At 42.6% G+C, this 137,652-nt stretch overlaps 12 protein-coding genes across 27 annotated transcripts in view; 7 read left to right on the forward strand and 5 right to left on the reverse strand.

Annotated features, from left to right (window-relative positions):
• Positions 1-647: 647 nt before the first annotated feature.
• LOC133126493 (myeloid cell surface antigen CD33-like) lies at positions 648-9,867 on the reverse strand. Of its 3 annotated transcripts, XM_061238791.1 has the most exons (15): positions 9,756-9,856; positions 8,832-8,884; positions 7,959-8,026; positions 6,930-7,304; positions 6,454-6,750; positions 6,187-6,286; positions 4,162-4,200; positions 3,803-3,835; positions 3,063-3,107; positions 2,939-2,965; positions 2,735-2,770; positions 2,563-2,631; positions 2,025-2,079; positions 1,531-1,564; positions 648-1,160 (listed from the first exon to the last, which is right to left on the reverse strand). In XM_061238791.1, exons 2-14 carry the CDS (start codon positions 8,837-8,839, stop codon positions 1,559-1,561), a joined length of 1,158 nt encoding a protein of 385 aa, XP_061094775.1. In that variant the 5' UTR covers positions 8,840-8,884; positions 9,756-9,856; the 3' UTR covers positions 648-1,160; positions 1,531-1,558. The 3 variants fall into 3 exon arrangements, with proteins under 3 accessions (XP_061094775.1, XP_061094759.1, XP_061094767.1); XM_061238775.1 differs by lacking the exon at positions 1,531-1,564 and having other exon boundaries at positions 9,756-9,849; XM_061238783.1 differs by lacking the exons at positions 1,531-1,564; positions 8,832-8,884 and having other exon boundaries at positions 9,756-9,867.
• Positions 9,868-12,395: 2,528 nt separating this feature from the next.
• On the forward strand, positions 12,396-21,681 carry LOC133126443 (myelin-associated glycoprotein-like). Of its 3 annotated transcripts, none has more exons than XM_061238697.1 (9): positions 12,396-12,467; positions 13,822-13,895; positions 15,100-15,465; positions 16,437-16,727; positions 16,966-17,223; positions 17,823-17,910; positions 17,995-18,075; positions 19,143-19,209; positions 21,019-21,681. In XM_061238697.1, exons 1-9 carry the CDS (start codon positions 12,442-12,444, stop codon positions 21,070-21,072), a joined length of 1,305 nt encoding a protein of 434 aa, XP_061094681.1. In that variant the 5' UTR covers positions 12,396-12,441; the 3' UTR covers positions 21,073-21,681. The 3 variants fall into 3 exon arrangements, with proteins under 3 accessions (XP_061094681.1, XP_061094689.1, XP_061094697.1); XM_061238705.1 differs by having other exon boundaries at positions 21,022-21,681; XM_061238713.1 differs by having other exon boundaries at positions 18,001-18,075.
• A 940-nt stretch (positions 21,682-22,621) lies between these two features.
• Positions 22,622-39,868, reverse strand: LOC133126432 (sialic acid-binding Ig-like lectin 5). Of its 2 annotated transcripts, none has more exons than XM_061238647.1 (10): positions 39,706-39,868; positions 33,732-33,801; positions 32,946-33,308; positions 32,381-32,671; positions 29,726-29,980; positions 27,535-27,804; positions 26,576-26,675; positions 25,992-26,030; positions 24,926-24,998; positions 22,622-23,057 (listed from the first exon to the last, which is right to left on the reverse strand). In XM_061238647.1, exons 2-10 carry the CDS (start codon positions 33,772-33,774, stop codon positions 22,980-22,982), a joined length of 1,512 nt encoding a protein of 503 aa, XP_061094631.1. In that variant the 5' UTR covers positions 33,775-33,801; positions 39,706-39,868; the 3' UTR covers positions 22,622-22,979. The 2 variants fall into 2 exon arrangements, with proteins under 2 accessions (XP_061094631.1, XP_061094642.1); XM_061238658.1 differs by having other exon boundaries at positions 24,926-24,995; positions 39,706-39,866.
• A 2,919-nt stretch (positions 39,869-42,787) lies between these two features.
• On the forward strand, positions 42,788-47,340 carry LOC133126558 (uncharacterized). The gene is made up of 4 exons (XM_061238901.1): positions 42,788-43,224; positions 45,212-45,289; positions 45,602-46,000; positions 46,547-47,340. The coding sequence occupies exons 2-4, from the start codon at positions 45,247-45,249 to the stop codon at positions 46,729-46,731; spliced, it is 627 nt and encodes a 208-aa protein (XP_061094885.1). The 5' UTR covers positions 42,788-43,224; positions 45,212-45,246; the 3' UTR covers positions 46,732-47,340.
• Positions 47,341-50,397: 3,057 nt separating this feature from the next.
• Positions 50,398-65,476, forward strand: si:dkey-238d18.4 (TBC1 domain family member 15). 2 transcript variants are annotated; one of them, XM_061238672.1, is made up of 10 exons: positions 50,398-50,901; positions 54,800-54,985; positions 55,788-55,906; positions 57,292-57,395; positions 59,709-59,776; positions 60,211-60,357; positions 61,086-61,176; positions 63,089-63,237; positions 64,488-64,629; positions 64,849-65,476. In XM_061238672.1, exons 1-10 carry the CDS (start codon positions 50,649-50,651, stop codon positions 65,009-65,011), a joined length of 1,422 nt encoding a protein of 473 aa, XP_061094656.1. In that variant the 5' UTR covers positions 50,398-50,648; the 3' UTR covers positions 65,012-65,476. The 2 variants fall into 2 exon arrangements, with proteins under 2 accessions (XP_061094656.1, XP_061094667.1); XM_061238683.1 differs by lacking the exon at positions 50,398-50,901 and adding an exon at positions 53,204-53,231.
• A 3,734-nt stretch (positions 65,477-69,210) lies between these two features.
• hsc70 (heat shock cognate 70) lies at positions 69,211-80,617 on the forward strand. Of its 2 annotated transcripts, XM_061238461.1 has the most exons (10): positions 69,223-69,371; positions 70,262-70,326; positions 72,281-72,486; positions 73,525-73,730; positions 74,006-74,158; positions 74,420-74,975; positions 75,421-75,623; positions 78,758-78,956; positions 79,191-79,423; positions 79,674-80,617. In XM_061238461.1, exons 3-10 carry the CDS (start codon positions 72,282-72,284, stop codon positions 79,905-79,907), a joined length of 1,989 nt encoding a protein of 662 aa, XP_061094445.1. In that variant the 5' UTR covers positions 69,223-69,371; positions 70,262-70,326; position 72,281; the 3' UTR covers positions 79,908-80,617. The 2 variants fall into 2 exon arrangements, with proteins under 2 accessions (XP_061094438.1, XP_061094445.1); XM_061238454.1 differs by lacking the exon at positions 70,262-70,326 and having other exon boundaries at positions 69,211-69,371.
• A 1,528-nt stretch (positions 80,618-82,145) lies between these two features.
• LOC133126529 (chymotrypsin-like protease CTRL-1) lies at positions 82,146-86,563 on the forward strand. Of its 2 annotated transcripts, XM_061238854.1 has the most exons (8): positions 82,146-82,261; positions 82,579-82,682; positions 82,828-82,907; positions 84,177-84,258; positions 84,619-84,799; positions 84,919-84,924; positions 85,114-85,244; positions 86,091-86,563. In XM_061238854.1, exons 1-8 carry the CDS (start codon positions 82,210-82,212, stop codon positions 86,250-86,252), a joined length of 798 nt encoding a protein of 265 aa, XP_061094838.1. In that variant the 5' UTR covers positions 82,146-82,209; the 3' UTR covers positions 86,253-86,563. The 2 variants fall into 2 exon arrangements, with proteins under 2 accessions (XP_061094838.1, XP_061094829.1); XM_061238845.1 differs by lacking the exon at positions 84,919-84,924.
• A 999-nt stretch (positions 86,564-87,562) lies between these two features.
• Positions 87,563-91,830, reverse strand: lin37 (lin-37 DREAM MuvB core complex component). Of its 2 annotated transcripts, none has more exons than XM_061238867.1 (10): positions 91,315-91,830; positions 90,670-90,728; positions 90,206-90,281; positions 89,875-89,925; positions 89,747-89,776; positions 89,577-89,662; positions 89,247-89,407; positions 88,950-89,075; positions 88,269-88,342; positions 87,563-87,901 (listed from the first exon to the last, which is right to left on the reverse strand). In XM_061238867.1, the coding sequence occupies exons 2-10, from the start codon at positions 90,701-90,703 to the stop codon at positions 87,823-87,825; spliced, it is 717 nt and encodes a 238-aa protein (XP_061094851.1). In that variant the 5' UTR covers positions 90,704-90,728; positions 91,315-91,830; the 3' UTR covers positions 87,563-87,822. The 2 variants fall into 2 exon arrangements, with proteins under 2 accessions (XP_061094851.1, XP_061094860.1); XM_061238876.1 differs by lacking the exon at positions 91,315-91,830 and adding an exon at positions 90,997-91,281.
• Positions 91,606-98,951, forward strand: proser3 (proline and serine rich 3). Of its 2 annotated transcripts, none has more exons than XM_061238296.1 (13): positions 91,606-92,054; positions 92,164-92,272; positions 92,483-92,763; positions 92,851-92,987; positions 93,208-93,311; positions 93,822-93,907; positions 94,346-94,479; positions 94,674-94,855; positions 96,205-96,782; positions 97,334-97,553; positions 97,720-97,891; positions 98,240-98,321; positions 98,770-98,951. In XM_061238296.1, the coding sequence occupies exons 1-13, from the start codon at positions 92,029-92,031 to the stop codon at positions 98,813-98,815; spliced, it is 2,157 nt and encodes a 718-aa protein (XP_061094280.1). In that variant the 5' UTR covers positions 91,606-92,028; the 3' UTR covers positions 98,816-98,951. The 2 variants fall into 2 exon arrangements, with proteins under 2 accessions (XP_061094280.1, XP_061094288.1); XM_061238304.1 differs by having other exon boundaries at positions 91,609-91,699.
• Positions 98,837-101,109, reverse strand: hspb6 (heat shock protein, alpha-crystallin-related, b6). Of its 6 annotated transcripts, none has more exons than XM_061238953.1 (4): positions 100,955-101,109; positions 100,496-100,670; positions 100,187-100,309; positions 98,837-99,527 (listed from the first exon to the last, which is right to left on the reverse strand). In XM_061238953.1, the coding sequence occupies exons 2-4, from the start codon at positions 100,664-100,666 to the stop codon at positions 99,360-99,362; spliced, it is 462 nt and encodes a 153-aa protein (XP_061094937.1). In that variant the 5' UTR covers positions 100,667-100,670; positions 100,955-101,109; the 3' UTR covers positions 98,837-99,359. The 6 variants fall into 6 exon arrangements, with proteins under 6 accessions (XP_061094937.1, XP_061094911.1, XP_061094932.1 ...); XM_061238927.1 differs by having other exon boundaries at positions 100,858-101,005; XM_061238948.1 differs by lacking the exon at positions 100,955-101,109 and adding an exon at positions 100,841-100,948.
• A 2,115-nt stretch (positions 101,110-103,224) lies between these two features.
• psenen (presenilin enhancer, gamma-secretase subunit) lies at positions 103,225-106,909 on the reverse strand. Its single transcript, XM_061238959.1, has 4 exons — positions 106,772-106,909; positions 105,907-105,997; positions 104,450-104,554; positions 103,225-103,948 (listed from the first exon to the last, which is right to left on the reverse strand). Exons 2-4 carry the CDS (start codon positions 105,965-105,967, stop codon positions 103,809-103,811), a joined length of 306 nt encoding a protein of 101 aa, XP_061094943.1. The 5' UTR covers positions 105,968-105,997; positions 106,772-106,909; the 3' UTR covers positions 103,225-103,808.
• Positions 106,910-110,113: 3,204 nt separating this feature from the next.
• Positions 110,114-137,652, forward strand: part of kmt2bb (lysine (K)-specific methyltransferase 2Bb) — a 38,178-nt gene continuing 10,639 nt past the window's right edge. Inside the window, exons 1-27 of the mRNA XM_061238230.1 lie at positions 110,114-110,426; positions 115,202-115,280; positions 117,955-121,245; positions 121,450-121,658; positions 121,807-121,926; positions 122,598-122,754; positions 123,613-123,835; positions 124,252-124,316; positions 124,715-124,975; positions 125,800-125,906; positions 127,292-127,402; positions 127,879-127,992; positions 128,628-128,774; positions 128,908-129,000; positions 129,156-129,273; positions 129,528-129,641; positions 130,441-130,625; positions 131,036-131,137; positions 132,248-132,358; positions 132,697-132,773; positions 133,757-133,980; positions 134,187-134,290; positions 134,776-134,913; positions 135,170-135,328; positions 136,207-136,324; positions 136,483-136,561; positions 136,755-136,915. Of these exons, the coding sequence (XP_061094214.1) occupies positions 110,121-110,426; positions 115,202-115,280; positions 117,955-121,245; positions 121,450-121,658; positions 121,807-121,926; positions 122,598-122,754; positions 123,613-123,835; positions 124,252-124,316; positions 124,715-124,975; positions 125,800-125,906; positions 127,292-127,402; positions 127,879-127,992; positions 128,628-128,774; positions 128,908-129,000; positions 129,156-129,273; positions 129,528-129,641; positions 130,441-130,625; positions 131,036-131,137; positions 132,248-132,358; positions 132,697-132,773; positions 133,757-133,980; positions 134,187-134,290; positions 134,776-134,913; positions 135,170-135,328; positions 136,207-136,324; positions 136,483-136,561; positions 136,755-136,915 (6,973 nt within the window). The 5' untranslated portion in view covers positions 110,114-110,120. The remainder of the gene's footprint in view (positions 110,427-115,201; positions 115,281-117,954; positions 121,246-121,449; positions 121,659-121,806; positions 121,927-122,597; positions 122,755-123,612; positions 123,836-124,251; positions 124,317-124,714; positions 124,976-125,799; positions 125,907-127,291; positions 127,403-127,878; positions 127,993-128,627; positions 128,775-128,907; positions 129,001-129,155; positions 129,274-129,527; positions 129,642-130,440; positions 130,626-131,035; positions 131,138-132,247; positions 132,359-132,696; positions 132,774-133,756; positions 133,981-134,186; positions 134,291-134,775; positions 134,914-135,169; positions 135,329-136,206; positions 136,325-136,482; positions 136,562-136,754; positions 136,916-137,652) is intronic.

The following is a 137,652-nucleotide window of genomic DNA, read 5'->3' on the forward strand; positions in this document are numbered from 1 at the left end:
GTCTTCAGTGAATGTTCTTTCCTGTCTTCAGTGAATGTCACTGTTCTTTCCTGTCTTCAGTGAATGTCACTGTTCTTTCCTGTCTTCAGTAAATGTTTCTGCTCTTATATGTCTTCATTGAATGTTTCTGGTCTTATCTGTCTTCAGTGAATGTTTCTGCTCTTATCTGTCTTCAGTGAATGTTTCTGCTCTTATATGTCTTCAGTAAATGTTTCTGCTCTTATCTGTCTTCAGTGAATGTTTCTGCTCCTATCTGTCTTCAGTGAATGTTACAGTTCTTTCCTGTCTTCAGTGAATGTCACTGTTCTTTCCTGTCTTCAGTGAATGTCACTGTTCTTTCCTGTCTTCAGTAAATGTTTCTGCTCTTATCTGTCTTCAGTGAATGTTTCTGCTCTTATCTGTCTTCAGTGAATGTTTCTGCTCTTATTTGTCTTCAGTGAATGTTTCTGCTCTTATATGTCTTCAGTAAATGTTTCTGCTCTTATCTGTCTTCAGTGAATGTTTCAGCTTGCCAGCAGGCTGCCTCATCTTTTGGGATGCCTGGCAGCCACTCCTTGCAGCCTTGGCTCTTCTCATCCCCTGCCTGATTGAATGACATTCTCCAATAAAATGAGGGATATATAACAAAAGGGAATCTGCAGGGAACCTTCTGTGGTGGCAATTCTTTATTTGTCATTCACAAAAATACATGGTATATAGGTACAGTATATTAGTATACACAGTACATGGGTATGTTGGATGCACACATGCAATATCGTCACATGAAATATTGTGCTAAAATTACATAAATGTTCACTCTTGGAAGTTATTTACAGCCATGGAATGTGTTAAATGAGAGTAATATATGAACTGAAACGGTGCTACTTTTTCAATAGCTTTAAATTTGAACTAAACCCAGAAGGTTAGTGTTGTTTCTGGATCATATAATTATGCTCTGATCAGTTCAACAGAAGCTAAGATACCCATGTTTTTTCATACATATTGATGTACTGTACCTTTTGAGAAAGAATGATCCACAAATAAAATGACTGGAGAAAGACCAGAGAAAAATTGGTAAGGGAACAGCGATTGTCTGGTGACCTCTTCCATTGTATCTTGACCATATGTGCTGGCATCAGCTACACATTTCCATATATGCTGGCATCGGCGCAGTTATCATTCTGAAAATGTTTTCAAGGAAATATAAAATTAATATGCCAACCTCAAGCTCTGGGGTACTTGCTCCCAAGATATAGACTTGTCAACAGTAGTGTGAGCATTAGGAAATTGCACATTCCTGAAAGTGCTGAACTTCATGCTTCAGTTTTTAGTTGCTATATTTTGTAACAGTCCAGAGTATTATACCAGGAGGATGGTTCCTGAAGAAGTCCTTTGAATTGGGATCAATTTTATATTAAGTGATGTACTGTCACTAGAGTAGGCAATACCTTGCAACTACTGTGTACTTGCACAGTAATACCATCATTTGCAAATACAATATTCAGTGTTTAGGTGTTGAAGTATAGCTTTTACAATTGCAAAAATACATACCAGTATGCATGCATTATTTCCATTGAAATTAAATCTGTAATAAACATGTCCATTTTAGGAAATACCCACGTTTCATATTGATCCAATTCAAATAGATCATGACTATTTATATACCTCCAAGTAGTATTTTGTCCAAAAATGAAGAAGATGAAGAATGCATAGTGAAGAATGCATAATGATGAGAACAGACCATCACCCTATCTAGGCCCTTTACCATGCACAAACTATGGGGTCCTCTGAGAGTTTAAATATCTTAAGTCTTTCCATGTAAGTTGGTAATTTCATAAATAGTTACTGCATGCTGAAATGGAATTTGTATGCTATAATGGGAGTTAGATAAATCAGAAAAAAATTATAAGTTGTATTGAAGTAGTTGCAGTGAAAAGGTTTGAGAACCCCTTTGGTCCAGATCTCCACACCTGTCAGGACCCTCAGGTAACTGCTTCAGACCCAATTAGTCTACAACAGGTGAAAACCATGTATAACATACTTACACTATTGTTACTATAGTTGTTTCCAGAGTTGGCACCACATGAAGACCTTGGGTTACTGCATCAAAAGAAGAGCAAAACATGTTTCATCATGAGCGTCTGCCAAGTGCCAATAGTGTAATGTAATGTAAAAATGTTCTTGCACTGCCCATACATTGCTCCTTGCGCTGCCCATACATTTGTTGGATGCCCAACAACGCCTCAGATTTAATTGGATCTGCATTTCATAGCTAGCGAGTGACCCCCGCTGGTCGCTCAGGTTCCTGTGAACTGTGTGGAAAAGCTGCATATGAAAGGTCTTCCCCCGACTCTACTCTATACCAGCCTAGCTGTAGTCTGCAGTGTGAGAAGAAGCAGCTGGTGACAGTAGATGTCTACACTCTCCCAAATCGGCAGAGGGGTTTGCATGATGAATGCACCTGTGGTTGCAGATGTTTCGAATTGAAGATGCTCAACACCAAATTGGGTGCCAAATTTATTTTAAAAAAAAGTATATACACGTGAACTGAAACATCTTTCACTACTACAACAAAATAATTACCTTTTAGGAGATGGGCAGCGGGGTTTCGAGAAATGTGCGCCTCCAACCGATGTGACCTCATTATTAACCCTGTGTGGGTGCAGGATTTCTTTTTTCAGATCACAGTTTCTTAGCTGGTACTGAAAGTCATTATAGAAAACTATATAGCATAGAATCAACATCAAATATGTACCTGTAACCAACATCAGCATTGTTCCCATGTGGTCTCCTGTGAGCACAGACAATACATGTGTGTGTAAGGGCAGGACAAAATAAGACTATAACTACAATGTTAATGACATTCATTTTCATGAAAACTTACTCTGTAAACTGAGTTGTGATGTTAAAATAACTTGAAGAACAACTGAATGATGGCAGAAGGACTCTGGTAACTTACCGAGAAAATCTACTCCAAATAGATCGCCTTTTACAAAAAGAGGAACAGAAATATTTAGATGATGATTCTTGGGCCACTGTAAATTTCCCTTAATAATAATAAACATTTAAAAACTATGACTGACCTTTCAGGACGTGATGCTCCATCGTGATAATCACCAGGGTGTCTTCTGTGAGATTAAAACATTATATGAATATGACTACAATTTTAATTCATAAATACTTATTCACTCACTTATTCAGTGAGTGTGTATTAATTTTGATTCAATAATATTTACATTGCATTTAGAATTATGGCATACACTACAACTGAATTCTTGTATAACAAAAACTAAAAGTGAAATATCTCTTTAATTACTCCACTGGTTTAAAGACAAGATTTTTCTCCAAGGTTTAAGAAATCAACCCAGTGAAATATTTAAATAGAATATGTAATGGGAAAATGTATCCATTTGTTTACAGATCAATCAAGCTTATAATTTGAAAAAAGTATTTACTTTCACAGCCATAATTGCGCTGTAGCTGCAATGAGAGCACACTTGTTATTTTTGTATGTTGCATTTGCTATATTCAAGAAAATATTTTTACATTACATTAATGGCATTTGGCAAACACTCTTATCCAGAGCAACGTACAGTTTATTAGACTAAGCAGGAGACAATCCTCCCCTGGAGCAATGCAGGGTTAAGGGCCTTGCTCAAGGGCCCAACGGCTGTGCGGATTTTATTGTGACTATTGTGGGATTAGAACCACCGACCTTGGTGTCCCAGTCATTTACCTCAACCACTACGCTACAGGCCGCCCGTTATTTGTGTAACATGGAAAACAATTACCACAGCATACTGAGAGCAGAATGCTTTCTTACCGGCGTGTCAATCGTGAAAGTCTGTTCCACAGCCTGGTGACAAATGACAGATGATAGACAGAATTGTGACATGTATGTAATTGAATAACTGCAGTGGCTTCATCTTCATGTAAGCTTGTGGTGTTCCTTATTCTTTTGGCATTGAATGTGGTGACCCCAGACAACACCCTAATGGTGAAAAAATCGTATCTTGTCCACCCATGGTCTATGCTTCATTAGCCATTGGCCCGTATTAAATTTATATTTGTTATACTAACAAGAAAACAAAAGCATACTTGTGTTTATGAAGAAAAACTAATAATTTTAGCTTAGTCATAGCTTCGGACTGAATCCCAGGCATTGTGCTGTGCAGTACTTGCCCATGGTCACCACCTCTCTGAAGAGCCTCAATGCGATTCCTAGGGAAGAATAACAGCCGTGTGAATGAAGAAAATAATATTGTCCCTATGAACTTACGTAAATATTATTAGAGTTCATATGACACTGTTAGAATTTATTTAACAATTTATTAAGTTTTATTGTGTATCATTATCATGAAGTAATGTCATATGCAGTAGTAAAACTACAGGTTCCTGTATTGAGTGATCCTCAGTGTTCTGAGCTTCTGGTGTATTAGTGTACATACATGTAGTTCTATAAGTTTGTTTTAGTGAGGGGTGACAGAGAAATAAATAAAAAGCACAGCTTTTGCTACTACACAATCAATGTCTACAATGACATACAGTAGATCAAGTGTGAAGTTTGTAAATGCTTGAGATCAGGTAGACTGATCAGATAAAGATCAAATATAGAATATAGCTATTGTAAGTCAACCAGACATGCAAGAACACCCACACAAATTTCCATCTACAGTCTTGTTGAAAAAAAAATAGCAGTACAACATCAGTAACCACTGTTATTAGTAGTAGTGATATTTCTGCATGGCAAATTATTTACTTGTTGATGAAGTAGTGTAATATAAAAACAACAGACCCAACTGTCATGACATGCATGCTAACTCTGAGTAATTGACTCATTCATTGAAAGGGTTTTGTTCAAAATAATAGCAGTGTGGAGTTGAATTAGTCAATTAATTCATTCTGTGAAAAAGCAGGTGTCATTAATTGTCCTTTCTTAAGGAAGAAGGGAAGCAAATGTTTCACACATTGTTATAAAATATATTTCCTTCTGAATTGCTAAGTAAAATGGGCTGTTCCAAACATAGTTTGGAGGAACAACGTCATTTGATTAAAAAGTTGATTGGAGAGGGGAAGACGTATAAAGAAGTGCAGCAAATTATAGGATGCTCCGCTAAAATGATCTCAAATGCTTTAAAAAGGCAACAAAAACCTGAAACACATGGAAGAAAACGAGCAACTACTATTAAAATGGATCAAAGAATAGTCAGAATGGCAAAGATTCAGCCATTCATCAGCTCCAGAAAGATCAAAGATGATCTACAATTACCTGGAAGCGCTTTTACAGTCAGAAGACGTTAGATTGAAGCTAAGCTATCAGCAAGAAGCCCCTGTAAAGTAACATTGTTGAAAAAACGGCATGTCCAGAATCGATTAAAATTTGCCAAGGAACACATCGATTGGCCCAAAGAGAAATGGCGTAACATTCTGTGGACTGATGAGAGTAAAATTGTTCCTATGTCAGACGACCCTCGGGTACTGAATTCAAGCCACAGTACACTGTGAAGACAGTGAAGCATGGTGGCGCAAAAATCATGGTATGGGGATGTTTTTCATACTACGGTGTTGTGTTTGTATACCAGGGATCATGGATCAGTTTGAATACATCAAAATACTTGAAGAGATTATGTTATGCCGAATGCCATATGCCGAAGAGGAACTGTCTCAACAAGACAACGAACCAAAAACACAAGTAAGCGAGGAATATCTTGGTTCCAGACAAAAAGGATTGAGTTAATGGAGTGGCCAGCTCAATCCCTCGACCTCAACCCCATTGAAAACTTGTAGGGTGACATTAAAAATGCAGTTTCTGAAGCAAAACCCAAAAATTCACAGGAACTGTTCATTCATCTTGGGCTGGGATTTGTTCACTTGATGCAACACAGATGCACAGCAGTTATCAAAAACAATGTTTATGCAACTAAATATTAGTTCAGTAATTTAAAGTGAAGTTAAATCTTCAGTTGATACGGTAATGTTTGAGTTGGAAGAGAAAAATCCAACTCTTTTTGTTGAACAGATAAATATTCCTTTCCTTTGCTTCCTTTAAAAGAATAAAGTGGACTTGATAAAAATTGAATGTGTAATGTTTCTACTACAATTGAAATATGGAACTAAAAAATAGTTGCACTTCATTCACTTTTTTTAACGCACTGCTATTTATTTGAACACAACTGTAGCATATAAGCAATGCTCAAAGTGACTTACTTGTATTTCTTTCTCATCAAAATGCAAAGTGCCCCAAAGACTACTGCAGTCCCCACTGCAGCTGTTACAGGGATGATGATGTAGAGCATGCTGAATTTACCTGAAATATATTGCAATATATTTCTATAAATTGTTGTGAAATACATGACGTGACCCAAAAAGTCCTATAGCAAAACATTGCCACGGTGGATCAGTTTTATAATCGAGCCTTCTGCCTGGTACATTTTGGGATCAATTGCAGTGTGCAGCGTTTAGAGCTTGGCTTACGTTTCATATTGAGTTTGATGGCCTCCTTCATGGGGTCTCTTCCATAGTATGTCACTGTGCAGGACACTTCACCATGGTCGTCCTCCTGCGTTGGGATGAACGTGAGGATCGACTGGCTCTCCCACTGTCCGTGGCCCATGTCTTTGTGCTCGGTGATGATTTTGTCCTGGGTGCCGTGGCTCCAGGTGAGTGTGGGAAAGTGCGAGGGACAGGTGTGAATGACAGAGCAGGTAACCGTGAAGGGGCTCCCCTCGACAGGTTCTTGGTGGTGACTCAGTTTTGGTTTGCTCGCATCCTCTGAAAAACAGCAGCCAAAAGGTTCACTCCAACACTTGGATAGATACTGTAGCTACGATTTTGGACAATGCGATCAATTTGTAATGATGATACATTTTACATTGTGCTACACAAAGACAATGCACACTACAAGTACATAACGTGTTTGCTATAATATTGAGGGCAACAGCTGCACATACCAAATGTGGAAATTAGCACACAGCTTTGTTTGAAGGAGTATTGGTCGAAGTCAGGAATTTCAGTCCTGAAGCAAAACTCCTCGTTGTCGTAGCTCTTGATGTCGTCAATCTCCAAGGAACAGTTTAATTTTCCGAGTTTTCCCAATAGCTTTGTGCGACGTTTATATGCGTTGTCCACCTTTGACTGATCTTCATCATAGATTAATGCTTTTGTATCCTTTTTTTTGTACCATATAGCCCTCAGTTGGTCTTCAGACTTTTGTGTCCCAGGGTACTTAAAAACACATGGTATCACCACACAAGAATCAGTCATAGCTTTTAACTTGGGAACGATGTCAGCCTCCCACTCGTCAGAGATTCCTGGAGCACAGAGAGCTAAGGGAAGGGGTGGCAGTAGTATTATTAAAACAGGCAACATCCTGGATGTGTTGTTGCCTTTTTTCAGCTGGTGCAATAGTAAGGTTAATTAAACAGTGAAAAGACGGCGATGATGTTACTTATGCCATAGAAAGAAACTTACACCAGCTTAAAGACACAGTGCTGGCCTAACCCTCATATTTTTGGGTATGGGACAGAGTCACCCAAGTGACTGGTGATTATTGATGTCTTTTTGCTTCTCACGTCCACATACGTATGTTGGCATATGCACACACAGATACAGAGGACTAGGCTAGGCTCACCTCTACACTCAAAATCCTGCTACTGATGGGCTTAGTGCCTGGGTCATAATAGGTGTTAACAACAAATAGATAGTGATTGGCGGATACCTTTTGTCTTCCTGGCAATTTTGGAAGTACGGCTCAGAAGTATCCACCAAACACCATCAGCAGTGTTCCATGGGTTACTAGCAAGGTAGTTCATGATTGGTTGAGCCCCTATCTGTTTCTTCCTGCTAGGTGACATCAGGGCCAATTCTACCTCTATTATTAACCAGGTTGGGTGGCACAAACTGTTGGATAGTGGATGACAATTTGAGGTTTTGAAATCCTAAATACAATGAAGGTGGGAAAGGCACTGTAGGAGAGCTACCTTGCAGGTACAGGCAGAACACCCACAGTCTTGCTTGAGTATCCATGTTTCTGAGGTGGGTGAAGACACTACAAAAACATCACAAAGAAATATTAAAGTGACTGTAAAGTGGCTGGAAATATATCATAAATGACGGCCTCTGCACATCCAGATATCTATTCAAAGTAATGTAAGTAGCTATAATAACACACATTTGAAGTCAGACACAAAATCTGTATTGAAAACAAGGTTTATATGATCGTGGTCTGGATTGCCTCACCACTCCACCTCCCTTCTCAACTCCTCCCAAAATGTGCCCTCCACTAGTAAATTGCATTGGAGAAAGAGGGAGACTAGGAGAGGGATAAGGTTGGTAGAGGGAATAAGGGCTGAAAAAATATGAAAATACAAGCTCCACACAAAAAGGCCTGGGCCAAAATTTGAACCTCACACAAATGTACAGTCAATTTCAATAATCTACTGTGCTGTGCATTATGTCTGATATTGTAAGTGATTGTGCAATGATGTAAATCACGCAGCGTCTGCTTTATGGACATTGGGAACAGAATTGTTCTTATACAATTTTGTGATAAGGACTAGCCTTCGACCAGCGTTCTGTCTCGTTACGCAAACATAAAGGTAATACAACCTCTTCCTTCATTATCTTAACATAGTTCTTCATAGAAAAGCTTTACCGTAGCTACAGTCACATGATTGTTATCCATTTACTTCAGATAGAAAAAAAGCTAAAAGGTTCTGACAAAGGGTAACTAGTCAAAATGTTAATCTGAAAACATCTAGCTTTCAAGTGACATATTGGCATTAAAGAGGTGGAACAAGACTGTCTGAACCACTGTTTCCTTTATTTATGTATCCATCTATCCGTTATCTCACCTGCTCATTCCTCGTCAGGGTTGCGGGGGGTGCTGGAGAGGCAGGAACACACCCTGGACAGGTCACCAGTCCATCACAGGGTGCACACACACCATTCACTCACACAAGCATAATCGTGGCTAATTTACAGCCTTCAATTAGTCTAAGCTGCATAATCACTGTGGCGACCTTACTTTTACTGTATCTTTTTCTCATACTGTATATTTATTTAGTGAGTGCTGCTCCTTCTCCACTTCTTTAATTTTCCTTCTTTATTATCTGGCAAATACTGTAATAGTAAAAGTTTACTTGCATATATATATATTTTTAAAAGTAATCAGAACCCAAATTAGATAAATATATCAAGTCATGAAGATTGAATCAACTCACAAACAAGTGGCCATTTACACATTAATAATTGGTGATAATTTAATTTTAGGTATCAAAACTATTTAAAATGTATAATTATGATACCGCAAAACAAACTAATGAGTCAGTGAAAGGAAAAAACAGGTCAGAAACCGACAGAATTATGTAACACAACCAATTTCCTAACATGATTGGGTTGTCTGCCTTGTCAAAATATCACCAAACCTCAAACATATAAAAGTATATAAGGAAATATGTACTTGAGGAAAAATGAAATATTTTTAAGGAACTGAGAAAATGTACTGTATGTAAAAACATCACCACAATAAAGTGTGTTTAGATGCAGGAAACATCTGGTTTTGCCCCATGTTACTACACTGCATATATACTTATCTTTAAATAAATTGAGGTCCACTATTCATTATACATGTGATGCTAAACCAAGAGAAAAATCATACACTCCCCACAGTTCCATAATTTAGTAGTTAAGGAAAAATAGTGATTGAATCCAGGCCAGCAGCTTTGATCCCCACATGTGTTTGACTGTAACCGCACAAGCCGAGGGAATATTCTTACCTTCTTTTCAGATGCGTCCTATTTCACTGTGTATCATGAACAGACCTGGACAAGATATGTCTTCCAATAACAACGGAACTGGCTTTGGAACTGACTGCAATACACAATAGTCATAACCTGACTGTTTTTCTTATCCTTATTTGCATGAAGAAAACCCCACCCAGATATTTAGTCGGTTGTGAAAAAGCCTTTCCTTTCCACAAAACCAACAGATGCTGTATCTTTATCCCCTCTCGTGCAAACTCAACCTAAAACAAGCTGTGGTGCTGAGGACTTAAAACCAAGCTACATTATGAAAATGAAATCTACACAAATTGTTGCAGTATTTAATTTAAATAAAATATTATTATTTATTTTCTACCTGCAAGCTTTATTTTAAACCCAGGAATTTGTAATATACAAGTCATTTTTAATTCATGTAATCATCCATTCTGAGTATTAAAAAAGTTTTTCAATGACCATTGTTTTTTGGTTTGTTTTAATTAGTTCAGTTTTGAGGTTTTGTGGCACTTGTAGATCAATGAGGGAACTAATTCAATCAGTCAGGCCAGTAGCCCATTGAATACCATTCAAGGATATCCTCCATACTAATCATTACACATGAACAACATTTTACATGAATCCCATTGTGATCAATCTGAATGGACCCTAAAGGGCTATTCACACCTTTTCCTCTGAGCTCTGAATGGGTATAAAATGGTGGACTCGTCTGCAGTGAACCTAGATGAGCAGGAGGAACCTCACTGTACCTAGCACACACTCAGGTGAAACATCGCTCTGTTCTACAGAAGGAACCTCACTCAGGTAAGACATTGCTTGGTTTGTAGCTTCCTCTGTGTTCAACTAGTAGTAGAATGTGCATGGGACTGAAGAAAAGGCAAATGGAGTATATTTGAGTGTAGTACATTGTGCAGTTTGTGTTTTGGCAATAAGCATTTCTGCTCATGAAAAAAGGTTTAATTGTGTATTGTAAAAATGAATTTGACTCAAAAAAAGATGAAAAATACAGTTACTGCCAATTCTATTGAAATGAATAAAAAACAGTAAAAGGCTGGCCTTGATTCAGAAAAATTATAATAATAATGTTTTCTTTCCCCCATTTTCTCCCCAATTTGGAATTCCCAACCACACATTCTTGTTCATCTCCATGTCCAAGATTTCCCACAACCACTTGGTGCCACCTCAGCACTGAACAGGTTCAGCATGGGAAACGGCGGGTCCACTTCTCAATGGGTCTATTTCCAGTGCAAAGAAGACCGGATCAAGTTGAAAGACTCCCTGTCCAAGCCCACGGATGACAGAAAGATTGTGAGGTCCAGGAAGGTCTGCAGCAGAACCAAGGCGCTCCTGAGTCCAGTTGGCTACGTCCTTCAGCCTGCCACTGTGGCCGACAACAGAGGCTTTTGTAACCCCGTCTTTATTGAGGACACAAACTGAACTGCCTGAACCAAACTTGGTTTGAGGATCCACAGGTGTTGTTGTGAGAACTACTGTTGTGAGTTGTACTGTATGACAAAACAATGTTACATACATAGATAGAAAATGACAATAAACACAAATCTAAATATTCACAGCTATCACATTAAAAGTAGTGCACTTGAAAGAGCGTACAAGAACTTTCGACTCTCCATTTTAGGGTTGCAGGTACAACCCTGGCTGTACTTCTGATTTCATGGAATCTTTTTCACTGCCAAATGCTTCACTTGTATACAGTGACATTCAAAGGCCTGAAGCGTGAACACTGCTAGGATATTGAGGCATCTGGTCTGTATTTTTTAAATTCAAGCAATGCAACCTATAGTTTGATTACAGCTCTTGTGCTTTTTATTAGTGTAAATGCATATGCAAATAAATGCAAATCATTTGAATACTGTAATCATGCCATTGAGATCACTGATGTGAAATAAAGTGAAGGGATTTACTTTCTGTGTTGACTTACCATTTCAAATTTTTTCTAAAATGTATATTTTGGGTGGCACAGATGGTGCAGTGGGTAGCACTGTCGCCTCACAGCAAAGAGGTCCTGGGTTCGAATCCCTGTCGGCTGGGGCCTCTCTGTGCGGAGTTTGCATGTTCTCCCCGTGTCTGCGTGGGTTTCCTCCGGGTACTCCGTTTTCCTCCCACAGTCCAAAGACATGCAGGTTAGGCTGATTGGAGAGTCTAAATTGCCCGTAGGTGTGAGTGTGTGAGTGAATGGTGTGTGTGCCCTGCGATGGACTGGCGACCTGTCCAGGGTGTATTCCTGCCTTTGCCCAATTTATGCTGGGATAGGCTCCAGCCCCCCTGCGACCCTGTTCAGGATAAGCGGGTTAGGATAGTGAATGAATTAATGTATATTTTGCATTGACTACAACAATACATACAGCACTCTATCTGCCACTCTCCATTGAATTCATTCCATTTTCAGAATCGATAAGTATGCATTGAATCAATACGTTTGTTGAATCCAAATTTGAATGCTAATTTACTTTCTCTGATACTGTGTGATTTAAATTCGTCTGGGAACTTTAGAAATGAAAATGAACATATTGTATTATTCAGGACAAAGAGCAAACTGATTTGAAATAACTGGGAAGTAATCTAAGATATTTATATAAATACATCACATTGGAAATGAAACAGGAACTCAGAAGAAGAAATGATATTTCCTATTTATTTCGCTGAGAGAGAATAACAAGTAGAACAAATGAGAAACGCTCAGCAAGAATATCTGTAAGTATTTTGGGTAATTAAGCAACCATTTAAAATGAAAGGCCTTAGAAGCACGTTATAAATGTAAATGTCCTCTTTGGTTCTGAAAATTGTAATTGTAATTGTTAACAGAATTTGATTGGCTTCTTGTGATTTGATTGACTTTAGAACACAGCAGCACCCATTTCTGAAATCATTTGTCAGGATAATAAAGCTATTATTTGCTTTTGAATAACAATTATTATTGATTATTTTTTGGTTCACAAATAATCTGTGACCACTTTTGGTTAATGTGGTAGCTTTTAGCAGTTCTGTTCATGAAATATAGAGTTAGACAATGTTGTTCATTTGAGTGGGAAATATTTATATATTGTTTCATGAATGTTTTAAATACTTGAAGTATGTCAATAAAAAAAATTAGAAATGTTATGTAAAGGTTTGTAATAATTTGTATATTATTTGTGTACATTATATTTCCGAGTAAATTTAACTTCACTTACTCTGTAAACCTTAACATTCACAGAGTCAATAAGTAAAGTTTACACAATTATTGTCTGTTGACAATTCATATTTACTATGTTGTATAGAGCCAGCAATATTTAACTAAACAATATAAAACCTGCTTAATCTAATCATCTGTAAGTCGCTTTGGATAAAAGCATCATGCTCCTGATGAGTTGGTTGGTGCCTTTCATGGCAGCCAATCGCTGTTGGTGTGTGAGTGTGTGAATGAGAAGCATTTACCATTTAAATCACACTACTAACCTGAAAAACTATGCACTGTACATAAAGGCTGTAGCTAAACACAATAAACTACTGTAACACTTGGCCTGTTAGTAAGTCACATAGGCCTGATTCAACATTTATTTCATCATCTTCTTCCCACTCTCACTGTGCCATACAGTACTCTGGGAAAGTGGGTGGTGCTAACTCTTAACTCATAACAGAAAAATGTTGTAAATATTACTGGGTATAATGGACCAAATATACTTATTGATTTGAAGACAGATAACCTATGAAAAATAACAAATTAAATAAAGGGTGACACATTTATAAGTAAAAGCATGGAAATAGTATTTTCTTACATGAATATGGTGTTTGTTGGATTTACTGGCCCAAAGCATGTTTTTGTCAGTGCAAATAGCAGTAAAATAGCAGGCTGAATGGAGATTTTTAAATTATATTAGAAATGTTTTTTTTTACATTTTAGTGATTATCACTAATGTCAACTTATCCTAGCCTCATGGATCTTTGGACATGAATACATTTTAAAAATAAATAAATAGGTTTCATTGGTTCTATGCAGCAATGCTACTACTGTAAAAAATAAAATAAAATACTGGTCTTACAAAAAAGTGTTTTATGTGGCCTATAGGTTGCGTGGTCAGAAACAGATGGGACCCGAAGAACAGCTTGAATACCTGTTAATTCTCTTCCTGTGCTTAAAAGGTAAGAGAAACGGACTAAAATCCCTCACATTCTCTACATTAACAACAACAAATAACAAGCAAGACTTCTGAAGAATATTAGTCTTAAAGAAGACACACCATATTTCACCTGGGAGACAGAAACAATTTTATTGTATGGAGAGTGTTGAAGTCAACATTGAAGATGGAAAAGGTAGGGATTAATAAATCAGTGTGACATGCCCTGTGATTTTGAAGCCCAAACATACAATGTTCTGACATATATTTTGGGCAAACAAAGGACTACATGTTGCAAATGAAAGTGCCATTAAAGGTAAAGTAATTAACATGTTGATGTTCTTTGGAATTCTAGCATTGCAAAACACACCTAGGCATGCCTCAGTCAGTGCACATTCAGGATAGATCCAATATCAACATTTTCAGTGACGATGATGCTAAAAGATTGAAACATTTTGTTATGATGCCTTCATCAGTAAAATGGCATTGTGTACTGATGGTAGACTTATAGACCCAACTCTGATGATTCACTACAGTTGTGCAAAATTTGAATTCCATGATTCCACCAACAGTGTTGAATGTTTGTTCTTAAATTTCTCTTATGAGTGATTTAAGAGAACTTGGTGTACCAATTTTCTTGTATTCAGAATCTTTTTCTGATGTAGGAGAAAAATTTACTAGCGGTCCTGACCTGTCATACAAATCACGTAAACAACACATTCCATTCATTTTCTGCGAAGAGGCTTGCAGTGCATGTCACCGCAGTTAAACTGCCTCACAGAACCCGGATCAAACTTTTCAAACTAGGCATTGCAGACCAAATATGAATCAAGATTCAGTAACTGCATTGCATAATTCCCAGTTTAGAAAAAATTAGAGAAAGTTTATCAACGGTCCACCATATTGTTACAGTAATCCCATTGGCCATCTATCCATCTGAACCCACCTACAGTACCATATATACTGTTTTATAACGGACAACGTAATTTAGGGCAGTTTTCGGAAGTTCTGAAGAAATTTACAATAAGAATATGAAAAATTTTCCAGTGAGGCCCAATGTATTCCAATGTTCAGTTAAAAAAATAGAGACGCAGTCTCTAGCTGTTGAATAAGGTGCACTTTATTAAGCTTTGGGGATGGTAGATCTCCAGAAGCAGGGTTGGGAACTATTCATGCATAGGATCTTCAACCTTTCAACATGTCACATGATCGTTGTGTTTTCTTTTTAGTGCTAAATGTTCACACCACTTCATGGACTGCAGAAGTGCCACAAACAGTATCAGCACTGAATGGGTCTTGTGTTGTGATTCCCTGCAAGTTCAATTACCCAGACCCTGAAAGGAATCTTTCAGACCTGACAGGAATATGGCAAACATCAAATCAAGACCATCTCATTTACCACCCTGACCCCTCCAAAGTAATGGAGAAATTTAGGGGCCGGACAAACTTGGTTGGAGATCTTGCAAGAAAGAACTGCTCATTGAGAATTAATCACCTGGAAGAAAAGGACAATGGGCAGTTTATTTTTAGGATAGAGATTCATGACTTTGACAAGTACTCTTACAAAGATAATGTGGTCTCCATTGATGTCCAAAGTAAGTTCAAAGAAATGTTCTCTCAGTCAGTGGTTCCCAACCCGGGTCCTGGGGAACCACTTTTCGGAATTTCCAAAAAGTATTTTTTAAACTGATGAAAATGTTTTAAATTTGATCAGTTAAATAGGTTTCAGGCTTTCAACAAGATCGTACTATGCCAGAAATAGCTACATATGGCATGAAGATAAAATCCTATGTTCATATTGTACTTATTGTGCTTTATTGCAAACAATGACATAAAAACGGGAATAACATTTTTAAACTGATCAAATTAGGTGATTCAATAGGTTAATCAGGTTATTCAACACGTTTCAGTTCATGTTCACAGGGCAGATTTGGCTTATTATCATTACTTTGCCTTGATTTCTTCATTATCTACCTAATTGTTAGTGTTATTGGCCATGTGTCCACACTTAATAGGAGCCTATTGATTCACCTGTCTTTAATTTGATCAGTTAAATAATACCTCTTTTATGCAATTGAAAAAATTGCTAAATATCATAATAGGCACAACATGAACATCAGGCTGTTATTGGAATGCTTAGCTATTTCATACTTATTCTGGCCTAAGACGTCATCCTTCATTCCTTTAGACATGAAAAGCACCTAATTAAGAAAAAGCTTGTTAAAAGTCTGCCATTGGACCGAAAAGCTTCATGCACACAAGATGCCCAGGATCAAGGCTGGGAGGGATCAAGGTTGCTCTATGTGTGTTCTTTTTAACATCATTGTTATATACTGTGATTAGACCTGATATGATCCTGGCGGTTAAATTATTGTAAAGCTTCAACAGTTCTGTGTAGGTTTGTATAGTTTTGAAACCCTCAATGAATGTTTCAGACCAGCCATGGGCATTTATGGTTTTATTCTCTTGAGACGTGAAAGCTCAACTTGTTGATTACAATTATTCATAAGTAACTTGTGACCTACAGACGACCGTTGATCAGATACTTGTTTTCACTCGGCTGCAGACGCTCCAGCCACCCCCATGCTGAGTGTGAGCAGGGAGGTGAAAGCAGGTGAAGCTGTGACTGCCACCTGCACTGCGTCTCACTCCTGCCCCACTGACCTTCCTCACCTCGTCTGGAGCCACACCGGAACACCCATCGTCCAATCAGAGGCGCTGCCCAATGGCCAATGGAGAGTGACCTCAAACCTAACCTTCACTGCCACACCCTCTGACCACGGCAGGCATCTGGTCTGCACAGCACAGTATCAACATGTTACATCTTTTCAGCAGTCTGACATTTTTCATGTGAAATGTGAGTTTTTTTTTTTCCCAACACAGTATTATAGGAAATCAAAACTGTGTGAAAGGAATTCCTCTTTTCTTGAAACTGTTCCCTTTTCAACAATTTCAAACTGACTGCTACTGTATATGCTTGTTACTTTTTATCTGAGAATAGATTTAGATCAGGCATTGCAAAACTGAAATCTAGGGCCCTGAAGAAGGAGGCACAAGGGGATCCCCTGTTAAATATTTTCTTCTGATTCTTCCAGATCCCCCAGAAATCAGGGAGGGGTCGGCCTGTATTGCAAAGACCACGGGGGTGGCCTGCTTGTGCACCGTGGCCTCAGAACCAGCCTCTGAGATCGCATGGCTGATTCCAAGGGGGACCAATGCTAGCAGCAGGACTGAGAGACACGGCTCCATCACACTGGGCATGTTGCTGAGCACCCAGAGGCTCACAGAGGTCACCTGCCAAGCCAGCAACTCACAGGGAAGCTCCAGCGCGACCTTCTTTCCACCCCAGAGTGGTAGGCCACCATCCTCTGTCCCTTTAGTTTCACAATTTTAGAATCGGGACCCAACTCCTAGCAAGGGCTGAACAGAGCTGATGATATGCATACACCCGGCAGACTGCACGCTCAGCCCACGCTGTGCCCAGCCCACGGTCGGCCTGGTGAATTCCCTACTTTAAACTAAGTGGTAGATAGTGAAGAATTCAATGAAGTAGCAAATGATAATGAGCCAAACCCTCATCGTGTTAATACATTTTTAAAAATATGAATGAACTGAACAGGTGTTGGACAACCGATTTAGGAGCCCATTGATTCACCTTTTTATAACTTTTTTTAATGTAATTGTTTGCAATATAGCACAATGTGAACATATGATCTGTGTTCTTAATGCCATGCATAGCATTTCTGACATAACATGGCTTAAGAGGGTAAATAATCCCTCCAAACATGAGTCATTTAAAAAAAATGACTGGGGTTGCAACTCTGGTTGGAACAAAAACCAGCATTCACAGGACATCCCCAGAACCAAGGCTGGGAACCACTGCTCTGTCATGGTAATGTCATTGCACTGTAAGGAAAACAGAAAATCTGTTTTTATATGTCTCTGTTTGCAGATAAATTCCAGTACACTTCAATCACTGTGGTTTCTGTGCTGCTGGTAGCAGCCCTGGTTATTTTGGTGCGCTTAGTGAGAAGAGAAAGGTAAAGTGTATGCTTCCTTTGCTGTTCTTTGTAACTTGTAATCAAAATTTAACATTAAAATTTTTATATAATGTTGTCTGTCAGGAACAGTCATGACCTACCTGTAACTGGAAAGGATGAAGCAGACACAACTATAGAAGAGCCTTCCTACAACATGACTGCAAGGTATTCTTTCCACATCAGATAACTTTTTTCCACATCTGAAGTTATTTCTTATTTTTATGAATGATTTCCGGTCAAATGACATGCCATGCTGAGCCTTATATGGCATTTTTAGGGTATCAGTTATGCTAATTCACAATTTTCATGAAGGCGTGTTTATTCCCAAACCGGCGGGGTTCATCATATTTCTGTGGTCATTTAGGAGTTTTCTGACGAGCGTTTGTTCACTCATACGAGCCTGTCATATGAAAAAAATAAAATTAAAGAGAGTGTTAACATGAAAATGTTTTTCCACTAGGCCCAAAATGTTTTACCCTGTGATACAACTGATTATATCATATGAGCCCAATGCACAGTCCTATCAGTCAAGCAGAATGCTTTATTTAGTCATGCATGCATGCATGAAATGACCCAGAGGAAGGGAGAGGTTTTCCTCCCTCTGGTGCTTCTGTTCGCTAAATATAAACCAGGCAGAAATATGGCTGACATCTGTATGTATGTATATCTTTTTGCTTGGTGGTTCACTGCAGCTGAACTGAGCAGTGGCCGTATAGGAAGACTGCACTCCTCATGAAACTGGCACAGCCGGGTTGCAGGAGTTGCTTGTTGCCCAGTGATGTGAAGAATCTTTGTGTTTTTACCAAGCACCTACCCTAAATGCGTTGGATGTGCGCTTACCTCTATCATAATAGCTGATGTGGCTGATTGTGTGCCTGGGCACAGCCCCTAACTACTGCTCTTTACATGTTTATAAATAATCACTGATTTTACTACAAAAAAAAATCTGGCTTAAGGCATCAGCTAGGGACGGGGATGTGAATGCAGTGGTTCCCTCTCCTCGGGGACCCAGAGCTTGATTTGTGGTATCAGGTGAGCTTGATGTGGAATACTTCCATATCTGGATGTGGCTGAGGGTGCCCCAGGATAGGTCTGGAAAGTGCTGGCATATACTACATCTTATCTGTATCATAGAACTTGAGCGTCACAATGATTTTTAAACTCATGGTCCCCTTTAAATGTAAAAGGAAATTGAATTGAATAGGAACTAAATATTCTTTTTTTCTTCTTAGAAAGGAGGAAAAAAGCATCGATAGTGGATTTTATGTTAACAATGAACAGATATACAGTAACATTGAGGTATGTATAAATGGTGCGCTGACTCAGGTCCCATTACATTATGCATTACTGACACTCTGTAGCACACTGGCGGAAGGGCAGTGTCGGCCTAAAACAGTGAAAGAGCAAACTTGGGGCCAGTTTCACAGACACAGATTAAGCTTAGTCCTGGACCAAGTTGAGTTTTGCTTGGAGAATCTTAATTCAAGATTTAATTTAGTCTAGGACTACGCTTTATCAGGGCCTACAAACCTGGCTGTTGGAGCTGCCATCTTGTCAGAGTAGTTGACATGCTGCCAGCTGAGTCTAGCACTTAGAAGTACAGCAGGCACGACAAACAACTATTGTCATGTCTAGGAAACAAAAGAATTCTAAGTCCAATCTCTAATTTGTAGCAAAGCAACCTCACAAGGGAAAAGACACCACGGCAGCAAGCTCTTCAGAAAAATCAGACTTTATTAGCACAAGTGCACAAAGCCGGACCAGTTCTGCAGAAGTGGACCTCGATTGTTGGTTTCACACACATTTTATACACTTCTTTCAACATAACTCATCCTCAGAAATACCAGCTGTTCTTTGTCCTGCCCCAATGATTCATCATTGTGGCAATCGCCCAAATGATAATTTCGCTTCGTATGCCTATTTTCGAAAAATAACTGTTTTCTTTAAACATGGCGTTTGTTTTGTCAGCTTGATCTTAAGAAAGCAATTGCTCTTATCTCATCGTACAGGCATACCAACTGCCCTCCACAAATGTGTTCTCATCAAAAATAAATGACATTTTGCATCAATTTGCATATATTTAAAAATAAATGTTCTTATCGCATTGTACAGGCATACAGCAGTTCTGCAAACTGTCTTTGCCAAAGTTAGCCCACCCCCACCACAGAAGACTCCCCTTCCTGCACGGCTCATACGTGAACTGTCCTTGACATTGATAGCCCACCCTCAGCAAGCAGTTTTCTAACAAAGAGGAATCATAAAAAGGGAATCATGCAAAACATGGTGTTATTCGGTACTTTCCAACTTTTCTTAAGCATACACATTATTTTATTCAATTCAGGTTACACATGGGTCACTATACTTCTAGCACAAATTAGCAGTTAATCAGTTTGAAAATATATAGGCATACTTAATCGTACTTTAACATTTGATTAATGGTGGTTTCTTGTGTTTCCATAAGCTCATCTGTAATGAATGATATAGGTTCATTGGATTATATATTGATTATATGAGTAAATAGGCAGCATACATGTGATACATTGATTATAGAATTATGATTGATTGTCTTAATATGGGGCCAGAACATCTTGTTCTGTGAATTTTTCCTACACTATTAGAAAAACTATTAGATTCTATTATGCAGTAAATTATCTCGACTTTAGCTTAATTTGTTTGGTTGCTGCAGTTCAAAATGTTTAAAGTCTTGAAGTCTTGGATTCTTTTCTACAACGCATATATTTAGTCACAATTTTTAGGATTGGTCCATCATATGTAAGCCCTTCATAGGCAGCACAAGTGTCACACATAAGCACTATATAGCTATTCATAAATGCACATGTCAAATAAACACATTTCGTATCTTTTCGTATGTCATGGCAATGCCAGTTGCTGCATCTCCGCTGACATAACACACCATATGCCTAGTTCATTATGCGTAATGCAAATCTTAAGAAGGACCATTCAAAGAGAATGGTACGTTTTATTCTACAAAATGCTGTTAACCTGATACCATACCAGTAAAAGATTCCTAAAATGCCTAAAATATAACTAAGTTCACTCATTTCAATTTTGTAAATATGTGGAATCTAATTTTTGTTCTCTGTCCAGGAGATTGGAGAGGACAATGATGTATATTCATGTGTCGAAGATGCCAGCAATTAGATTGAAACAGCTACTCAAGAGGACGTTCCCCTAAAAATGGCTAGTCAATTTCCAACAGATACCATTCATCCTTACAGTTCAGGCTGTTTATTGGAAGCACAGAATATTTTTTCTAATGCAGAACAGTGTTATATGTAATTCCAATGTGAATGTTGATCACAAAATGAGCAAAACAAAAATGCCATCCAAAATACACTCACTGGGCACTTTATTAAGAACACTATACAAATACAGTTTGCAGAACTGCCACTCACTGGATGTTTTTTGTTTTTTGATACCATTCTGATTAAACTCTAAAGACTGTTGTGCCTGAAAATCCCAGGAGATCAGCAGATACAGAAAACCTCAAACCAGCCTGTCTGGCACCAAAAGTCATGCCATGGACAAAATCACTGAGATCACATTTTTTTCCCCCAACCTGTAATTGCATGATTTTACGCATTGCACTGCTGCCACACGATCGGCTGACTAGATATTCGCATGAATAAGTAGGTGTACAGGTGTTCCTAATAAAGTGCTCAGTTATATTGGTGCAGATGATTCTGCTTTTTCCTATAATTTTCAAATGTATGCCAATATGCCTTTACTCATAATAAAAAATAATAAATGCATGGTGCTGTATTTCCACTTAATCCTGTGACTTCACTGAAACAAACATTTAAATATTTTGCTTTATTTATAAAATCCTGACACAATTATCACACTCTCTTACATTTTTTGTAGGACATACATATGATAGGCACATCATACAAGTGCCAAATATTTATCACAAAAACACACTCAATCCCTTTTACAAATTAGGTTATTCACTGACTGACATTAGCTCAGGAGGTGGTTGACTGGCAGCTGGAAGGTTGGTGGAATGACCCCACGGTGGTGGAATGATCTTCCTGTGGAGGTCAGAGCAGCAGAGTCTTTGACCACTTTCAAGCGCAGACTGAAGACTCATCTCTTCAGGCTGCACCTTTCCCTGCCTACCTCACTGTAATAATTAGCCATGTATGCTATGTGTATAAGTATTAATTGCACTTGTGTTTCATTATTTTAGTATTCTGGGTGTTCAAGCTGCCAACCTTGGTTTTGGTACTTGGACAGTTATCGGATTATTCTACAAGGGTTCAAGTTTTTATCTATGTGATCACTCTAGGACTTGGAATCATACTTCCCTCCAGGGTTTTCACTTTACTGATTTGCACTTTACTGTACGTCATTCTTGATAAGAGCATTTGCTAAATGACTATAATGTAATGTAATGGTTTGATCCCCTGCCCTGGGTGTGTCTAAATATCCATGAGCGAGACACCTAATCTTCAATTGCTCCTGAGAAGCTGGTGTGAATGGTTGTAAAGCGCTACTTAAATGCAGTCCATTTACCTGCTGCAAAGATAACCTCAGGCTACCTACTGTGGATACACTGGGGCTTGAAAGCCAAACCTTCTAGGTCTCAGTCAAGGTCTCCCTCCCCCTATTTCGACGCAGACTAAAAACACACCTTTTCAAACTGTACCTTAGTCCTCCCTCCTAATCCCCCCCCCCCCCCTTTTTCTGATATCCCTCTTGTCTAACCCAAAAAAAAAACAAAAAAAAAAAACTTGCACTTACGGTGACTGTATTTTTTGTTTAGAATAGCACTTGATGTGTATTTTACTACTTATGGATGAGAGGCTTTAACTTGTGGAAGAACCTATGCACTAAATCACTTTGGATTAAAAGCGTCTGCCAAATGACTAAAATGTAAAATGTAAATGTAAAAATGTAAATGTAAATAAGTATATTAATCACACCACGCACAGTTATATCAGATGAGAAGTATCATATGTGAAACCTACGCATGCAGGCTATAAATAAAAAATCCTGGAGTAGAAGAGAGGCTTATATACAGTCAAGACTAGCCAATTTTAATGCCATTACATATTTGCATAAATATCTTCTTGACAACAGTTTCCATAATGCTGCTCTTCTTCTTCATCTTGAAAATGTGTTTTCTAGAAATAGAGAAGGAACACAGTGAAGCCATGTCACACTCTGACATGAACACAAATTTGCAAACACACATGCACAGAAGTTAAGCTTCATGCAGCTCCAAAGAAGCTTGTACAGCGATGTCATGTCTCCAGAGGTTGTGCATGTGTATATTGCACTATTATTATAATTATAATTATAATAATTATTATTATTATTATATAAAATACTTTTAATCTCATTTTCTGTTAGAACTAGTAACTATGGCACATGCAATTAGACATTAATTCACTCCAGGAATTACGTACCTACAGAACATAAAAACTGATAACTATAGAATCTCTCCCCACCTTCAAGCGCAAGCTGAAGACGCACCTCTTCAAGCAGCACCTCTCCCCATCCCTCCCTACCTCCCTGTGAACCTTAATTGTTGTCTCTGTGACTTGCTTTGTGTATCGGTATTTTTAGTTGGCTAGGTAAGCAGTGTTTGGATAGTTAACTTTGGTGACTTTTGCTCTGTTTGTTTGTTTGTTCAAAAAAAAAAAAAAAAAAAAAAAAAAAAAAATTGCCCTTGTCCTTATCTTTGTTGTACAGGTAGCAGTTGAAATTGTACTTACCTCTAGGGTCTTTCAGCGAACTTATCCCTGGTTATGGGTATGCACTTTGTTGTACGTCGCTCTGGATAAGAGCGTCTGCCAAATGCCAATAATGTAATGTAATGTAATGTAATATTAACATTTATAATTGTGAATTAGTGCTTTAAGATTAATCTGCTCATATATATTCTCCGTAAAAATCATGTGACAGCAAGCAGCTTTGGCGGTAACAAAATGGTTGCGGGAACACAAAATCAATGCTTTGTAATGGCCATTCCAGTCTCTAGACTTGATCCATATCGAAAAAACCTTCAGCCTGAATCAAAGAGGGCAGTCCACCAATGCAAGTAATATGAAGGAATTTGAATTATTCAGTATGAAGGAGTGGTTCAACTTTAACAGAGATTACAGGAACAGGCTTAATGCTGTTATCTGTCAGCTTCTGTATTTCTGTTTCCTGAAACCAAGTCCCTAGTGTTTTCACCTCTTGTTTCCCTCTGTGACCACCATAGTTTCCAGTTTCATTTCCTCATTCACTTGTTCCACCTGTGTCTCATTTTGTGTCTCCGCCTCCCCACTCCTTATATGGACTTCCTTCCTTCCATGTCTGCCATTCCTCTCACCTGTGTCTCATTGTCTGTCAATCACTTGTCGATTTGAACCTGTCCTTTTCCGTTTCTTGTTTCTAGTTTGTCTTTCTTTGTTCTGTTCCTCTTATGATTCTTCCCTGTACCTATTCTGTCTTTGGATTGTTCTGGTTCTGACATCTGCCTGGTTTTTTTGGACGCTGTTTTGGACTGTTTTTGGCTTTTGTTTTGGTACTTTTGCCAATCTGTCTCCTTGGTTTTGAACTCAGCCCGTCTTCCCAACTACACTCTGCCTGGCCTTCATGTACCTGTCTGCTTGGATTTTGACCATTACCTGTTTTTGGACTACATTTTGGATCTGCCCCTCTGTCATTAAAGCCTGCCTGATTACATTATCCCTGAGTCTGCATTTGGTTCTTCTGTCCGGAATCCTAACAGTTATCTTCAGGGGAGACTTCTCTAGATAGTAATCAATCATTTTTGCAGAAAAAACTATAGTACTAAATAACATTTTTGTGTTTGCAAAAGATAAAAGTATATGGTGCACAAAGTATATTTAATCCCAAAATGTGGCTCATTGTATATTATTTATTATTATTATTATTATTCATAATAATAATAATAATTAATAATAATATGTTATATAGCCCTTTTCATACATAAAATGTAGCTGAAAGTGCTTTACAAAGAATAAATTGTTTAACTTACCCCACAGTTAACATAAATGTCATCATCAACTTCAAGAGCACACAAGTCTTTACTGGGTCTCTTTCCATCTCTGCTAGACCGCATTTAACAAAGATAATTCAGCATTATTAATTTGTCTGAATATTCTTCTTTTGTATACTTTAGAAACAGACTCAAGGGCTGAGAACTACTGGTTTCCCACCCTCCCTTTACCAGGTAGTTAGCTGTTGAAACCAATCATTCATTCATTCATTCATTATCCAAACCCGCTTATCCTGAACAGGGTCGTATGGGGGTTGGAGCCTATCCCAGCATACATTGGGCGAAAGGCAGGAATACACTCTGGACAGGTTGCCAGTCCATCGCAGGGCACACACACCATTCACTCACACCTATGGGCAATTTAGACTCTCCAATCAGCCTAACCTGCATGTCTTTGGACTGTGGGAGGACATGCAAACTCCACACAGAGAGGCCCCAGCCGACCGGGATTTGAACCCAGGACCTCCTTGCTGTGAGGCGGCAGTGCTACCCACTGCACCATCATTGCCACCTGAAACCACTCAGTAGCCCTAATTCTTTAGTTAATTACCTAGGAGGATTGGGTTTGGATTTGACTATTCCTGCCTTTTTTCTTTTGTGGTAGCATCCTCCATGTACATTAGCAGAGCATGCAATCTGCACCAATAGCCAGACTGCAAATTGTAGACCACAGACAGGTCAATGAAAGTCACTACTATTGAGTGTGTACAGAAATCCAATGTCTTGATGGTATATGTCAGCAATCATGAAATCTGGACCTTGAATCCAAATCCAGCCCTGGTGTTTGGTTGTTTGTTATATGACCATGATATGCAGTTTTGTATGTCGCTTTGGATAAAAGCATTTACTAAATAAAGTGTAATGTAATGTAATTGGAGCTATTACAGTACTTGCAGCACTTTTGAAAGTACTGTAAGTAATAGTACTGACATAGTCCATGTCAATTTTTCCTGATTGATCCAAGAGCGTAAGATTGTATTTACATTGTTGAGACAATGTTTTTAAATGAATTAGCAGTTTAAAAATATATTATACTGATACTTACAAGCTTGCAGTTATGTAGAGGTTGTTCCTTGTTTCCACACTAAAGAGATTAAAAACAACAACAAAAAAGTATGTAATACATATTTAATTTCTCACATTTTAAAGGTCAATGTCTAATGCTAAACCACAGGTGTATGCTGGTAGGCCTATGATATGACATCCTCTGTACATTTTGGTCGGAATTTAGTCTAAGATATTAATTCAGTCATCCAGCAAGCAGGGCACACCAACTTAGAAAAACTGTCTTTTATGGCACAGTTTTTGTGCAAAAAAAGTAAAAAAAAAAATACTATAAAAAAAAAGTTGGCCATTCAGAGCAAGCCCTTCTGCACATGCCTGGGCTACTGTAGCCAACCGCTAACCAACAGCTGGAGGAAGGTTGATCTCCCGCCCTTGGTGTATCGTAGTGCCCCTGAGCAAGACACCCAACCTCCAATTACTACCTTCAATCTGATTGGTGCCTAGCGCCGTTGGTATGTGAGTGTGTCTGTGTGAAAGACATCAATTGTAAAGCACGTTGAATAAAAGCACTATAGAAAGTCTGTCAATTTACCATTGAAGGCTTCTCTAAATAAATGCACTTACCATTTTTTTCGTCTTGAACATTTCCACAGCACTAAAATACTCGCTATGAGCACAAAGGCAGAAGCAGCCGAGCCCGATAGGTAGATGGCCATCAGCACTCCTATGAGGACAGGTTCCAAATTAGTCACTGTTTACCAGGAAAAGACCCGAACATGGTACTCAAACGGCCATTCCGTTTCAGTTCAGTCAATTACAACCGATTCCAGAAATCAACCAAAAAGGATTTGGAAAATTCCCACAGAGCATTGTGGCCCTTTTTTAATTAGTTCCAGTTCCCAAACTGATGTTTCCCACAGATGTGTGTACAGCTTGGTGTATTGTAAAAACAGCTGCTTAAAGGATCTGGACAAATATGGTTGTCTTGTTTATTATATTCATAGTACTAGTTTGCAGCCATGATGACTAACTTTGACTATTGATTTGTTACCATTTATCTTGATGAAACGAAAACACAGCGCAGGTCACAGGTTGACTGTGAATGCAGAGGGCGAAAGCACAAGAGCACAACCCGTTTCGACAGAAAATGTGTTTGCACTTACCCATTAGGCAAATATTTTAGGATAGAAAACAGAACATATATATATATATAACTCCAAAGCAGATTTTTTATATTATGCCTCCATAGGTTAAACATACATATTTATACTGCACTCAAGGAACGAAGTATCACCACAATTCAACTAACATTTGCGTTTACAGTCATGAACAAATTGACTTAATTAATTAATATGTTCCTACTGTAAGTACAAACCAGAGGCATATCAGCACTGTACAACTGTGCTTTAGACCACAAATCCCTGGATGTCCCATACCTGCCACTGTAAAGTTGACAGGTCATCAGAAACTGAAATTATTTATTTATTTTATTTCATTTATTTTACAGCCGTTTTGGGCTTTATATTTATTTTAACCCAGAAAGTGAACAATCCCTTTGAAACTGAAGGGAAACAGTAACATACCTCTTTGGTTGGTTTGCAGTGCCAGTATGTCATTCCCATGTATGTTGCTGGCATTGCAGGACACCATGTCAGTGAGGCCCAGGGGCAGATGCAGTATATGAAGAGTCCCAGAATCCTTTGCACCTGTGCTGTTGACTGTGCTGTTGTTTACAACAGTGCCTGCAAGGATCCACTGGACTCTACTGGTGGGACTGGACTCTACCAGGCACCGACAGTGCACCCCTGTGATTTTTGCAGTACAGACTGATTCTACTCCAATCCTCGGAGGGTCTGGAGATTATTAAAGGTTATTAGTAAAGTATTGTATTCTTTTTAACTACACTTTCCCATTTACATACTGTAGAAAATGTTATTCCACTATGACTACTTATTTTAAAGTAATATAACAATGACCACCTGCCTCTGTTCACTGCTGATAATGTAATTTCTAAAAATGGAAACTTGATGCCTGACAATGCCTTATGCAGCTGACAATGCAATTTTGACTAAATCTAGACAGGGTTAATACAATGTACCTTTTAAACCTTTAAAATAAAAAAACCTTTTAAATAAAGGCATCTGTTGTTGTAATTAAAAATCAACTAAACCTCTCTTGAGATGCTGTTTCAAGATTTATTTTGATGTCAAAACACTGATGACTGGATTAGTGCCCTGGCAACCCTAATGTGCAAACAGCAGTTACATCGTCATTTGAACAGAGATGGGAAGAACTGGTCACCCATCAAACACATGTGTTCACTACATCTCTATGTGATATATGTCCAGCAAGATGGCGGTTAAATATTCTTTTCAGGTCAGAAGACAGAGACATTAGTGATGGGAACGTTTGTTCATTTCGGTGAGCCGGATCTTTTGGCTCCGTTCGTTCAAAAGATTCGTTCGTTTGGCTCACTCCTTCGTTCACTTGTACTTCCGTAATGTACGCGCATGAGTCTCATGTTACTCAATTCGTTCGCGGCATTGAACTGCATTGGTTCACAGCGTAAACAAGCCACCCGCGTGTGGCTCCCTCGGAATATCACCTAGTCTAGTTGCGGAATTGATTTAACGTTCCTCCTTTTAATATTAATTTAGTATAACGTGTAAACTGCAACCAAAGTGTAATTGGTTAAATTACCATAATCATTACCCCTCTGTTAGACTGCATTTGTTAACGACACTTGTTGCCCTGTTGAGGAAAATAAAACTAACGCAATATTGAATTTTTTTTGATTGCACTCAGACAACAAGCGATCGTATCTGCGAAGTCAGTCGGTACCAGCATAGATCCGGTCCGACGTCACTTGCTATGCAGGCAGCTGGTCAACACATTGAACATCTATGTTTAATTATGCTTTGCAGTATGGATGATACTGCACAAAAGCCATCTGCTTAGTAGCCAATATAATACGTCAGCTATGAATAGCATTAATAAAACTTTTTTTTTTTTAATGTTCCAAAGCTTCATTTCAGGTTTCTTAGAAATTGTAAGCTATGAGACATTGATGTAAAAGTTAAATCACATAGGCTACAACTACATTGTATATATTGTAACATTAGCTAACATTAAACTCTAATGCAATTAAGATAACACCCAGCTACGTTTCAATATACTACCTACAAAAATAAAATGACACGATGTACGTTGTGGTCTTTGCAAAACTATTCAATATTACAGAAAAATAAAAGACAACATGATTTAGCTAAGTATTATGTGTGACATTCTAACTATTCATCTGGCCCACGGAATGTCTGCTGACGGCATTAACGTTACTCGCCTTACGACTCAACAGCTCATGGCTCGTTTGTTCATTCGTTCAATGGCTCTTTTGGCTCACTAGTTCACCGGCTCAGTGGCTCTTTCGTTCGTTTACTCCTTTCGGTCATTAATTCACCGGCTCAGTATTGCTCCACGGCTCGCTGACGTAGGTACATAAGGTTGTTAATTTGTGGTTGTTTGATTGGCATTACATAATGCTGCCCTGTTAAATAGCCATTGGACCCTATGCAAGTCACTGAAATCTGTCTTTGGCTAAGCGGGGCGGGCAGATCTTGGCGCGACAGCCAAACGAACGAATCTTTCATGGAGAAGCCTTGGCTTATTAACTGTCAGATTAGTTTGAAAAGAGTCATCCGTTTGCGAACTGCCCATCACTAAAAGACATGAAGGCCTGTGTAATTGTTAAAATGAAAGATTTTGTGCTGCACTTACACTCCACGCGAAACTTTACTGGAATGGAGTTCCTGTGCCCCTCGGTGTTGTTGGCTGCACAATAGAAGGCACTAATGTGTCGGGAAACATTGTCCAGTTTGTAGATTTTTTCCTCTGAGAGCAGAGCCCCAGTGATGTTGTACCACTGGTAGCTGTGTGCAGGAGGGTTACTCTCACTGGAACATTGCATCTTCACAGCATCTCCCTCCTTCACCACTGTGGACTTGGTCTCAACCTCCACATTGACTGGGGCATCTGGATAAACAACATTAGTGCAACTGGTGCAATGGAGTATTAAACTCAGTGTTTATTTCGAAATAAACTCATGGCACATTGCTTTATTAGAGCATTTCACACACTGGAAAAATGGCCAGCGATGTATGCTCGTCATTAGAACCGCATAACTATTTTTCTTTTTGGTTCAAATGTGTTTCCTTCATGGTATAAGGTCAAAGATGTTCTGAACTGTATAGAATATGAAGTATCAATTTTATGAAATAGACAGATACATCTGAAAGTCGCTCTGGATAAGAACGTAGGTCTGCCAAATGCCATAAATGTAATGAAATTAGAGAATGGATATGTGGCAAAGTGCAGACTGTCAGCTTTAATATTTACATCCATATCGCGTGATGCGTGTTGGAATTATAGTCTTTTTTATACATATTCTGTCATGATGGAGGTAATGACCCTTGGTGACCACCAGAGGGCTGGGTCTCATTGGTTTCACCTGGACCTCGTTAGCTAGGAGGATTTCTCCTCCTAAAGGGTATTTAAGACCAGTGCGGACAGTAATTCAATGCTTTTGTGTTCAACTGTTCGCTCTTGCGCAAAGCCGGTAAAAGGTAGACTCTGTTCGCTTACGAGTCAGGTACTGTGCTGGTGTGGAATTCACATTTGTTGAAAAGATTAAAAAAGGTAAGGAAGGCGTTCAGCTGGCTGGTGTTGCGATTCGCTGACGCCTTCCTCAAGGGTCTTAGTTTTCTTTTTCTTTTGAGCTCGTGTGAGCCGGTGGTAGAGGGACGTTGTCCCCGGTATTGTATTTTGGTTTGTTTCGTTTTTCCTGAGCTGCGTCTCAAGGATTTTATTGCCTAGTTTTTTTTCACCAGGTTGTATTTTATTTTTGTTCCCCGATTTGCTACTGTCAGTGCTCATCTACAAGCACTTGTTTTGGTTGAGTGGTTCGCCCTGGTTTGTTTTATTTTCTACAGCCGTTTTGGGCTTTCTTCTGTTTCAATTGAAAATCTCGTTTGGGTTATTTTCTGTTCCTCCCCCTGTTCCGGGAGAAGATCTAAATCTTTCTGTTTATCCCTGTCCGGGATAGTGGCGAACACGTCCGCATGCAGAAGGGTTAGTCCCTTAAGGCCCGGACACACCAAACCGACGGTCGGCCGCGGAGCGCCGACAAAGATCGCCTCGCGTCGTTAATGTTGGCTGTGCCGAACTCACCGCAACGACGGTCCGCCGACGGCCGAGTTGCACGTACGTTCTGCGCTGATTCGATAGCTGGACAGCCAATCAGAGAGCTCTCTCTCATCCACGGCTCCGGGGGCTCCGACGCCGATTCAACATGTTGCGGGACACACCGGAAAGACTCGGCCGACAGGGCGCCACCGACGTCCGACGGTCGACCGTCGGTTTGGTGCGTCCGGGCCTTTAGTCGCTTCTGGTTCTCCGCCCAGCCCCGACCTCACATATTCCCCCATTTTTGGGGACGTCAACTTCACTAGTATAGACTAGCTAGTTAACTAGCTGGCTTTAGCACTTCTTTGTAGCTAGAGCTAGCTGTCTGGCCAAGTGAACTCACTTTGTTGGAGTTTATGACTAGCCGAATAAACTAATGTAGCTGGCAATTTAGCTGTAAGATTTCTGTTTATGTACGCCGACCTAGCTGGCCTATTTTTTGCCGCCCTTGCTTTACTGTATCCGACACATTTTCGCAAATTGAGTGCTGACTTGCCACTTTGGACAGTCTGTGAGACTGACTGCTGCTTGCTTACTGTGCCATTTAATGTCGTCCAGCTGCCAACTGCATGCGATAAGGCTGCTGAATATAACGGTCTCATGTCATGTTCATTTAGAACTTTAGATTAGCTTAATTCGTGTTAGCATTGTGTATGACCATATTAAGTCAATGGACATTTAATCGTCAAAAATTTGAGATCTGAATGTAATCAAATCTACAGTCATGAAATTAGAAGAAGCATGTATATTTATGAATTTCAGACTGAGAATGAGTGTTCTTGTGTCGCGATCCGTTGGATTTAAATCAAGTTATTTTTGAAACAATTGATATTGAGGTTCATATTGCCAACCAACACAAACATATTGTAATAATTGAGCCACTGGGTCTAGCCCTTTTGGACTTTACTTTGTGCTTCATCTGCTATGAAACTAGCAAAATTGGGTTTGACCGTGTCCTAAATGCACTTGCACTTGAGGCCATCCACTAGGTAAAAATAGAGCCCATAATGTCAGATTCCATGTGATGCATATCCAAATGAAGAACACTTCCAATAACAAGTTTACTTCTTCTTCTTGCAGTATCATACACTCATCAAAATGTGGTATTAGTCATTTCCAAGAATACTGTCAAATTAATGTTGCTGTTGTGCAAGGACATGTAAAAAATAAAATAAAAAATTTCCCACTTACATTTCACAATCAAACTTTTTTCACACTGCACTTTTTTATTTTGCTGATACTGTGCTGTGCAGACCAGATGCCTGCCGTGGTCAGAGGGTGTGGCAGTGAAGGTTAGGTTTGAGGTCACTCTCCATTGGCCATTGGACAGCGCCTCTGATTGGACGATGGGTGTTCCGGTGTGGCTCCAGACGAGGTGAGGAAGGTCAGTGGGGCAGGAGTGAGACGCAGTGCAGGTAGCAGTCACAGCTTCACCTGCTTTCACCTCCCTGCTCACACTCAGCATGGGGGTGGCTGGAGCGTCTGCAGCCAAGTGAAAACAAGTATCTGATCAACGGTTGTCTGTAGGCCACAAGTTATAAGCCATAAGTTGAATTTTTTAATCAGCAAAGTGTGCTGTCACATTTTTATCACAGCTGGTCTCATGGTCTCAAGCATGTATTGGGGATTCCTATAGATATACAAAACTGCAAAGAACTGAAGCTTTACAATGACTTTAGCCCAGGATCAAAATCATATCAGTATATACTCATGATTTAAAAAATAATCCACATAAAGAGCACTTCTTTGAACTTACCCTGAACATCAATGGAGACCTGGTACTCTGTGTAAGAGTACTTATCCAATTTAGAAATCTCTATCCTAAAAATAAATGGGCCTTTGTCATTTTTTTCCAGGCTCTTAATTATCAGTGAACAGTTATTTCTTGCAAGATCTCCAACCAAGTCTGTCCGGCCTCTGAATTGTCCCATTACTTTGGAGGGCTCAGGGTGGTAAACAATATGGTCGTGGCTTGTCATGTGCCATTTTCCTGTCAGATCTGCCTTCCTTTCAGGTCCTGGGTAATTGAACTTGCAGGGAACCACAACACAAGACCCCTTCACTGCTGATACTGTTTGTGGCACTTCAAGAGTCCATGGAGTGGAGTGAACATTTAGCACTGGAAAAAACACACTGGAGTCACAATGACATTTTGGAGAGTTTATGTTCCATGCAGACTTTAAAGTCACATTTGTATCTATCAAAGTTTATGTATGTCAAAATATGTAAAAATAAATAAATACATAAAACTTGAAATGCCATTCATTAATATCATATACATATATGAATAACACATGCAACTACTGTGCTTTAACACTCTACTTTTTTATTTAATTCTCAAATATTGTAGCTACTATCACCTTGACTGAGTTTAGCATGCCTGAGCTTTTCTCATATTATTGGTTAAAAGTGACATCACCAAGACAAGTTTTTTTTTCTCATCTCAAGGTGAACGATAATGATTAAATAATTATATTTCAAAACTGTAAATAGAAATATGCTTCCTGCTAACAAGCTGGAAGTGAACGGTGGAAAAAAGTACCATTGCAGCAGACTGCATAAAACCACAAGGCCTGTGTTCTCATTGTTGATGCATGCAGATGAAGAAGATGCTGGAAGAAAAAGGAAAAAGCCACTTTTAAAGTGCATGGACTTGGACATAACACACTGCAGTGTACTAAATCAAAGCCCAATTATTGAGACAAAGCACAATATTGAAACAAAGCCCAATTATTGAGATTTTCTTGTTTACACAAACAGGATGTGTCATGTAAGATTGCATAGTATATTTCCTTTCATTGTTGACAATTGTCCACAATGTCTTGATCAACACTTTTTAGCATTTTAGCTTTTTAAATGTTTTTAAAGGACAATACATATAGGCCTTGGTGGTTCAGACAGTCATGATCAAAATCAATCTGCCATACAAATTTTCAATGCATACAGGCCACATACATATGAAGCAAGGCAAGAAATGCCAGAAGGACCCAGGCTAAGCTGGAGGAGCCAGCACTGGCACTTCTGTAACTGACACAGAATACATAACACAGAACGACATCCACCGATGCCCCTGTCAGACATTCGGTCTGCCAGCTCTGGTCGCCTTATGGTTCCCTCCTGGCGGTCGAACTGCACGTTCATGCCTGTTTTCTGTTCTGGTTCCTCAGAGGTGGAATGACTTGCCTACCACTGTCAGGACAGCAGAATCCCTCCCCCTATTTCGACGCAGACTAAAAACACACCTTTTCAAACTGTACCATCGTCCTACCTCCTGATTTCCGCCCCCTTTCCGATATCCCTGTCCCTCTTGTCTAACCCCAAAAAAAAGAAAATAATAATAATAATAAAGAAAATAGAATTGCACTTAGTGGGTAGCACTGCCGCCTCACAGCAAGGAGGTCCTGGGTACGAATCCCCGTCGGCCGGGACCTCTCTGTGTGGAGTTTGCATGTTCTCCCCGTGTCTGCGTGGGTTTCCTCCGGGTACTCCGGTTTCCTCCCACAGTCCAAAGACATGCAGGTCAGGCTGATTGGAGAGTCTAAATTGCCCGTAGGTATGCGTGTGTGAGTGAATGGTGTGTGAGTGAATGGTGTGTGTGCCCCGCGATGGACTGGCGACCTATCCAGGGTGTATTCCTGCCTTTCGCCCAATGTATGCTGGGATAGGCTCCAGCCCCCCTGCGACCCTGTTCAGGATAAGCGGGTTAAGATAATGGATGGATGGATGGAATTGCACTTATGATGACTATGTTTAGAACAGCACTTCATGTGTATTTTACTAGTTATGGATGTGTTGCTTTAACTTGTGGAAGAACCTATGCACTTGTAAGTCGCTTTGGATTAAAAGCATCTGCCAAATGACTAAAATGTAAATGTAAATGTAATGTAAATGAAGTTGGTTTTAGGAAACCTAAAACTGGCAAACCTAGTGGCTCTCCACGCCAAGGTTTCAGACTCCAGACATAACCTTTGACACATACAGGGCCACAGCGTCTAGATTCATGATACTCAAATCAGATACTCAAGGCCGGTAGTACTGATGTATTTCTACATGATAGTTATTTAATTGATTAATGTTGCTGATTGGCTAAATATTTAACTCGCCTGATGTCTCATGTGTAAAGGCACCCATATGCGCAAAACAATAGCAAATCTTTTGTTGGAGATCATGCATCCTATAGTATACAGTGCAGTCTGTACGTTTTTGGACAGGGGGACAATTTTTGGGGATATGGGGATGAAGTGTCGACTGCCACCTTTAATTTGAGGATATTTACATTACTCATATCGGCTGATCAGTGTAGAGTTACATCCCTCAAAGGCGACCAGAGCTGGCAGACCGAATGTCTGACAGGGGCATCGGTGGATGTCGTTCTGTGTTATGTATTCTGTGTCAGTTACAGAAGTGCCAGTGCTGGCTCCCCCAGTTTAGCCTGGGTCCTTCTGGCATTTCTTGCCTTGCTTCATATGTATGTGGCCTGTATATATTGACTAAAAGTAAAGACCCTCAAATCACATGGGACAGCATGCACTTTAAACTCATATTCATTGTTTAATTTAAAATCCTACAGTGCAGTCTGTAAGTACTTGGACACAATTGAGGGGTTTTGCCTCTCTACTCCAGTACATTCAATTTGAAATGAAATGATGATTACGAGTAAAGACTTTTGGCTTTAATTTGAGGGTATTTACATCCAAATTGGATGAACAATCCTACAGCCAGACCCCCATATATAGTCTTTGTTACCAGGTATGACTTTTAAGACTCCGTAATTTGGTTTCTTTTGTAATACTTTATGCATATTTTATTTGGAATTTGAATGTGATTAAGTACGTAACCTGCCTGGTAAAAGAAATTGTTAAATCTTGATCTGTGTGGTTTTGCTTAATGAACACTCACTGTGAATGCTTGGTTACCCCCTCAAGTTGGTCTAGAGAGGATGTAAATTTACGCTTAATGTATCACAGTGTATTGCACCCGTAGACCTCTGTCGGTAAATCACTCGCCTCCGCGCGGTAGTTAATTTATGTCGAGAACAGTCGGTAATGTTGGTCTTCTTGGGTCCCTGAGCTGCAAACAGACATACCCAAAAGTAGCTATTCCTGCGACCTCAGATATGACTGCAGATATCTAGGCAGCTCGTGAGACGTGCACATAACGCGCGATGTGACATGTGGCGGTACCAGCAGAGGACTGTTCAGGGAGCCCGTTACGGTACAGGATTCCTGTAGCGATCAAGTCCAAATTATAAATAAGACATCCACCAAATGTGGATAACTAATCTAAATTATTATTCGAAATGGAGTCAGATATGACGAAGGTGAATATATTGGCCCTATTGTGGAGATTCTTGGTCAGCCCGGACCAGTAGAGAGCAGAAGGCAGAGTGGTACTACTGTCTTTTTAAGCCAGTAATAATTAAGATTTGCTCTCATGCACTGGTCAGCTTGCAGACTTCCCCCTCCCGGAGCATACATTGTTAGCACCCACCTTTTGGCACCCATGCCTGTGGGGGAGAACTAGAGAAGGGCTCCTGGAGGAGTGTTCCTGGGCCCCCTGGGGAGCCCCCCTTCTCTCACATTCCTTACAGGGTTACAGCACAGGAATACTGGAGATGGCATAAAGATGTTTCATGATAATCCCAGGTCAGAATATAGTAATGTTTGGTGTTATTCTGATTGGTTCATTGTAATGGCCTAGTTTTTGTAACAGTCTACCTTTGATATCATAACCATTCAGGAGCCGAGGGGAAACTGGGCAAAATCTGTCTCTGTAGAAGCCATTTGTTTTAGCTCCCTGACCAAGGTGGGAGTTTAGCTGTGAATTCCAGATTCTTAGGGTCAAGAACTAAGGCCTGGATTTTGGAGTTAAGGAGAAGAAACCAAGCAATCTGGGGGTTTGTCTCCTTTCCTTTAATTCACCCAAATCAGGTTTATCCAAAAGGTATATTACCATGAGAGGTACAAATACATATTTACAGCATAATGCAGTTATCATGAAAACTCCCAACTACATTCATAGATATAATATCTTGTAACCTTTTCCCCCCGACCATCCGACATCTGATCCACTCCTTACAGAGCACACCTCAACCCACAGTCAGCCCTACGACCCTGGGTATCCAAAGGCAAAGTGGGACTCAGGAAGGGCTGCCTTGTGTGGGAAACCTGAGAGCTGGGGCTTCTGATATGTGTCAAACTGTTTGGACTACCTTTGGGGAGGTTCAGGCCATCGGCGCCGAAGGAGATAAGGGGTGGCTGTATGAAGTGATTTCAGGGCAGTTTGGTCACAGGGATAGTGACCTCTCCTGTGACCTCATACCTGGTCACTTCCAAGGGGAAAGACTCCGGACAATGCCACAGTGCCCTCATTTGGGGACTGCTCTCCTAGATTAAATATTCAAAACTGCTATTGAGATAGTAAATATACCCAGTAAAACCTTGAAAACATTGCCCATGTGATCCTTGTATTATTGCATTAAGTCTTATGTAATGGTAACAGGAATTGCATGTAAAATGGATCATTTAGTTTAATAAACCATAGTTTCAGTAACTCAAGAGAAAACCTGCATGTCCTCTCTTGGTAATCATCTCATTTTCCCTACTTAACAACCCCCAAGGGTGGGGGTCTAAATTCCAGATTTGACCACCCCTCCAGGCTGATTTACGGCACTGCCGCCTGGTTTCAATGGTTTCGTATGATCTGGCATAAAAGCAAGGGAGACAGACCAATCTGGGAAGATCGCATTCGACTTCCCACACAACATGTCTTGTGTATGTAAGTATCAGGAAGATCGCATTCGACTTCCCACATGGCATATTCTGCGTATGTACATGTGTATGTCACACTGTGTATACTCTGTGTTTGTGCGTAGCCAAAGCAGGCTAGGTATGATTATTTACTCTATCTCTATTCTTAATTTGTGTATTTTGTAATTGACTATTGGTATTCTAAAGCTAATAACCTACCTGTCTGCGAATAAACTATTTTGTTTGTTTTGTTTGTTTGCGTGATCTCCATGACTCTAATTCATCTTGTACCTTTCCAGCCTAAATTACAACTGAATACTCAGGGGGAAATATTGACCAAAGACCAACTGATCAGCGGCTTTGTACTTTCGTGGTGTTTCCAAGCTGGGAAAGGCAGCCAAGGTGGTGCTACTGTCTTTGTAACGTGGTGTATTCATTATCTGATCTAGACTCTCCGCATAGTGGTCATTATTATTTAACCCTACTAATATTCTTCCAGCAACACCAGAAGGACAAGCACGCAAACCCCTTCAGCCCTCGCTAAATTCTGTCATTGGGTTAGTGTGGGGTTTTACATTGTTGTATCATGGTTTATTTATTGGCTGATCTGGACTCTCCGCATAGCGGCCACTAATATTGAACCCTACTAATACTCTTTCAGCAACACCAAAAGGGCAAGCACGCAAATACCTTCGGCCCTCACTAAAAATATGAATGAATAAGGCAAAATTGGTGTGTCAAAATCAACTGTTTGGTACATTGTTAAGAAGCAGGAATGACTGGTGAGCTCAGCTATGGCAAATATCCTGGTAGGCCATGGAAGACCTGTGTAGTGGATGAATTCTTCAAATGGTGAAGAAAAATCCCTTTGTTCAACTGTTCAACAGATCAAGAACACTACAGGATGTAGTTGCATTCGTGTCAAAGACGACCATCCACTGGAACTGGCTCACTTGTGTTCATTGCTGATATCACTGCTAACGGCAGCAGCAAGATGAATGCCAAGTATACAGAAACATCATGTCTGCTCAATTTGAACAATATTTTCCTCACAGTGTATACAAATGTGTTGTGTGGGGTCATTTTAATCCTAGGCTCTGTAACTGTATAAAATATAAGAAAATATACAGCCATTTTTTGTGGGCAATTCCGGGATTGAAACCTCGATTTGGGTTTTGAACTTTCGCTTTCCTCAGGCTCTAAAATAAGAAGTTCTTCACAGATCTTTAGGGACAAAAGGGTAACACACACTCAAATTTCTTTGGTTACAATCATTTGTGTCGGTTTAAACTATTGACCCCAAACATAAAAGCCATTTTATTTAAAAACATTAAAAACAATTCAACATAATAGGAGGGTTCATCTAGAACCCATTGTGACTGCAATAATGATCATTTTGTAGATCACGCTGTGACACTTCTCAATATAACCACAGCAAATCTACCATTTGTACCATGAGAGTATACTTATGCTGTGTACCCATGTAGATATTTGAGTCTCTATTAAAACATTTAAGAATCAATTTTTTTAAATTAAGATACTACAAATTCACGCTATATTGATGAAGCTAGCCACACAATGTTAGCTACCATTAGCTATCATCTGAGCAACAATCACACAAACAGAAATATATGACTCAATATTATAAATACACAGTGAATAATTTTCAGTTCTTTCCAGAGGTAATAGAAAGGTAATACATTAGATGTAATTCAGCATGACCAAGCCATAATTAAAAAATCAGCACACAATCACATCAATACTTACTTGTACTTTGATGATTCTGTATCACTGTAATCCTTGGAAGACTAGTGTATTTGCGCAGCTAGTGAAGAAGTCATGATACTGCTGGTAAGGTCCGGAGGAAAATCTCACAGCCTAATAACAACGACTTCCTTCCTTCTGAGAGGGCTATTTTCAGAGGTGGAAACTAGTTATTGTGCTCCCCGGGGCACGTTATTGTTACAGGAAACAGTTCACCCTCAGATTAATATGTCATAATATGTGCTTTCCCCTTTCTCATTTTCTTCTGCACTTTGCATCAAAGATTTAGTTCTACTTGCCTGCGTCTCTGCATCTGGTTCCAATTCACCTGCGCTCGTGTCACCAAACTCAAGCCAAGCATGGAACCAGCAGAGACAAGCCAGCTTTGTAATGCTCTGACAAACCAGGGTACCACTGTTGGCCGGCACGATCAGCGCTGCTGCTGAGAATTTACTGAGGCTTTCCACTGTGGTTCAGCGCCTGTCCCTGTTCACTGCTGAAGGGGGCTCATCGTCTTCTGATGTCTCCAGCACTTCCCCGGTCACTCCCTGAAAGTTTTGATAGTCATGCAGTTTTTCTCACCCAATGCTCTCTGGCATTTGAACTTCATCCCTCCAGCTTCCCTACGGACTAAATTAGCCTTCACAATCTCGCTCGCTGCCCTCCTGCAAAGCTCTAGCCTGGGTACCACTGCAGTCTGTGAGAAGTAGTCTCAGTCATTAACGCCTTTGCCCATGAGATGTCCAAGGTGTTCAATCAATCAGATGCTGGACAGGAAGCAGGCCTCAAGCTGGTGTCCTTGAAGCAAGATTACGTAGCCTCACTGAATATTGTGCTGACTATGCCATTTCATTATGCACCTTGGCTGCTGAATGTGGCTTGGATGAGGAGGCATTGCGGACTATTTTTTACCAAGGAATTACTAAGGAGGCATGAATGGATGAACTGGCCACCAGAGGCTTGGCTGCCTCTCTAGACCAGATTGTGGCTTTAGCTACCAGGATTCATGGTAACCTTGAGAGAGAGCGGGATGCACAGCATTGGAACAACTCAATAGTTGGGGCGACATGGCTCAGGCAGTAAGAGCAGTCTTCTGGCAGTCGGAGGGTTGCTGGGTCGATCCCCCGCCCGGGCTGTGTCGAAGTGTCCCTGAGCAAGACGCCTAACCCGCAAATGCTCCTGACGAGCTGGTCAGTATCTTGCATGGCAGCCAATCGCTCTTGGTGTGTGTGTATGAATGGGTGAATGAGAAGCATCAATTGTACAGCACTTTGGATAAAGGCGCTATATACATGCCAACTATTTATTTATTTTCAATTGGCCCTCACCTGGCCAAACCTGACTACCCACCGGTGGAGGTTGTGTCACGGATTGGGCTTGCATGGCTGCTTCTGAGTGGGCTCACTAATCTTTATTGATGATGTAACTCATGACGGTAGCAGCAGGTTGAATTCAGAAGTCTACAAAAACATGCAAATTTTTTTGCCAATTTACAGTGAAATGTGTCCAAACTAATTGGAAGGAACTTCATCATGCAGCAAGACAATGCCCCAAAATGCACTGCCAACACAACAAAGGATTTCATTAGGGAGAAAAAGTGGAAGGTTTTAGACTGGCCAAGTCAATCACCTGACTTTAACCCAATTGAGCATGTATTTCACCTCCTGAAGAACAGATTGAAACCCCCTGAAACAAACAGAAACTGCTGCAGAAAAAAGAGGCTGCAGTAAAAGCCTGGGAAAACATCACATAGGAAGAATGCAACAGTTTGGTGATGTCAATGGGTTGCAGGCTTGATGCAGTTATTGCAACCAAGGGATATGCAACCAAATATAGAATGTTATTTACTTTCATTTTCTCAAATACTCTCTGTTCCAATACTTTTGCTCTCGTAAAAATGGGGTTATCTGATGCCAAAGGTGCTATGCTCTAAGTAGTTTAACAAATCTAGGTAAATACCAGGAAATAAAAGCTGAAGTTCTGAACTCTTGTTTTTTTTTATCTCAATCACAAATGTATTCAGTGTATTGCAAAAACAAAGGAATTGCCATAGCTGTTCCAATACCTTTCGAGGCAACTGTAACCACGATTCTGTGCCCCTGCCTCCTGTCTGAAATTGCAATACTACTACACAATATGTTGAGCATATGTAGCGTGGCTTTAGTATGGAATTTAAGGCTAGAGGATCCTTGCTGAAAGGGCCACTAAGAGCGCTGCAAGTAAGGGTCATTTTCTTAATTGATTCTTAATTGACAATGTGTGTTAACATAAAGACAGTCACGTGATTAAAAATAACCTTTTATTTTTCATTCTCATTACTATTAGACCACTTTCTGAATTAAGTGCTTACTATGAGTCTTTCTCTGTCTCTCTCCCAGCAGACGGACAGCCATTGACCTTAATGTCTCTGCTTCTCCTAGAAGCGGGTAGCTAGCTCACTCTGGCCTTACAGCAAGGTCAACAAGGGGTATTCAGAAGACAAAATACTGATACATTTTAGAGACCAGCTTTGTATCTTTTTGTTTTCGTGAAGCCCCCACTTCTGGAAAAGTGTGTATAAGAGTCTTACTAGGTCTGATTCAAATCAGAAAGCCGGTAAGCTTTCTCACTTTCTGTTATATCTTTGCAAATAAATACGAAAGTTAAACTCAAGTATAGCTATCGTTGTTTTTTCTGGGATATGTTTCATCAGACAATGGTGACCTGTGAAATGTTAAAAAGGGCATTTTTCCCTAAGAATGCTAACTAGCTCTCAAGCTAATACTGTAATTTGGGGTAGCTCTCTGCCTCTCTCTCTCTCTCTCTCTCTCTCTCTCTGACTGCGTTTAGTCAACACCCCTCCAAATTCAAATTACCCACCCATTGTACATCACAAAGATGAACATTTACATTTTGTGCAGAGATTGTTTTGGGCAGCCACACATAAAGAGTCAGTTCACTTGATCTGTTAAATGACTTAAATGTTGTTTTGCAGTGGAATTTTGCAGTAGCATTTGCGGTGAATAATCTCACCTATAATTTGTTTCACCCACCCTTTTCCTGCTTCCTCTATTTTTTGTCTGATTCTGATGAGAGAATGGTTTGGTTTCACTTAATGAAATGAAACCCAATATGTCTGTCTGTCCGTGCTTATTTTTTATTATTTAAGTTTGAGAGTTGGGTAAACTACACGGTAGGAGAGCTGGTTTGACTGATTAGCAGATTCTCCTAAAGTGTCAAAGTGCATTTGGTTGAATAAAGAGGATTTAGAATTAACCATCAAAATCTGAAATGCATTGTTCACAATACCTCTGTTTCCCATAGTATTCATTAGCCTTAGAGGATATGCAAGGTATTTATAAAAGTATTGTGCTTTTAGTTTTAAAACAGGTTCTGAAAAAACGAAGCCACAATGCTTGCATCTAGTTGCCCACAGTCATATGGTTAGAAGTGGGCTTTTGTGAGGGGGTTTCCTTTCAACAAAGAGAAAACATTTTCACAACGGCTTATGCCGTTTAATCTTCCTGGTGCATACGATAACAGGTAAGCCATTCTTGTATTATTAATCTATTGTTTATAAACAAATGTAATTATTATACATGTTTATACATACATACACACAGACAGTTGATGGCAGTGCGCAATTCATAACCTGAGTTCTATTCCCCAAAAGAAGTTTCATTTTTGATCATTCAAGCTGTCAAGATGGTCTTGTTCCCCCTGATCACCCAGGGTAAAATTAGATTTATAGCCCTGTAGCTTTCTGTTTTGTTTAGTGTTTGAACTGAGAAGATTATGTGAACTATACACTACTGGTCGAAAGTTTTAGAACACCCCAATTTTTCCAGTTTTTTATTGAAAATTATGCCGTTTAATGTCTCATTGTACTCTGAAATGAAAGCAAAGAACAAATAAACAATTGAGGTTAAAAAATAAATAATGGAATCAATTTATAAACCAAAATGTATTCTAAACTTTTTACTCATCAAAGTAGCCGCCTTTGGCAGATATAACAGCTGAACACACTCATGGCATTCTTTCTACAATGGAAATCAAATATTCTGCAGAAAGAACTTCTCTGTTGCAGAAGTTCCCATAAATGTGAGGCACTTGCAGGTTGCTTTGCTTTCACTCTTCTGTCCAGTTCATCACAAACCAGCTTGATGGGGTCTAAGTCTGGAGACTGTGCTGGCCACTCCATGTTTTCAAGCTTACCATCTTGTTCTTTTTTCCTGAGGTAGTTATGGCATAGCTTGGACGTATGTTTTGGGTCATTATCTTGCTGTAGGATGAACCCCTGACCAACTAGGTGCATACCAGAGGGTACTGCATGGCGCTGCAGAATGCTGTGGTAGCCGTTTTGGTTCAGGGTGCCTCTCACTCTGTACAAGTCACCGACCCTGGATCCAGAAAAACAGCCCCAGACCATCACGCTTCCTCCTCCATGTTTGACAGTTGATGTCACACACTGAGGAACCATCCTTTCACCTACTCGAAGGTGTACAAAAATCCTGCGAGGTGAACCGAAGATTTCAAACTTTGATTCATGAGTCCATAACACCTTCTTCCAGTCTTCAGTTGTCCATTGGCGGTGTTTCATGGCCCAGGCAAGCCTCTTCTTCTTATTCTGATGTCTTAGCAATGGCTTTCTTGCTGCAACTCGACCGTTCAAAGTCGAAGTCTTCTCTTCACAGTTGAAACTGAGACTTGCTTACTACGACCACTATTAAGCTGTGCTTGAAGCTGTTGTGCTGTGAGCCGCCTATCACGCAAGCTGTTGACTCTCAGAAACTTGTCTTCTGATTCTGTTGTGGCTTTGGGTCTGCAAGACCTCTTCCTGTCAGAGTTTCTCCCAGTTTCTGAGTGCTTTTTGATGGTGAAGGAAACAGTACTCACTGACACCTTGACTTTCTTCGCAATTTCTCTGTAGGAAAGCCCTACATTTTTAAGTGTCATGTTGGTCTGTCTCTCTTCCATTGTTAATTGCCTTTTTCTCGCCATTTTTATAGTAACACACTACTTTCTGCAGTACAATATTGTTCAAATGATGCTCACAAGGGTATGGTACCATAGTGTGATCCAACACTACTTTTATGCAGACAGAGGGGGTTGTAAGTAATCAAGAAAAGTTGGAACACCTGTAGGAATTGGTAGCACCAACTTTCAAGGCTTGATCAACCTCCATTGCTGCAGAACAGCTTTAAGTTGTTAACCCATTTCTTGTTCCCTGAAAAAGGCCTTTTTGTATATTATTTTTCAGTTTTGGGTAACCTTACCTTTTTTTTTAACCTCTAGCAGTTCACTATTTACCTTTGTACCATTTCAAGCTATTCATTGGATTTGAACGGCTTGAATTTCAATAAAAAACTGGAAAAATTGGGGTGTTCTAAAACCTTTGACTGGTAGTGTATGTTAGCAAGCTCCTGTTATACACCACTGGCATGGAACATGAGGGGAGAAATCAACATATTATAGCACAAACCATAGGTAAACAATAAAATTGAGCTTTTCTTTTTTTGTGTGAAAACAGATCATTTCCCAACCTGTCCCAGCAGTTTAAAAGAGATGCGACTCATTCTTGTCTTGTTCCTTGTGCACCAATTCTCAGGTAATGTTATACGCATTTGTTGTTGCTTTTAGTCAGTGCAGGAATTACATTGACAGAAAAGCCAAGTCGTTTGACCATATGTGCGTGCATTAGGAAATACACTATTGACGGCCATATTCCTGCTTTGCCATAATCCATATACACTGCTGAATATTCTTGGTGACACTACAGGTTATGTGTCTTGCGTAAAGCACCAGTGCCCCACCTGGACTCAAAACTACAAGCACAGAGTTGCAGACCCGTGGGCATTACACCGGGCAATGGAGACCTTTTGCTGGGGCTTCTGTCACAGCTATGTCTCTGTTGTCTCAGCCAGGGCCTGCTGCAGGATTTGGGTGACACAGCCAGAAGATCAATTGGATGGTGCAGTAGGGGGAACCATCGCCCTCAGCTGCCAGATCCATTCAGACTCTGGGGATGAAATCTCCCAGTGTCATGCCCAGTGGTACATTAAGGTTCTGGAGAAGTGGAGAGAGGTGGGAGGCTTGCTTAAAGATCGAGTTGTCAAGGACAAGGGTGCCAGTACAACCAACACCACCTTTACCATTAAAGAGCTGACGATGAACGACACCAACACCTACTACTGCACTCTGATATGTACGATCAATGGGGAAAGCATGCAGCACCATGGGGGGGGAACAAGGATCAACATCTGTGATCACGAGTGCCTCGGCGGCAAAATCCCTCCCGCCAATGCTACCACTCTCCCAGGTAGAGCCGAATGCTGCTTTGCTCATATTCTTTCATTCTTCACTGCAGTTTTCCATTACATTTTCCAACACACCTCAAAATTACTTTCAACAGTCTATGTTAGCATATAAGCTCTGACACAAAATGTGTAGAAAGTAACACAAGAGTAGCAACAGAAAAAGTATGTTGGATATTAGCATGTCCTTTTTGAAAGTTTAACACTATTAACACTATCCTGTCTTATATCATTATAAAGCATCTTGCAGCTTAAATAACGCATTGATAGTTAACGTTGATAGTTCAGATACTTCATAATTCAGTCACAGTGCTTTACAGTGTAAAAGATGTTTGTTTGTATATACAGTGCAGTCCGTAAATATTTGGGAGGGTTCCTTTACAGTCAATGCCCCAGACAAAGTGGCCTTTGTAGCATAAATGATCTTATATCATCTTATTGAATTATCCTTCCATATAATTTTATAGCTCTCCCACAAATGAAGTCCCAGAAATGCTTGTTGGAATGGTGAAGCCCCTGATAAGCATGTGTAAAATGTCTCTCTCTTGCAGATGAGATTTCTCTGAGGACTTCTGTAGAGCCAGACAGCGGAGCTGAAGACTGTCTTTCCCCTGCTCCTTTCTATGCCCTCCTGGCACTGAAGCTAGCGGTCGTTTTAGTAACCGTCGCTGTCTTCGCCACATGCCCCCGCAGTTTCACACATCAGGCATGGCGCAACTACAGTTGTGTGCTTTGAGTCTGGCCAAAGTTCATCTGTCAGGTGGCCAAACTCGCTGCCACATTCTTTCCTGGTGTGCAACATTTGTATGCCTCCTCATGCGGCCTGAGTAAATACAAGCAACTGATTCAATCCATGATTCCTTTGTCCGGCTTCAGACTTTAACTTTAGGGGAAAGGTTTGACCCTTTGATACACAAGCTATGCAAACCCCTTCTAAGGCACAACATGGGTCAAAAATGACCCGTATTGACCTATAATGTTATTTCATGCATGGCTGAGTGTTTCTTTGCTATATTTTTGGAAAACTCCTCATTTATGAACAAAAATAGTTTTTGTATTACTGCATCAAGTCAAAAATGGCCCATGTATGCAAGTGTGATAAAAATGAAAAAAGACATACAATAATAATATATATTTTTAAAATAATTATTTTAGCAGTGAATTGGACCCAACAATAATACATTTAATATTTGAAATGTTTATTTGTCACTTTGTCACTCACACATAACATACACCATACAACGATAACACTGATATTGAACTGTAAGTGTATCTGTAGTGTAACTGTAGTGAACTGTGGTGAATGTATAAAATGAATGAATAAAAGAAAACTGATTAAATAAAAGCATATGGTGTTTGTGTGATGTTTGTGCTCCTTGCACACAGAACTGGTGCACTTGGAACACCAGCTGCTGGCTTTTCGGTCTTTGGCAGCAGATCTTGCACCTCTTCCTCTTCACTTGTAATGTAATCAGGGTGTTGTGCAGTGAAGCTGGCGTAGGCATTGAGGGTGGCAACATCCAACACATTGTGCCAGAGCACCATGGGCCACCTCCGAGTTCTGCGCTTACATATGTAGGTGCAAACCATTTGATCCATTGTGTCCACTCCTGATTTTGCTTTGTTGTAGCATTGGATCACTTCTGGTTTCTTCTTCACATTGTTGTCATACACTGCTCTGTCATCATGCACGCTGCTCAGGAGGACAACAGACATCCCCTTCTTCGGCACATAGCTCACCATGGTCATATTGTCACTGAATCCAAATTTTGAGCTATGCTTCACCCTGGATTTGGATGGCTTCATGACAGGCGGTATGTCCGGCTTGTTCTGGCGAAGAGTCCCCACAATGGTCAGGTTCTTCTCAAGGAGCTTCTCAGCCAGAGGGATACTGGTGACCTCGCCAAAGTTAGCTAGAATAGAATGTCAACATGTTGACCTAGCCAACATTAGCTAGAATATAATATGTCAACAGCTAGCTAATAATGTTGGACACATTTCTCTTTGTCACTAGTAATGGATGTCAAGGTCAAGTAACGTTCAAATATTATGTACAGTTATCTTTCAAGATATGAAATATTTTCTTAGGTAAAACAATTGTGAAGTAAGACTTCAGATGTGCAAAAGCAACCTGCTGAAGTGTGGCATGTGAAAAGTTGTCCTCAGTAAACATGTTCCTAACTGCAAACATTTACAAATCAAAGGTTCCTATCAAATTCCATAGTGAATACATGCTTGGTCCAAATAACTGCTAAAATAATAATAATAAAAAATATATATATATATTATAGTTTATTTTTGTTATACTTGCATACATGGGCCATTTTTGACCCATGTGTGTAAACTTGATGTAGTAATACAAAAACTATTTTAGTTCATAAATTAAGAAAGGGAAAATTAAAATGATGATTTATGGTAATCAAAAACAAGATATTTAATGAATATTAAATGACTAAATAAATAGATTTTAAATGATATAGCAAAGAAACACTCAGCCATGCATGAAATGCAGGTCATTTTGGACCCATGTTGTCCCTTAGAAGGGTAGTGATACAAAAAAGATTTTATTCAAAACGTAAGAAAGGAAAAATGAAAATAAGAATTTGTGATGATCAAAAACAAGTTAATTGAGGAATACCTGGAATTCTGACTGATGAAATGAATTTATTGCAAAGATATTTACAATTAAAACTCAGTAGGGTCACTTTCGACCCATGTTGTGTATCAAAGGATTAACATGACCAGAGTAAGGCAACATTGATTCATGAGGCCCATGAATGTTGGCTCGTTGATTTTAAGCATGTCATGCCAGCACCAATTCCACTCCAGTTTGGTTCCATCATTAGACAGCCTTACAGTGCTGCAGCTGGTGCCAAGTGCCCTCACTCATACCCTACTGAGCTTGGAATGCCTGCAATGTTCCCTCTTAACTAAATATAGCTGTTTATACATGACCAGTATGCTCCAAGTTCCCAGGTTCTCCTGAGGGACATTTTCCATGAGGCAGGTTCTAAGACCTTAGCACAGACATGGCATTAAGAGGGGACAGGGGCAGCTACGGTGCTTGACTGGGACCCGGAAGGTTGGTGGTTCAAGCATCAGTGTAGCCATGATAACAACCGCACAGCTGTTGGGCCCTTGAGAAAGGCCTTTAATCCCACATTGCTCCAAGGGGATTGTCCCCTGCTTAGTCTAATCAACTGTAAGTCGCTTTGGATAAAAGTGTCAGCTAAATAACAAATTATAAGAGTGAAAGAGGCAAACTTCATATGTTGTGTGTTTTCCTTGTTATGGTAATGATTTCCTTCCCCTGTGAATATTCCATTCAAATCACCCAAAATGCATTAACAAGGTCCACCTATGTTGATTTTGAATCCACATGTTACCAATCGCTTATCAAGACATATACACCAGCAAGACCCCTCCGTTTTGCAACTTCGGGCCGCCTGCCCCCCCTCGGGCATCTCCCCCTCATCACACCTGCACTTCTCACTCACGACTGCTGTCTGTTCTGGCCCCACAGTGGTGGAATGACCTCCCTGTGTATGTCAGAACGGCATAGTCTCTGACCACTTTCAAACGCAGACTGAAGACTCATCTCTTCAGGCTGCACCTTTCCCTCCCTACCTCACCACAATGATTAGCTTGTAAGTGCCATAGACTATAATGGCACTTATATTTAGATATTGTTGTTTTGTATTAGCTATTGTATTGTTGTACTCTGGGTATTCTAGCTGCCAACTGTGGTATGCTAGTTTGTAAGTTGTTGTAGTCTTCAAGGGTTCCGATCGTATCTGTATGGTCATGCTAGGACGTACTGTCCTCTAGGGTCCTCTTCACACTTGTTCCTGTGTTCAATTTGCACTTGTACGTCGCTCTGCTAAATGCCTTGTAATGTAATGTAATGTTTTATTTACATTATATCACAAAAAAGACTGATCCCTGGAGAATCCCTCGGGAAAAACAAATATTTGGAGAATAATTAGTTTGGTGTGAAGACGTTTTCAAATGTGAAAGTCTTGTCCAAAACTATTATTAATTATAATTATCTATTATCTATTCTTTTTATATATATATATATATATATATATATATATATATATATATATATATATATATATATATATATATATATGTATTATGTTTTAAAACTAAGAAAAAGTGATTAAGTTTTGAATTGACTTCAATGAGTAATTTTGCTTTGTGGCGCCAGAGGTTTAAACTGCAATGTCTCCAGTTTCCACTGGAGTTTGCGAGTTTCTGGGGGAATGTCAATCCCTGGGCCCCATGTACACAACGCTTTACCAGTTTTGAACTCAGATTGGAGCAACGTAGGGTAGGGTCTAGTCATATGATTGGGGAGGGGGCGGGTGGCTGTCAGAAGAAAGTCCCGTGTGTGGACAGCACAAGAGTGCACGATAGCCTCTCGGTTGTTGATTAATATGAGCATGGGGAGAAAGGGTAGAATGTATTCGTAATGAACAGAGTTCCATTTGAGAAACACACGCTAATTAATGCTACGCAGAACATTCTGAAACATTTAAAGGTCAGAAAACACGCAGTCTAAAATGGTTGTTAAAAAGTAAAAAAAAAAAAAAAAGGTTTACGTTGCAAGTTGGAAATCTCCGCAAAAGGGGGTTCTGTCGCTCGCACATGATACACCAAAAGCGAGTGCCAGAGGGAAACATGAATATGAATAACACCGAGACTACGTGCGATGGAAGGGACGGAACCATTCAAGAAGACGCCTCGACAGTGAAGCACTTTGCAGGAGCAGGGACCGGCAACCAGTTTCGTAGAGCATCCACCCTCAGCCCCAAGACTTCCCTGCTTGGGTTACCTGGGGTTATGGATGCGGAAGGGAGAGTGGACGAGTCGCGGCTGCGGGCGTACATCGTTAAAAATGGCAAGTCCTCTATCAGCAGCTAAGGTGTAAACGGTGCAGTTGATAGTTAAGTTGTTTTCTTGCTGCGATAAATGATTAGTTCACCAAAAGTTATTTGACCGCGAAAACAAGTATATTAGAGTTTATCACGGTGCCTTGTTGCAGATCAGTAAATGTGTTAGGTTTTTTTTTTACCAAGTCTTCATCCTGTTGTCAGTTCCTATTTCTCAAAATAACTGTTTGAAATGCACGCTTGCTCACGTGAGATTATTACGCAATTCAACCTCACCAGTTCCGTTTTGTCAAAGACTATACAGAAGCCGTATTACTTTCAAATGCCTGAATTTCATATACTTCAAAATTAAGGCTATTTTTGCGCAGTTCAATGGATTCTATCTTTATTATGCTACATTATTATTAGTTATTGCTCATGCAGTCTATACTTTGTGAGTGTAACCTATATAAAGACTAGGACTGATTGTTAAATTAATTATAATGGATTTGATTATTAATCCAAAGAATACATAGGAGATTGCATACAGTCCCCTCCTTTGCAAGGTCAATTCCTTTGTTTTTGAAATACACTGAATACATTTGGGGTCGAGATAAAAAGATGAACATGAGACAAGAGTTCTACATTTCTGGTATTTACACCTAGTGTCAGGAATGGGGGACAGCGGAACCAATCGCAGACTCAGCTTTAACGTGAATAAGGCAGGTTTAATGGCAAGGGGCAGATCCAAAACGTAGTTTAAAAAAAAAAAGAAAAAAAAGGCAATGGTCAGAATCCAAACAGACAGGTACATGAAGGGCAGGCAGAGCGAAGTCAGGAAACAGGCAGAGCACAAAAACCAAGAAGACAAACAAGCAAAGGTACAAAAACAAAAAACCAAGACAGAGTCCAAAAACCAGGCAGCACTCAAACCAGAAAAATCCAAAAACAGAGTGGCGCCGGCACACTAGAACCAGGGTAGGGAACAGAATAACAGACTAACTAGCAACAAGGAACTGAAAAGGACAGGTTATAAATACCTACTGATTGACAGACAACGAGACACAGATGAGAGAAATGGCAGAAATGACAGGAAGGAAGTCCGTATAAGGACTGGGGAGGTAGAGACACGAAATGGAACATAGCTGAAACAAATGAATTAAACTACTTAGAACATAGGACCTTTGGAATCAGACCAGCCAATCTGTAGGTGAGCAAAAGTATTGGGATAGAGAGTATTTAAGTAAATTAAAGTAAATAACATGTAATATTTGGTAGCATATCCCTTGCTTGAAATAAATGCATCAAGCCTGCGACCCATTGACATCACCTAACTTCTAGGCTTTTACTGCAGCCTCTTTCAGTTCAGTTGTTCCTCTTCAGAAGGTGACTGGTGATTGACCTTGCCAGTCTAAAACTTCCCTAATGGAGTCATTTGTTGTGTTGGCAGTGTGTTTTGGGTTTTGGGTCATTGTCTTGCTGCATGATGAAGTTTCTCCAAATTACTTTGACCACATTACTCTGTAAGTATATAAAAACATAATGTTTTTGTAATCTTCATCCTGCTGCTACCATCATGAGTTACATCATCAATAAAGATTAGTGAGCCAACTCCAGAAGCAGTCATGCAAGTCCAAGCCATGACACTTCCTCTACCGTGCTTCACAGATGAGCTTATAGGTTTTGGATCATGAGTAGATCCCTTCTTTCTCCACAATGGCTTTTCCATCACTTTGGTAGAGGTTAATCTTGGCCTCATCAGTCCATAACACTTTGTTCTAGAACGTTTGTGGCTCATCTCTGTACTTCTTTGCAAATTGGAATCTCACCTTCCGATTCTTACTACTGATGAGTGGTTTGCATCTGGTGGTATAGCCTCTATATTGCTGCTCTCCAAGTCTTAATGGTTTATTGAGATACCTTACCCCTGCCCTGTCGAGATTGTTTTGATGTCACTGACTGATGTTTTGGGGTTTTTTTCATCACAGATCTCGCAATGTCTCTGTCATCAACTGCTGTTTTTTTCTTACTGGGTCTGGCCAGCTCTGATGCCAATGGTCAATTTAGGGAACCATGTAAGTGCAGGCAACCACCCAGAGTTGCTATCAATACCTGCAGGATTGTGCCACCTCAGGGCTGCCTCCCCTGGCTCTACAATGCACATACCCATGGGGCCCAGAAGAATGTGGCATTCATCCATTCCCTGATTTATCGCTGGTCACACTTTGGCTGCCGCAAAGCTGTTTACTCCTTCTGCGACACAGCAAGGAAAATGGAGGGTCGGCTCCCAGGAACCGTTTCGAATGGATGTCCCTGACGGCTGGTCCGTGAGCTGTCTCCTGAGTCAAGCGGCAGTCAGGTGATGAGCGCTCTGCATCAACACCAGAATGAGAGCGCGTGTACGGATGGAGCTGGGAGAGACCGGTCTCATGGGCTGAGCGGCCGGCTTGTGCCCCCCCCCCCCGCTGGGTCGCACAAACAGATCAAACAGTGGCTTCACAGTTGGTGGGGAGAGAACTGTTGGGGCTTTTAACGCCTGGAGGAAGCTGGGGAATAGCATGAGGCTCAGATATAAATAATTCCATAACAGCACAGTTATGAAAGAAGCTAATGTGGTTTACACATTGCAGAGTGCAAATATTCCCTTCTGTACTAGACCACTGTTTACTCACACACACACACACACACACACACACACACACACACACACACACACACACACAGAGTATGACCTACATTTGATAATTGACTCAGCTGTGGTCCTATTTAACATTTAAACCAGCCCTTCTTTAATCTCGGGAACTGTGGGATGTCAGCTCGGACTTTGTTCCATCAAACAGCTCAGACATTATCAAATCACATCTTTAATCTCGTCATTGGGCATTCAGTCTCGGTTGTAAATATTCTTGTGTAGAGGATCACAATCTTATGATGTGTTTTTCTTTCAGAATCTCTGCTGTGTAGTGTTTATGTTTGCTGAACTGGAATTGGCAAAAAAAAAAAAAAAAACCTTCAACAACATAAGTAGAGGGGGAAAATGGAGGAAATCAGTGGATCTGGGGCTCTTGCTCTTGAGGGTTGGGAGAGAGAAGATATTTTTCTCACTCGTGGCCCTACTGGAAGATTGCTTTACATTTATATTTTTTATTTATACTTTCATTTTCAAGCTCAGTTCCGTAAGCTTGTTCCTCTACTCGACCCTGCACTTTCTTTTTGGAACCCTGCAATCCTCTGCGCTCTCCCCCTTGCTCAGACAACAGCGTGTGAATTGGATCAGTGTTTCCTTACATCCGTGAATTGAGCGGTCAGGCTTGTGAGATCATGTGCCCAGAGATTATTACATAATCGCCCCACTATGGTCTTAAGGAAAAGGGATGAAGCTCCCTGTGGAAAGCAAGGTTTGGCTGATCTGTGTACATTACAGGCCTCCCTCCTGTTGTTCTGTTCTCCTTATGAGGGCTCACTCATGTTTATTATATTCATACTCTAGGATCGACATCACAAAAACATATGTGACATCATAGCTGACCTCAACCCCCCCTAACCCCTTGCTTTCTTATTTGAATTCTCTTAAATGTTCTTTAAATATTTAACCAGTTCTGAGGCTTTGGTCCAGGATGTTTTCTTTAATCTGTTTGGGGTGAAAAACAGGGCCTTGGTGTTTAGTTAAAATGCTTTATTGCATTGTTGCTTCATCAGTAATATTGTGATTATTGTGATTACTACATAATTAAACGTAAATAGTGGATATCGGTTTATAATATCCCCCTGAGATGCAGCAGAACAAAAGATAAAAACATGTTTTAGTGAGTACATTTTCAAAACTTATTGGATGTCCCTTCGCACTTTTAACTTGCGGTGTACTAGTTTGTGAACCCCCCCTTTTGATAACAGGCGCATGACGTGTCTCCTCGTCCAATTCTCCAGGGGGAGTGCTGCCTTCTGAGCGTGGGCAGGCGTGGCGCTTCCTGTTTGGCATGTTCCCCTGCAGCTCCACTGCTCTGGAGCGCCCCCTGCTGCTGGAGCAGCTGACGGTGCGGTATCAGGTCATGAAGAGGAAGTGGCAGCAGCTGCTTCCTGGCTATGTGCGTTTGCACCTCAACGGCACTGACGGTAGTTGTGAAACCTCCTCGGGCTTTGTCACATGTTGAAGACTCTGCTTGTATCTGCGTGCTTTCCTTTCTCTCTCTTTCTCTCTGTCTCTTGGTCTCTCTCTCTGCCTCTCTGCCTCTCTGCCTCTGTCTCGGTTTCTCTCTCTGCCTCTGTCTCTCTGCTTCTGTCTCTCTGCTTCTGTCTCTCTGCCTCTGTCTCTCTGTCTCTCTGTCTCCGCCTCTCTGTCTCTCTGCCTCTGTCTCGGTCTCTCTGTCTCTCTGTCCCTCTGCCTCTTTGCCTCTCTGCCTCTCTACCTCTCTCTGCCTCTCTGTCTCTGTCTCTCTGCCTTTCTCTCGCTCTCTCTGTCTCTCTGCCTCTCTGTCTCTCTGTCTCTGTCTCTCTGCCTCTCTCAATTCAATTCAATGGTGCTTGAATTGAATTGAGAAATGAAATGAAACAATAATATAGACAAATTATACACAATAGTACACAAGTCATTAACCGTATATGAACAACATGTAACGTATAACAAACATAACTAAACAATGATAACTGTAAAACATGTTATCTCTGCCTTCACTGCCTCCAGAGTAAGTACCTTCCACTGTCTCAGAATTACTCCTGTGACACTGCGCCTGACAAAGCCCGCTAATTTAAAGTTCCTTTCCTTTCTCAAGAATGGAAAAAAATGTATTGCACTTTGTTCAATAATGAACCTATCCCCACTGCCTGCTTTTCCCTTCAGCCATGCCAAGCTTGTGCTTCCTCAGTCCCACCTGTGTTGACCCACCTCACTCTCTCTCTCTTTCTCACTCATCTGTAGCTGAGCTGGTTGCTGCGGTGAAGTACTATGAGCAAAGGAAGACGGCGGAAGAGCAACAGTGCCAAGAGCAGAGTGAGGAGGTCAAGGAGAGACTGGCCTTCCTGGAGCTACAGGCACAGGTAAAACAGCCAGCCAGTCAGAAGAACTTGGGGGCATTAGATGAAGGAAAGGCAGAAATGGCTGCAAGATGGCTACTTGATAGTTTAACCCTTTAAGGTGTCAGATTTCACAATTATGTGAATAGGATGTTCTTAACTGAACAGTCTAATGCTGATGTTGCAAGCACTACTGGTAATTGAAAGCACTGGAATTCTATAACACTGACTTGAAAAAAAAATCCAATAAACCTACAAAGGGTAACTTGCTAAGGTGGCATGGACAAGGTCACACATGTACAGTGCCTTCAGAAGGTATTTGGTCCCCTTGAACTTTTTTCACATTTTGTCCTATTACACTGTAAAAGTATAATGCATCTAGTGAATTCACCCCTGCCAGTAATTGTTGGGGTGCTGTGTTATAAATCTTGGCCATTACACATGTCTCTGTTTTTGTATTATTCTATTCAGATTATAGAAATAAATTATTTTATGTTTTATGTTTCATGTTGAAGTTCCTTCAAGGTTATTTAAAGTGTGTAAAGCAGACCTCGATTGCCTTTGCTGCTACAACGGCAGTGTTGTGTTGAGATCCAGTGCAATACTGATTCAATTTCCCAACCAATCAAGCACCAATCAAGCACTGCTATCATGCTGACTGGACCGGGAATCTGAAGGAAAATCTTGAAACTTTCTTGCCTTTTAAGGATTGGTTTCTATTTGCCCTTGTGTTAGGTCAACCTACTTACAAGTGTTGTTCAAAATTACGAAAACACCCCCTGGGAAAAGACCTTTAACTCAGGCCAGCCCCCCACTGTCCATATTTCTGAAGGCTGCCCATTTCAGCTTAGATACTAAATATTGGCTTGAACATTGTGGTAACATTTCCTCCAAAGGTGATTATTTTACATTTGGAGACCAAGGAGGATTAATTGCTTTGGATTCAAATACTTGTCTTTGCTTTACTGAGCTTGTCTGGGTGTATTAACCTATAAACTTCTCTAAAAAACTGCAGACCCTGCCTTCTGGTCCTCTTGGTTGGTTCAATTGCACCAGGCAAGCCCAGTCAAACGCAGAAAACTATTTTAATCCAAAACAATTATGTATCTGACCCAGGTCTGGTTTTTTAAGGTATGGAACTGTAAAGGGGGCAGTTGGCTGCTAGCCCCCTATCAGCTGCTCCACACAAGCAACACGATTGGCCCACTGAGCTGAAGACCGAGGCCGACAGCAGATGGCAATAATCACGCTCTTTTTGCCTCCAAAGGGTGACATCACATAACACAGCAGGCGTTCTCCTGCAAACTCGTGTCTCTTATTTCTGCTATTACCGTTACAATCATTGTGATAATTTTATTTGGCCTGCTTTTGCATAGTGTCACTTGTTCAGTCGGTGTGCTTTGGTGTAGGTTGTTTTTGAGCGGGTCACTTTTGATGTGGAGGAGCTGCAGGAAGCCATACGCATCATCGACAAAGATGTCCCTCGCACAGACAGAGACCTGGCCTACTACCTGTGAGTGCCCGTTACCTCCACCTTTTAACAGCACTGTCCCAGAGTGCACTGCAGAACAGAGCAAAACTAAGCCCAAGTAATTAATTCATTGCAGACCTTGGTCAAACATGTAATTGTTTTGCATTCAAATACTTTTCTATGCTTTATTGAACTTGTCTGGTGTATTGGAACCTACACTAGAAGTGCAGTCCCTACCTTCTGGTCCTCTTGTTGGCTTAATTGCACAGAAAAGTATTTGCATCCAAAACAATTACATATTTGACTCGGGTCTGATTTAGTGACCCAGGATGCTACTCTGATGAAGACAAGTGGATTCCTCATTCAGAGATGAATATCACTGCAGGTGGTCATTTTTTGTATCAGACACTGCAGTTTGCAAGTCGGGCTTACACAGACACAAGTGGGAGGAGTAGTTCATGTGCAGTCAACAGGCAAACCGGTGGGCACCCCACTAATCAGCGGGGGATGCTGTCACCCTGGTTGACTGAAACCCTCCTGTGGGTGATGATCGGGCCAGTGCATTGCCCAGTGGAGCTGCTGGCCAGATTCAATAAAACCATGCAAACATTAATGCTTTGTAAAAAGTGCATTTTTAGGGTTTTTCTTACCACGCGATTGAGTGGCTAAATGCATGAAATGCCATCATGGGGTCAGGGCATTCTCCTTCTCAGTTCTCAGTTTGATCTTTTTGAGGGTCATGTCCACTCTTGGCCCCTGTATCTGATCTTCTAAAAGCTCAGCTGTGGGCCATGTCAAAAACTGCCTCCTAACAACTCAAAATCTGTACTGTCCACTAAACATACTGCTTACTTGTATTAGTATGCAATGTGTTCTTGAATGCAGCCCATGAGTACACTGGATAAGAAAGTTGTTACAGTAAATAGGCAAAATTTTGTATCTATGTTGTGTACTATAATATAGTCACTAATTGAATTGACTAATTTTCAGGGTTTTGCTGATTGTCTTCCTCAGCACAGTTTTCAGGAAGTAAACCATTGATGCTTCCACTGCACCATTGGAAAAAGGCATGGCATGGGGATATGTCTACAGTATGTTTAGTAGACACTACATATTTTGAGGACACATTAGCTTCAGACACACCCACTCTCAGCGAACTCCTGGAAATGCGTATATCATCAATACTACTTAACCCTTAGTAACCCTGTCTTAAGGGTCAAAAATGACTTGCCACTATGTTTAAAAGCAGAGAAAACCCCCTAAATTATCTTTTTCCAACTTGTAAATTGATTACAAAGTTTGTGATGAGTGATAGGTTGTTTCTTCATGCAAAATAGATTTGGGGTTTAAAATTCAATTAAGTGGCTTTATTTTAGGGGTTTAGTGAAGGCGGGTAATTTTTTACCCTTAGGACAAGGGTAGAATACAGAATGTTAAGACTACAGAAGGGTTAAGGACTATCATCTCCAAATTCTGTATGCAGTAGTAAGCAAGTAAGCTGCACATGGCCATTGTTTGTCTCCAAGTGTGCATTCAGTTGTGAGCCCTTCCTGTGAAGGGAGTGGTTGGCAGTATAACAGCTCTGGTGAAAAGACTGCATAGCTGTGCCATTGGCCCACCATCAACTGGGCAACATCCCACCTTTCAAAGCGTGGTGTAGTTCGTACCCAGTCCGTTCGCCTTGTAACTCAACAGAACACAATGGTTTTTTGAATAAGCATGGCACAGCATTTTAAAACATATCCAGTTGGTTTGTGTGCACTTTGAACAGAGAGGAGGTATTGCATGTCCCTCATAACTTTCCTTGGTTGAGTTGTATAACTCCTGCATGGGTTTTAAGGCCACATCTTATCAAGTTGTGCAATTAAGACAGAAGAATTCTCATTCATTCTCTGGCCTTGCGTTGGTTTGATTGTATTTTGCCTGAGATGAGGGTAAACGCATGCTCTCTGAGAGGCCTCCGGGGTCGATTGGCAATGATAAACTGATAGTGATAATATAATTCTGTCAATACTCACACTGACTGCAGATGGCAGTTTAATAGTAAGTACTTTGCTCGCAGTCCTTTTGCTCAGTTCTGTGGTGGTCATGTGCCTGTTTTGAGGATTTCACGAATTAATGTGCTGCATATTTCAGAAAATTGCTGACAATGGCTGTCCTGTAAATGTTTAACAGGCTTACTTCCCTCAACTCTGGAATTGAGAGGGTCAGCAGTTGTGAATTTTCAAGCCGTTTTACACCATTGTAATGGTACTTGCGCTTTATATTTGGTGATTTGACACGCAACGTTTCGCTACTTTGTGTTTGGCGTATTAAGGGAAATTAATCTGCTTCTAATTTTGTTTTCTTTTGCAGTGGAGAAGGCTCTGGCAACCTTTTGGTCCTAAGAGAGATTCTTATCACATATGCCGCATTTCACCCAGGTAAACCATGTTGAAACACTCTTCCACAGGTTTTAATGTCATATATTGCAGGCTTTTCATGAGAAAATGCTTGACCAATGGCCTGAGCTTTAACTTTGGAGCCACCTGGTGGTTGGTGCCCTCTGGTGGCAAGGGGGAAAATGCAGACAATGGTGCATGATGCATTTTCACAAGGATGTGCAATCAGCAATGTAAGTGACCCCAAAATGTGTCCTGTTATGACTGAAGAACTTTGGGCAGAGGAATCTCAGACTATGTCAGAGGCCATATACTGTACGTGTGTAAGCTTAATTTCATGTGTTTTGACCATGTATGGGCGGGTGTGTGTGTCTGTGTCTGCATGTCTGTCTGTGTGTGCATGTCTGTGTGTCTGTGTGTGTGTGTGTGTGTGTGTGTGTGCGTGTCTTTTTGTCCTGTGCTGGCCTGGGGGTCAGAGGTCAGTTATGCCCAGGGAATGAATGACCTCTGCAGTCGCTTTCTGGAGGTGCTGGACTCCGAGGTGGACGCCTACTGGAGTTTTGCCTGCTACATGGAGAAGTTCTCCCGGGACTTCCGGGCAGATGGCCTGCACCGCAAGATCGGTGAGTTCCGTATTTATTTTCTACTTTTGACCAGGGCAGCCCAACCCTGTTCCTGGAGATCTACCGTCCTGTAGGCTTTTCTCTCCAACCCTAACAAAGTACACCTTGTTCAAAAGCAAGAGCAGGGCTGCCCAACCCTGTTCCTGGAGATCTGCCATCCTGTAGGCTTTCTCTCCAACCCTAAGAACGCACACCGCATTCAAGAGCTAGAGATCTCCTTGAGCCGCTAATTGGTAGAATAAGGTATGCCAAATTAGGGTTGAAATGAAAACGTACTGGACCATAGATCTCCAGGATCTGCCCTGTTTTAGACTCAAAGAGCGATATTAAAGGTGATATTAAGTCACCAAATATTTCATAATTTCCTGTCACTATACACAGGCAGGTTTGTGCCTGAACAGCTAAGCAAAGATGATACTTTAAATAGTTTGAGAACACGTTTACTTAATTATTAAAAACATCAGATAATGGCCAAGGTGTACATAATGGTTTTAACAATGAAATGACATTTTTCTATGAGCATTCCATCACACATTAAATTGCTTCGGCTGTCATAGCCACCATATTCATATTAACAGCTAGGTTAGGGTTTGTGAAAACTGTTGTGGATCAAGCAAAGAACACATTTTTAATCACTTTTTTGACATGCCATGAAGATTCATGTGTTTGAGTCAGTTGACACTGAAGTATGTGATGTCACTGATTGGAGTCTTGGCTCTGTGACTCAGAGCTGGAGGCGGAGTTACTGAAGGAGCTGGACCCCCAGCTCCACGCCCACTTGGTCACAGACAACATGGACAGGCTCACCTTCTGTCACAGGTAGCGCTCACACTGTGCCTACACTGGTGTACTATGCAGAAGCTGCTGTACACCATTCTGCTTTTCACACTCTACAGTATCTTTAAGGCCTGTTCGTACTCTACCCACAGCGTGCATGCAACAATGCAAAGGGTGTTTCTTGCCTTGTGTAGATAAATGTGTAGTCAAAATTTTGTAACGCGATGAAAATGTGAGGCAATTCCCTTCGGATTGTCCCCTGCTTAGTCTAATCAACTGTAAGTTCCTTTGGATAAAGGTGTCAGATAAATTACAAATTAATATTCTGTTTGACAACTTGTACATTTTTGCACATTTCCTTGTCATTTACTTACATAGTATGTTTTACTATATTCAGCAGAAGAAAGAAGATATAATTGAATACACGTAAAGCCATGCATGTGAAAAAAATTATTGTTCCCTGCCAAATGTAAGTCGCTTTGGATAAAAGCACCAGCTGAATAACATGCAATGTAATGTAAATTAACCATTTCTGCATGCAAGCTGCTTTGGGGAAAATGAGAATAGTGTAGGCTGCCCCCTTGTGGATTAGCAGTATAACCTCAGGCAGGTCCAATAGAAGTACGTAAACATGAGCATGGTATTTAAAGGTACAGTAAAGAGAGGAATTGCAACAACAGATAACCTCCAAACCACAACACTGTTTATGCTTCCCACAGTCTATGAATATAACGCGTAATATAAATCGTCATTATACAGTTCAGGGTCCTCGTGCACTGTTTTGGATAGCTGACAGTGACAATCCCTGCCGTCTTTTCGTGGTGTTCTAGTAAGAAAATGTTCGCCGAACAGGTTTTATGAGATCTTGACTTTGGTGTGCTACACAACACTATTTATAGTTTTCACTTTAGCTAACCAACTATATTGTGAAGTAGAAAGTTATTTGGCTGCGTAACTAGCTGGCTATATAACTATGATGCTTCCGGAATGTACAAATATCCACCTGAAGCACAACGCTTGTGCAATCGCTACTATGTTCGTATTGCCTATATTTTATCGTAAGTGCATATTTGTAAATTCAAGCTAACTATAGCTAATTTGCTTGTTACTACCGATAACAAACTGGTATTGTTTGATAACTAGATATGTAGTCTTCGCTTGGATAATAAGTAATACTACACAGAGTTTCAGTGATTGCTTGTGTGGAGTGCAATTTGCAGCGACAAGAACAATCAGAATAAGCCCACAGAATGCCATTGGCTGTGGCAGTTGGAACCATTTTTTACCCATTGAGCTTTAATTGCTGTACAGCTGTACAATGTTTTGATACATTTGACGGTCCTACAAATGTACACTTTGAAATCCGAATTAAAGGACTATAAACACAGGCAGAGGATGAGTCAACATGTCAGTGAGCCTTTTTCAATGATAGGAAGGGATTTACAATGGTCTTGTAATAATATTTTAACACAATAATCTTACCTATTGTAACTTTAAGCAAAGTGCATGCACATGTGCGGAATATGTTCTGCATGCACCAGGCCTAATACAGTACACTTTGCTGCTATCATTACACATTCCTGACATTGCTGTGCCATTGTTGTACCAAGTTCCGTGCACTGTCATTTTGCATACTTTCATTAGTGGACTAAACTTCCTCCACAGCAATGTCAAAGACTGATATCAAATTATAGGAAGTGTTCAGTTTTGGTCTACTATGTGCTTTTGGTTTGCTGTGCTGTTATACATAGTGTGCTGCTGTGTGCTGTGTGCTGTTGTACACTGTGTGTGCTATGTGCTGTTGCACACATGCTGCTATGTGCTGTTGTACACTGTGTGAGCTGTGCTGTTGTACATTGTGCTGCTGTGGGCTGTGATGTTGTACACTGAGTGGGCTGTGCTGTTGTACACATGCTGCTGTGGGCTGTGCTGTTATATACTGTGCCCTGTGCAGATGGCTGCTCTTGGGCTTCCAGAGGGAGTTTGAGCACAGTGACGCATTGCGCCTCTTTGAGATCCTGAGCTGTGACCACCTGGAGCTCATCTCCCAGCAGGTGGAGCGCGCTCACTACAGGGAGAGGCTGGCCCGCAAGCTGAGCCTGGGTGAGCCTGTAGCCTGATCCCACACCAGCATCCCTGCCCCCTGTACCCCAATCCCACACGAGCATCCCTGCCCCCAGTACCCTAATCCCACACCAGCATCCCTGCCCCCTGTACCCTAATCCCACACCAACATCCCTGCCTCCTGTACCCCAATCCCACACCAGCATCTCTGACTCCTGTACCCCGATCCCACACCAACATCCCTGCTTCCTGTACCCCAATCCCACACCAGCATCCCTGCCCCCTGTACCCCAATCCCACACCAACATCCCTGCTTCCTGTACCCCAATCCCACACCAGCATCTCTGCCCCCTGTACCCAAATCCCACACCAGCATCCCTGCCTCCTGTACCCAAATCCCACACCAGCATCTCTGACTCCTGTACCCCAATCCCACACCAGCATCCCTGCCTCCTGCACCCCGATCCCACCCCAGCATCTCTGCCCCTGCACCGCGATCCCACACCAGCATCTCTGCCCCTGCACCGCGATCCCACACCAGCATCCCTGCCTCCTGCACCCCAATCCCACACCAGCATCTCTGCCCCTGCACCCCGATCCCACACCAGCATCTCTGCCCCTGCACCCCGATCCCACACCAGCATCTCTGCCCCTGCACCCCGATCCCACACCAGTATCCCTGCCTCCTGTACCCTGTACCCCGATCCCACACCAGCATCCCTGCCCCCCCTGTACCCCAATCCCACACCAGCATCTTTGCCTCCTGTACCCTGCACCCTGATCTCACACCAACATCCCAGCCTCCTGTACCCTGCACCCCGATCTCATACCAACATCCCTGCCTCCTGTACCCCAATCCCACACCAGCATCCCTTCCCTCTACCCCAATCCCACACCAGCATCCCTGCCCCTGCACCCCGATTCCACTCTGACCCTCATCTCCGATATCCAGAAATGTGAAGGGATGAAATGTGTGTGCATGAACAGTGTTGTAAATTTGGCAACTTTGCTCCTGACAACTTCAGAGCACCAAGTGACATTTTCTTCCTGTGAAAATGTGATGGCGACAAAATTGTGCAACCTTTTTAAATTTTTAACCTGCCGAATTTCCATTGGGCTGCTCCCATCAATGCTTAGAATAATTGCATTCTGTAATAAAATAAAATATGAATCTTGGCAATTAAAAAAAACATTGGAGGCAAATAAAGCTCAAGCTGTCAGTGGAGTCGGTTTTTAACCCCTGACATTTTCATTGTTTTTCTCTCCCTGGGGCTGTTGGGTGGTATCAGAGGACAGGCCCAGTTCAGAACCGCAGGCCATCAACACGGAGTTCACCTTGGAGCTGTTCATCGGTGCCGCCATCCTGCTGCAGCACCGCCACGCCCTGCTCCAGTGCCGGACCGAAGTGCAGCTCATCCAGTTCACGAGCAGGTGAGCGAGCGTCCTCCGCACTGCCTGCGTCACACTGGTTTACAGACAATTCCTTTATCTGTTTCATTTACGCCGGCAGCCATTAAGAACCCAGCTTTAGAGCGGCAGACCATTCTCCACAGCACCAGTATGAAGTACAGGCAGACTGTATGTAACGGGAATGTACTGTAAGAACTTAACCACCCTAACCACCCCTGTCCTCCCCTGCCCCCCATACAGTCTGCAGGGGACCCTGGATCTCAACAGCATACTGAAGAAAGCTGAGGACCACTTCTACAATTACTGCAAGAGGTCGGCCTGGGACCACCTCAACGGCGGCTGCCGAACCCACAAGAGCAAAGAGGATCAGTTCATTCACCAGCTCCGCAATCTCTTCTCCTGAATCCGGCAGAGCGCAGGGTGGGGAACTCCCATCAGGACCGTTTGGAACCTGCTGAATGTGAGGACAGTTCAAAATGTCCTCCAGTGTTTCCTGCCTTGTTACACCCCCCCCTTCCAGAATCATGCTGCTTTCTCCAAACACCTGCCCTAAACGTTGTCATTTTTGTCATGTTACATTTATTTGTTCATTTCATTTCTGTGTTCAAAGTGGTATTTATTTGATAGATAATACAGGAATAGCAGGAAACAAAGTATGGAAAGAGCAGTCCTCTGGCAGTCGTAGGGTTGCCGGTTAGATCCCGCCCTGGATGTGTCGAAGTGTCCATGAGCAAGAACCTAACCCACAATTGCTGGTTGGTGCCTTGCATGGCAGCCAATTGCCGTTGGTGTGAGTGTGTGTGTGAATGGGTGAATAAGAAGCATGAATTGTACAGCACTTTGGATAAATGCGCTATATAAATGCCAACCATTTGCCACGTGTATCTTTTAAAGACATGGAAAGTGAAAGATATAAAATGTATGATTTTTTGTAAGGTATTGCTGGGACAGTGGATTTTCCTTGGTCGTGGTACCACAAATGATACACTGTCATATCCAGCTTTACATCGAAGCACTCCTTTCTCTGGTGAGCAGGGGATGTGCACAAGCATACCAGGAGCTATTCTGTCCAAACTATTCTGTAGCATCTGCATTTTTTGTGAATTGGTTAGTGTGAAAGACCTATGTCCTGGCCTTGAATATTGGAGGGGGTAAAATGCCCTCGAGAGCTGCAATTTTCAAGGGGGTCCATGTCCCCTTTGAAGATTTTTTAAAGGAACGGCTGCGAAATTATAATTTATGGTGAAAATAAATTATAGGGGGGAAAATACTTAAGAATACTGATGAGTGTATCCCGATCACAACATGAAATCCCCATCTTTGTTATATTATATAATAATGTTATATTATTGGTAGGCTTATTTGGCCTGTTTTGTAATATTGGGGGGGTTGTATATACTGTATATATACTCCCCCCCCCATAAAATACACCCTTGGACTCGACTGTCAGTCCTTCAGTCTGAGATGGCAGTTGGCTGATGTGTCACTCTGAAACGACACATAATAATAGCACAGCGACTTCATATCCAAAGATCATGGACCGCTGCCAGGCAAGGCTCTTTCTAGAACACCTCACTACACTGGAGGAAAGTGGTCTCCTCTGTCAGCTGCCCAGAAATAGCCCTGGTTGTGAAACTCCTTTTACACTGGAAAGATTTGTGATGCATGCTGTGGTCCTGCACTCTCATACTGTAACTAGAGGGTTTTTTAATTTTTTTAATTTTAGTCAAGGAAACGGAAGCTGCGGGCCAAGGGCCAATTCCTAAGATGTCAGAACATGTTGGGTGATTTTAAAGGGAGGAGAGAATCCTTCCGAAAATTGCATATTTCAGACTGACCCTGACCCTGACCCTGACCCTGACCCTGACCCTGACCGTGACCCTGACCGTGACCGTGACAGACCATACCCACCATACAGACCATGACTTAAAATAATGACACTAATATTAATGATCCATACTATATGTACTAAACAGGAAAAAGTCACCAGTGTTTAATTTGCCCTTTTTATTTCGCACATGTAAGATCTGTCGTTGCTTTGTCCCTCATGACAGAGTGGGTAACGTGGGTCTGTCCCCGCTGAGGGAGACAAGTGACATGTATGTTCGACATGTTTTTCTGTTTAATGGACCTTGAATGTCCTGGGTGTTTTGGGGGGGGGGGGGGGTTCTGCCTCACTCCCACATTCACAGAACATCCCAGAACGGGCCTTCCAGAATTGGGACAGGTGCAGCCCATCTTAAAGCAGTCTTAGAAGGCCAGTGGCATTAGCCGGAAGGCTAAAAGGCAACAGTAAAAAAAAAAAAAAAAAAAAAGGGAGGGGTTATTTTAGGATCACCGCTTGACATTTCGACTCCCATGCGACTGTGAGTCTGACTGAAAGAATTGGTATTCGCTCATGGGCCAGGCTGAATTGACTCTACTTTGCAAATTGAAAAAAGTAAACAGTTCAGTTAATTGTAGGGAAGTGATTTAAAGGGGTGGATTGGTAAGATTGTCTCTCTTCAGCTGTCCCACCACTGAATCCACGCTTACTGAAGCTACATCCACACATACTGAAGCAACAGTATGTGTCTTCAGTTCTGGTCTGGCTATCAGAAATGGTCCGAAATTTGACTTCAAGTTGCGGTCGTGTTGCGGTCCCCAGTGGTCGAGATCCTTTCAAATGAGTACATTTTAATGGATTTGGAACATACCAATAATTCGTAATGTTGTCATTGCTGTGACACCATATATCATTTATGCGGGGGTAAAATTATGATGAAAGTTTTTAAATTAGTGTCTAAATGTACTTTCTTTACATTTTAGCATTGGAGTATAGATGGCGTGGACATTTGTTTCTTAAGAATGTAGCAGTTGACATTGAACAATTAATTATTTAAAGAAGACCGTAGCATCAAATTCTAAGCACCTAGTTCTATTTTTTCCTTGTGTGTTATATAATGTATGTACAATAATATTGCACACTAGTATGTTTTTACTCAAAATCCACATGTATTGTGACACACGTTTTGTATTCCCAGTATCCTCTATATGAAATGTTGTTCTGTCTGTATTACTTATTTTATTATGTTTATTAAAGTGTGTTCATAAATAAAAAGTCAACAGAATGTATTTCAGTGGCCACATTTAGTGTCCTAAAATGTCCTAAAGTATGCATATTAAAAGTAACTTCAGCTAGTTCTACAATTAACGATCTGTATAGTCAGGTCTATCTATAGGCATTTTGAAAAAAGGAGCTGTTCCTATGGGTTAGGCCTTAGACGGGTCTATTCACAACAGGGTGGTACATATGTTCAATAGCCTCTACACTGGTCAAGTGCTAATTCACAGTACCTTACAGAAATCTAACATCCAGTACTGTTATGCATTGTAAACGTGGAACTTTTGGGAAATATAAGAATAGCTGTATATCACAGCAGTGTATTTTTCAGAATCTCAATATCTGAAACAGGCCAATGTGTATATTGTCCTATATAATTTGAACTGTTCTTGATCTTGACAAAATATCTTGTCCGTACATTTGTGTATATTCAATTTTCTGCATGATAACCCAGACAACTTCACAGGGACTAGCCCGGAGTAAGAAATGGTTGTGCACACAGCCATACACAGGTCTACGCTGTGTGTAATGTACAGGCGAGACTGACGTTTTGACATCTACGACGTCCTCCTCAGAATAAAAAACAAAACAAATTCCGTAATGGTTGCTAGCTGCGCGTACTGTTGGACCTATCCTGGCATGAGCACATTCCAGCTGGACAGCGCACATCCTTGTGCTGCTCTCCTAACAATGCCTCTCCTGTAAAATGGTAGTTCAACTCCATTGAATATTTGTGGAAAGTTGGGATAGGGTGGTGATTTCCTGGCTCACCATAATGTTGATAACAATCATACATGTGCATAATGAAGTTACTTACAGTGTTTGTAAAATGTGATCCAAGAGAGACTGTAACTGCTGATACTGTATTTATGAATTTTCTGTAGGTGGAGTATAAGTAACATGTATAACAAAGTATGTGCATAAATAGCAAGAAAACAATTGGCCTTCTAATTTATTCACCCTAACACATTTACAGTCATATCTTACAAATGTTAAAATATTGTGTGACATACAGTATGAGAGCAATGGTGTTTAACCCTTGTATTATGTTAAGATTTTAAGTATAATTGTGAAAAAAGGTTAACTGGTTTTTAAGAGATGATAAACACTGAATGGGGTCAAACTGACCCCAAACATAACACGAAGGTTAAGAGCAAGTTGCAATCCACTTGTGCTTATCTTAAGGGTACAGCCGAGAGAACAAATATGCAGCAACAGTGCTTATCTAAACTTTCCTTAATTACATTACCGAGCAAGTTCCTGGCTTGGGCCACGGACAAAAGGGAGACAGAGTACCTCCCTCCCCTGCACCCCCACCCCTGCCCCTGCCACCCCCCCCTCCTCCCCTTTCCCAGACACCACCCCTCTCATGCTGACACACTGCACTGATAACCGCTTTGAGCTAAACTGAACTGCAGGTCTGGAACTTTCTGTAACTAAGTCAGCTGACTGCCGATGGAATCCTACTGGCGTGCGCGACATGTTTAAATAGGCAGGACTGCCCCGGCCAACTGCTGAGAGACCAAAGCGAGTGTCTGAGGAGAGCGAGAACTTGTGGGGTTTGGCTAAGAGCAGACCAGTGGCGCTGTGCTGTGCTGTGTGAGGCGGGGTAACTAGCTACTGCAATCTTCCAAGTCTCATATCGACCGAACTGAGCAAGGTAAAGGATGGCATGCAAGGCATTCTGGTCCAGTGTTGACTGGCTTTACGCTTGGCTTGCTGTTAAGCTACAATGTCTAAAAAAAAAAGATATATATATATATATATATATATATATATATATATATATATATATATATATACGCTTGGCCATTGCGGGAGAGAGCTCTTGCTTGCTTCCTGATTTACTCATGATTATTATTTTGGGGAAAAGTTCTGGAGTTGCATTAAGTTCTATCATGCTTACATGTAGGATACATCTCAGTGAAGGTTGAACTGGTCCACAGCTGTCAGGCAGTATTGTAAAGGCACTTCAATCAACATTTTATTACTTTTGTGACAAAATGGACTATCAAAGTAATAACAAGAACCCTGAGCATTCTGGGAGTGGTAGTGCACAGCCTGCATTGAACAATCAGTCTTCTGCAGGATAGTCTTCATCTGATGGTGCTCATAGCTTCACAAGGTACTGCTGCACTCTCAGAAAAAGGTACAACCTTTTTCACTGGGGTGGTACCCTATAGGTACATTAAATTTACCATGGGTTTAATAATTTATTTGTACTTTATTTTGTTTTTATAAGGTACTTGTTAATATCCATAGAGCATTATTGTACCTTCCAAGGTACATTTTGGAAATTGGTTCTTTAAAGAGCAGAAATATACCTCCACTGTACCTTTATTTTTGAGAGTGTCTCTGCCATGTCAAACACAACAGCTAACAGCAGTAATCTTCCTGGGTGTCCTATATATATTTCACCACAAACTCCATTATTCTAAACAATGTACGTAATGGGACGTATGTAAGGATGCCAGGTATTTTTGCAGGCTAATATAAATATGTAGGTGTGGTGTCATTGCCATGAGCAGAGTACCCTTTGGACTGTTGCAGTTGGAAAAGCTCCAGCTTCAGTCGCTCACACTGTGATGTCCGTTCATTCAGCCAAGTTCTCAGAGGTAATAATGGGATGGGATCGCACTCCCCAGTTTATTATTATCCTGTCTGTCACACTAAGGGGATCTACATCCTCACTGCTGAGCTCAAGGAAAATGTCTAGGACCTTTCTAGAAGACCGAGATGGTCAGAGTACATAAATTATGATTTTGGATGGCCAGTAATATCCAGTCAGACTATCCAGAGTGGGTGGATCATGCAAAGACTTCCGATTTTAAAGATGGATTAAAAGTTTGGGATGAAAGAAATCGAGTACGAAATGAAAAATAGATGTCTTTTCCCCTTTCCTTGCATAAACTGATGATTACTTATGTTTTGTGTACAACTTATTGATCAGTTTGAGGTAAACAGAAAGAATCTTTGTCAGGAGGAAAGTGACCACTTTTTCTACATTTTCAATGGATCGAATTCCAGCCTCTCTGATTTATGCTTTACAGAATCAAACTTGGTTTGATCAGATTACTCATCATTTTAACACACTGTACTGAAAGCAGTTTAGCCATGATGCATGGTAATAATGTACACAGAAAAATGTGAGCAGAATCTCACTTGTTGCACTTGTACATTCAATGGTTTCTTAAATCAGAATGCTTGTGTCTGTCACAGCAAAAATGGTGTTATGTTGCAGGGGTGGGGTAGATTGTTGGCTGCAACAGGGTAGTTGCTGTTTTAGGCATCAGACTAATGCCAGGCCACACCCTCCCCCCACCCCCCGCCCAATCTCTGGCGTCCAGCCAAGAAAGCTCTTTCTAGAAGCGGAGATCTGCCAAAGGAGTTACGCCTGGGCTACAGCTGTGCGCTCTCGCTCACTGAGTCCCAGAGGAGCCTACTGACTGTCCCGGGACGGCCTTTTCCTGCTTGCCAGTAAACAGAAACAGGATGAAATATATCCCAAAGAAACAGCATGCATTTCTGTCACTGTTGCAAACAAACTTATAAAGACAGCTTGGTGCACAGCACTACCCCAGCGGGCTAAAGACTGTACATACTCTATATGGCTTTGTGTTTTTGTCCCGGTTGTGCCAAGTCAGGATGTCTTTTACAGTGCTCCAGCTTTTTTTGGGGGGCGGGTTTGAATGCATTGTAACTTTAATAAAATATACATACTTTAGACCTGCTCAGTCAACCACCTGGTCTTATTATCAGCAACTACGAAACCATTAAAGTTTTTTCATATTAAAAGATAACATGTTATACCTTTCAATGGCATTTTTGTACCAGTAAGGATTCAGTGTAGTTGTGTCAGGAGCCACATTCCCGCCACATATTCAAATTTGATGACATGACATTTGTGCGTGTGTGGGCCGACCTGCCTTCATATGATATTTTTCTGAGTGCAGTTCTCGAAAGGTTTCAGCTTCTCCTCTGCACCAGTTCACATTTGAGGCTGAAAAAAAAAAGCGATTTGCTCTTTTAACCCCTACAGACCCTTTTTCTCAGGGTACTCATTTTAATTTGGTGCACTAATAATGGTGCAGTAGGAATAATTATTTCAGGTCCTCTTAAAAAAGTGTGCAATGATGTTTGTGAATCGGACATGCTCTGACACATTGATTATGTGTCACATTTATGAAATCAACTTGGCTATGACTAAATATCAAACAGTCAAACAAGATCAAACTTGGCATTCAGTGCGGCAATGGAATGCTCTGGAAAGAAGAGGAGAATGACGTTTTCTCCAACAGTGCAGCATACCACTTTAGACACGATCCAAACTCGGACATTGTGCTCTCTTCTGACTGGAATGTGCTGCTGACAATGGTCTATGAAGTTGTCACAGTAACTGCAGTGCTTCATTTAAGCAGGGGCTGGGGGTTGGGGATCAACACTGGAGCCAGATAAATCACGTGTGATTTATTGTATACATGTGGAATTGAAAGAAAGAGAGAGAGAGAGAAAGAGAGAGAGGTTTACATTTAATTAGTTTTAACAGTTGGGATGGTCTTCTTGGGACAGCATGTCTAAGGGTCCAGCAGTGGGGATTGACCTGGGCACCACATACTCCTGCGTGGGCATCTTCCAGCATGGCAAAGTAGAGATCATCGCCAACGACCAGGGGAACAGGACCACGCCCAGCTACGTTGCCTTCACTGACTCTGAGAGGCTGATTGGTGATGCTGCCAAGAACCAGGTGGCTATGAACCCCTCCAACACAGTGTTTGGTAAGCATTCCATCCTAATAGGCCTGTGAATCCCAGCCCGTGCTGTCAGAAAACTTCTGCATTTTTCTTGGCTTGCATACATTGGGTACCTGTCCAGACAAACTGACCGTGTGTTGATATAAACTTCATGCTTCCTCTGTCTGAGTATGATCACTGGAACCTAATTCTAGAGGTTTCTATGGCAAGGCTGCCCATTCCTGGTACTTGGGGGCCACAGGGCCCAGTGAGCAACAGCAGGAATCTAGATGTCTAGATGGGTAGAAATCTAGGTTGACAGACATTTTGACATAAACAGACTAGGATAATATAGTTCACATTTTACTGGGATATAGCTTGGTTACATCCTAGTCAGCTACAAAAAAAAACACTTTTCAACCAAAGGTAGTTGGCTTGCTGTTTAACACAAAATCTGGGTTGGCAATTTTCTCATTTTTAATTGTTACATATTCAGCAAGTATTTCATTCATTCATTCATTCATTCATTATCCTAACCCGCTTATCCTGAACAGGGTCGCAGGAGGGCTGGAGCCTATCCCAGCATACATTGGGCAGGAATATACCCTGGACAGGTCGCCAGTCCATCGCAGGGCACACACACCATTCACTCACACACTCTAACCTATGGGCAATTTAGACTGCATGTATTTGGACTGTGGGAGGAAACCGGAGTACCTGGAGGAAACCCAGGCAAACACAGGGGGAGAACATGCAAACTCCACACAGAGAGGTCCTGGCCGACGGGGATTTGAACCCAGGACCTCCTTGCTGTGAGGCAGCAGTGCTACCCACTGCACCATCCGTGCCGCCTCAGCATTGATTTGATTCATTAAAACTGTTTTTACACACAGTTCAGTCCACCCACCTGGTTTATTGATTCTTCATTGGTTTCAGATTTTTCGTTGTAAGCAAAAAAACAGCACACCCTACATAATTTGCAGGACCAGGATTGGGGACCTCAGCCCCATGACTTCATTAACAGGTGCTGCATCTCCCCTCCCTTTTCATCACACCCTCTGCCTCCGCCCCCCTCCCTCCTAGATGCCAAGCGTCTGATTGGCCGGCGCTTTGATGACCAGGTGGTGCAGTCTGATATGAAGCACTGGCCTTTCACAGTGGTGAGCGATGGTGGGAAGCCCAAGATGGAGGTGGAGTACAAGGGTGAGAAGAAGACCTTCTATCCTGAAGAGGTGTCCTCCATGGTACTCACAAAGATGAAGGAGATCTCAGAGGCCTACCTGGGCAAAGTGAGTATGTGGCATTCATGTGAATCACAAACAGTCCCTCAAACATCTGACAAAAAGGATGTGTATATAGTACTGTAAATGATTACTGGAAAAGTATGTAAACCTGGCAGATATTGCTTCATGTTGAGGCCAGTTTGATCAGAAAACAAAAACATCCAAATCAATTAACACAATTTAAATATGGTTGACCATGCTTGAGAAACTCTTGAATATTCTGTATATGTGGGGAGATGTGAGACAGAGAGCTAACTCTCAATCTTCTTTACCTCTTTCAGTCTGTAACAAATGCTGTCATCACAGTACCTGCCTACTTCAATGACTCCCAACGGCAGGCCACCAAAGATGCTGGAACGATTGCTGGCCTGAATGTCCTTCGCATTATCAATGAGCCAACTGCTGCAGCCATTGCATATGGTTTAGATAAAAAGGTTTGATATATCACCCTCAACCATATTTGGACTTAACAACCCTGTAGATGGATGGTCAACACTGGTCCTATAGAGCCACAGGGTCTGCTGTTTTTGTGGATGGTATTTGGTCAATTACAGCAGTTAATCTTCCAGGTTTCTGATTTTTAAGTGAAAACAAAACTCATCATACCCTGTGGCTGTCCTGGCTCTCCAGTGGCCTCCCCTATGTTAGATCTTCACACCAGGCACGTGAAAAGATACTTTTTCCTGTTATTCCAGGTTGGCGGGGAGCGCAATGTCCTAATCTTTGACCTGGGTGGGGGCACCTTTGATGTATCCATCCTGACCATTGAGGATGGAATCTTTGAGGTAAAGTCCACCGCTGGAGACACTCATCTGGGTGGGGAGGACTTTGACAACCGCATGGTCAACCACTTCATCGGGGAGTTCAAGCGCAAGTTCAAGAAGGACATCACCAACAACAAGCGAGCCGTACGGCGTCTGCGGACTGCCTGCGAGAGAGCCAAGAGAACCCTGTCCTCCAGCACCCAGGCCAGCATAGAGATCGACTCCCTGTACGAGGGCGCAGACTTCTACACCTCCATCACCAGGGCGCGCTTTGAGGAGCTGAATGCTGATCTCTTCCGTGGTACCCTGGAGCCCGTGGAGAAAGCCTTGAGGGACGCCAAGCTGGATAAGGCCCAGATCCATGACATCGTCCTGGTGGGCGGCTCCACCAGAATCCCCAAGATCCAAAAGCTGCTGCAGGACTTCTTCAATGGCCGCGACCTCAACAAGAGCATCAACCCCGATGAGGCTGTGGCTTATGGTGCCGGTATGTGTCTTAGTTTGATGCCACATTAGGTGTCCATATGCAAAAGTTGAATTAATTAATTGACAAGTATATCAACTAGGACAACTGGATCAAAGTGTACTGCTTTAATCCAAAGTTCCCCCATGTTGAACAATGGTGATGCATTTTAAAACAAATTATTGAGAGCGACTAATGCAGGATGTGAGCAAACATTGTTATTTTGCCCTGTACATGTATCACTGGTTTGGATGTGCATTTTAGGTGTATTGTCAGATCCCTTTGTGTGGTTTCTTTTGATCATTAACTTATTCTGGCGGTCTCCGCATTGGTTTCTTTCACCTCATGAACAAGTCTATAAAGAGCCCTCATGACAGCACTATGCTTACCCAATGTACTTCTTAAATGTACTTGGTGTTTGTAGTTTCTGACCGTTTTTGGACCTTCTTTTGTATGTGTCTGCCCCCAGCTGTGCAGGCTGCGATCCTTGCGGGTGACAAGTCCGAAAATGTGCAAGACCTGCTACTGCTGGATGTCACCCCCCTGTCTCTGGGCATTGAAACAGCAGGGGGGGTCATGACTGTTCTCATCAAGAGGAACACCACCATCCCCACCAAGCAGACCCAGACTTTCACCACCTATTCCGACAACCAGCCTGGAGTTCTCATTCAGGTTTGTGTCTGTGAAACTAGTAGTTCTCTGTGGGTGCCTGGATGAACATCCATTCATCAAAAGAAAATGCTAATGTCCGCTCCCTCAGTAACAAAGGCCCACTCATTTCTGATTTCATCACTGACAATAACATGGACTTTCTCTGTCTGACTGAGACCTGGCAGCAGCCCCAGGATTACTACCACCTAAATCAGGCTACTCCAGCTGGGTTCTCCTACTTGGACCAGCCTTGTCTCAGTGGCTTGGGGGTGGGATTGCTGTACTTTACCATTCCGCTCTGAAGTTCACTATTGTAACTCTACCTCAGCACACCTCCTTTGAACACCTTGTTGTTAAACTGCCTAGTTCTTGTCCATTAATCATTGTGTCTATCTATCGCCCACCCAAACCTTCTCCTGTATTTCTCCCTGAGCTTTCTGAACTCTTGTCCACAGTCTGCACCATGTCTCCCAATGTGCTTGTCATAGGTTATTTTAACATTCCTATTAACCCCGCCCGATCCATCTTCGCCACTGATTTCCTATCTCTACTAGACTGTCTAGACATTATGCAACATGTTACCTTCCCCACCCATAACAAAGGCAACACACTCAACCTAGTCTGTTCCACCAGCCAAATTCCCATCAATCTCACTGACCTACTGCTCCCCATCTCTGATCATAAAGCTGTCATGTTTGAGGTCCCTGCTCAGCTATATAGGAAAAAACCTCAAAGCACCATCACATTTCTAAATATTAAAAACATTAACAATGCTGATCTCATCAGTCCGATCACCTCACACCCCACACCCCACCCCTGACCCACTCTCATCTACCGACGAACTGGTCACCCATTACAATGCCTGTCTCTCCTCCTCACTGGACACTTTAGCCCCTCTTAAGGCACGTACTGTCTCTTTTAACCACTCTGTGCCCTGGTTTACCCCTCAACTCCGCCTTCTAAAAACTGCAGGGCGCCATCTAGAGAGACTATCCGAGAGAACTGGTTTAACCGTCCACTCCTAAGCCTACTCTGACCATATTAACTTCTACAGAAATACCCTCACAGCGACCAAAAGCTCCTACTACTCCAATATCATCAACAGTGAGAGAGCCAATTCCAAAACCCTCACCCTACAGTGAAACACCTCCTTCAACCACTTGAAAACTCCCCTGACAACACCTCCACTGACCTGTGCAATAAATTCCTGAGCTTCTTTCAAAGTAAAATTGATGACAACAGCTGTGCCTGTCACCCCCACCCACTGCCCTGCCCTCCTGGATGTCCACCCCCATGGACCCCCCATATCAAAGCTGTCTCTCCACCTTCACTCCAGTCACTGAGGAGACTATAACCAAAATGATTACCATAGCCAAGTCCTCCACCTGCCAGTTGGACCCTCTGCCTACCACTCTGGTTAAAGCTGCACTCCCTGCCCTCTCCCCACTGCTCACCCAGATTATAAACTCATCCCTGGTTTCTGGCTCTGTTCCTCCCTCACTAAAATTGGCTGCCATTACCCAAATACCCAAAACATCTGGTGTAGATTATAACAATCTAAACAATTTCCGTCCCATTTCCAACCTCCCATTTATGTCAAAAGTACTTGAACGTGTTGTTGCAGCCCAACTTCAAACTCACCTGGATTCAAATAATCTCCTTGAACCCTTCCAATCTGGCTTCCGACCAAAACATAGTACAGAGACTGCCCTTGTCAAGATCACCTCCTCCGTGCTGCAGACTCTGGACTTCTCACCATCCTCATCCTCCTTGACCTCAGCGCTGCTTTTGACACCATCTCCCATCCACTCTTTCTGGAGCGCCTAGCAACCTTTGGGGTCACCGGTACTATGCTAGCCTGGCTAACATCCTACCTGATGGGGAGACAACAGTTTGTCAAGCTAAAACACCATAGGTCCAGGTCAGCTGCAGTTACCCATGGTGTCCCTCAGGGGTCAGTGCTTGGTCCATTATTGTTCAACATTTACCTCCTCCCCCTTGGCCGTATCATGCGTTATCATCATATCAACTTCCAATGTTATGCAGACGATACGCAACTCTATATCTCAACCAGGCCCTCTGTCCCCTTGTCCCCCCCCCCGTCCTTCCTCAGCTGTCTTCATGACATTAAAACCTGGATGACTACAAACCTCCTTCTAAAACTGAAATCATGCTCATTGGTTCAAAATCCACTTTGTCCAAAACACCCAGCTTCCTGACAACCATTGATGGTTTCCCTGTCCCCCTGTCAACACAAGTCAAAATGCTTGGCATCATCCTGGACAATACTTTATCCTTTGGTCCCCACATAAAAAACATCTCAAGGCCTTTTTTCACCTACGCAATATCTCCCGACTCCGCCCCTCACTCTCCCACACCAGTGCTGAAACTCTAATCCATGCCTTTGTCACCTCCCGGCTGGATTACTGCAACAGCATCCTCTCAGGACTCCCCACCAAACTCACCAACAAACTTCAAATTATACAAAATTCTGCTGCCCGAATCCTCACTTACACAAAATCTCATGACCACATCACACCCATCCTCACTCAGCTACACTGGTTACCAGTTCAACAGCGCATTGATTTCAAGATCCTCCTACTCACATACAAGGCTTTGAACACTCTTGCACCCCCTATCTCTCTGACCTTCTTCACGACTACACCCCAACTCGCACTCTCCGCTCCTCCTCAGCTGGCCTCACCACCTGACTCTCTACTATGGGTGCTCGAGCATTCAGCTCTACAGCACCCAGGCTCTGGAACTCTCTACCCATACACATCCGCCATACAGAGTCACTGTCATCTTTCAAAAAACTTCTCAAAACTCATCTGTTTGCTCTTGCATACCCCTGACTGTTTCCTTCCCTTTACATATTCTTGTGTCTATCTCTGTCTGCTGTCTGTTTGTTTGATATGAATTGTATGTTCATTGTAAATTATTTTTAATTGGATATATTGTATCATGTTTTTACCATGTTTATTTTGTATTTTGCCCAATGTAAGGTGACTTTGAGTGTCTAGAAAGGCGCCACTTCAAATAAAATGTATTATTATTATTATTATTATTATTAAAATATTGAAGGAAATAGTGCATTTTCCAGTGTAAGACTGGGGTGAGCTCTTCCTGCCAACCTCTTCCTCTCCGTATCTCAGGTATTTGAGGGTGAGAGAGCTATGACCAAAGACAACAACCTCCTGGGCAAGTTTGAGCTGACAGGCATCCCACCTGCTCCTCGTGGTGTCCCCCAGATTGAGGTGACCTTCGACATTGACGCCAATGGCATCCTTAATGTTTCAGCCGTCGACAAGAGCACTGGCAAAGAGAACAAGATCACTATCACCAATGACAAAGGTACAGCTGACAAACATACCCTGCCGTTTCTTCTGACTTCCTGCTTGGGGAGTTTTGAATTTGGCTCATGATTAACAAGGTTAAGGGAAGATTTAAAAAGCAATGTTCAAGAGAATTCAACCTTGCATTAGTCGGATTCTTCCGAAACACGGTTCCGCTAACTGGCCACAAAAACAGCTTGAGCGAAATTAAGAGGAAAATAAAGAGTCGTTGTGTCATTCTGCTATTCTGCAGGTCGTTTGTCTAAAGAGGACATTGAGCGCATGGTACAGGAAGCGGACCAGTATCGCACTGAGGATGAAGCCCAGAGAGAGAAAGTCACTGCCAAAAACTCACTGGAGTCCATAGCCTTCAACATGAAAAGCACTGTCGACGATGAGAAGCTGAAAGACAAGATCAGCCCTGAGGACAAGAAGACAATAGTTGACAAATGCAATGAGGTTATTTCCTGGCTGGACAGGAACCAGGTAATCTTGGAGTTCACACACATTTCAACAGCTCTTGGTCTGACAACAATTCTGCATGTATGTCTGCATAAAGGTATTGCTTTTGGAAAAGAGTGTATTTTTAAAATAATGAATACTGTTTGCCTATTCTGTAAATTGAGAAGGGATCTATCTGAAGATTTTCTTGAGTTCTGATTGCACTCTGATTCTCTCTCTCTCTGTTTCTTTCTCCCTCCCCCTCTTTCTCCCTCCCTCATGTACACACATGCAGACAGCTGAAAAAGATGAGTATGAACACCAGCAGAAAGAGCTGGAGAAAGTTTGCAACCCCATTATCGCCAAGCTGTACCAGGGTGCCGGCGGAATGCCAGGCGGAATGCCGGGCGGGATGCCAGGCGGAATGCCGGGCGGAATGCCGGGGGGAATGCCTGGGGGCTTCCCCGGAGGTGCTGGGGCTGGGGCTGGGGGTAGCTCCTCCGGCCCAACCATTGAAGAGGTGGATTAATCTGGCAAGCAACAAGGCGATAGATTACATTCACCCATCGTTAATCACATCATTACACAGTATATTAGCCCCCTTATTCAGTTATTCCATAACTATTTCCCCGATTGGACTCACATTCAGAAAATAGAAATGCAACCAGCGAAATTCCGTAATCTCCAAATATTAGCTGTGATAAATAGACATAAAGCACAGACAGCACTGACACACAATACTAGACACCAGCAATGAACAACCTACAATAAACAGATTGAAGTTATAGCTCGGCATCGCTTCCATTCCCTTTAGCTTACACTTCATGTGAGTAGAGCATTTTGTCTCATTGTTACCATTAGGAATAAGTGACCTTCATTTGAATAACAATGGCTCAGGAGGTAAGATCCTGAATAAAGGCACAATGGATAAGAGCAGTCGTCTGGCAGTCAGAAGGTCATCGCCCAAGGTGTGTTGAAGGGTCCTGACGAGCTGGTTGGTGCCTTCCCAAACGCCATTAGTGAGTTTGTGAATGGGTGAATGAGACGCATCAATTGTGCAGCGCTTTGGATAAAGGCGCTATATAAATGCAGACCATTTAATCAGGGATTGCCCACTTAGAGTATTTGTATAATTTTTACACTGCTAATTTAAAAGGAAAATTGCCTCTCTGCCAAATGAAAATTTCATACCATTATATGGCTGTATGCAGAACAATAAATGCAGAAGGATTTGGATCAGCCCAAAGTTTGTGTGTTCTTTTTTTTTTGTTGTTTTTTAAGTTTAACTGATGTCATTGCAATGCCATTGTGGTCTTGTGAGATATCATATTATGATAATGCTGTTCTACACTGAAACTCAGAGCCTTTCCTGCAGTCATCTGTTTAAATGTCTGCTTTTTGTTGTTGTTTTTTTGTATTTGGAGGGCAGCAATAGTGCCTTTTCAGTGCTATTGTTTTAGTGCCAGTTCCCCCCTAGTAACAAATCCGCTTTATCACAGTCAATACTGTGGCTATAGCCTTGAAAGCACTGGGACCATGACACATGTTGGTTTTGTGATGATGATAATGTGCTCCCCAATAACCATTAAGACACTAAGGTTTTTTGAGCATATGTCTAAACAATTGTAGGTCTTCTCATTAGCACAACTTGGGAAATGCACTTAACAAGAAGATTATGTCTAATTTTAAATTCAAGAACATTTTTTAAACTGGAAAGAATGCACTCAGGAGACAAGTCACAACATCTCCCCTTGCATGAACTTACAAAGCAAAAGGCAATCCAGTCATTACTTTTCAAGATATATTTGGCCTGATGTTGGGGATAAAGGAAAAGTCATGGTGTCACCACATTAATAATTAATAATATTTTCTTCCTTTTGAAAAGAGGAATGTGCACAGCAGATTTCATGGCAATATGGCCATTACTTCTCAAGATATTTCAATCACAAATGGAAAGTTTGACCTGATGGTGGCAATAGGGGAAAGGTAATGGGATCAACTAAATCAACATGTTTCTTTCTCTTGAGAATATGAATGTGCAAAGCAGATTTCATGGCAATACGACCATTACTTTTCCAGTTATGTCAATCACAGGGGTGACATGGCTCAGGCAGTAAGAGCAGTCGTCTGGCAGTCGGAGGGTTGCTGGTTCGATCCCCTGCCCGGGCTGTGTCGAAGTGTCCCTGAGCAAGACACCTAACCCCCAAATGCTCCTGACGAGCTGGTCAAGGCCTTGCATGGCAGCCAATCGCCGTTGGTGTGTGAGTGTGTGAGTGTGTGAGTCTGTGTATGAATTGGGTGAATGGAGAAGCATCAATTGTACAGCGCTTTGGATAAAGGCGCTATATAAATGCCTGCCATTTACCATTTACAGTCTCAATGACCTAGAACAGACTCAAACTAGTGATAGCCAGCCTTGTTCACCTCATTTTGAATTCTACCCACTTGGGAGTTTTTTTGCCCCAATATTTTAATAATACTTGCATTGATTGTCACACAAAGTATAGAGTTTCAGTGTTTATGTTACCAATACTGTATGAGGACATGTAATAGATTTAATGTCATGGAGAATTTTTATTAAGTATCTTTTCAATCTTGAATATATGACATTATTTGTTATTCGTAATTTGCTTTCAAGCAAAATCATCAGTAAAATACCCAGCTGTATAAATACACTGCCATGGTGTGCATTTCCCACATCTATCTGCCCTTGGATGAGGACACCAGTGGTCAGAGTGAGATACAGGGCCCAGAGTTCATGCTGGGACAGAGTATAAGAACCAGGAGAGGACTGGGCCAAAGCCATAGAGATGGGAAGCACAGTCTGAACCATGACCACGCTATGGATCCTAAGCTGTCTGGCACTGGTGGGCTCTGCACTTGGTGAGAGGGTCTAAGTCCCTTTGGCTGCTGGGTAACATAGGGGGGTACCTTATACGTTGTAGCTTACATGTTCCTGATGGTGGTGGTATTTTTTTTCCTCATTTCTAAGAATCCAGACCAAAAAAATCTTAATGTTATTATCAATATAGTTTTAACATACATGTACACCCACAGGCAGATGTCTAGATTTTGGAAAGGGAGTCCTATTTGTGAAATGGGGGAGTGGGAGGGGGTGGCTGTGACAGAAGAAACCTCTGTCCTGTAGCCCTCCTCTCCTGGCAATTGTGCCTCTATTCAGGCTCCTATTTGGATCACAGGTTGTGGAGTGCCAACCATTAAGCCACAGATCAGCGGGTACAACAAGATTGTGAATGGCGAGGAAGCTGTGCCCGGGTCCTGGCCTTGGCAGGTGTCCCTACAGGTGAAATTACTGCTACACCGTCCTCTCTTTGTCTCTAAACGATTTCAAATACGTATATTTGTATGTATACACAAAGAAATGTCTGTCACAGAATAAACTGAAAATCTATCTCTCTCACACAAACAACACTCACACACATACACAGGACTACTCTGGGTTCCACTTCTGTGGGGGGTCCCTGATCAGCCAGTACTGGGTTGTCACAGCTGCCCACTGCGGCGTTTCGTAAGTAACAAAGCTGCTTCCAAAAACTGTTCACGCTCAGGGAAATGGAAGATAAACGGTGAGCTCCATAATTTTGTTCAAAGAAATTCTTGATTTGGCTCTGCGCTGTAGAATTTTAGATTTATTATCAAACAATTCACATGTAGTTGAAATGCAGATTATCAGCTTTTATTAAAAAGCATTTTTATACATTTACACTTTTTTTAGTCCACCCATCTCAGGGCACCATAATGTTTGGGATACAGTAAATGGCTTCACAGGTGATTAGTCAGGCATGTTCAATTGCTTCCTTAGTGCAGGTTTAACAGTGCTTTCAGTATCTAGGTTTTTGGTTGCCTTTGGAGTCTGTTATCGGCATATGTCAACACGAGTACCAGAGTTATGCCAATGAAAGTCAAGGATGCCATTATGAGGCTGAGAAATAGAAAAAGTAAAACCTTAGGCTACCCAAATTAAACTGTTTTCAACATTATTTAGAAGAAAGAGGGCACTGGAGGGAAAGGGCATGGTAGGCTAAGGAAGACCTTCTCAGTTGATGACCAAAGAATTCTCACCATAATGAAGAAAAATCCCAAACCCCTGTCTGACAGATCAGAAACATGCTTCAGGAGGCAAATTCACAAACAGAACTACAGAAGCTACACTGCATAATACAAACCACTAGATAGGTACAAAAACAGGACCGGCAGGTTACCGTTTGCGAGGAATTACCCCCCAGAAAGCTGCAGTGTTCTGGAAAAAGGTCTTGTGGATAGATGAGACCAATATTTACATATAAAATGGTAAATGGTTGGCATTTATATAGCGCCTTTATCAAAAGCTCTGTACAATTAATGCTTCTCATTCACCCATTCATACACACACTCACACACCAACGGCGATTGGCTGCCATGCAAGGCAACTAGCAATAGTGTAGACCTGGAAGAGTATCACCAGAGAAAATATGCCATAGGTGGAATTTGCTTTTGTCTGTCAGACCTGGGTCAAATAAGTAATAATTCCATATTGCAATTATTGTTCTGGATTCAAATTCTTTGCTACACTTTATTGAGCTTGCCTGGTGTATTGGAACCTATAAAATACACTCAGAAAGTCTAAACCCTGCCTTCTGGTCCTCTTGGTGGCTCAATTGTACAAGGCCAGGTCAATCGAGGACAGACATTAGTTTAAATCCAAAACGATGATGTATTTGACCCAGGTTTGGTGTCCGTGTTCTGTATGTGCATGTTACCGAGGTAACCAGCCTGTGTTTGTTCCCGCTCCCGCCAGCCCCTCTCGACACAGGGTCATTCTCGGTGAGCATGATCGCCAGTCCAATGTGGAGCAGATCCAGGTCAAGACCATTGCTAGGGTGAGTCCTGCCAAACCATGCATTCCACTGTGCAGCCACTCCTACCACAGACACACCTGCATGCACAGCACTGCTTCTGCACTCACTGCACTCCATTGTTATTCAGAGAAAAAATATAAATACTCAATCTGATTTATTTTTCAAAGCCAGGATCCCATCAATGATTATCACACAACTTTGACTCAAGATTACACTCAGCTGTTGGTCTGTTTGAGATTGGCATATCCAGTGGTTACAAAAAGTGCCTCACCAAACCATATTCATGGAGAAAAACAATGAACAGTTTCATTGCAAGTCCAATTATGAATCTAGAGCAATGCCTATACGCCGGCTACTACTGAACATATGGCTCTCCCACAGGCTATCTCTCACCCGTACTACAACAGCCAGAACTTCAACAACGACATCACTCTGCTGAAACTGTCGTCCCCTGTCCAAATCACCTCCCGCGTGGCCCCCGTGTGCCTGGCCGCCTCCAGCACCAATGTGCCGTCAGGGACCCGCTGCGTCACCACCGGCTGGGGGAGGACCGAATACACCTGTCAGTCTATCCCACAATTCCCTCAAGGCCTTAGCATAGCCCCAACACTGCTTCTCCTTTTCCTGGGCTATATGTCTTTCTTCTAGGAAGTTTTCTTCTTCGTCTAAGTTCATCTACAGCTAATTGTATTCTTTGAGACCTCATAAATATATTAATCAAATATGGTTTGGTTTTTTGGTTAATCTGTTTTTATCAGTTTCTTTTCTTTTTTTTTGGGGCTTGGCAATGTGCCTTCTTTTTACTGCTGCTTCAGTGTTGGCTTGGTAACCCTGCCTTATATCTGTTGTTCTCTTCTGGGTTTCTCTCCCAAACAGCGAGCCCGCGATATCTCCAGCAGGTGGCGCTTCCCCTGCTCAGCCCAGCCCAGTGCAGGCAGTACTGGGGCCAGAACCGCATTTCTGATGCCATGATCTGCGCTGGAGCCTCTGGAGTATCCTCGTGCCAAGTAACCTCACACACTTTTATCCGGAGTGATTTACACAGTGGACCGTCTTTTCTTTTTTTTTTTAATGGGGAGCCCAACCTGAGACTGAGCATGTCTCAATTTCCACCGTAATTTGGAATGGTCATTTACCTGCAACTGCTACCCCATTCACGGGCGAACCCCACTGCCGATTCGGCAGAATGTGGACGTCCGTCTCGTCTCCTCCATAACATGTGGGGTCGCCAGCTGCTTCTTCTCACACTGACTACAGCTAAGCTCGCATAGAGCAGAGTCAGAGGAAGACCTTTCGTGCAGTCTTAGTTGGTATTAGCTGGCCTTAGCATGCAGTCAACAGGCACCCGATTGACCAGTGGTGGGGTGGGTCACTAGATAGTGATTAATACGGATCCCTAAACGACTGAACCCTCCTGTATCCTGGGTGATGCAATTGGCCACTGCGTGTCACCCAATGGAGCTACTGGCCAGTCGACATTGGCACGGTCTGGATTCAACCCAAATTAACCACCCTCTTATACAAACGATTTATATACCTAGAGCCGGAAATGTATATAAGCGGTTTCAAGTTAAGTATGCTGCTAAAGAGAACAACAGTGCCCCACGTTGAAATTTAACCTACAACCTTGAGTTATTACACTGCTAGCACACTCACACACACAATACAAATACGCAGACACACATCTGTCATTGCCTACCACACATTGCCATGGTCGCAAGATTTCTCTGCTCTCATTTAAGCAGCAGGAATCACTATCCCACCGTTCCTGACCTCACGACCATCAGAAACATCATCACCATCATCCTCTGTTACCTGAGCAGTACCTCTCTTCCTCTCGCGATTTCTGACAGGGAGACTCCGGTGGCCCTCTCGTCTGTGAGAAAAGTGGAGCCTGGCACCTGGTGGGTATCGTGTCCTGGGGCACAAGCAACTGCAACGTTCGAGCGCCAGCGGTGTATGCGCGTGTCTCCTACCTGCGCCAGTGGATCGACCAGACTATGGCATACAACTAGCAGGGAGTGCCAGAAGAAGCAGTTCTCACTGGAGAGTGAGAGGGGGCAGTCTGCCAGAGGGAGGAACCTACCGTCTGCTTTGTCTACCAGCTTTCAATTTTGATCAAGATTGTTATGAGCAAATTGTAATTATAAAATAACAATTCAGGCTAGTATGTCTCTGTGTTATTTTATGTGTATTAAGTCAGCAGTGGTATTAATGAACACAAGATTTGATGCCAAACCCTTGCCTTTCTAGCAGAGGTGATAAGTATTTGGACAGTGGTACAATTTCTGTTCTTTTGGCTCTGTACTCCAGTACTGGATTTGGATATTGGATTTTAAATGAAATAATGACTGAGGTCAGGGTACAGACTGTCACCTTTAGGGGGTTTGAGGGTATTTACATCCATACCGGGTGATCTGTGCAGGAATTACATCCATTTTTATACATGGTACCCCCAAAAGTAATTACAGTTGGCTTCTCAGCCATTGCTCATTAATACTAATAATAGCTGTATTTGTATAGCACCTTTCATGCAGACTGCAGCTCAAAGTGCTTAACAGGAAGAATAGAAAGAAAAGGCAAAAAACTATAAATACATTTTTTTAAAGTCAGGTGTATTCAATCTCTTTCTTAGTGCATGTGTAAGAAATCTTTCGGTATTTAGTGTTTGATTGCGTTTGGAGTCTGTTATGGCGTTTGTCAACAAGACGACCAGAGCTGTGCCAATGACAGTCAAGGAAGCCATTATAAGGCTGAGACATAAGAAGAAGAAAAAACTGTCAGAGACATAGGCCAAAGAAATGGCTTAGTGAAACAATCGGTTTGAAACATCATTAAGAATGAAAGCACTGCATTACATTTGGGATCATTGCCTTGGTGTGGGTCCAAAGAGTTTGGAGGCATTTCATTGAACTTGAGCAGATACAATGCTTCTGTACACTTCAGAATTCATTCAGCTGCCACGACCAGCAGTTAGATTATAAATTAAAGCATTAATGTCTTTGCTGAAAACGAGTAGTTTTCATCTTGCAGTGTAGCCTCTTTTTATGGCGATTTCTCTTCAAAATGATGAGAATTTGTTGGTTTGCAATAGCGGTAATTTTCTGATTACTTTTGATAAAAACTTTCCCTAAGGCTTATTTTACCAATGAATTGTCCTGGCTTTCTAAGATTTTCCAGGAGAAACATTTATATAGAGAAAAGCTTTGAATGTGCTGCACAATTAACAAAATAAAACTTGCTGGTTTAAAATGTGTTCTTGGAATGACCCTGGAATAGCATTATATGATTGAAAATAGTATCGCAATAAATAAAACGCCCACAACAATGTCAGTGGTATTTTATTACACCAATCTTGTCATTAACTAAACCTGGATTCACTATGATCCAAACAGTTTGTCATGTTGACAAACCCAAGTTTGGGAGGGAGCTTGGGAGAGCACTTGGGTGCAAGCAAACAAATTTTAAAATAAAATAAAATAAAAAAACCCTCCTATTTTAGGGGATGCAACCCCTTTTTCCATTCTCATATTTGCCTCTGTCCTATACTGCCCTCTACAGGGCTGGAGAAGTTAGCAGGTGGAGCTAGCGTTCATACATCTCCTTCAGGATCTTAATGCTTTCACTGTACCTCAGTTGGTTCTTATTTGAAGCCTCTTTCCACCTGAGACACAGAAAAAGGCATTTTATTTTCAACCAACTTTCAAAGACACCACAGGCATATCTCAGAAAATTGACCAACATTTTAAAGGCAAAAAATAATAATAATAATAATAATAATAATAAATCAACCTTCCTCATGTTGCATAGACAGACAGGATTACATGGGATTTTAGTTTGTATGGTGGTTGCCCTGTGTATGGCCTGTAGTTGTGTGCACTTTGTTGCTTTGTCTCAGATGTGCTAAAAGTTTACCTACTCCTTAATGGAAATGATGGCTATTTTCTCACCTGTGTAAATTGTGTTTCCACTGCATATTCCATTTCTGTCACCAAAATACAACAAGAGCACATTATTAATAAAGAACTTACTTCTGTCTAATTTTCTTCCAACGTTCCATATGATTGTAGATCAAAGGTGCTGACATAGGAGCAGATTCAGAAGGCTGGAACACACAAGAAACCCACACTATATTTAACACAGAAGAAAAAAATCCATTGGGCACAGGTGCACAATTAATTGTTGTTCTCTGTTCCCTGTTCCACACATTGCAGAACTAATTAACTTTTTAATATATTTTTAAAATAATGTTGCAGATCTACTGAGATCATCATTCACCCCAAATTCTTGTGATTTGAATGATTTTGAAGGCATGTCCATATTGCTTGCTATTTTTCCATCATATAATTTAAAGCTCACTTGACAGGACCAGAAAGGCCATTTGAGTTGCAGTATTAAAACATATGTATGCTATTCCCCTTCCAAAGACCACCTTCTCAATAGCAATGAACATTTTTAAAGCCCTTTGTGCACTCAGCAATGCAGTTGAATACTTCATTTGAGATGCTGCTGCCATTGTAGGGTGACCAGTTGTCAATTAGGTTTGTCCGAAAGGACCAAGCAGCTGTCCTGCTTAATAGCTACACACAAAGACCAACGGCAATGTTTTAAAGCTCTTTAACATTGACGTATGGTTTATGTGCAAAACAGTTGTGAGTGACGGAACAGCCGGTTGATTTTGCAGCTGGACATGTAGGGGGGAAATCGCTCACCTTGCTAGCAGCTGGCTTGTCCGGAATGCGCAGATTGACGGGGTCCCCAGAGGGGCTAAGGGGAGAGGGGGTTGGCAGGGGGAGCCGGTAATAATTCTGACCCTTTCCGTTCTGCATATCAGCTGCCTGAAACACAAAGTAAAAGACCTTTTCCAATACTTTTAACGGTTTTCCTCTCCAGCGATCAGAAATAGAAGGCTTTGAGTTAGTCCTTCACAAAATTCAACAATCATACAAGCATTCTGTAAGAGCCCACCACCTCCCCCCGTTTCCCCCACATTTTGGGTGAGAGCTGACCTCGTCTTCCCCCGCGCTGTGAGGGGGGCTGGGAGAGGTGGCACGCTCCCTAGCGGTGGGGTTGTTGCGCATCCAGGCCCGGCAGATGGGGTACAGAGGGGTGGCGCTGCTGAACTGGGCCAGGTCCACACTGCGGTCGAACAGCTTGATGATGTATGCGTCTGAACGGGCCGCAGCCAGAGAGACGGACGGGGATTTAAGAAAGGAAAGAATGGTGAATGAATAACGGGGCAGATTTTGGTGAGCGGGGATAGAACAGAGAGGGTAAAGATGGCAAGCTTTGGGCACAGAGTCACACCGTCCCACTGAATTTTCAAAGGAGATGCTTACTCTGTTTGTGCTGGCTGCTCTCTGACAGCCCGTCATCCATCTCCTTGCGTTTCTTCCGCCGGTGTTGTGGGAACCGTGATGACGGCCTGTCACAGCAACCACATGGTTAACTTCCTACTGCGCAGTTATCCCACCCAGCAAACAAGAAAGACAACCACAAAGAGGCTTACCGTTTTCCTGTGGAAGATGGAGACAGATCCCTGTGGAAGAGACTAATGTCAGTGATTTTGGGCAACAGCTTTGAACTAAGATCAGGCTTAGCGGTGTATTCGGTGATATACAAGAGAAAGTTTCATACTTGCTCAGGGAATCTGCTGCTGGCTTTCCCGTCTCATCATCATTCTGTTCCCTGCAAGAAACAGAGACAATTCATACAGATACAGTGGGAGTCATTTAGACAGCCAGTAACGTCTTGGCCAAGTTCCGCAAAAGAATAAAACTATTCCATGATTTGGGCAAATTTCTTGGGGCAAAATACATAGGAGAAAAATGAGCTCTTGTGAAATTCATGGGGTAAATGCAACCGTGTCTGATGTGACAAAATAAATGCAAGGTCCCCTTTTAATATTGCCCAGCTAAATGTAAACATATTTTGAGCTAGACCAATAGACGACGCTGAGCAAAGTCACCTCTCGCTGTCGCTCTTCTCCACTAGTCCCTGCAGCACAGCGTCCAGGCGGCTCCGGGCGCTAGCCGTGTCCGCGTCTGTAAAGGCAGAAAGTTCAGTACTGTTCCGCAGGCAACTGCTCAAATGGGAGTCGCCATTTTACCAATTGAATCTTCTACGTAAAACTTAAGTGTATTAAAAAATAAAGCTTATTTGGATGCACCTATGATGTATGTACGATGTAGTATGCGTCTTATCGAGTTCCAATATGGTTAGTGCTTCAGTTTATACCGTCCAGTGATGCATCACAAAAACTACCACGTAATATGTACATTATATGGCAATACATTCCTCCCTTCGATATTATTTACGTGATACAAACGTGTTTCCACCGATGTACCAAGTAAATATTCTTCTGAATGTAATACTAAACTGAAGGGCCATGGGGGAAAAAGTTGGAAAGCTATAATGCATTTATTTGCTCACCTGGTTTTTCCGTCTTGATTTTAACGTGCAACATCGTCAGTCCAAATGATCTTCACTCACTTTGACCAAAACATTAAAGACATAAATGAACTTTAATTTAGCTTGCTCACAAGAAAGGCAGTGGTTATCATTGCGATACATTACAATAACCTTTCAACAAAGTAACCTGGCTGCATCCATAGCGAACTTTGCAAACAACAAAGCGATAATTGATAGCTGGTTGGTGCATCCAGCTAATGTTAGCTTGTTGGAATAATTTAGTTAGCACTCGATAGCTAGGCCTTAAGTTACGTTGCTATGTTATTAAACATTTGTTATTTAACTTACATTACACGCATTCGCGGCGAGTGGCATCCAAGGCAGCAAGAAAACCAATAATGGGAACTACTCAGCTAACGAACGATAGTTTGTTCAAACTGAGCTAGCTAGCTAATTTAGCTGGCCAATCAAGCTGATTTACAATCTATTCTTACTTTAGCATTAGTCTATGTAGCTAGCTGGCTACATAAACATTAATTATGAAAGAAGTGTCTGACAATAGACAGGCCAGCTGACATTAACTTAGCTAGTCTAGCCACAGTCCAAACCCACTGAGGCGACGAAGCATGCAGGCTGTAAAAATATAAACTTTAGAATACTACAAACCTGCTGTTTTCATTGGGTTGTGTGTTTCATGTCGACATAGTCGATAACTAGACACAAAAATGCTAATTCTATTTAGACGATAAACCGTGGTCCAATCCCCTGCAACGGACTTTCCTCTTCCGCGCGCAACCTAATTCCTATTCACTCATTGGGCAAAATGGAAGGCCACCACTTTTTATCATTGGTGTTTTGTTAAGTCATTCACAAATGACGGGTATATCGATTGGCTAGTAGCGTTTGCGTAACTATAATTTAGGTTTAAACTGCATTTCCCACAATCCACTTGTTTGCAATGTTTGAGTCGATATGAATGCTTCCCGAACATATGGTCAGAACTTATGTCCTCTCAACTGACGTAATTATGCTAACCAACAAACGTTGGCAGGTATATTTTGAAAAATATTTCTAAACATCTAATACTGTTTTGGTGTACAATTTAGTGAGCAGCTAGGATATTACTGGTTGCTTAGTGACCAGACAGAAACCCGGAAGAGCGCGCAATTTGGTTCTCTGGTAACTTGGAAAGCTAACGCTTAACAGTTCGAGACGAAAGGCAAAACACTGGGAACTTCAGTGTTGTTTTAAATAGTTGTTTTGTATCCATATAGTAGTAGATACGATCATCAGTAAGTTAGCCAGGTGCTTGGATTCACATCGGGTGTTAAGGGGTCAGACGCCAATTGCGCATTTGTTGAATCAAAAACGTCAAGCTGTATGACTTGGCATAACATGAAATCCAGGTAAGGAACATACGTTCTAGTTTCCAGTTGGCAGCTATACCAACATTCAGTAGCCATCTACGTTACCACTGCTGATGAATAACTTATCTTTGTGTCTCTCGTACCAAAGTGGTGCAATATTTACCAGACAAAACATGTTTCCCCCGGATCACCGCATACCGAAAACACATTACAACCCATCTCCGACCAAGAAGATTGCGAAAAAACAGAGAAAGACGGTACGTGTTTATTAAATCAGTGTTTTAAATATGTTTTACAATTTCAGATTCATTCACGCGAATGTATGTAATCATGACCAACTTCCATTTCAATCCAATCAATCACTAGAAAGGGAGTCAATATCTAACGTTATATTGCATTACCTGGCTCATGTCCTCTTTCCTCCTCAATTCTTCTCTCTTCTTTTCTACGTATTTTGCTTCTTCCAGAACCTGAGTCCGGTTCGTCTGGCCAAGCCCCCCAGCCTTTCTGTTCCTCTGATGGAACCACTGACACTTGAAGACCAGAGCTTCCTTGGACCATCTTCCTACCCCCTTCCCTCCACAGAGGCCCAGCCCAGCTTCTCTGAATCCTGGCCTTCCACTGATCACGAGTCATCACTGGCGAACACCACAGCCTCCCCAGGGAAAGAGGCTCTGGCCTGTGCTGCCCCTTCTGGAAAGGCCTATTTTATGCCTACTGCCACACAAGAGGATTCAGTGTTGGCAAGGTAATCAAAGTGATTAGGTCTTCTACCCAGTAGTAGTGATTTATTTTCCAATATTGATGCCCCTAATGACCATGGATTCCACCCCAGGTACGTGGAGCGATTCCGTCGCGGCAAACCCCAGAGTCGCGAGGAGAGGCAGCGTTCTGCTGCAACAGTGGAGGAGTGCCAGCCATTTTGGTGGCTGTCTTCCTCCTCTCCTGCCCCCACAAAGCCTGCTCAGCGAGGTGTTTACATTTGATTATTCATTTCTGTCTTCTGTTGCCTATTGAAACTTTGGGAGCTGCTGTAACATACAAAGCTTTTTTTGCCTTTTTTTTTTTTTGTTTGTTGCTGAATTCATTTCAGCTGTCAGAGCTTTGCCATGTAGTGCATGGCTGTAAAATGAAAGGGCTGCATTATGACATGATTGACTCCCCTCTCCCCTCTCTTGTTTTATGCTTCTAGGCTGTGCTTCTGCCCATGAAGGTGGCCATATAAGCCCAGTGGAACGTGTTCGATCCAGCCCCCCTCTCTCCCCACATGGAGCTCCACTTGACTTCACTATCATGGTGAGTGTGTTGTGTTCCTGCTCATACTCTTTTGTTCTCACTTCAGGCTCATTGCTGAACACTGCATTTGCTTACTATACTGTATGCAAGCCAGTATGTTTTATCAAGGGTTCCTGCTTGTTTTCGTCTCAGTTATGTTGCTTTCCCCTCTGTTGCCTTGTATGAGCTCTTTAACAGAGAAACTTAAAATCTGACTCTCAAAGTGACTCTTACTGCTGTTACCTGGGACACCAGGGGAGATCACAGTGGCCATTCAGTGATGGTGATTAATTGGTTAACTGTCTGGTATTAAAGAAAACGCATAGCACTACTGGTCTTGAGGGCCAGATTTGTTTATACAGTGGCAAGTACAATATTATGTCATCCTCAGTTTTTGATGCAAGCTGTTGGTTTCCTGTTATGAATTACACCACAGATGTTATTTGTCCATCAGAGTCTATGTTGTCTGGACTTCTGCAAAGTTAATGCAGAAGTCCTGATGGGAATATCCCCTATCCCCCTTTGGTTTAGGGTCTGTCCGACTCTTCACACTGTGACCCCCCTGATCCAGGAATACTGCAGCTACAGGAGAGGGCCAGTAGACTCCTGCAAAGGAGGTACAGTTTGGACTGGGGGGTGGGGTGGGGTCAGGCAACGGTTCAGACAAAAGATAAAATATGCACCCTATATTTTACTCTTCCTCTTGCATGACCTGCAGCACTGTGCAGACAGTAAGGCTTGGTCGACAAATCAGTTGATGCAGAAGGTGTCTGTGGTACAGCTGAGCTGAGACCCACTGGCCATGTATAAAGTATTGCCATATTAAATGTTATGTTTTAGTGCCTTGAACAGGCGAGGGGCTTGCCTGATAAAGATATAAGGTTTTTAATGCATTAAAAAGACTGTTGATATGATACTGTACTGCCCTTTTTCTGTTTAAATACTGTTCTGTGCACAGTGCTGCTTTTTAGAGTTAAGACATCCGTGATTCAGTGATGTCTTCTACAGTTTGAATTCTGTTCCGTGTTTCAGCAATTCCCGTCTTTCCCTTTCAGTGAACACTCCCTCAGTAGTAGTTCAATCCCTATCAGCTCTGAAGGCCTGGGTTGTTCGGACCTGTCTTCACCCGTCAGTGTAGATGAACCTGTCCAAAGGCCCGTAGTTCCCAGTTTCATTAACCCTACTACTGGTGAGTCGGGGGAGCAGCGGGGTTCAATATGTTTCCAGGGTTTTTAACGGACAAATATTTATTCTTTAGTTATTCTTACTTCTTATTCCTATTTGTTCACCACTGTTGCAAGTAATTTCTAATACATAAATCATGTGATCACAGTTTGATCACAGCCTTTCATTCACTGATGGCCTCTGCCATGAATCTGACAGCCCTGAATAGTGGTCCCGTGGCCATGCCCTCTGTGGCTGCCCTGTTGGCCTCTCGCACACGGCCAGAGGATGACATCTTGTTCCAGTGGCGTCTGAGGAGGAAGATGGAGCAGGCCAGACAGGGTCCCTTCCCTCCCACACAAGGTCCGGCTCTTCAGCAGGCCAGCAGCCTGGTGCCACAGGTTAGACGCAGTAAAAAAGTTAATCACGCTTGCAGATTCTACACTGCAGGGCCATAATTTGCTCTTCACCAGTGTGTGTATGTGTACGCATGCATGCAGTGTGCTGCCACACCTTGAAATTAGAGTCGATGCAGATGAATCTTCATCCTAAATACACATCTTTTGGTTTTCAAGGGTTTACCTGTGTTTGGCTCCATCTATCTTAGCCTTGATGGCAACATGTTTTCCAGTCCCTCTTGCTGAAACCCCATAGTTGCTGTCAGCACTGTGCTTGACGGTGATGGGCTATGTTTGGTTTGCACCAAAGATAGCGCTTTGCTTTCAGGCCAACAAGCTCAACCTTAAGCTGCTTTTCATGGCAAGTAATCAAACGGTACATTCAACACCAAGTAACGCGGTGACTACACACGGGAAGAATCGAGTGCCACCCGCTGTTGAAACTTGACATCATCCATCACGGAAGCCGTTGGTTCAGAAAACTATAACAAGCTGTAACAGTAGATGGTTAGCTTGTCTGCGGTTATATGAGGCTAAATTGTGAACTTGCATTGTGAAACCGAAAATCCTGGGTTCATCCCAAAATGTTTACAAACTAATCGGGCTAACTCAGTTAGCCAAGAAAATTATGTGATTGGACATGATGGGAAAGGTCAGCTTTAAACAAGGTCAAGGATTTGAACTTTGAGGCTTGCATCTCTGCTTCATTCTGAGCTGTGCGCTACGCCAGGCTTAAAGTTGCTGCCGAGTCAGGTTGAGTGTGAAAGCCACTTTAGTCTCATCAGACCACAAAATCTTCACCTAGAAGATCTCATGGTCTGTCATACATCTGCCAAACTCCAGGTGTGATGTAACACTGGCCTTCCCATAGGTTGATTGAACATGGGTTGATTGAACATGGGTTGTCCTGGCAGTAGACCATGTTTAGTGTGACCTCTGAAGAGCTGGAATTACACCTGGTCCAATTCATGTTAATACAAATGGGGTAAACACCAATCAGTTCAGTCATTTTCTGAATTTTATTTTTAATTCTTATTTTTATTTTTAATTTTTAATTTATTTTTGACATGGTTTGGTATTGTTTGATATATAAGTAAAATTCCAAGATTCCCAGGTGGGGGCATTGTTCCCTTCAGAAAAGTGCATAGTCTCAAATACTTCAGTGAATATACAGCTGTATAACTCTAAACACGCTATGTAAGCTGTTGTATGCTTAGCTCATCTGCGGAATGTCGGCTTATGAGATATCTGTAATTTTGATACATGTCTATTCTGATGTCTATTTTTTAAATCTTAAGGTGCATCTGTATAGCCCTTACATTTTCACCTTTTCCTTTCATCCAATGCATAAGGCCCAATGGGGCCTCTGTACATCCGGGATTCAGACACAAAGAGCAGGCCCGCACTTCACACCAGTCCTTCAAGAGTCGAGTATCCCCCGGCAACCTCCTGCCCCCACAGCCCCACCCTCTTTCCCCATCGCCAGCCCAGCAGTCTCCAGTCTCCCCCCCAACGCCCCCGTCGCAGCCCACATGCACCTCCTCTGTGACATGCTGCCCTGCCCCCTCCAGCATCCGCCCCCCGAAAGGAGGAGGAGCCCTAAGAAATGGGAGGTTCCCACCCGGGACCCGGCCCACAGCACTCCGAAAGGCCGGTCCAGCTCCAGCGAAAGCGAGTCTGAGGACCTGCCCAGCAAGGGCTCGTCCTCCCCACCTCCCCCGTCCTCCGAGACGCCTGAGGAGCCCTGGCCGGCCGGAGATGGGAATGCCGGTAGACGGAGGAAGAACACGCTACAGTCGCCCGAGGAGCCCTGGCCGGCCGGGGAGAGGAAAACCGGGAGACAGAGGAAGAACACGCTGCGGAGGGAGGAGACTGAGAGAAGCAAAACGCAGAAAGTCGAAAATCTCCACGGCAAGAAAAAATCCATAAGGTATCGCAGCGGTTTTTGCCTGTCTGTTACCTGTGAATTCAGCTGACAGAAAAGCCTGTTACTGCCACTCCCTACTGATCAGACAAAATGTGAAGAGTAAATGTGATGAGATATTAAATGGGATATTAATGGAGTAGTCCATCATTATCAGGGCGGCCTGTTGTGTAGTGGTTAAGGTACATGACTGGGACCCGCAAGGTCGGTGGTTCGAGTGTAGCCACAATATGATCCACACAGCCGTTCGGCCCTTGGGCAAGGCCCTTAACCCTGCACTGCTCCTGGGGAGGATTGTCTCCTGCTTAGTCTAATCAACTGCATGTCGCTCTGGATAAGAGCGTCTGCCAAATGCCATTATTTTATTTTTTATCCAAATCCTTGCTTTAATAGTATTTTATGTGGCCTGTCTTATGTAAGGATCTTCATTGTATCTATAAACCTATCAAAATGCACCAACAAATAATACATTGTTTACTACAACAGTTCAACTGTTACTACTTTTTTTTAAAGTTGGTCACAAGAACCATCGGTAACAGAGTGCCCTTCTTTTAAAGCCATCACAGGGGTGGAGGGGGAAGTAGAGTAGACAGCCAAATGAGGCCAAGCCAAGCTGAGAGGGGTGTCACCAGAGACCGAGTGGGGAAAGAGAGGGCCACACCGTGGCACGAGGAGCCCAGGAGAGGAACGTGGGAGAGGGGTCAAAGGTCAAGGAAAGAAGGGCGCCCAGGTGATCAGGCACCCCCACCATCTCCCATACATAACGCGCTGGGTCAGGTAAGCAAATGCTGCTGTACGGCAATTTTAGGTTTTGGCGGAAGCCAATGTTAAACTTTTTCCACAAGGCACTTCACACCCTGTGAAGTAAAAAAAAAAAAAAAAAAAAATTAAAAATAAATAAATAAAAAAAAGGAAAGAAACGCTGATGGCATTGTGTTCGCAGGTCGTCTCGGCGGTACTGTTCCCTACCTCCGATTCGCCCCTGCCCCCAAGAATCCCCAGCTCCTCGGACTCGCCCAGATACACTCCTCCTGTGCCCCCGCAGTCCCCTGCTCCTGCCCCCAGCACGCCTCAGGCCCCTGAGCTTGTCGCTCAGCTGCTGCAAGAGGCTGAAGGTGAGGGGAACTCCTGTGACATTTGACCAGTGGGCTTTCCTAAACACTCTAATACGGTAATGGGAACCACGCGCGTGGGTGTCCGCCATTTAAAGTTCAGCCGCATATGACCCTTCACCACCTGTTGGGGAATATTTCAGGCTTGTGAAACGGTTTGTTGTGGGTTTGCGAAGGCTGTTGCCATTTTATGAGAGGATGGCATTGCCCCACTGGAGTATCTTGGCCTTGGTTATTTGTTGAATACTTTTATTTTAAGTCTATAAAAAATGTATACTTCCTCTTCCTTACCACCCCCTACTTCTGCAGTTAATTTGCTGTGTCCTCAGACCCAGTCTTTGTACTTCACAGAATCAGACGGGCTGGAGTTTGAAGATGACCCCTTGCTGCAGGTCTTGAGACAGCAGAGGGAGTGGGCAAAAGAGCAGCTCAGGTGAGCTCTCCCCTTTCACCTGTGTGTGCCCTCCCTAACACCCCTCACTTGAGAATCACTCAACTAATGTAATCGTTCTGCTTCTGGCCCCAGAAGTGTAATGTCCATTCACTCTTTCTTATATTTTAATGAATACATTGCATGCCATGATTGTCAACTATGTATTCCACGGATCATCTCAGTCCAAAGTGAGACTATAAGCCTGAAGTAATGAAGTTTGTATTTTGACTTCTGAAGTCTGTGAAGTGACTTTTTAAAGGCCTTTCTATAGTTTACATGGCTGTCAACAACAATGAATGCAGCCTTGTGAATCTAAAGATACCTTTGTAACTTTCCAAAATGGAGTATGTTGGTTTTTTTCTTTTAAGTACAGTTAATTACCAATTAATTAGTTACTAATTGTTATTAGTTCATTATTAACTTCCAAAACTTTCTTTTCTTTTTCCAGTGAAGTCGACACAATATTGAATGAAATCCAGGATGAACCCACATAGAAGAATGACTCGGACATCATGTACAGGAATAACACATTCATTTTTGTACATAAATAAACATATCTGTATATTCGTATGCTTGTTTTCAAAGCCATACATATTTTATCACAATAAACAATTACAAAATGTACAACAATCTCAGGGTTTGCTGCTTTTGTTGAAGAAAGCACATTAGTGTACCAGCCTTGGGGATACATTTGTGCTCAACAAGGAACCAAAGCTATACTACTACAGTGTGTGTGCAAATCTTGTTTGTTATGTTACAAAAATATAAATATCCATGTATTTTATTGTGATTAATAGTATTTACACAAGAAATTAACAGGAAAATGTTTGGATGAATACACTGGTGTGATGTAGCGTATGTTGCAGTCAGAGTGCATTATGTGTTTCTACAAGCAGCTTGTTAATGGATCAGGGTCTTGCTGTACTGGCTAGTTTGTCTGTGTTGGTGTGAGACAGTGGAAGGCAGTGGTGTTTTTGGGTTGAGTCACCGGAGCGCATGGTTAGTTTGTCTCTCCGTCTGTCCTTTGGAACCGCAGGCTCATGGCCCAGTGTGAGGCAGAGGCCGGGAGCTTTCCCCTTGTAGCAGTGGGGCACAGATGACCAGAATCCCCTCTGGGGATACTGCGGATTCCAGTGCGGCCACATCCACTCCCTCTGGGATCCGGTACCGCCGGTTAAACTGCCGCGACACCAATCCCGGCCCATCCTTCAGAAGGCAAATTACAATTCAGGCATTTTCCACTGATCTAGATTGGAGATGGTTTTGTTTTTCATAGGTCACTGAATCTACATGAACAATAGCAAGCATTCAGTATGGAATGACTTCTGTATGGCGTACGGAAACCATTATCCAAAAGTCCTTGTCCTTGAGGAGCTAGTGATGGAAAAGTGATGCTTCATGAATCCGAACAATGGCAGAGCTATTGTGTTACGGACTCGCTAATTTGAGACGGTCTTAATAATAGTGCTTTGGCGTTTTAACGATTTTGATTGGTTGCTGGTTAATGATCGACCCAAATTACATATACACAATTGGAGTGAATTAAGTCATATCCTATGTGTGCCTAATTATAGTGTCGTGTTAGTGAGCAGCCTGTGAGTTGATCTTGTCCAATGTTTTTCCCAGTCTGCCTAATTGCCGCATTGCATTTATTCTCAGCAATTGCATTAAATAGATTAAAGCTAGATTTAAAGCTAAACGTAATTTCCCCTCCGTATTCCGCGTCGAGCCTCAGAATTAGACGGCATAAACAAATGTTCACGTGGTAGCTAAAACTTGAAACCGATTGTTTTTAAATAGATTTTTTCGATGGGTTACATGGCAAGTATGTTTACATTTCATTTTGTTCAAATGGGAAGGCCTACCTTTTTTTGCTCGTGCTTTCCGTGAACCTCTATAAAGTCTCCGGTCACCTTCACCATGAGTTCCTCCGGGCTGAAGTGCTTCACGTCAACTTGTACGGTAAACCCACTGCGATCACAGGCGGTCTGTTTACATGGCAAGGTGACATTAGTATATACACTAAGACTTCTCTTTCCTTTTCTCATAAACGTGTAGGCTGTAACATACAGAACGTGACTCCATTAAGCTGACCAAGGCATACTTTGGCGCAGCAATGTCATGTTTTAAATGCAGCAAAACCATAAAATAAATAAAATTAAAAATTCACTTACGATTGGACTTGCCCGCGAAGAGCCAGTGAGTTCAGTGGCGGGCATCTGAAACTCCGATGGTACCCAGGTGTACGGACCCAGTGTTCCGCTTAGTTGAGGGATCAGCGGCGAGAGAACCCTCTCCCAAGGTATGCCACTGAGAGGAAGTGAAGGCGGCAGATCGAAGTCCATTTCTCTGTGATAGAAGAACATAAAGCTATTACAAGAGAGAATTTAAATAAAAGTTTGCCAATTGACTATGACATTTATATTGGCTGGGCACAATTACAATCACGTCTGCTAACTTCGTTTGTAGAATTGTAGATTATTTGTCGCGCAGTATTCCGGAAAAAAAGATCAAAGTACCATAAGGTTTATTTTACCGTTTCGTTCCTAAAGCCCGAATGAAATTTGTCAAAACGATGTATGTATGCTCTCTTGTCCCGGGACGCAAAGAAATGACTGGCTTTGAAGGCTCACCGTTTTATAGCTGTCTCCCGGCGTCAACCTTGTTAGTCAGCCTGTCGTCATAGTTCCACCCTGCGCATTTGTTGACACAAAGGCGAAACGAAAGCGCTGCCCCCAACAGTATAGCCACAAGAACCAAATGTATATAGCCAAGCCCGTGTGATGTGATTCCGATTTGGAATAATTAGTCTACGAATTATTTTAGGTTAATTCCTGTCTTTGTGCTTTTCGATTTATGATGTTACATAATAATTGACCCTTGACTTTGAGGATCGATGTGTTTGTTGGCGACATTGCCGGGAATCTTGGTATACTGTATTTTTAGTGTTGTGACCCAAGGCGAGAAGGCTTTATAGACATGACACTCGATGTTCGTGGCAGTTTTTCCTAAAATGACTTAATGGGCAATGTTGGTCATTCTGCACAGTAACCTGGCCAACAACACATAATACATGGATGTTTTAATTACAGAATGGCATTTCACCCCACCTGCCCAGTAAATGTTTATCACAATGTCATACTGCCGCTGGGATTTATTTTCCTGGACAGTAGCTAATAATATCTTAGAAGGTGTGTGACTATGTGTGGGGGTAGGAGGTGTACAGCTTGTTCCTGGCGGGAGATACATGTCGACACGTGCAATAGCATCGCACGTTGATAACCTTTTTACATTTCCCCGGACACGTTGCCATGCACGCTCCAGAGAAACGCGGAAAATTCCTGCATGTTACCAGTATTCGTTTAAATAGCCTAATGAATAAGCACCTCATCGCTTGCGGCATCCCTGTTCAAGTGCAATATCAAATTTGTTGAGACAAATATCGTCGTATGGATCAAAATAGCCATGGTAACACCAACCACCAATCATAATCCAATTCTAGTATACAAGTAGTGCATTTGTGGAAGTGTTAAACTTTCACATTTCGAACACACAAATGGGCAGGTCATTTTCACAGTCTGCTAGCCCTTTGGGAACCTACAATTTATAATTCCATATGGCAATGTTACAGTAACAATGTTTTACGAAACCGTGGTCTTAAAAGGACAGGGGAAAAAGAGACCGACCCTTCCAGCGAACATCATGTGTTGTGGCTCAACAACACGTCCCCTAAGTGGATTATATAAGTTGTTAGCATAACAGAAAACTTCAACCGCTTTTGGAATGTTATGCCCTTGCCTGCTCAGCATCTGTTTTGTGATACCTCTGCCAAATCCAGGCTAGTCAAAACAAATGCACTCTGCCCAAATGCTTCTCAGCGGGACCACACGGACACAGACCCCGCAGCTGCCCATAAAGAGACAGGACGGCTCAGTGTAAAACCGCTAGGTGCCATAGGGCCTGGCGAATGAAAAAAAATGTGTCCTCTGTGACTTCAGCAAGAAACAGAAGCAGTGCTTGTCACTCAATCTGTGACTCTGCTACTAAAAACAGCACTTGGTGTGATCCCAGGGGGTTAGCGTTTGCAAGAGTGATTGGGTTTCATAATAGCGCTTGAGTAAGGCTAGAGGGTCATTTATAGATGCTTGGGCGAGAGAATGACAGTTTAGTCTCCAAGATTTATTGCTGGGTCCAGCTGGATCCCTAAAAGGGAAGTGTGTGTGTTTGTGTGTGTGTGTGTAAGACATAGTGTTGTTTTCATTAGTTGTGACTGTTCAGGTTTTCACTGGAGATATTTAGATATTTAGAACAGATATCAATACAGTAGAAACAGCCTGAGTGTATGACACTATAGGCTGTGAACACAAAATGGAAAAACCTAGGTAAACGGGGACAAGTACATTCAAAGCAGAAGGTACAGGACAGGTGTGGAATTACATAACCATGCAACATCCCAGCATGGATAGGTTTACATATAAAAAAAATGCAGACAGGCCTGGTTATCTACAATAATGACTGGCATGGCTGCAAGAACAGACCTCAGTGACTTTTAAAGGGAGTTAATTGTTGGGCCACAACAATATGAGCCTCAGTGAACAAGAGAGCTGAACTTGCGGATGTTTCAGGAGCTGATGTGCCATGGTAACGTTAGCAGAGGAAGATATTGTGATCGTGGTGGTGGGGGATTGTGACCGCAAAGGGCACCTATGATTTACAAAAAAAATTCTAAACCACCACAGCCAAAGAGGTACTTTCAAACTGTCAAACAGTGCAAGGGGGCACAGTTGAGTTGGGCTCCACATCTGCATGCGTCTTATCACAGTATGTTGAAATTAAAGAATTGTTTATCCCTGCACTTTTTCATTTCCTTTTTCTTTTACATGATGAGAAAACAAATGCCTCATATAGTCATCTTAAAATTTATTCAGTAGTTGTTTTGTTTCAAACATAAAAATAAAAATAAAAAACAAAGGGGGGAAAAAAAGTAATTTTTACAAATCACAAACTCATACAAATGCAAAGAATAATTTTCAAGTGTGAGGCAATGCCAAAAAACTAAAATGCCATAACCTCATTTAAACTCACTTCGCTTTACATGATTTCTTATGGTGACTGAATAAATTGAGTTACAAGGTGCATGTACAACTTGTTCAATTACTGGAATGCACGATAATTGATATAATCTAGTATGGTCAAATAAAGACAAACAGTAACACTTCTGAAAGTGTTGCGTTTCAAATGAAGAGTCCCAAGAGGTGCATTGTAGTGATAGCAAGGGTGTGGGTATGCGTGTTTGTTTTTGCTGACAAAACAAGGAAAGGAAGTAAGAGTCGTCCTGTCCTGTCCTGTCCTGTCCTGTCCTGTCCTGTCCTGTCCTGTCCTGTCCTGTCCTGTCCTGTCCTGTCCTGTCCTGTCCTGTCCTGTCCTGTCCTGTCCTGTCCTGTCCTGTCCTGTCCTGTCCTGTCCTGTCCTGTCAGGGTCTCCCTTCTAGGGAATTCCCAAAGGAATGGTGAAGGAAAGGTAATCTGCCACTTCTCCCCACTGTGCTCTGAAGTGCTGGAATATGGTAATCCATGTTGTGAGCACCGCCACCCAGAGTGACAGTCCCAGAGCAGATCGCTTCACATCTGGAAGAGAGTGCATATGGACCAAAAGGACAAAAATACAAGGAACATAAATCACAAATTATGCAAGTTCATCATACTGTCCACCCTCTTAGGCACTGCATACTAATGCAGCTATCAGTTTCGTAACATGTTCTTGCCACGTGTACACCCTGGAACATACAACATTTAGCATATGCTAGGTCAAGGTACATGCTTTTTTTTCCAGCACCAGGACCACAACAATAATTACTCCATGAGGTTAGTTCCATCTCTGACTGTATGATTGATTGATTTGAGCTTTATCAAAAATGTGGCCCTGGCTATTTAATATACTTTCTTACTGCTCTTATGACACACACAAGATGTAGACCATATTGCCATGTCATTTGATTAGGTATTTCTGAATATGGGATGTGTGTATATGCGTTACCCCGGGCATATTATGTTACGCTAGGCCTTCAAAAGTCACCCAGATTCTATGCCGTGTACAAAGATTCATAAACTGCACTAAGTCACACTCACATGTTTTGATCTGGGGCTGTTCATTGTACGTTGGTTTTAGGAAGGCTTCTCTGAAGAACCACACCACATTTACCAGCCAAAGAAATGGAAGGAAGGCAAAACCACCTGCCAAAAATAAAACCATAGCTGGAGGATAACTGAATACACAAGACACATTTTCATTTCCCACTCATTTTTGGTCTAATTCATTGCTATCCCAGTTTGAATTGCAGGAAAGATGTAGCTAGACCATCTCAGAAAACAGCAGGACCTGCACCCCCAGTAGAAAGTTTTTATTTATTTATTTTTCCCATGTAGAAAGTCATTTTAAAAACTGGAGGCAATGCACTTACACGTAAATGCCTTTTAGAGATGGCTTAATTAAAAAAACTGTGTTTTTAAAAAACAACAAAAACTATTAACTATTAACTGCTTTTAATAGTTAGACAAGGTTAATAACAAATGTTAATTGTGTCTCAGTCTGATAGGCATTGTACGTAATGTAATATGTGATGTAATATGGATCGTTCTTAATTCACATCACAAATCATGTGACCATGGCTCATCTGCTATGCTGGAGGACAAACTGCCCATACAAAAATGTATTTTTCTGCAAAAAAATATTGTTTTCTAAATTTCAGGTCAACTACAACAAATCTCCATCATATAACTTTCTCACATTCAAGCTAGCATGAGCCAGTGAGCTGAAAAATCCCAAGGATCAGTTTTACCAAGTGTAAGGTCCAAACTAGTGAGCTACAAGGTACTTTACAACAAAATTAGTGAATAAATATTGTGGCACCATGTTATATGATAGATGATAACTTGTATATCATAACTGGTTATATCTAACCAACTCTTTTGGACGTAAAGTCATTACTAAGACCAGTGGATAATCAACGATGATCCGGTTAGCTAGTTGGCTACTGAAATATCATATCCATATATGAAACCTGTACTTGCAAAATGCCATGGGGTCACTGAAAAATGATGCTGTGTGCAGAAAATATGTTGTACTGAGTGATTACACCCAATTACACCTGATTGTAGGTGTAGGTTATTTAGGACTGTTACATTGTAGCTAGCTTATTTCCGTGATGTCACCGCTTTTATTTCAGTAATGCATAAATCAAGAGTATTGGTAGGATTTAAAGTTATAGCTAACTAGGCTACGTTTGAACTGAAATACAGTAGGCACCCAGAGGTTTGTTGCAGTAGTGAAGTTCCCGTCTTAGATATTGGTTTTCTTTCATTTGTATGAAAGCTAACTTTCTTTTGCATTACCTTATAATGACTTTTAATGGATGCCATCTCGGCCAAGTTTAACCCGTGTTTGACCACAAAAATGAACGGGTTGTTAAGGCCGTTTGTCCTACAGCACGTCCTCGTCAAGAAAATTGTCATGTGATTAAGAACGATCCATAAATATCTTGACTACAGTAATTGGAAATGTTTGTTCCCAGTAAAACGTCCCTTACCCAGATAATATTTCCTACAGAGGTTGAGCTTCTCCTCATTAGGAACACGTTCCAAATTCATGGTTATTCCGGGGTCCCTCAGTGAATTCCGCTGAGGGGGAAAAAACAGTAAATAAAGAATAACATGGATAAATTACTTTAAATTAGTAGCAAGCCAGTGTGACGCATTCCATAACAGATCAATCCAAGTAAAATGTATGTTTTGTTTTCATATACAATGCATAATTTCAAACTACTGCATCTTGACTAATCTGCCAATTGACTTCGTAAAGTAACTTAATGTTAGCTTAAAAAATAAATGAACATTTCGCTAGATTGTCTCTGAGAAGCCAGTGGTAGTTGCCTACATTTGGACAGTCTAACCATCTACAGTAGTTTCTGTAAAATTGAGTCCCAACTGAATCCTGGACCTGGCAGGTATGACTAAAGATGAATGCGACATCAGCCGCCTGTTCTCATTGTTCTTAGCTCTTAGGGCACTGTTGTCCATAGGTTCTAGCACCTCGAATAAAAGTGAGAAGTACAATAGCGTTGGCTTTACGACGGCCTCATCGTCTCGAACCACCACGCAACATAGCCTACCAGTCACCAAGCTAGTTAGGTACATTACCTTTATTATTCAAGGGGAATCGTAAGCTACCCCCGTCATAATTATCTGTAAACTAAAACAACGTTACATTCTGTAAATTCGTTAAAATAAGAGCGATAGCTATGCGTTTGAAGCTATTGGCACACTGATAGCACATTAGCCAGCGAGCCAACCATAAGTAGTGGGAAAAGTAGCACTAGCTAAAACGTTCGCTAGCTAGACACCTTCTCCGATAATAAAATAACAACTAGACAATCTACTTGGATTACTGTTCACCTTCGATATACAACGATGTCCTTCTTCACCAGGTAGTTACCACTTCAGAAAACACAACAAGCGAAACGGCCAGCTATAGTTCTCACAAACAAAAGTATATACGGTCAACAGTTCCGCTTCCGGAATACGGAAGCTCTACAGTTTTTTTCCCCCATTTGTATTATTCTCTACAGTTTGTAGGGGCGCCTGAGTTCAAAACAGACCGTGAGCAGAAATGATGTGTGTGTTGTATGCAGTCGTTTATGAAGGGCAATACCATATATAATCAAATTGAAATTGTGCTGATTTTATTTTTATTTTTTTATCTGAGGCCTATGAAAAACAATGTTCACGGGAAGAAATATAATTACACAGGGAGATGCACGCTGATTCAAACGCAGGTCATATACGCCGCAAACACCTTTCCATAGAAAATCTGTAATAATAATAACAAAGCAAAAAGCCCATGTAGGCTTCCAAAGTTGCAGAAGATTTCCTTTTGTCGTAATACTAACCATGCCAGTGCAAACAATGGCTGGGAGACACATACTATAACTGAACATTGCATAACCTAGGGAGGTATAATAATACAATTCCTTTACACAACTATTTTGTGATTGGACACCTGCAATCTTCCTCTGGATGGGCCAAAACACTCTGTTAGGACCCTGTTGCTAAGGCCAGCATGACCATCCTCGTCTCACCTTCTTCCACATAGTTACACTCATAATTGTGCATCAGCCAACTATGGGTATGTATCATATAGCATTAAAACCACCTGCTTAAACCACTTTTTTCATGATTAAAAATGCTTTAAACTTTATAAACTTTTCTATAAACACTTAATATGTTATTATATGACATGTGTACTTATATAAGCAAATAATCAAGAGTGAATTGCATTCAAAAGTTACATTTTTAAATGAAAATGGAAATCTTGTAAGCTCATTGAGCTTTGTATTGTTATTTAAATATCTTGGTATACTGGTGTTCATGATCTCGTCTATCTTAACAGATGCTCCAGGACCTGTAGAATTTTTCACATTTAAAAAACAATAAAGACCATTCGCCTCACAGCAAGGAGGTCCTGGGTTCGAATCCCAGTTTGAGTGGGTTTCCTTCGGGTACTCCGGTTTCCTCCCACAGGCTGATTGGAGAGTCTAAATTGCCCATGGGTATGAGTGTGTGAGTGAATGGTGTGTGTGCCCTACGATGGACTGGCAACCTGTCCAGGGTGTATTCCTGCTTTTTGCCCAATGTATGCTGGGATAGGCTCCAGCCCCCCTGCAACCCTGTTCAGGATAAGCGGGTTAAGATAATGGATGAATATTAATAATAATAATAATAATTTGGCACTTTTCATTAAACAAGCAGAAGGCACTATTGGCAACAATCCCACATTGTATGCAGTGCACTGCGTCTGGGCACATTAATAATCATTATAAGTATTGCTTTTATATTGCACTTTTCTCACATTCAAATTGTACAGTGTTAGGGGGAATCTCTCCTCAACCGCCATCAATGCATTCTACTCACCTGAGAGATGCACAGCAGACAGTTTGTGCCAGAACACTCACCACACATCAACTGAAGTGGAGAAGTAGACAACAATTTTCAACTAATTAAACTGGGGTATGATTTGGTGGCAGGTTAAGAGAGCCAGTTCACCGGGAAACCCCCTACTCTTTGTCATACAGAAAGTATTGTTGGATCTTTAATGATGACAGTGACTCTCAGTTTAGAGTCTCATCTGAAAGATGACATATCCTACAGCACAGCGTCCTGTAGAGGAAATATTTCTGTCGCTTTTCCTCCTCATCCCTTTTAGGTGGGTGGCAGCAGTAATGTTTGAAGAAGCACTCAGAGTCAACGTTGTTCAAACTAAACTAAAAATCTTTAGTTTAAAATAAAACACCCCATGTGCCAACAGATTAATCTGGGGAATCTTTGTGCTCCGTGCAAGAAGCTTCAAGAGACCAGATAATTCCGAAATAACAGTGGGAAATGTCCTAGCCTTTCTGCAATATAATCATCACTGCATCACTGCACTGGGTATTGGGCCAGAGAGAAGATCGCCCCCTACTGGTCCACCAACGCCATCATATCCCACAGGTAACCAGACAGACAATAATATGTAGATAACTATTGGGTTAGTAAAGTGATAATATTATGGTTCATGGGGGTTATATAACTACTGTTTTCTCTTGAAGAAATCGAGTGTAAAAACTAAATTGATATTTTGTCAAAATGTACAGTACACACACACACACACACACACACACACAGACCAAGAATATTTGATAATTTTGCAGCTGAAATATAAAGGCAGTATATTTGTGACAAAACACAATTTGTAAAATGTCACTGGCATATTTACAATTTATGAATATACATGATTTAAAGCTTTGCAGTGTATTTTCCAATAAATACAATAAATTCAACTACATAATTGAACAATTTGCTGCAGAAAATTATTGTGTTCACATTTACTGGATGTAATTTGGTCAATAGACATTTTATGAATGGCACATGAATAAAAATTATTAGGCTATGATTCATACATTTGGAAAGTTACAAGTAGATATGACCTAACTCACAAATGCTAACTTGTGCCTAAAGGAGTTACAGGTTAGAAGCATTAAGTATCATTTTTTAATATTTTATTTTATTAACAAAAAAAGATGTATCTATTGTTTGCAAATAATGTTCTATTTCTATTTTTCTTATGGATGTAAACTTTACGATATAAAATGAAAGAATATGTAAAAATTGTTGTGTCAACTTCCATATAATTATCATAATATGGTAGAATGTTCATTTGATAAATTTTGAACTTTTTTTCTCCTAAATAAAACGCTCAATATCGTTCCAAAAAAGTTAGGTGTAAACATATTAATAAAGTGCGTAAGTAATTGTCGCTTTCTCAGCTTCCTAAAAAAGCATTTTTTTTCAATATTCTCCATAAACATTTGGTTCAAAAATTGTACAAAGTATTAATTATCATGCACGAAGGGAGTTGTAGTTCATTTGTGTACACGCTTGAAGGGAAGAAGGAAGCGTGTAGCATGCCCGTAGTGAACGCTGGGTCTTGAAGTTCACTTTCCAAACTATCGCTCTCCTGTGTCGCACAGTAGAGCATAGCTTTCCATTGGCTGTATTGATGTATTTTGTGGCGGATTTGAAGAATAACTTGCTCAGCTAGATATATTAGGTTTTTCCCCATCCCCTGTTTTAATTGATCCAAAGATACAATTTTGAAGGGGTAACGGAAAAGACTCGCTTTCCCAGGGAGCTCGTGGTTTCCCCTCCCCTACCTCGCGCCTTCCCCTCTCGTCTCAGCCAGGTTCTATCGGAGTTGTTGTGGAAGCTAATGATGGCGGCAGCGGGATGCGGATCAGCAACCGCGGCTACGGGGGGAAGTTCTTGCGGTACGGCCGCTGCTAGGGGTCGTTTCCCGGGTCGGCCCTGGTCGTCGCGTAGTCGATTGCGTTCTGAGAAGCGTTCGCAGCTCGGCCGGTTTGGGACTGAAGCCGGAGAGACAGACACTGGAGGCCCAAGGCCCTCCAGCCTTGGACCTGCGCTAAACGACGACCCGTCGCACTTACGTTTACTTGGGATGGAGGCTAAATATAAGCGCCTTGGAGAGGCCGGTTACAACTCAAGCGGCAGTGAAGAGGTGAGCTCCAAACTAGTTCTCTATTCATTTGAATCAGATCGCTTGTATCTTGCATAAGCAGCGCTGCGTGACACTTGCTCGCTTAAAACGAGGTGTATTTTATAAAATTATACTTAGTTAGTCAGAAGAAAGACAGGTTTACCGATAGACCATGATCGCCAGCAAGCTAATTGTAACTAGCTAGCTAACTAGCTAGATAGCTGGATGGTGTCATCAACAAAGGAGGACATCTAGAATCACCCGTATTCGCATATTTATTCTTTCCCTTTTTTGCAAATGGACCCCATTAAACATAACATTCTCTATACCTAAATGTGTTGTGCGTTGCAGGTGTGCAGCAAGTCAATGCTGGGTGTAGCTACGAGCGTACTAGCTAATGTACTATGTTGGAGAGGGGGAGGGGGTTAGCCAGTTTCTAGCTGCATTGTAGAATGAATATAGCAAGATATCAAGATGGTCGACAGAGGAAGCTTATTAAACACACGCACTAAACCAACACTATGCAAAGTACACGCACGCTCATTTTGTGGCTTCGTGTATCATTAGTGGTCGACTAGTATGTGTGAAACTAACATTGCTGGATCACGGTGTTTGCACAGTGTCTACTTAATGGAGGGAAAACGATCTCTGTCGATCGCTGGCTAGCTAACTGTTAGCTAGCCGATATCCTCTCTAGTGCCTTTGAATTCATTGGGTCGCAATGGGTGAAACAAGTAACACAGTGAAACTCTCCCTGTTGAGTGGGTAAATCTGTTGTGTGCAATTCAGTGGAACGTTTCTGACAAGTATCGTAGCGTAACTTAAAGTATTCAAGTTAAGTTTAAGTTACTGTTTTACTTTGTGCAAGAAAGCATTCAACCGCTATTGTCCTTGGTTTAGTAACGTAAGTTATTCCTTTACTCCATTTAGCCGGTGAACAACCGCGATTTTAGCTCACTTGCATAGTTTTGTTTTTGTTTTGCTGAAACGGACTGATCCACTTTTGTTGTGTTTTTTTGTGTCATGTTGAGAATTACTTGAACACAACGGGTTGGTTACTTGAGATGTCAATACAAGCTCTTCCATGTGGTCCTTTTCTGACCAATGGAGTTTTCTCTGACCAAGTTAGTTTCCTTACATTCGCGTCGAAAGTCACACAACACCGATATAGAGCAAGTTCTACTTGTGTACCTTTAGTCTTGAGTACGTCCGTGTGATGGCGAACTAATTTTCACAGTCACGTAGTTAATTATTTTATTTGTTTTGCAGTATAACCGTATACCTGCAGCTCCGTTAATTTGTCATTTTTCCTTTCTCATGCGAATTGTGTCGTTACCTTTTCATAACAAAAAAATAGTACTGTTATTCATGGTTGGTCTGAGCAGCAGATTAAAATTAAGTTGTATTCAAGCTTGGAAATGCCAATATTGCTTGCTGATTTGGCAGATGCTCTTGTCCCTTTAGTTGCATGTCGAGAAGCATAAAATAAGACATTATTACACGTTAGATATACAGGTACCTGGAATATAACCTGGAATCAATAACCAGGAGAACAGAAACATAGCTGGCATATTCATGTCCTGCTAACTTTCAAATTTGTCCTGCACATTTATAAATTATTCCCGTCTTGCAAATTACTATAATCATTCCTCTGCGTTATGTACCTGTAATTGTAAAATAATTGATTTTGAGTTGTGAAGCTGCATATTCAGGGCTAATAACAGAAGCGTGGTGCTCACACGCCAGGGAACGGTTGATGTCTATTGAGCAGTGAGGACCGTGGGGACCGGGGTGCTCTGAAGCGGCCCTGTTGTCAATCCTAATGCATCAACAGGACGTTCTTCAGCCCAGCTTCCTCAGGTAGAAGGCTGTGCTGACCGATGGCACGCAATGACATTTCAGAATATCACGCCGCGCTCCAAAATATGATGGGGGGGGGGGGGATCCTGCAATCTAAAAATGACAGATTACTATTATGCAGACTAATTGGAAATGTATGTGAAACTAAAGGAGGAGCAAAAGCCATGGATTCATTAATAGGGTGCACTCATTAAAGAGCATCATGAGTTTGCACCGGCCCATTAGTGAGTTCTGTTCAGCCTTTACTCCAGGAATGAGTGCAAGGTGCGGGCCGCTTCCAGGTCCGTGCGTTCAGGTAGCAGCCAAGGAGTCCCCGAAAGGGAAAAGAGTTCAGAGCCAACAGTTTTTCACGGTTTGCTTTGGTGTCTGTGATTGTGTGTTTTTTCTGCCAGTGCTTTCTGGGCAGAGGACTTGTTGATAGAAATTGCACATTTTGTAGTCCAACGAATGTCCAGCGATTTGATCCAGAGAGGCTCTTACGCCCCTGCAAAATTTAGGCTTTAAGTGTTTATTTTTTCCATGATTTTAGACTTCTAGGTGGTGTTTTGTTTTGTTTTGTTTTCTAGCTTTCATTGCTTATACATAGAAACATTTGCACAAATGAGGTACTAATGAAAGCGATAAAGAAATAATGAAGAACAACTGAGGAACAACTGACTCATTTGATGTTTGTGCATTCATTTAATGAGTGCTGTGAGAGTGGAGGGGTAAAGTAACATTGTGACAACAACTGATATTAATAGCTAAGTGACTCTAATGAAACTGTTATTGTTAGCAGTTGCAGTGATCGTGGGCTTGTTAATGATTGGTATTATTTAGATGTTATGCTTTGGTGGAGATGCCAAGTTCTGGGAATGGAACGTGCAGGATACCTGCTCTGTTCAAGCACTCAGATGCATTTCCCAGCTTATTTTTCCAGTGAAGGAAAAAAAGAAAAGAAATAAGATCGTTTAACCCACCACAACAATATCTGAGCAAGTTGACTTAAGAGTCGGAGTACAAAAAACGTGACACGGCCGTTAGGGTTAAAGCATCACTCTTTTTGAATCGACATTACTAGCCTTTTTACTACTGTGAAAATGTATTAATAGACCGCTTTCGGTTTCAAGGCCGTAAGCTGAAGTTCAGAACTCTGTCACTTTTTCATGTCTGTCCTGCCCGAGCCGATGCAGGCCCGCTGGGCTATGTTCAAAGTGTAGGCTGCAACGCCTGTCTAGATGGGGGTGAGAGGCAGACCGTGGGAGAGGGGTCATTTCAGGAGACGACGCTTGCACGACAGCGGATGACATTACTGTTGTTCTTCGTTCTATATTTGAAAGTACACACGTGACGTGGCTTTTAATTGGCAACGCTCATGTCGGGCGAAACTGAACACTGAAAAATGGTGTAAATGTTAAAAAGGAGAAGAAACATCACCGTGGTGATGATGTCATCCCTATGTGTGGTGCAGTAGATGGGACTGCTCCCTCAGAGAAAGAATGTATTGGGTTTGAATCCTGACAGGCATCTTTCCGTGTGGTGTTTGGAGCCTGTGTGAATATAGGTTCATTTAACCATGAAGGTACAGTAGGTAAGATTTTTTTAACGCTTCACTCTGTGTTTCCTGTGAACTGCACTCGAAGCAGATAATTTCTTCCCCATTGAACTGTTAGCCATTTTGACTGAAACAGGTCCTGGTAGTATTTCTGACACTCTGGTTTGCCTCAGTAGCGGCTCAATGTCAAGAAAGTTCAACTTAATTGAAATAAACACTGGAAGGGAGCAGACTCCCCAGCTCAATCTGTTTTAGCGATGTATGAATAAATAAATAAATCTGTCATGTCAACATGATAACGTGTTGTACAGTATGGGAGAAAGTACAGTTATTATCGTCTCTTAATGCTGTTTCATCAGAAACTTAGCCCCTAACTTGCTGATTTTAGACTGTTCCAACATGTAGTTGTTGAGGTGGAGGTGAGGTGTATTTCTTTTTCTTATTTTTGGCCTTTTTTCCTTTTCGCACACAACTTTGTCATTTGTGCCAGCTGACTGGTACAGAATTTATATTTGAAAAAAGTAAAGTTATGAATTAGCCATGAATTGTCTGATTGGGTAGGTGACCAAGCAGGTTTACTTGTCCAGCACTTGGTTTTGTTTGCTCTAGTAATGTGAGATTGTCGAGCCCTGTAAAGGTTGAGTTATAGTGGGAAAAGGCGGTGCTCTTAAGCAGATATTGTCCAGTCCACTTATTGGTGAGGCCATGCTTTTCCTGCTGCAGACATTGGCCTGTAATATTTTCCCTCCAGTATTGAGGTGTCCGTATAGTGCAGTAATTGAATTAAAGAGTAATTGCACTCACTGTTTCAGCCTGGCTGTTACAGTTTAGAAAAATTGTGTCTGTGGTGGGTGGAGTAGGCGCATCCTCATTTGCATAGTATTCTCTAACCAATCACGTGCTGGCAGTGTTCCCTTTCATATTGATCTGGCTTGTTAAAGTGTATTGCCCAAAATACCGGTCCCTTTGCCTTTGCCTTTGAACATGATCTTTCTGGCCCTTCCCTTCAGCCAAGGGGGTGCTATGGTAATATGCATGAATATTTTTTTATCATGCAAGAAGAGCAATCTTTCTGAGGGATTTTGTTTGTCATTTTGTGTCCAAATGTCACATCCATAACGCTGGAATTGCCCCCATCATCCAAATTTCACTTAAGTGCTTTTTGCGAGCCAACGCAAATGTGGATAAAAATAAACTTGATCAATGACTTTTACAAATTAATTAAATAATTGATTAATTGCTCTGTTTAATATGTTAATATTAACAGTCCTAACTGTTACCATTCTCTTTGTAGTTGTTTAAATTAACTAACAATTAACTAACAAAGCCTGGGTGTTAAGCAAATATTACCTCTTACCATGGCATGCAAAAATAGTTTTTTTCCTCTGTGTCAATCTGCCAGGGAGATGATTTCCAAGGGTTTGACCCTGAGAGGCCAGGCTACAGGAGCCCTCTACGCTCTGGACACAACCCCTCAAAAAGTAAGTACCCCTCTTTATTAGAAAGATTACTGAAGATCCTCGCCTGCCATGCCAAGTGAACCATCACTCTCTTCCATGTGCAGCTTGTGTCAAAGGGAAATGGTTAACAATTGAAGAAAATATCTAATCATCTCCGTTCAGCAGTATGTACAAAGAGCTTCAGAAGGCGAAAGAAGGCAACATCAACTATTAGCGCTTATTCTGCTTTCGTATTTTGAGAAATCAATTTGCAATGCAATGCTTCAGCTTTGCTTCTAAAGCCATATCTGCTCCTGAAAACTTGTAGTGCATTTTTTTCAACCCGTCCAAACCACTTTCATAATGACAAATAATAATGTGATAATACAGCAGCTGACCACTGAACATTCATTTCAAGCACCTTCATTCAACACTGTTGGGGGGAAAAATAGTTTAATAAATAATTCAAAATACATTTACATGTCTCGAAATTGTGTGGTGTTTGTATGTGAATAAAAAAAATGCAGATATTGCACATTAACCGGAAGGTTTGGTGTAGCCGTGATAAGGTCCGTACGACTTTTGGGCCCTTGAGCAAGGCCCTTAACCCCACATCGAGGTGGGATTATAACCTGCTTAGTCTAATCAACTAGTCACTTTGGATAAATTGTCGGCTGAATAACAAATTATTCTTATAGTAGGCCCACATGAATCAGCATTCTTTTTCTGGTTTTAGTATCTAAAACGGCCCGAAAATGTTTGAAAAGAGCAGTGCCGTTTATTATTATTATTATTATTATTATTATGAATTTTTTTTTTTTTTTAAGTCCCTAACCCTTCCACCTCCTGTGTTCAGTTCTCTGTGTTAACATGGACAGTGGCGAAAGTGTAGCTTAAATGGAGAGAATACAATAGTGAAGGGTAGGGATCAAGGAGTAAAATAACTGGTAAATTACTAACAACAAACAAACAAATTTAGAAGATCAACAGGGTTCTCAAATGGTGTCCCAACGTTTTTTTGGCTTGGTCTCAAAGAGCCAGCTTACGTGGGCTCAGGTTTATATTTAGCAACATCATCGGTTAATAAAAAAAGAAAAAAAGAACGTATGTCACGTGGGAAAGTTTTACAGCTTGGGGAAATAGCTGTTTGATCCTAAAATATGTATACTTCGACCCAATTATTATTATGACATTTTTTTCTTTACATTTTTGATTTCTTTTTTTACTTGAATCACTATGGAACGTATGAAAAGTTCATAAAGCACAAAAAATCTGTGTGGGCGTTTAAATTGTTACCTGTGATGTGTTACAGTGATACCAAATTGTAATTGCCATTATATTGTTTATGTTCAGCTTTGTTTCTGCCTGTAGTTGTCTCATTTTGGCAGAATCAGAATCAGAATCGCTTTATTCGGCAAGTAGTTTTCACATACAAGGAATTTGCTGTGTGCATGCAGACAACATAAAGAATAATACTAACAATAGAAACATAGATATAAAATAAAGTAGAATGTAAATAAATAAAAAATAAAAATAAATATTTGCAGTACAAGATGATTCTGAAGCCGGGTATGTGAAATTTTATTAAAGTGCAAAGTCTATGGGGGCGGGATAAGAGTCTGTTACAATGGGGGGTCCCGGGCCTTGTTGATGTTGATCACAACAGTCACACAGACAGCAGTCTAATGTTAGCTAACTGATATAGCCCATTATATATATTTTTTCCTGTTGCTATTTCTGTGCAAGTGTGGACCTCTGGATAAATAAGTCCTCACATTGAGGATATAAAGACCCGCAGTCTTTATGATATACAACATATATAAGATATATATACTGCAGATACACATATACAAGTAAAACCACTGTCATTTATCAGCCATTCATCTTCTGCAGTCACTAGTTGATATTTATTTCCTTTGTCATATTGAAAATGCTTACTGGATTTTGTGCACACTAGGGCTGCATGATGTAGCTATTGTACATTGAATATATATATTTTTTGTGCAATAAGAAGTATCTCTCGCAGCTGGTGGTAGGTTTTGTTCCTTCTTTTCCTCTTTAATCATACTTTAATCATATGGTAACACATCTCCAGATTTCAGTGAAATGCTTCCGGGGGGCAGAAAAAAACATCACTTGTATCGATGCAATGTTGCTTAACTTACCTATTAGTTTTGAGAAACGTTTTCGCTCTTTATCCTTGTAGTCATCTTTTTATCTACCATATGGAAACAGCGTGGCCCTGTTGCTGTCATATCAACATTGAAGATACGAGTGATGTTTCTTTCCCCCAGAAGCATTTCACTTTGCCATAGAAAATTGGAGGTGTACTACTGCATCAGGTATGATTAAATAAAAAAAGACTGAAAGAAATTTAGCACCGCATGCCGGAGATGGTTGGTACTGCACTTACAAAAAAAAGAAGAAGAAAAAAAAAAGAGAAAGATTATACTGCAATGGCTATATCAGCAAGCCCTAGTGTGGACTTCTTTGACGTTGCTCAGAAGCCATGCTAGATGGCAATAACCCATTGTCATCACCTTATCAACTGCATGTTCTAATGATCACATATTTGTGATTGTACGCTGTTGGGCCAGTTCTTGAGGATCACATTAAGAAAGCTATGATCTGCAGTGAGGCAGTTGTCAAGAAACCAATGGCTGTGTTTTTGGATGTACAAGAAAATTCACTACAAATAATTCATCTTTATTTTCAGGCAATCCTCCTAAAAAATTGTTAAAACGGACACAAGAGAAGCCCCCTCCTGCACTGGTCCTTCCAGCAACAAGAACTGCATCACCAGTTCCTAAAAAGCCTACTAAACCTCCCCCAGAAACGAAGCAGAAATCTGTAAATGCTAAGCTTCAAATCAACAGTGGCAAAGGTTCAAAAAACCACCCTTCGCAAAATGTAAAGAAAGTGCCACCTCAGTCATCAACAAGGGGAAAGCCCCAAAAATCCACAAAGCCAAGACTTACTGTCAAATTAGTGGCAAAAACGACAGTGAAGAAAGAACCTGTGGTCCGTCAGAAGCCCGTCAAAAAGCTAAAGGTGGCCGGTTTTCAGTTTCTGTCGAAAGCCAGGAAATTACAAGGTCCTCAGCTCTCTACTGCCCATGTCAAGTTAAAGAAAGGGACCCTTAGTGATGGTGCAGAGCCTGTGAAAAGCAGAGGACGAGGCAGAGTCACTAAGCAAGGCGGGTTGGCGGCAGTAGAGAAAACGGAGCCAAGCGGTTTTCGTCGGAGGGGCAAAGCTAATGTCGATGACCAAAAGACCGAAGGGAGGCAGTCTGCACAGAAGCACGATCTTCCATTGGAAACTGTATGTGCAGAGTCCAAAACTGATGGAAGGAAAAGCAGACGCCGGCAGAAAGCTTTGGAGACAAACCCTGAAGGCTTTAAACGGAGGAGGCGTAAAAAAGGTGATCCAGTTTCTGAGACCGCTCGGAGTCTGGTGGCAGAATCGGGAAGTCCCAGTGCGGAGGTTAGCACTTCCGAGGTCTCAATGGTGACAGAAGGCAATCCAGTACTTGGAGAGGAAATGGAGAAATTGGTGAGCACAGATAAGAGTAAGGATGACTACCAAGTCACTGGCATCCATGTCCCATTAGCAGTAGAGCCTAAAAAGTCATCTCCTGACACTGCTGAGAGTCTACCTTTTGAAAGTGATGGCCAAGACATGGGAATCCCAGGACTGAAGCTGAAGAGGGTTAGGAATCCAAAAGCTATGCTAGCAAGTTCAGCCCGGTCACATACTGGTGGACGTGGCTCTAAGGGCTCACGCAAGAAACAGAGTAAATTTGTATGGACCCTGACGTTAGTAAAAGGCAAAAGCAAGGCAAGTAAGCCACAAGAGTCTGAGGATCTTGGCAAAACGGCAGAAGGCTTAGGAGACTCCACAAAAATGAACCAGGATACTTCTGATGACTCTTGGGTGATTAAAAGTCCAGAAAAGGTTGACTGCGAGGAGATTAAAGTTGAGGACACACCTGGACTAACAAAGCAAAGACGAAAACGAGCCAAGTCATGCAAGCAGAGAAAAGACAAGTTGTCTGTAAGTATTGAACTAGGAGAGGTAAAGCAAGCCTATCCAGATGAGGCCACACAAACAGATGGAGATATTTTAATTGAAGAGACTGTTCCGCCACTCCAGCTGAAGGTGGTTTCCTCACCTGGCAAATTCAACAGTTTGCAGCCATCATTCTTGATTCGTCGAGTTGGTTCTGATTCAGAAGAGAAAGAACCAATAGCAGAAAACATCAGTGATATTCCTGAGGAAAAACCGGCTGTATTGGAAGCTGCCATCCAACCTGCTCCTAAAGTAAGGGTAAGATCTAACCTCTCTAGCCCAAGAAAGAAGCGTGGCCATAAGCCTTGGACAAGCCATAAACGTAAGACGAAGAAAAATCTTGCTGTCGGAATTACTCCACCTTTACCTGTCCCCGAAGCTGAGGCCCAGAGTGAGGAATTTTCTGCAATAGCTGTTCTGCCTAAGCCAAGACGAAAAGCCGGTCAAGTGGGAGTTCCAAGGAGGAGAAGGTCTTCCCCTATGAAGAAGAGGCAGTGGTCTTATAAAACTGCAGTTGCTCTTGAGCCTGCCGTCTCTGAACCTTTCGCAGTGCCTGACATAGCCGAGATTGCTGCAGAGACGGGAGAGGAGGTTGCTGCAGATTCAAAAGGAGATGGAGAGGTCTTAGTTTTAGAACCTCCAGTGACTGAACAACGGCCATTGTGTTTTGTCAGGAAACCTCCTAGACATGGAAAGAAGCGACGAAGGGCGTTAATTGGCCAAAAGGTGAAACGTAAAGGGCAGCCTCCTAGATTGCCTAGATTGCAGGAGGGGGTGGATGTTGGTGATTGCTGTTCGTTCGCCACTTCAACCCCTTCAAGGCCAAAACTAGTTGGTGTCCTGAAGACAAAGTACCGTAGGAAACAAGTTCCTAGCTCAAGCCTTCAGTTTCTTGGGGTGAAACGTCAAAGGGCCAGACCAGCCATTTTGAGTAAGGAATTGGAAATGGACTTAGCCCAACAGCTACTTGACCAGGATGGGAATGATGGAGCAGAGGGAGAGTCGCCAGGCTCCAGAGACCGTCAGAGGAGGAAGTCCAAATTCCTCAAGAACATCCGGCATTTTATCATGCCTGTGGTTAGTGCTCGGTCCTCACGGGTTATCAAGACACCAAAGAGGTTTATGGATGATGCAGGCATGTCTGTTCTCCCCAAGCGGAGCACCCCAAAGAAAGGCCACCCATTTAGCCTGCATCCACGATCGGGCAGGAAATGTGAGCAGTCTGCTGTTGAGGACCTGATTCCTGAATTGCCTCAGGAAGGTGAAGACACGCCGACAGAGCCCTCTTTGGATACTTATCTGTCATCAAGCCAGGGGCCCAGTGAGGACTCCATACTTGCAGAAGAAAGCTCGACCCTGGATAATCTTTCGGGAAAGCGAAAATCTCTGTTACGGGAGCCCAGTTTCAAGTGGCGTGTGATTGGGGCTTCTGGCGGAGAAGTGTTCACTCTAGCTAAGCCCAGAGAGAAAGTTAGACAATATAAGAAACGATTTTCCCCTAAAGGTTTCCTAACCTGTAGGGACCCATCTGCCGGCACTCCCCCCCTCCCTCGCAAGAAAAGGACTCCTAAGCTCTGCACAGGGGGGACGCAAACAAAGATCTATAAAAAACTAAAGAAGCTGACCCCAGGCAGTGGTAGAAGACGCAGGAAGAAGGATGGAATCTGCTTTCCTTTTGGTAACTCTGCTGATGTGGAAAAAAGAGGGCAAATTGATTGTGACAAAGGCTCAAGTCTGATTAAGTCTCTCTCGGACACGGAGAGTGAAAAAGCTAAACTGAAGATTGAGGATCTCAATTCTCCTGGAGTTGTCCGAAAAGTAGCAGTGTGTGTCCGCGCCAGTGATTCAGAGATCCAGATGTTGCAATGTGGACCTCAAATGGAGGATTTGGCTAAGGAAAAGGTGAACATGAATGATTCTCCTTGGCCAAAACCCAGTGGTAAGCATTCTCTTTGCTATGTATTTGAGTGAGTGTTGTTTGTGCTGTAACTTGTCGCAGACTAACATGATGAATTAAAACATCAGATGTTGTCAGAGTAATTAAAACTTTGGGCGTGTGTTCTGTGCTATGTGTATAATTAATTTAAGTTTTCTGTTAGTTGTGCTCTCTTACTCCATTTGACGACCCTGTTCTCTCTTGAAGATGAGACCTTGAAAACAGAGGCTACAAATCAGGAACTACTGCCAGAGTTGGATCAGAGTGCAGAGAGTGACAGGGTGGTATTGGAGGAGAAGGGCACCTCAAACCGAATTCGTCTGACCAGTGCCAACAAGAGGATGTTCCACCTGTTGAAGAGAGCCAGGGTCCAGCTCATCAAGATCGACCAGCAGAAACAGCTCAAGTCTTCCCAGGTAATGAATGGCCTTTTGTCCTAGATCTTGTGCTTCACACTTAGTTTTTGTTTTTTTGTTTTTCCTTAAATGTTGCTACTACGACCCTAGTAGCAAGAGTGCATGACATCAGTCGCATACAACAGTGACTAAATGTTGTTTTCTGTAGCTTCTGTCTGGGGCTCTGAGTGCGGGAGCCCGAGATGGCAGTGTGACAGGTGTGAAGAGAAGACGGAAAAGAAAGGAGCGCCTTGAGGCTGGCTCCGCAAACAGGAATGGGGCCCCTCAGGTATGGGTGCGACACTGACAGAATCACTGAAGCTCCTCCTGTGCACATAGCGTTAAGCTAGTGACTTTTTTTTTTTTTTTTACTGCCACAGACAACACTGTACTACAAGAGAAAACATGAATCGACCACATGAATGATTAGAACTGGAACTTGTGCATCTGAGTGTGCCCTGCAGATGATTGGAGTGACCAGAGGAGCTCTGGCTCACTGAACCCCACTCTATCTTTTGTAGACACCATCCCTGTAGTCAGTTAATGAAATAGTTTAGGCTTGAACATCAATACTGTAGTGCTGGCCTGCCTGGATTTGCAGAACCACGTAAAGCTATTTAAGTTGACACTGGGGTACCCATCTCGGAAGAAAAGTGAAAAAGTAAAAGTATGCCTATAAAATATGTGAATGGATGCTGATGTCGAACATCACAGCAAGGTGCTGTGTAGTTTTAGTGACCAAAGGGAGTAAGTGCTCAGTCGATCTGTCAGCTTGTGCATTGAGTATGCGGAAGTATGAATGAGTGTAGTCCAGTTGGGAAATCTTTTGTGCAAGTGAGTAAGTAAAAAATGGTGTTCTGTTGCCCAGTGTCTGTTTGGTAATGTATCCATATAGCCATTTACTGATAGGAAAGTGTATTTTAGCTTCAGTTCCTCTTTTCCCCTCCCACGACCCACCAGGACCTCCGCCGAGGCGGTCCGCGGATCAAGCACGTGTGCCGGGCGGCGGCCGTGGTTCTGGGGCAGCCCCGTGCCACAATCCCCGACGACATCCCGCGGCTGAGTGCCCTGCCACTGCACGAGAGATCCAGCATCTCGCCCTCTCCGACTGCAGAAGGTGATGCCACGAGGGCGATGTTCAATTCAATTCAACTTAACTTCATTTCTGTTGCGCTTTTCACAGACGACTGTCACAAAGACTCTTTACAGAGTAAAAATTAAAAAGAGCCCCCTGATAGCATGAGGTAAAACACTCAAGTGTGGAGAAAAAGCCTCAAACAGTGGGAGGAACCCGGCTATAGGGCCGATGACCATCCTCCACTGGCTCATAGTTAGAGTTGGTTGCAGTTGAGGTATTAAACTAGCAAGTAAAGTATTGACATGACATATTTACCCTTTTTTTTTTTTTTTTTTTATCAGTTGATGAGGTGACAATTCACTTTTTGAAAGTTCCATCACTTGGTAAATGGTTGGCATTTATATAGCGCCTTTATCCAAAGCGCTGTACAATTGATGCTTCTCATTCCCCCATTCATCCGCAAACTCGCACCCCAACGGCTATTAGCTGCCGTTATCTGCCAGCTCATTAGGAACAATTGGGGGTTATGCGTCTTGCTCAGGGACATTTCAACACACCCAGGGCGGGATTGAAACGGCAACCCTCCAACTACCAGACAACTGCTCTTACCTCCTGAGCCAATGTCGCCCCTAGTACACTTGTACATTTATGTTTATTTGTATTGCAGGTGCTCTTGTGCAGATCACAAGGCCATTTTGGCTATTGACAAATGGCTTGGGTAAGAGCACCAGAACAGGGTAGAAATGAACACTATACATGTAATACAAAGCTGACCAAATTCAGCCACGATACAAATAGGTTATTTTAGAGCCTGCCTGTTTGATTTTGTGTATACCTTGAGTGTGAGAAACCCCAAAAGACTCTTTTTCTCAATGGCAGTGTTCTCCCCCCTCTCAGGCAGGACGTCCCCTTCAGGACCCAGCAGTCCCACCCCACAGGACCAAAAGGTGAGTCGGGGGCGCAGGGTCCGTCCCCGCAGCGAGTACGGGCCCTTCGGAATGCGCTCGCGGAGGTGTGGGACCTGCAAGGGGTGCCACCACGAAGAGGACTGCGGCAAATGCATCAACTGCCTGGACAAGCCCAAGTTTGGGGGACCCAACACCAAGCGGCAGTGCTGTGTGTAAGTGGCACATTATCGATGCTCAAGGCAACCTTTTAACCATGCTGCATTGTAAAGGATTATTTTTAAAGTGAGAAGCGATGCTGAATTCTCATTCATATTTCACTGGCGTCTGAACCAGTTTGCTTTGCACAATTCAACCGATAAACCAAAAAAGGCTTTCTTCTGTCATAGCCGTCCTTTTTGTAATTGTAATAAACTCCACTGTCCTTGCGGTGGCGGATTCATTTCTGATTGGACTAATGTAAGAATTGAGGGATTTACTGTGGTAGTATCCGTTTCTAGTTTCATTTCCACCTCTGACCTTGAAGCTTCAAATGACAACTAATTTAATAAGTTGTACATGGGAGTTCTCTTTCTCTTGCTCACTTTCTCCCTCCCTCCCTCCCTCCCTCCCTCCCTCCCTCCCTTTGAAGGTTTAAGAGGTGTGACCGGATTGAGGAAAAAAAGGCCCAGCGCCTAGTGGGAAAGTTCCAAAAGGGTACGCCAGCATGCAGTTACACACCCCCTCCATCAGATGTCACCAGTTCCCCCCCAGAATAGCATGGGCTTTTCAAGCCTCAGTGTCACGCATTGCGCCTTTCACATTGACATTTAGGCATTTAGTAGATGCTCTTTTAGGCAACAAACCGTGCTGATGCGAAGTCATAAGGTTCATCACAGATGGTAGTTAAGGCAATCTTACAGCATAAACTTAGATACTGTCGTCGGTGCAGGAAGGAAATGGAGATTGTAGTAGTATTAGGAAGCATGGTTTAAGGGGTGTAGTTTCATGTTTCACCGGTTTGGGCATTAGGTGCAATTTTAAATTGGTGTTTTCGCTGGACATCCCGTGTGTATCTGCATGCGTCACGTTCGTGTCTGTGTACGTGTTTGCAGGCTACGCCAAGCGGAGGAGGTCATCGGCCAGCGGCTGTCACTCCAGCAACGACGAGGGAGAGGCGGGGGAAGGAGGGGGCCGGTCGCCGGCCACACCCCTGGCTGACGGCGAGAGCCCGTCGCTGAGGAAGCAGCCGCGGCGCTGTGTGAAGCCGCGCTCCTACTGCGACCTCCTGGACTACGACTCCGACCTGGACATCGTGGGAGGCTCCAACTCTGCCTCCCCTGGTCGCCGGAGGGCCTCCGGCCCTCGGGGCCAAGGTAGGAGCAAGAGGAAGGGTCAGCGGGCCCGGGCACTCATTCTGCACATCCTCCTCATACCCGGGCTGCTTTCCAATGGCTTATTCTGCACCCCTTATTCTTTTCTCCTGGCTCCACCCTTCGGGAGAGGCGATCAAAGGAGGCGAGAGACGGCAGAGAATACAGGGAAATTGAGAAAACGTGAATTAGGCAATTGCCGTGTCCTTGCTCCTTCGAACGTCAGTTGGAAGCCATGCCAGTTACAGCGTGGCATATGCGTGGTAGATGGGTAGAGGTGGATCCCCAGATTTTACAAGTCACGCATTGCGAAGAACTGCTTCCACCAAAGAGACCGCTCACGTTTCCTTGCTCAGGAAAGGTTCGGGAGCCTCCTGATTTCTAGGTTCTGGCTCTTGGAAGGAACCTGTAGCTGGTTGGAATTTCCTTTAAGATGGCCAACCTCAATCAATTTCCGGGTCAGGCGAAGAATGAGGAGAAAAATAAGCTATTAGAAAGAGCCCCCAGCGCTGTACGTTTCGCATTCACACTGTCTTCCTCTAGTGGTGAAGCTGAAATATTGCTAACCTTGCTATGTTGCTCACCCTGGTACGTGGACCTCAATGGGGTCGATGTGTTTGGGGATCAAAGCAGCAAAAAGTTAACATTTGAAAAACGGTATCGTTACTCAGGAACATCCACAGTTACACTTGTTTTGGGGGAATTCACGAAGAACTACTGTCTACAGAAGTAGGGCAACTCTGTATATCTGCACAACACAAAGCACAAGAAGTTTTGGGGCGCGGCTCAAGGGCGCAGTATCATTTACAACTTTTGTCTCCCCACAGACCTGGCGTCTCTGGAGGGCTTCTCTGGTGGCATTTCGGAGGACGGTGTACGGCATCGCAGACCCGGCCAGCACCGAGTCCCACCCTGCCGCCGAAAAGTCGAAAAGGTAACGATTACCCAGACATGGTCACGTGGACTCCTGACACTGTAACACCGTTTCTGCAAGCTGTCCGGACTCCTCACACTGTAACCCCGTTTCTGCAAGCTGTCCAGACTCCTCACACTGTAACACCGTTTCTGCAAGCTGTCCAGACTCCTCACACTGTAACACCGTTTCTGCAAGCTGTCCAGACTCCTCATACTGTAACACCGTTTCTGCAAGCTGTCCAGACTCCTCACACTGTAACACCGTTTCTGCAAGCTGTCCAGACTCCTCACACTGTAACACCGTTTCTGCAAGCTGTCCAGACTCCTCATACTGTAACACTGTTTCTGCAAGCTGTCCAGACTCCTCACACTGTAACACCTTTCAACAAGCTGTCCAGACTCCTCACACTGTAACACCGTTTCTGCAAGCTGTCCAGACTCCTCACACTGTAACACCCACATGACACAGGGACGGGCAGCTCCAGTACCTCAGAGTCACATCGTTCTTGTCTCATGAAATCACAAATAATATTCTGACTATAAGCTTGTAATTTCTCCTTCTTTCTGTGTAATGTCTTGCACTGATTCTCACAATGTCAAGGTTAACAACATCTCCCATTCACAATTGTGTGTGTGTGTGGGGGTTTTCAGTGCATTAAAGTCCAATTTACATCCAATTTTACACCTAATTTTCGCTGACATTGCTCTTTGTTGAGAGCTACATTGATCAATGCTGCTGCGTTAGCTCGTAGCCCGTTTGATGCTTTCACAGTCAGTGCTACTGACTGGTGGGGAATTGGGAAGATGCCCTCAGCTCTCAGGATTTGGAAAAGCCCGTTCGTACTCCAACTGCCTTAACTGACTCCTAGATGGACAACACCCCTGCAGGATTTTGCACGTCTCTCTCTCTCTCTCTCTCTCTCACACTCACACTCACACTCACACTCACTCTCACTCTCACTCTCACTCTCACTCACTCTTCTTCACCCGGTGGTGCTTTTTCCTGGTGGTGGGATTGCCTGTCTCCTCTGCGAGTGTGTGTGTGTGTGTGTGTGTGTGTGTGTGTGTGTGTGTGTGTGTGTGTGTGTGAGCGGCCTGCTTGCGGGTCTTTTGGCATAACGCTGGTGCTTTTTGCTTTGGCTTTAGCGGTCCACCCCCTCACAGGCTCTGCAGGAGGCCCGGGGCGGGGAGGAGGACACGGAGGAGAGGGAGAGCCTGCAGGCCGAGCGGCTGCTCCTCCGTATGGTCCGCTCGGATTCGGAGGACCCCCTCTCCATGCAGGAGGAGGACACTGCGGCATTTGCCGTGCCGACGTTGGAGGAGAAAGCGGAGGAGGTGGCGGTTTCTGAGGCGGGGCCGCGGGACCCTGCCCAAACTGACCCGCCCTGTCTCCTCCCTTCCCAGAGTCCCCTGGAGCAGACCCCTCCCAGCGTCCTGGCCGCACTCGCCAATGGCTTCGCCCAGAGGGAGAAGGAGCCGTCCGAGCCTTCGCACAAGATCCGCGTCGACTTCAAGGTCAGCCAATCAGAGCTGTGGTTCCTAAGCAGGGCCCCTCTCTGCCAATCAGAGCTGTGGTTCCTAAGCAGGGCCCCTCTCTGCCAATCAGAGCTGTGGTTCTTAACCCATCTGAATTGGCACCGCCGATCTAAGCACATATATATACTGAAACCAGTTTAAATGGCCAGTCTCACCCTCCTCTAAATTAAAAAGTTGTGTGACTCTTTCCTGAATGTAGTTACCGAACATGTATACAGGTCCACCAATTACATTTACATGCAACACCTTGAACATCCACAGTGGGTCAGCATTGTACCTAGTTTTGCTTATTTGCACTCAATTGAGACTGCAGTCAGCGAGGAGGTCCGCGATGTAAAGGTGGCGCTGGCAGAAGCAACAGTTGTGAAAACTTAAGAGGAAAATAGTTTTACATTTTTTGATTTCGTGTGTCTGTTTTTTTTTTTTTTTGGCCCTCCTCTCCCCCTGTCCCACAGGAGGACTGCAACATCCAGAACATGTGGCTGATGGGTGGCCTGAGCGTGCTGACCTCCGTCCCCACCATGCCCCAGTACGCCTGCCTGCTCTGTGCCAGCAAAGGTCACCACGAGGTACTGCTCGCTACTGACCTGCTCCCCACACCCCTCACGCCCCACTCCCCACACCCCTCATGCCCCTCCCCACACCCCCCTCATGCCCCTCCCCACACCCCCACACCCCCCTCATGCCCCTCCCCCTCGCTTTTGCAGAAGTGTAAACACTCTTTCCGTTGATCCAGTGATACATCCTCCAGGCCTCTCCCCCCTGCAGTGCCACCCATTCATGAATGGAGGCTATAATTACCAGGGCAATCACAGAAATGTCAATGTCAGTACACTTATGTCATTTTCCTGGTAATTATACGTGTATTTTGTAATTAAGTCCTTTTCCCAGTTAACTGGTGCCAGCCAGCGGCAGACAGGCTCCTCGTTCAGAGTCATCTCTGAATGAGAATCCTCAATTGTACAGCCCTTTGGATAAAGGCGTTATATAAATGCAGACATTTACCGTTTTACCATTTACGGTCGATTACACTGAAGCAGAGGACAATCCTCCCCGGAGCAATGTGGGGTTAAGGGCCTTTAGTCAAGAGCCCGACGGCTACACCGGGGCTTGAACCACCAACCTTCCGGGTCCCAGTCATGTACCTTAGCCACAAGGCTACAGGCCGCCTCCTGTGGATTGAGCGTCTCTTCTCTCCTCACAGATGCTGTACTGTCAGGTGTGCTGTGAGCCCTTTCACCGCTTCTGCCTGGAGCCTGCGGATCGCCCCCTGGAGGAGAATAAGGAGAACTGGTGCTGCCGCCGCTGCAAGTTCTGCCACGTCTGTGGGCGCAAGAACAAACCCTCGAAGGTAGAGAGGCCTGGGGCACTAGCCTGGGTGGGGCACACTTAGCTGGTGCCTATTCACTTGCGTGACCTGGTGCACACCTTTGGCTGGTCCTCTTTGGAGTCAAACACTCAATCTGGACATTACTCCTTTTCAGCCTCTGTTGGAGTGTGAGAAATGTCAGAACTGCTATCATCCCTACTGCCTGGGACCCAACTACCCAAAACCCAACAAGCGCAAGAAGTCTTGGGTAAGCCCCGAACCCGCCCGGCAGAACCAGTCCCTCGGCTCTACATCTCTGGGTCTGTTTCAGTGTTAAATAAGGGCTTTTTTTCAACAGGGACTCCCTCAAGGGACCTCGGGAAATGTCTGTTCGGCCCTTCTCACTCCTGCCCCTTTCCGCAGGTGTGCATGACGTGCATCAGGTGCAAAAGCTGTGGAGTGACCCCGGGGAAAAGCTGGGACTCGGAATGGAACCACGAAAAGGGCCTTTGTCCTGACTGCGTCAAACTCTATGACCAGGGTGAGGATCACATGGAGGCTGGGCGTCCGGCTCGTGCTGCTCTTCTCTGGTGCTCTGTGTTTTTGTCCTGGGTGAAATGAAGCAGTCTTGTTGAATCGGGGACGGTTATCATTTTTGAGGTTACCAATTTATTTATCAGAACCTGGTTCCTCGGGTCACAAGCCGGGTTCCTTCCGGACCTCTGGACTACCCCACCGACTGTGGTCTTGAGTGAGACTGTTTAAATATTGATCACTTTCATGTTCTGTTTAAAGGAAATTACTGTCCCATCTGCTACAAGTGCTACGAGGACAACGACTACGACAGCCAGATGATGCAGTGCGCTACCTGCACACACTGGGTCCATGCAAAGTGCGAGGGACTGTCAGGTGAGTCCGATCGCAGTCTTTCACACGGCCTCTCCAAAGTAGAGACGGCCTTCTCTAGATACTGCTAGCTTTTTAGCTCTTTGCTTTCAACTTAGTTGGCTCACGAGGTACGTGGCCTTCTTAATGGACATTTGGAGAAGAAATATTTCTGTTTAAGTTATCTCATGTTTCTCTAACACTTCACCACCATATGGAAGTACCGTTGTAATGTTAGTTCAGAACCAGTTTAAAACCCAGTCAGAGAGACCCACCCAGCTCTCAAGATGATTTAAGAGAATTCCATGATCTGTTGTGTTGAATGCTGCGTCAAGAAGAACCAGAAATGACACCTTTTTGGCATCAGTCTGAGAGCACTAACTGTCTTAGTGAGAGCGCACTCTGTGCTATGATTACCTGACCTATATTCTTCTAGAATATTATTTTAATTTTAAAAGTTTTGCTTTATTTTTAGTTGAAAGCAACCTTTTCTAGTATAGTTTTAAAAGTTAAAAGTTCGATATTGGTCTGAAATTGCTTTAAATCTTATCTTCAGTAGAGGGTTGGCGGCAGCAGTTTTGAAAGCATGAGAAAAAAAAGATTCACAGGATGTGTGTTTGAGTGTTTGAGATACTATCGAAGACTCTTAAAGAGCCTGCAGAGGTTGCCAGGAGTTTTAGCAATTCCAGGAAACAATTTGTTTGATAGAGATCTAACATGAAGAAAAAAATAGTTTTGGTACTGGTAATGAGGCAGTGGCTGAAGGGGAAATAGGGCACAGGTTGGAACGCATGTTCTGGTTAACCCCCCCGCCCCCCGGCAGACGACCTGTACGAGATCTTGTCCAGCCTGCCCGAGAGTGTGGTGTACTCCTGCGGACCCTGCAGCCTCTCCCAGCCCAGCGGGTGGAGGGACCTGCTCTACCTGGAGCTGCGGGCCGGGGTGGAGAAGGTTCTGGCCTGCCTGCTGACCTCCACCCTCACCCAGCACCTGGTCAGCTGCAGGGAGGTGAGGAGGCCCGCGTCAAACGCCCGCATGATTTCGCTCATGAGCGCACGCACACTCCAGTAAAAACACCCGCAATATGCACGTGCGCACACTTGCACAAATGCGTGAGCGCACCCAGAAACGTGCATACGCGCACAATTGCATACACAAAAACTTGCATAAATGCACACACTTGCATACATACAGACACACGTGGTGACTCAGTTCCGCGTAACCGCTTGGCACCCTGTGAATGCGAATGGCCTTGGTGGCTTCAGGCTGATAAAAAAGCCTCCCAGACTGACACAAATGGACACTCGTTCTATGCAGTACTCTTTGCTGTATGTGTCGGGGCCCTGTTTCTGCACACACGCTGCAGTGTGCAGAGTTGTGTGGGTTTCCATGTCTCTGTCCTCTCCTGTCTCCCCCAGTGCACATCTCAGACGGACCCTGACAGCGGGGCAGAAGGCCAGCTGGCTTGCGACCTTCGTGCTGTCGGCAAGAAATTTGACAAGGGCCTCTACACTACACTCGTGAGTCTTCCCCACCACCCCCTATCCCACGGGGGACGGCCACAAGAGGCGTCTTTAAAACACGAGTGTCAGGTTGAGGCGCATGTTGGGTGTGTTCCCCCCTCAGTTCGGCAGGGCTGTTGGGCTCGAGAGGGATGCGATGCTAACGCATTTCACTCCCGCTCACCCCACGACAAGAAGGTTGTGTACGCTTTTCTAGTAGACACAACACATCAACAGCCGATGTGTCAGCAACCGATGTGTAAACAACGTCACAGCATATAAGCACTGTGCAAACCGCAACCCATCTCTGATGTGTTTACGACCATTGGCCAGCTTCCCAGTGAATTCTTCAGCCTGTGAGTTCCCGAGTGCATTTTAACTGATTAGTAAATGACTCACTGCCGCAAACTGAGTCATCCTTTTCATCATCACTTTGTAATGCGTCAGTCACTCGACCGAAATGTCTTCACTGGTGAACTTGTACAACAAAAGAACCTTGAATAATCTCTAGAGGAAGGAAAAAGATAGCAATCCTCTAAACTAAAAGTTAAACCCGAGTACGATTCAACTAGAAAGGAGCATATTGCACAGCAAGTCACTTGTGTCATTACTACGGACATGTTAAGTTGCCTCTTAATTTGGAAAGCTTAAATAAAGGCTTTCTTGATACCATGGACACTGCACCGCAGGTTGAGAATGAACAGACATAAAAGATAAAGTTGTCTGCAAAGTTACTTTCACGTTACTTGCTCATCTTAGATCTGATTCGAGAGGTGTGTATTTTTATGACCTTTCAAACAAAATGAAACAAAAAAGAGCATGGGGATGGGTTTTAAGGGAAAAATGTCAATGAGAAATGACACTTCAAGTGTTTGGTAAGTACTGTTTGACAAGTGATATGGTCAGCTTTAAAGCCCAAACAGCTGGATAGGATTTTGAGATTGCTGGCTGTGGCTGGGAGTTGAATGCCGAAACGATTGCAAACTGAAAAGGCTCATCTCCTTGAACAATAGTTCTCAGCTCATGGTGAATACAGATAGAAGTGGAGTGGTATTATCGCATGATGTGAACAGAATAGCATTGACTGCAGATGGCTTATTTTGACGGCCGCTCCCATCCGTTCCTCAGAAATCATTCCATGAAGACGTGGTACAGGTGATCCGGAAACAGCTGGAGGAGGAGTCTCCTCTCTCGGAGGACCAGAGACCAACTGCTCTGGCCCGTTCATACTATTTAAAGGTATCGTACACACATGAACGTGTACACGTGTGTGTGTGTGTGTGTGTGTGTGTGTGTGTGTGTGTGTGTGCACGTGCGTTCATTCAGAGGGAGTCAATGACAAGGAGACACATGCACGCACACACACTCGCACGCACGCACGCACGCACAAATTTCACACATATATTTCTCAGTGACTCCTTCAGTGCATGCCTTTCATTTCATCTGGAAAGTCCCTTTTTTCAGTCATGTTTCCACTGTGTTTTTTTAATTTCCTGCGGGGATTTGGGGGATTATATGTTGTTTTTGCATTGTCAATATGTAACATTTTCTACCCCGTGAACATTTTTCCTCTGCAGTTGCTGGAGGAGGTTTTCTGTTGGTTTAACAGCCAAGACCCCACAGTGTGGGACCCGCGCTGCAAGGATCTGCCAGTGTAAGCAAATACTTTAAACTTTAGACCTTGCTCAACTAACCTCGGGAATGTGTTCTTAGACATTTAGTATTACATGTAATTTTTGAAACCAGATAGCTTTTTTTTGTTTACAATGCAAACAATGACTGTGTCATTGGGCCTTTGAGGTTTGTTTGATTCTGTGGGATGAAGCATGCAGGCAGATGCTGTACATCTTGTTTTTCCATAAATGGGTTTATTCGTTCTGCATGCAGGAGGCAAAAGTTAAATAAATGACATCATTGTTAATCATGGGAACAACTCAATCCATGTCCCTCCCTCCCATTCCTTTTTTTTTTTTTTTTTTTTTTTTTTTTTTTCTTTCTCCCCCCCAGTCCCAAGCCCAGTATGGAGTGGCTCTGCCCAAATCCCAAGGGGTTTTAGCTTTGGTTAAGGAAATTGAAAGTATGGTTTTAATAGGGTCTCAAAACAGTAGTATAGCAGTCATTTTGATTGATTAAAGAGGTATAAGGCGTTTTACGATAGTTGTGCTTGAATGTGACTTGGGACTGAAAGATTTAAAGGTCTTTCCTGAAGAGTTTAGGGGTCTCTGCGGTCATCCTCAAAGTAGTGTTCTAATGTACGGATGGGCCCCACGGCATGATGTGGCTGCAGTGTTACCCAGGGATAGCAGGATTTCAGTGAGCCAGGGTTACTGTGTCTCATTCGATGTGGAATCATTAGCCTTTTAAAAAAGCAGTTGAATGGTTTTTGGAGGAAAATTACCTTGCACGCAATACATTTTCTCATCATCATGTTGGCAGAGTGTTGAGTTTCCCAAAAAAATGGAATGTGATGTTTCACGACAAGAGGATCAGGATAACAATGCACAGTGTTCAGTGACCTCGGTTGGCTTGCTGTCCCGTGGAAATGCTGCAGATGGGTGTGTCTCAAACTGGGCTGTGTTTTGGGTAGATAAACGCTGCCTGTCCTTTCTGACCTGTCCGATTTCCTTCCTCTGCTAGCGGGATGCTTCCCAACGCTGTGCTGCCCCCCTCTTCTGAGCACTTATACGCCCAGTTTCGCGAGCGGGAGGAGCTGAGGACCGGGGTGCCCGTCAGGCCACACCAGGGGGAAGACAGGGTCCCCAAGTTCAAAACGGAGGAGGGGCCCCACCTCATGACTCCCGTCTCCCGAAAACCAGCTGGCAGCTTTTCCAGGAACAAGAGCTTTCGATTAAAAATGAAAGGTAACGGCCATGGCAAACCGTTACTCCAGTGACCTCCCCTGAGAGGCCCTGAATCATGCTCTGCGGCTTCGACTGGATTCCTTTGAGTTGAATAGGAAAGGCCGCAAAGTTTATGGAACGTGACTGCTCCCTATGAACCCTCTTTGGGAGGATGCTGATTGGTTTCGGCTGCAGGTTGACTCACGTCCTGTGTATTTCGTCTTTAGGGAAGAAGGGGAGGCCTTCGAAAGCTGATCTGGACACTGGCTGGTCTAAGGATGACGAGAGGCAGTGCTCCCTTTGTCAGAAATATGGGGACGCGAAAGCCAACGTGAGTACCCCCCTCATTAGAAAGGCCCAGCGGGGGAGGTGCGGTCAAGCTGGTCCATTCGCTGCCGTGCAAAGAAGTGCCCAATTTTTATGTTAACGCTTACAGCCGGCCAGCAATGCAAGATGTGTACGGGTATGACATGAGCATCCCGGGAACATTTTTACTGAGTACATGTGTTGCCCAGCTGTTTGCTCCTTTGAAACTGCTGGTCTTTTCCATACTTTGGTTTAACAAGGCTTTGGAGGGAATTGCGTGCTGCTGCTGGCAGTGAGGTTGAAGTGCAGTTCCTGCTAATTAGGTTGTTTGGTGGCTCTGGGTATTTCCATGGGAAAATGACCTGGGGTCTAACTGCTAACTGCTTAAATAGCTAAATTTGTGTTCTTTGTTGTAAACACAACATCACAACTAAATGGAGAAGAAAACAAAAAAACAAAAAAAACATGTCTTAGCCTTGTGTCTGATCTCCCTCTCCCTCTCCCTCCCAGGATGCGGGCAGGTTGCTGTACCTCGGACAGAATGAATGGGCCCATGTGAACTGTTCCATGTGGTCTGCGGAGGTGTTTGAGGAAGACAATGGCTCCCTGATGCACGTGCACAGTGCGGTCACCAGGGGGCGCCTCATGGTGAGCTCACCCCTGTCAACACTGTGTCTTTAATAGCAGCAGTGGGCATCCAAGCTCATAATTGGTCACTTCAATGCAGGTTAATAACAAGTAGTGGGGTTGTGTCATGTCCGCACACAAAGAACCCAGCTGGTGAATCACTTTCATCCGTCCTTTACCCAACATCCTCTCCCTCTACCCTTCACCCCCCCCGCCCTTCCCACCTTCCCCACTCTCTGCGTGCCCTTCCTCTGAGCGGTGTCCTCCTCTTCCTCAGCGCTGTGAGCGGTGTAACCAGACCGGCGCCACGGTCGGCTGCTGTCTGACCTCCTGCCAGAGTAACTACCACTTCATGTGCGCCCGCACTCGAAACTGCGTCTTCCAGGATGACAAGAAGGTCTTCTGCCACAAGCACAGGGACCTCATCAGCGGAAAGGTGAGCGACGGGAGAGCCAGCTCTGCTCCAAAATGGCTCCACCAAAGCCATACGGGGGAGGGCAACTGAGGATGATTCCAAGAGCTGAAAAAAAAAAAAAAAAAAATCAAAAGATAGGTGTTGGGGTGCTGTGTGAGGTCTGGTCATGGGGGCCCAAAATCCGTGGTGACGCCCCTGTAAAGTGGTGGAGTTATTGTACCCTGCTCAAGAGCATGGTGGCAGCGCCCCTGCTGTCTCTCAGCTGTAAGGTGGGCTCCCTGACCACAGCATTGCGCCGCTGCCGCCGCATATATGCAAGGTCACGTGTGACGAATCAGAGTACTTGCGCAGAAATGGACACCAGGCAGCGGTTGACGGCACGGATGCAGCCAAAATGCAGAAATAACCACTGTTCTGTGTTACTGCTTGTGGGAGAGCCTGTCAAAAGCTCTCTGACAGAACTCAGCTCTAGATGCTCAGCAGCCTGTTTTTAGCCTGCAACAACCAGAGACTGTCCAAGCAAATATGACGTGTGCTTGTGAAATGTGGAAGGTCTTTAATTTTGTACGTGCCAAAATCGACCGAAACGGAGGACTCTCAGAATAACTAGCTGTCATGTTGTTCATGCCTTTCAGGTTCAAAAGCAAATGACTACAACTGTTATTTATTGGTGTCCTGCTCTGGTGGCATGAAGTTACATGAAGTTACACATTTAGCATAGTTACCATGGTGCCATGAAGTTAGACAATTAGCATAATTTGTGAACATGCTATTTTGTGTCCTTGATTGACAGTAGTCATTTGTTCTCAATTTTAATGTTCTGTAATCCACAGCATTACTCTGTGACTGTCTTTGCTGTTATAGTGTATTGCATTTCTCATCTTTTTTCTTTGTTACAGATGGTCACTGGGCAAGGGTTCGAAGTCCTTCGGAGAGTATATGTGGATTTCGAAGGGATCAGCCTCCGCAGGAAATTCTTGACTGGGCTGGAGCCAGAGTCCATTAATATGATGATCGGTGAGTGGCGAGTGGGTTTATTCGTACTGGACAGGCCTGTGCCCGGATTCTTATTCCTCCTCACCTTTACTGCATAAATCAGTGAAATTGGGATTTTTTCATGCGGTCAGCAGTGGCCTTTACCCCCCCTCTCCCTTTCTCTCATATTCTGTGTCCAGGCTCTTTGCAGATTGACAAGCTGGGGGTGCTGTCCGAGCTTTCAGCCTGTCAAGGGAAGCTCTTTCCTGTGGGTTATCAGTAAGTGTCTCTCTCTGATACCAACTACAAGGTACACGTATTGTATTTGTCAGCCATTTTCTCCCATGTTCACACTTTTAGGTTCTCCAGTATGGACGGGTATTTTGGTATTATAAAAGAAATTATAATAATTCTTCTCCATTTCCACTCCCCCCTCCTCTCCTTCTTGTCCCTTCCTCTTTGACCTCCTCAGGTGCTCTCGCTGGTACTGGAGCACCGTGGACCCTCGCCGACGCTGCAGGTACACCTGCAAGGTGAGGGAGGTCCGGCCTCCGGTTCAGGAGAGGCCCGTGGAGGAGACCCCCGACCAGGGGGAAAACCGCACCATCGCCCACAGCACCAGTCCGCACGCCGGTGAGCCTCTCGGAAACTGGCTCTTTTCTGGCAGCCAAATGCTTAATCGTTTCACCCCATACCGGGCATGCTGCCTGAGGAAGAGAATACGGTCTATCACGGACAGTTGTGCAATTACATTACATTTCATTAATGGTATTTGGCAGACGCTCTTATCCAGAGCGACATACCGTTGATTAGACTAGGCGGGAGACAATCCTCCTGGAGCAATGCAGGCTTTAGGGCCTTCGGGATCTTATTTTGGCTCCACCGGGGATCAAACCGACCTTGCCTTAACCACTAAGTTCCAGGCCGCTACAATTAAGCCTCCTACGGCTGGTTTAGTTCTTTAGCTCTCATTGTTTTTGTGTCTCTTTACACCACAGTTTCGCTTGATTTAGTGCGATTTGTGATTTGGAATGTTTCCCTTTTCATTTCCTTGGGAATGTCATGGCCGTTTACCAGACTAAGCCTTTTGAAATCCAGTCAGGGCCGAAGTCTGTGCCATTTGCATTTAGTTCTCAGTACGTGAACTGAAAATGGAATTGGCTGCAACATAAAAAATACCATACAGTAGCTGTTGTAAAGCCGTTTATTCTTTCTTAATCACTTGCGTGTATCTTGAATTTAAATGACTTTTTTTTTATTACAGACAAAAAAACATGTTATTTAAATTAAAAATACACGCAAGTGATTAAGCTAGAGCTAACCAGCTAACTGAGCTTGTTTCTTTTTCTGCTTCTTTCTGTCTATTGTTT

The sequence above is a fragment of the Conger conger genome, chromosome 1 (genome assembly GCF_963514075.1).
Source record: "Conger conger chromosome 1, fConCon1.1, whole genome shotgun sequence".
NCBI lineage: Eukaryota > Metazoa > Chordata > Actinopteri > Anguilliformes > Congridae > Conger > Conger conger.

What these genes read in the sequence shown, in the direction of transcription:
- hspb6 (XM_061238922.1), bottom strand. Translation starts at nt 100,687, where the DNA reads ATGTTCTTCTATCACAGAGAAATGGACTTCGATCTGCCGCCTTCACTT. An exon ending in CTTCGCGGGCAAGTCCAATC is followed by an intron (nt 100,310 to 100,495) that starts GTAAGTGAATTT and finishes CCATGTAAACAG; the next exon opens with ACCGCCTGTGATCGCAGTGG. An exon ending in GAAAGCACGAGCAAAAAAAG is followed by an intron (nt 99,528 to 100,186) that starts GTAGGCCTTCCC and finishes TGCCTTCTGAAG; the next exon opens with GATGGGCCGGGATTGGTGTC.
- LOC133126432 (XM_061238647.1), bottom strand. Translation starts at nt 33,774, where the DNA reads ATGAGAACACAGGCCTTGTGGTTTTATGCAGTCTGCTGCAATG. An exon ending in AAAAAGTTTGATTGTGAAAT is followed by an intron (nt 29,981 to 32,380) that starts GTAAGTGGGAAA and finishes TTGTTTATCCAG; the next exon opens with ATGCCCCAGTCAATGTGGAG. An exon ending in ACATTTATGTTAACTGTGGG is followed by an intron (nt 23,058 to 24,925) that starts GTAAGTTAAACA and finishes CTCTATTTCTAG; the next exon opens with AAAACACATTTTCAAGATGA.
- hsc70 (XM_061238454.1), top strand. Translation starts at nt 72,282, where the DNA reads ATGTCTAAGGGTCCAGCAGTGGGGATTGACCTGGGCACCACATACTCC. An exon ending in CAGAGGCCTACCTGGGCAAA is followed by an intron (nt 73,731 to 74,005) that starts GTGAGTATGTGG and finishes TACCTCTTTCAG; the next exon opens with TCTGTAACAAATGCTGTCAT. An exon ending in CATATGGTTTAGATAAAAAG is followed by an intron (nt 74,159 to 74,419) that starts GTTTGATATATC and finishes CTGTTATTCCAG; the next exon opens with GTTGGCGGGGAGCGCAATGT.
- LOC133126493 (XM_061238775.1), bottom strand. An exon ending in GTTCTGCCTGTACCTGCAAG is followed by an intron (nt 7,305 to 7,958) that starts GTAGCTCTCCTA and finishes CCCTTCCCTTAG; the next exon opens with CTCTCTGTGCTCCAGGAATC. An exon ending in ATTTGGAGTAGATTTTCTCG is followed by an intron (nt 2,771 to 2,938) that starts GTAAGTTACCAG and finishes CTGTGCTCACAG; the next exon opens with GAGACCACATGGGAACAATG.
- psenen (XM_061238959.1), bottom strand. Translation starts at nt 105,967, where the DNA reads ATGAATTTGGAACGTGTTCCTAATGAGGAGAAGCTCAACCTCTGTAGG. An exon ending in CTGTAGGAAATATTATCTGG is followed by an intron (nt 104,555 to 105,906) that starts GTAAGGGACGTT and finishes TATTTTTGGCAG; the next exon opens with GTGGTTTTGCCTTCCTTCCA. An exon ending in ACAGCCCCAGATCAAAACAT is followed by an intron (nt 103,949 to 104,449) that starts GTGAGTGTGACT and finishes ACTCTCTTCCAG; the next exon opens with ATGTGAAGCGATCTGCTCTG.
- LOC133126558 (XM_061238901.1), top strand. Translation starts at nt 45,247, where the DNA reads ATGCGACTCATTCTTGTCTTGTTCCTTGTGCACCAATTCTCAG. An exon ending in CCTTGTGCACCAATTCTCAG is followed by an intron (nt 45,290 to 45,601) that starts GTAATGTTATAC and finishes CTGTTGTCTCAG; the next exon opens with CCAGGGCCTGCTGCAGGATT. An exon ending in CAATGCTACCACTCTCCCAG is followed by an intron (nt 46,001 to 46,546) that starts GTAGAGCCGAAT and finishes TCTCTCTTGCAG; the next exon opens with ATGAGATTTCTCTGAGGACT.
- proser3 (XM_061238296.1), top strand. Translation starts at nt 92,029, where the DNA reads ATGACTTGGCATAACATGAAATCCAG. An exon ending in CGAAAAAACAGAGAAAGACG is followed by an intron (nt 92,273 to 92,482) that starts GTACGTGTTTAT and finishes TGCTTCTTCCAG; the next exon opens with AACCTGAGTCCGGTTCGTCT. An exon ending in CACTTGACTTCACTATCATG is followed by an intron (nt 93,312 to 93,821) that starts GTGAGTGTGTTG and finishes CCTTTGGTTTAG; the next exon opens with GGTCTGTCCGACTCTTCACA.
- si:dkey-238d18.4 (XM_061238672.1), top strand. Translation starts at nt 50,649, where the DNA reads ATGATACACCAAAAGCGAGTGCCAGAGGGAAACATGAATATGAATAAC. An exon ending in GGCGTACATCGTTAAAAATG is followed by an intron (nt 50,902 to 54,799) that starts GCAAGTCCTCTA and finishes CCAATTCTCCAG; the next exon opens with GGGGAGTGCTGCCTTCTGAG. An exon ending in TCCTGGAGCTACAGGCACAG is followed by an intron (nt 55,907 to 57,291) that starts GTAAAACAGCCA and finishes GCTTTGGTGTAG; the next exon opens with GTTGTTTTTGAGCGGGTCAC.
- LOC133126529 (XM_061238854.1), top strand. Translation starts at nt 82,210, where the DNA reads ATGACCACGCTATGGATCCTAAGCTGTCTGGCACTGGTGGGCTCTGCA. An exon ending in CTTGGCAGGTGTCCCTACAG is followed by an intron (nt 82,683 to 82,827) that starts GTGAAATTACTG and finishes ACACATACACAG; the next exon opens with GACTACTCTGGGTTCCACTT. An exon ending in AGGTCAAGACCATTGCTAGG is followed by an intron (nt 84,259 to 84,618) that starts GTGAGTCCTGCC and finishes GCTCTCCCACAG; the next exon opens with GCTATCTCTCACCCGTACTA.
- lin37 (XM_061238867.1), bottom strand. Translation starts at nt 90,703, where the DNA reads ATGTTGCACGTTAAAATCAAGACGGAAAAACCAG. An exon ending in GAGAAGAGCGACAGCGAGAG is followed by an intron (nt 89,926 to 90,205) that starts GTGACTTTGCTC and finishes TGTTTCTTGCAG; the next exon opens with GGAACAGAATGATGATGAGA. An exon ending in GCAGCAGATTCCCTGAGCAA is followed by an intron (nt 89,777 to 89,874) that starts GTATGAAACTTT and finishes TCTCTTCCACAG; the next exon opens with GGATCTGTCTCCATCTTCCA.
- LOC133126443 (XM_061238697.1), top strand. Translation starts at nt 12,442, where the DNA reads ATGAGAAACGCTCAGCAAGAATATCT. An exon ending in CTTCTTTCCACCCCAGAGTG is followed by an intron (nt 17,224 to 17,822) that starts GTAGGCCACCAT and finishes CTCTGTTTGCAG; the next exon opens with ATAAATTCCAGTACACTTCA. An exon ending in AGATATACAGTAACATTGAG is followed by an intron (nt 19,210 to 21,018) that starts GTATGTATAAAT and finishes TTCTCTGTCCAG; the next exon opens with GAGATTGGAGAGGACAATGA.